A 144,179-nucleotide genomic window follows, 5' to 3' on the forward strand; every position below is an offset into this window, starting at 1 on the left:
AAATATCAAGTCAGCCAAGGTCATCCAGCAGTGCCAATGCTCCCATCCAAGAGAAGCAATGGTAATCACAGCTGTGAGGTGAGGTGAAGTCAGCCTTTTTTCTCCACAAAGAATTATCAATGTAATAAACCTGATTGAAGCATTATCAGGCAACTTTACAACTGACTGTCTGGAGCAAATCAGGAAGTAATGTCACAGCAGTGCTTTCTGTGTAGCCGCAGCCAGTAGTCTCAGACATCCTCATGAAGAAATGAATTGAGTAAAAGTTCCTGTGCTGCGGATAAAATTGAATGTTTTAAGTTACTTTAAGGAAGGAAGTGAGAAATAAGGGCAGAGATCTTGTCTGATCTGAGTTAAAAAAATGTTATAATGATTTTGATTTTACATTGTTCTGACAATATGTTCTTCTGATAAAACTAAGAACTCAAAAAAGGACTCTGTTATATCTGTTTAAACTGTAGCAAATTGTGACCCGTGATGTTTCTGTATTTAGAATAAACAATTGATAAATGTGTGTGTGGAAAGCAGAAATGCATGACAGGTTAGATATGAAATGCGCCATATAGGGTGGGCCTAAGATGGGCCCAAACTATGGTTTGCAGTCTTTGATTTATGATTGAGACCTTGTGAACTGTATTTCCTGTATTTGCTCAAGCAGAGGACCTGCTAGACAAGACTAGATGAGAGTCGTGTCTTGGTGACACCTCAGAAGCTGTTTTCTTGTTTTAGTTGTTTTGGTAAGAGACTAGACTCCTTTAGTCCAAAGTGTATTTCAAAAGGATTGTTGAAATAACCTTTAGACTCCATATTATTTTAACAATCCTTTGGTATGTGAAAAACTATCTACTTTGTCTCTGAGTCTCCCTTCCTGTGCTTCTTAATTAGTTTGTGAAGTCCTGTTGACCAGAGCAGGCAGAACACTGGCAAAGACTGTATCTGTTCTTCCTTGAAGAAAGATTAATAAAGGCTACTTGAATGAAGAGCAACGATCAAAATTTCTGATAATATAAGACTTAGAATTTCTTTTCTAATAACAGTTGGCGTCACAAACAGGATCTCCTTGATGGATTTTCTAGGAGCAGATATGACAAAGGTGCTAAACAAACTGGGATTATTTCCCCAGCTCAACTCAATTAGGGTTTTAAGGGACAGTTGATTTATATAGGGCCTTCATATTTTTCCTTGACCTGTTTGTGAGATAAAATGTTTAAAAGTGTTCCTTTTCTCTGCCTGAATAGTGATTATTAAAAGCCTGAGAAGAAGAAAGTTTCCTCCCTAGTTTAGATAAGAATGTCCCCACTGTGCTCAAGGTTCTCACGTCCTGTTTGGCGTATGGATGGGAAACAGTTGTCTGAAGTGTTTATCTAACTAAATTTATGTCCTTGATGACCTGAAAAAACAATGTTCGTGTGGAGTCTCTTTATATGCAGGGGTGGATTCCTGAACACCCCAGAGCCAAACTGAGAGCTGTATTCAGCTGTTTGTGTTGTTCTCCTCTGCAGAGTAAAATAAAAACCTTTTCTTCCTTGCATATCAACTCTCAGCACTCATTTTTACTTCACATGCCACTTAGCAAGACATGTCATCTGAAGCCATTTTACAGAGACAATTCAACCACAGCATACGACCAGATTTATACAACGTTTTCTATCTAAGGAAAACCAGCTGATTGAATCGACTCATTGACTCAACAGCAATCCCTAAAACCAAGTATACTTGTAGTGACAGAGGAAAACTCCCCCTTTAACAGGAAGTAACCACCAGCAGAACCAGGTTCAGTGTCAGCGGCCATCTGCTGAGGCTGACTGAGGTGACATACTGAGGTAGCCCTGTCCAGGAGACACACTGCCAGGCAGACGAGCTCTGAACCAGCTGACATGTCAGAAGATGAAAGAGAGCACATCCAGTGAGTCACAGCCAGAGAAACAGGACTACATTGAAAAACAGGCTAATATTTCTCTTCAGGATGGAGTCACAGCCAAACAGGAACAGACCAGATGAAGCTATTATGAGAAAAAGTAGAGAGAGCTGAACTTTAGAGATTGAACTAAAAGATTCTGCAGAGTGGGACAATAGAGATAGAATGATGATGAAATAGGTGTTTCGGCGAACTCCCCCTTTGTTGAAATCACTTGACAGTGAAAAACCGCATCCAGCTGGTTGAAGAGGTCCCATCCACCCAGACTGAAACTCCCTGCAAAACTTCTGCGTCCTGCAAAGCCCGCCTGCCACTGAGCCCACATCCTGCCCGCCATTCTCTCCAAAACTGAAAATGGCTGAGTCAAAATCTCTGCAACAGGTAAAAAGAGAGAGAACAACAGCCAAGCAATGGTTTACCCAGCAAGCAAACTCACTTTTGAAGTCTTGCAAGAAAATGCCAGCAGAAGAACTAATGGATGCCTTCAGCAAGGTCACACTTGAGCCTGAGAAGGTAATGGAGGCAAATGAGGAAGTGGAATGTTCACTGAGGAAGCGGAGCTTGAAGCAGCTGATAAAGTGGACATCAATGCAGATGTGAGGAAAACAACAGAGAACTGCGAACAGAAGCTAGAAGAGATAGAGGCCGCTGTTCAGAAGACTGTGGCAAAGTTTTGGCTACACCAAACTCTCTCTTGGACTAAGGGCAGCTGAGAAGGAGTGTAAGCGACTCATTATAAGTGCATCTGACCTGAAGCTAGAGGTGTATGAACTAATGCTTAGAAACATTGAGCGGCTGGTGAAGACTGCGAAAGAAACCATGCCCCAATGGACTTGGTGGGTGCCAGAAGAGGAGCGACCTGATTTCCAGAAGTGCATCAGGAGTGTAGAAGGCTCACTACTGGAGTTAACCTCTGAGAAAGCTGGTCTTCTGCAGACAAAGCTGGAAAACGAGTCAGATGAGGAAACACCCCACAAGTCACCTGCCATCAAACTTAAACCAACGGCACTCTCACAGTTTGATGGTAACAAACGCAACTTCTATCTCTGGAGGAAAGAATGGGAGGCACTTCAAAGACAAGGGGAACCGACCGGCTCCAAGGAGGTCAAGAAGATTCAGCTTTTGGGCAGCCTGGAGGACAAAGTAGTAAGGGACCTTCGCCTGTCAACATATGGAGCAGCGAAGGAGATCTTCCGTGTCCTGTAAAACAGGTTTGGAAATAAGACAGCAATTGCACTTGAAAATCATTGAGGAGCTACAGGTGTTCCCACTAGTAAAATTCACCAACCTAGGAAGATTGTGGACTTAATACAAATTGTGGAAAAGGCCCTGTATGACCTCAGTGGCGTGGAAAACACTGGTGCTCTGAGAAACCCACTCGTCACAAAGGCTCTGGAGAGTAATCTGCCTGAAGGCCTAAAGAAGGAGTGGCTGGTCCATGTGTCAGAAAGAGAGGAAGATGCCTCCCCTGAAGACAGGTTCAACATACTCCTCAAGTTCCTGAGAAGTCAGGAGAAGATTTACAAGCAGCTGGACCAACTGAAGGATGAGGACCCCAGCAGAAGGGAAACAAGAGTCCCCCAAAAGCATGCACGCTCAAAGACCACCAACTTCCAGTGCTCCCAAGCATCCTGCATTGTCTGTTGAGAGAGGGGCCACAGTAGGAAATTCTACTACTGCAAGAAATTCCAAACTCTCAAAGTACATGAGAGCCGTCTGAAGAAGCACTTTCAGAAGCACGGCAACATCTGTGTGGAAAAGTGCTAGCACCTGGTTGACAGCCAGACAGTCCTGGGTGCAATCCAACGTGAGAGCTATGGCTACCAAACTTTTTTTGCCAATAGAATTGGAGAAATCCAAGGCAGTTCAAACATCCAAGAGTGGTGGTGGATCTCCGGGTCTCTCAATGCCGCAAATATTATCTCAAGAGGGGTAAGTCCAAAGGAGTTGGATGAAGGTACAGAATGGCAGCTGGGTCCCAAGTTTTTAAGTCTTACTGAAAGTGAGTGGCCAATCAAGTCCGCAAAAGACGTTGCTGTGGAAGCAATGTGATGCACATCCAGAAGAAGGCATTCGTCGCTGCCCTCACACGTGCTGGAGCAAAGAAAGCACCCTAAGCTGGAGCCAATTTCATGCTCTGTCAATCTGCACAGGCCTCCTGCTGGGGCTGCAGTGACAAACCTGGTAAAAATCCAGCAATTCAGCAGCCTAACCAGACTGGTAAAGTCTTTTGCACTGGTCTGGAGGGCAGCAAAGAAATTTCGCCATGACAGAGTCCAGGGAAATCCAAGGTGGGAGGCAGTTCCCTAGGCTGGTAGTTACGGTCGCCGAAAGAGAGGATACCTTCCGAGACCTCTGCCTTGCAGCACAAGAAAGAGCTACCTTCCCCAGCACTACAACAGATCGACTCGTCGCATACAGGGACGAGGCCAGTGGGCTCTTGCTGAGTGGTGGCAGGATCCAGCACTTCAAGGAAAATGGTCAGGCCATTCCACAGATTCCCTCATCACCTGGCTGGGAACTCTACCGGCACGCCAAAGTCACCAGGAAGGCCATGAAGGGGTTGCTGGGACTTTACTTAGAATGCGAGAGAAGGCTTGGATCGTGCAAGGCAGAAGGCTGGCTCAACAAGTTATCAACCAGTGTGTCCACTGCAAGAAGGCCAGGGCCCAAGTCTGCCAACAACTGATGGGTGATCTGCCAATGGAAAGATCAAGACCTGCTGCACTGTTCCAGTTCATGTCCGTTGACCTGTTTGGACCATATCTGGTAAGAGATTAGGTCAAAAGAAGAGTCTCCATGAAGGTCTGGGGGGTAGTCTTCTGCTGCATGGCAAGCCAAGCCTTGCACATTGACCTTGTCAACAGCATGTCCACAGAGAGCTTCCTTATGGCCTACCAGAGGTTTACTGCCAGCAGAGGTCATCCCACCAAGGTCTGGTCAGACCCAGGAACAAACTTTGTTGGTGCAAAGTCTTTGTTGGAGGACCTCTACAGCTTCATGAGTAGCCAAGACACATCAAGCCTTCAAGCCTGGAAGAATATGCTGCGAAGAACAGGACAGGCTGGACCTGGAAAGTACTCCCTGCCGATTCTCCGCATCGGAACGGTGCTGCAGAAGCTACTGTAAGGGTCGTCAAGAAAGCTCTTCAAAGTTTAAGTAACTCAACAAACCTCACTTTTTTTTTTTTTTGAACATTCTTTATTTAAGATTATTAGGAATCCAAAACGCATACATATGTATATTTATGCATGCACTTACATAAAGAAAAAACACAAAAAAATACGGGGGGGGGGGGCACGGGGGGGGGGGGTCTCAGCAAACATTTAAGTCCATTTTGGCAATTGACATTTAGAGGTTCTCATCGGCTCACGTGAAAGAGAAATGTTTATATCCAGTGTCTTTCATTAAAAGAGAGAGACATGTCAAGGGGATTAGCAGTTTTTTTTAACACTTAGCATCTTTATCAAAGTGGCCATCCAAAGTGGGAAATAGCTGGGGTCCAAACACTCAGAAAAATGTCCATTTTTACATGAAGTTTTGCTGTTATCTTTTCCATTGTATACACATTCTTCAATCTTTCTTGCCACTGTTGAAGGGTGGGAGGCAAAGGCTTGAGCCAAGACAAAGTTATCATTTTTCTTGCTACTAGTAGCAGAATCTGTAGTAACTGGACTTCATTTTTTCCAATATCATCTCCTGGGGTCAAACCCAGTATATAATGCAGTGGGTTCAGTGGTAATGTAAACTTGAGTATATTTTTAATTTCTGTCTGAACCCCCTGCCAGAATGGAATCAGTACTGGGCAGAGTGTGATCCCCAATCTGATTACAATTCCTCTAACACACATTTGTAGCATTTCTGTCATATTTTGAAATACTGAAAGGTGTTTTGAAGAATCTCATTTTTAATTTCCAGTCAAATTCTTTCCAATTTGGACTGTGGGTGATCTTAAAACCTTTCTCACAAATCTCCTCCCACTCCTCATCTTCAATAACAATATTCATTTCTAGTTCCCACTTTTGTTTTATGTCTATAGGGCTGTCAGAGAAATGCATTTGTAAATGTTTATATAGATTAGATATGATCTTCCTCTTATTATTTTCCTCCACACATTTTATCAAAAATATTTCCAAAGGTGAAGTATTTTGTTTCAATTTATGCCATTCTTTATGTGATAGAAGATAATCCCTTAATTGTAAATACTTATAGAAATCTTTTGAGCATAATCCATATTTATCCTGTAATTGCTTAAATGTCTTAATATTTTCTCCACTGAATAACTGATTGATTCTTATCAATCCTTTCTGAGCCCATCTCTGATAACCCGTGTCTAGTTTGTTTGGAAAAAAGTCAGTAATCTTGGCTATTTTTATCATGTGTGATATAGTTAAAGGTGCTCCTATTTTCTTCCTCACTAGAGAGCAGACTCTGTATGTACAACTAATCCACTCATTTTCAATTTTTAAATCCTTCCAATTTTTCCCTCCATAAATGGCATCGCTTCAAGAGGTACCAGTGGGCAAGCATTGTTCTCCAGACCAATCCAGTTCGTCTCCTCATCCTGCACAAGCCACTGGACCACCGCGCTAAGTTGTGCTGCCCAGTAGTACAATTTCAAATTAGGCAAACCAAGGCCACCTTTTCTTCTTGGGCTTAACAGTAATTTCTGTCTGATTCTTGCTTTCCTCCTTTGCCAAATAAAGTTATTAATAATTTTATCTAAAATTTTAAAAGTGGAGGCAGGTATCCAAATAGGAAGTGCCTGAAATAGATACATTAATCGTGGGAGTATATTCATTCTCACTGTTTCTATTCTGCCCAAAAAGGACAGAGGGAGAATCTCCCATCTAGACAGGTCTGATTTTATTTGTGTGATTAAGCTACTAAAATTTCCATTAAATAGTTGTGAGGTTTGTGGTGTAATCGTCACACCTAAATACTTGAATCCCCTCTTGGACCAATTGAAGGTGACCTTTTTATCTAAATCTGTAGGCCATTTTCCCACTAACATCATAGCTTCTGGCTTGGTTTCATTAACTTCATAGCCGGAGATTTCTCCAAAGTCTTTTAAACTAGTCATAAGTCTAGGGATTGAGCACAGAGGATTAGAGATATACAAAATAATGTCATCAGCATATAGTGATATTTTATGGGTGACTCCACCTGCTGTTACTCCATGAATTCTAGGGTCTGTCCGTATTCTTTCTGCCCGGGCTCAATGCTGATAGCAAATAGTAGAGGTGAAAGAGGACATCCCTGCCTAGTTCCTCTTTTTAAACCAAATTTCTTTGAGGAGTATCCATTCACCCGTACTATGGATGTGGGTCCAGAATATAGCACACTAATCCAATTGATAAAGTCTCTATGAAATCCCATTTTTGCCAGTGTGTGTTTCAGGTACTGCCAGTCCACCCTATCAAATGCCTTCTCAGCATCAAGGCTGAGAAGCATTGAAGGATCCTGTTTCTGTCTCGCCACAGAGATCACATTCAAGGTTCTCCTAATATTATTTATCCCTAAACGTCCCGTTATAAACCCTGTTTGGTCCGGCTTAATTATTGTGTGGATACATTTTTGAACTCGGTTTGCCAGTATTGTAGTTAAAATTTTTAAATCACAGCAGAGCAAACTTATTGGCCTGTAGGACGAGCAATTTATGGGGTCCTTGCCCTCTTTGGGAATTATGGATATTATTGCTTCTGACCAATGCTTTGGGGGGTCCTTATTCGTGAGGGCATAATTAAATACTCTTTGTAATAGGGGGGTGACCTCAGTTTTAAAATGCTTTTAAAAGTCCGCTGGGAATCCATCGACTCCTGGCACTTTGTTGTTCTTTAAATTTTTTATGACCACCTCAATTTCTTGTTTTGTGATTGGATCTCTCATCGCTTTGGCATCATTTTCAGTTGATTTTGGTAACTGAATTTCACCCAACAAATTCTTAATCTTCTCTATTTTACTGTCTATTTCCTCTGAATCATAAAGTGTCTCATAGTAAGGTGAGAAAGCTTCTGCAATGTCTTTAGGCTGAGACAGCATTTTCTTTGTGAGAGGATTCATTATCTTTTCCACTGTGCGATCTGCCTGTTTCTTGCGCAGCTGAAATGCTAGTATCCTACTGGCCCTATTTTCTGATTCATAATACTTTTGATTAGCAAACCGTAATGCCCCCTCTGCTTTGTGCGTCAACAAAATATCCAGTGATTGTCTGTGTTCGCCAAGAGATTTTAAAGTAGTTTCATCATTAGTCTTTTTATGTTCCCCCTCCAATTGTCGTATACGATTTTCTAACTCCACTCTTTTTTTATCGCGTTCTCTTTTTATTTGGGATGACAAAGAAATCAACCTACCCCTCAGCACAGCTTTTCCAGCTTCCCAAAGAGTTGACACTGATACTTCCCTTTTGTCGTTGTGTTCCATATACTCAGTCCAGTCTCTCTTAATTCTTTGAACTATTTCTGGATCATTTAGAAGTGAAACATTCATTCTCCACTGTTTAGGTTGTGTATTGTTCTCTAAATTTATTGTCATCACTACTGGACTGTGATCTGATATTGTTATTGGTTCAATATGGCAATTTGTAACTTTATGTGCATCCCTCTTTGAGACAAAAAAGAGATCTATTCTGGAGTAGCTTCCATGGACCTTTGAATAAAAGGTGTAATCACGCCCCTTGGGGTGGCTTTGACGCCATATATCCACTAGCCCCAGTTCTTCAATCAAACTGGGCAGAATTTTTGCCTTCTGGGGCACTGGGCTCTGTTCATGTGGGTATTTGTCCAATTTGTGGTTCATCACACAATTTAAATCCATCAGCTTTTGCTGACAAAAGAGCTGAAATGTCCTTGAAGAAGCTAGGATCATCTTCATTAGGCGCATAAATGTTTAAGAGGGATATTCTCACTCCTCTAATTGTACCTACAGCCAAAATGTAGCGTCCCTTTTTGTCTTCATACGTGTTCTCTACAACGAAGCCTAGTGATTTATGGCATAAGATGGCGACTCCTCTCCGTCTACTCCCCTCGCATGAAGCGCTGAAAACCTGCCCTACCCATGCCCTTCTAAGTTTTTTATGTTCCGTCTCATTAAGGTGGGTCTCCTGAAGCATTTCAATTGAACAATTCAGCCCTTTTAGCTGGGTCAAAATTTTATTTCTCTTTATTGGATTGTTTACTCCATTTATATTATACGTGATAACTGTTAATGTATCCATTTTTATTGCTTAAGGTCTTTTTTTTTTCCTTCCTTATAAACATACCTAATTGACTATTGTCTCTTCCCTGTAACTGTGCTTAATAACTATCATCAGTGTAATGTCAAAAGCCATAGCAACATAGAAAACATTGTTTGCTGAGAGACACAGAACATTAAAGAAACAAAACAGTTTTCCTGAACATGAAAAACAACTGTGAACTTCCAATTCCCCAGTGGTTTGCCCCTGAACTGAAGTAAACATAAACATAACCATACAAACAAAGTCAGGGGGTCCCCACCCCTGATCTTCTTTAGGCAGAGAGACAAAGCTCTCTGGGTGTTGTGCACAAAGTGCCTGGGCGATGGTCCTCCAGGACGTCCCCGAAGTGTCCTCACACCGCCATGGTTGTAAAGTTTGCTTCATCCAATTTCCCTCCTTCTCCCTTCCCCACTGTTTTGTAGCTTATTTACCAACGATTATGTTATAGCCTAAATCTATATATTTAAGTCAATATTTTGTGATAAATGACATTCCCTGCAAGTCCACTCTAGTCTTTCTTTTATTCTACAATTATTGTCCATTGTCTTCCGTGTTCTTTGTCAAAAGATTTTGTCTTTATTTACCTTCCAACCAGTTCTAGAGTAGACATGAGGACCTTACTCAAGACCATTGGCTCTCTCCTCTCTGTTGTCACCATGGATAATGGCTCTGATCTCAACAGGGTTCAGCTGTTGGCTCTTCCCCTTCTTTCCCTGGGTTGTCCATCCGTCCCTTGTCAACTCCTCTTCCAATATCTCTCTGTCCTCCAGGGATGTTTCAATGCCAAGATCTTTCAGTGTAGAGTGTGCAGCTAGAAGTGAGGGAAAGAGTTTTGTACCCCCATTCATGAAGAGTTTCAGCTTAGCTGGGTATGGTGACTGGGCTTTAATGTTCTTTTCTTTAAGCTTCTTTATTACCTCTCTGACCTTTTTCCTTTTCTTCTGCAAGTCAGGTGAGTAGTCATGGTCGAAATAAATTGTGTGCTCTTGGTACTTTATGTTTCTTTGCTTCCAAGCTTGTAATAGCAGTTTTTGTTCTACATCAAAGTCCAGAAATCGGGTTATAATGGATCTTGGGGGCGCCGCGGCTTTAGGTTTTGGGCCTGACGCTCTGTGTGCTCTTTCTAGTTTAATTACAACTTCTTCCTGAAACTCTAGAGAAGTGCTCAGAAAGTCTGTGACAAAGTTCACCATATCTTCTTTTTCCACTCCCTCTGGGATGCCATACAGCCTGATGTTATTACGGCGGAGTCTGTTTTCCATGTCGTCACATTTAGTGGTGAGGATAGCTTCCCTTTCTAGCAAGTATCCCAGCGCCCTCTCCTGCCGTATGCTTCGGTCTTCCGTTGCACTTACTCTGTCCTCCGCTTGAGTCAATCTTCCGTCCAGCCCCTCCATTCGTTTCTTTAAGTCCTCCATGGATGATTCTACCTGATGTAGAGAGCTTTTCAGGTACAAACCTCACTTTTAACGGGTTCCTCACTGCCCCCAGATGGCAGCCAACCTGGCCAATGAGCGGCCCATTGATGCAAGAGAGCAAAGTCGGGAGGACTGTGTTCAGTGCGTAACGCCAAACTCGCACCTCCTTGGCCGAGCATCCCAGGGAGGTGATGTCAAGTCCTTTGACTTCCAGAACTACCCCTACAAGTGGCTCTGAGAGATCCAAACCCGGGTCAACAAGTTCTGCAAAGCATGTTGCCAGCTCGCGGGCTCAAACCTGTATCAGGTCCAAGTGGCACACCACAGAGAGAAATGTATCTATCTGTGATATTGTTTGGCTCTGTGGTCAAAATGCCTTGCAAGGGCAGTTTAGACTTGGCCGAGTCGTCACTGTAGCTCCTGAGCCAAAGGGCATCGTCAGAGATGCTGAAGTGCTTGTCACCCCAGGCAGCCGTGTCTCAATCCAACCTCCACAACCAGCGGCCGACTCCTCATCTTCTGGTGACTGGAAAGAGAGACCAAAGGGTGTGATACTGCGCAGAGATGTTAGACGACTTGTAGTTCTACTCCCTGTAGAAGAGCAGTGACCCTATCTTTTAAGATGTTCGCCTTTTCAGTTTGCAACCTTTCTGTTCAAGTACAGAAAACTTGAGTGGGAGGTGTTGCGGCGAACGCTCCCTTTGTTTACATAAGCTGTTTGAGCATGAGCACGCAGCTTACCTGCGTGCAATCAATCAGTCAATCAAAATAAGGTGAGACAAACTTCCTAGTTTGAGCAGAGGATCGCAGCATGAAATAAAAAGCCTGCCATTCTACTATGGCAGTGGAAGAAGCTGTGCAAAGTTTGTATTGAGGAAGCGAAGGACTTAACAGACAGCCGGTAAGCTTGCGTTTAATCCTGTTGTGAATAGAATGTGTGTGCTGCGCTGATGAGGCATTGAGACGTGCCAGAAATGTTCGTTTGTAGTGTTGTTAAGCTTATAAATACTCACACGGTGCGTCATGAAAATGCTGGCTTGCTTTATTTAGTCAGAGAAATGCTGTAACTTGTTTTCAGTGATTTGTTTGACGTGGTTGAAACGGTCCAACTTAATGTGTTTGTGAAACTGTTGCACAGGGTAATTTCTGTATCTTTATTCTGTGTGTAAATGGACTTTTAGTATTCCGAAGTTAAAAGGAAATTTCATTGACTGCGTTATGCATATTTAAAACAAACTAAAAATCAATCACTGGTTATTTACTATTGCTATTTAGGAATTCGTGTAATCTATGGGGTTAAATAACCTGCATAAATCCACTTCCGTTGTTAAAATGCTTCAATATTTTTTGATGCATTTTTTATGATAATTAAAAACTAAATGGTCTTAACTTAAAGTAAAAAACAGTTTATTTTCATAAATACATTTAATGATACATTTCTCAGAACTGACTATTACAATGTGCAATACGGTAAATGCTTTGTTTGGTTTCGGTTTTTTTAAAGGTTTTTCACATGCTTAATTAATGATTATCTGTAAACAACACAAGAAGAAAAAGAAAAAAAAGAAAAAGATGAAACAACACTTTGGTCATTGAGTGGAAACCAGTTTAATGTTCAGCTTAATACAACCAATAGCACAGCAAAGATTGAATTACTTGACAATAGGGGTCCCTATGTCCTCCAGCAGTTTAAGCCTATAGCAGCATAACTATAGAGACAGCAGGATAACCTGAGCCACTCTAACTATAAGCTTTATCAAAAAGGAAAGTTTTAAGCCTAGCCTTAAAAGTAGACAGGGTGTCTGCCTCACGGACTAAAACTGGTAGTTGGTTCCACAGGAGAGGAGCCTGAGAACTAAAAGATCTGCCTCCCATTCTACTTTTAGAAATTCTAGGAACCACTAGTAAACCTGCAGATTGAGAGCGAAGTGCTCTGTTAGGAACACAAGGAACAATCAGGTCTCTGATATCAGATGGAGCTTGGCCATTTAAGGCTTTATATGTAAGAAGGAGGATTTTAAATTCTAGATTCTGGATTTAACAGGAAGCCAATGAAGAGAAGCCAGGATAGGAGAGAGATTATCTATTTCTAATCTTTATCAGAAGTCTGGCTTAATCTCTAACGTTCTGCTCTCTCTGCTTTTTCTCAGAGTAGCTTCATCTGGTCTGTTCCTGTTTGGCTGTGACTCCATCCTGGAGAGAAATATCAGCTGTGCTGCTGCCATCAACACCTTTGTTTATAGATGTTGGAGATCGGTTTGTTTTTCTGTGTATTTCTGTTTGTCTGACTGTGACTGGCTCTCTTTATCCTTTGACATGGGAGCTGGCTTGGTGCTTGTCTGCCGGGCTGTTTCCTGTACAGGGCGGCCTTTTACAGCTGTCTTTTGTATCTATGCTTATTTTTCTATTTCTGCTTCTGTCTTCTTGAACCCCAGTCGGCCTCAGCAGATGGCCGCTCACACTGAGCCTGGTTCTGGTGGAGGTTTCTTCCTGTTAAAAGGGAGTTTTTCCTCCTCACTGTCGCTACAAGCATGCTTCGTGTGAGGGATTGCTGAACAGTCAATGAGTCAATGCAATCAACTTGTTTTCCCTAGATAGAAAACTTTGAATCAATCTGACTGTATTATCTGGTGAACTGGAAAGTGCCTTGAGATGCCATGTTGTGAATTGGTGCTATAGAAATAAACTAAATTGAATTGCTGTTCTCAGCTCCGTGAGGCAGGCCAAGGCACACCTCTGTGGGAGGTATCCTGTGGAGTTAGCTGCAGTGAGAGGGGGTCGCAGAGCGGAGAGGTCTCAGAGCTGTTATATGAGAAAAACTGCATTCTCATCTCCAGTGAACATGTGACGATGAAATATGGACATTGGTCCTCAATATCCAAAACTATTATCATGGTTTATGGTGCACAGCAGCGAGCAGCAAGCTTCACGTCCCACCACTGCCCTATTTAAGCCCCATTTACACTACTCTCTGAAAACTGATCCGTGCAGAGTACAGACCGAGCTTGGATCAGTAAACTGTGGCGAGCTTAGGGTGGCCAGATGTCCGACTTTAGGGCGGACAGTCCAGATTTTCATTGCACTGTCTGGCGTCCAGCGCCGCATCTAGCCGGACGTGTATTTCTCCTCCTTTATGAGGCACTAGGCTTGTAGAGCTGATTTTTATCTATTTTTTGCTGGGCTGCAGCTCAATATCCAATCATCAAAAATGAATCACTATCTGATCTAACAGATGATTGGCTAAGAGTGGCGGCGTGTCAGATAAAGATCTGCTTGTCATTGGTTACAAAAGTAAACAAGGATCAGAATTACTGATGCTAATGTTAGCATCCTGTCAAAACCAGGACGTTGTTTAACCCAGAATGGACAAAAGAGGGTTAATTTATGACCAAAGGTAGTGGAGATTCATTCCATGGTTTCTGCCACTTTGTCGATGCGATGTGGGCGTAAGCAGTCGAGGAAAAGCTGCAACTGAACGGCGTGCGAGTACGGATTAACATAAAAGTAATAAACGTGCAGCAGCGAACTCTTCAATGTTGGCTTTTACATTAAGTTTTGTCCCCCCCTGGATGCTAAAATAACTTGTGCAGAGCTGCAAGGTGGACTATACTATAAAACATCACTAGTCCTACGGAAGTGTAGACTGTGACGTGAAAGTGGACTTCAGTGATTGGCCCATAGCTAAAGGGACCATAAAGACACGTCTGCTGCACACAGACACTTAAGATAAGTTCCCAAAAGACTGAGGCTCTTAAAAATAAAGCTATACTTTTAGAGCAGTTGAATGTGTTTTCCACAATTTCTTTTGTTGTTTAAAAACATATTATGCTATTTTATTATGAATGTTTCTTGTTAAAAGATTATTTTTAACGTTTAAGTCCACACATCTTATGCTTTGTGGTATTCTGCACTTCATCTCGGTGGTCACTTTTTAAACACCACAATGTATTGAATAAATACAAATGCTGGGAACCAATTCTCTTTTACATTTCTATAATATTTTGTTCTATTCAGCTACACAAGCATCCTCTTTAAACTACTAAGAATTGTGCTATAAATGTGACTTTACCCGATTCTTATGTACACCTTAGTAATTTATTGATATGCCGCACAATGTCCTCCCTTTTGGTGCTATAGAAATGGCCACGCTAGCCGAGCTTGTCTCCTTACGACTGTTTACACACCACGCTAACACGGTTTCTCGCCTCCTAGTGACAATCTACAGTACTACTGCTGCCAGAACTACTACTACTCTCTAGAGGTAAACGAGCAAACCAATATTGCGGCGCCTGTAATATTCAGGACGTTTGGTTTTAATTGTAATATTTATTTAATTATGTATTCATTTTTTAAGAGAGTCAGGTGAGGCGACAGCCTTTGGTCAATTTACTTGAAAGAGTTGGCTTTTGGAAAGTGGATACGACAAACGATCTAATCAGTCTAATCAGGGCTTACAGATGCTGGCAACAATGACGGGCTATGAGGTTCATCTCATTGCTAAGCAGAGTCATCACTGGAAATGGTTAAGCACTGTAGCGAAGCTTGTATTGTTAAGAATGTCTGAAGCTTCATGATTATGGAGGCAGACTGTAAGGAGATGACGCTGTCTTCTCATGTGCTCTTTGTTATCTGAGAACCGAGCCAGAACTGACCTGCACCGAGCCCCACTGATAAACTAGTACTAGTTTAGTGCAGTTTGGTTGTGTCTTTTGCACGGTTCAGTTCAGTTTACATTCCATTTACACTCAACAGTTCTCGGTTACCGTGCTCAGACCGATCTCGGCACGGTTTCAAAAGGGTAGTAGGCTGAGCCTCACTGGAGGTGACGTATTTTGGGGTTTTATCCAATCAGGGCTCTACTTTCTCTGCTAACCTTCTCATAGAGGCTGACCTGCTGCTCCAGAGCAGAGGGGAGGTTGCATCTGAGAGCGGAATAAACATCTGATTAATGTGCATCTGCATTTTATTGAATTTTTCATGCAGTTTAAATGACTACGTTTGTGAAGTTTGAACAATGCGGATTTTACGAATAATGTTACAAAATTGACATCGTATTCCATGAGAAATCAGCACTGCTGTGAAGTATCTCTCTGGATTTATCCATTGATAATTAAATGATCTCCAGCTCCTATTTAAAGGAGATTTTTTTTCTCTCTAAACCAGTGAATCCTGGGGAGGAAATGTAATGACAGTCTTTGACTATTTCACCTCAATATTACATTTATTTATTCCCACCCACAACCTATGGAGGCAATAAATGTAAAAAAATACTTTTTATGTCAGACAAAATTATAGTTTTTTTAAGTTAGTTATAAAGAAAAAAAATCTAGAAGTTTACGGTAATTCTTTGTCTTTAGTTATTGGTTGTTTTTTGAATCAGCCTAAATTAAAACCTACTTGCACGTAGTTTATTTTTATTTTTTTGCATGTAATTATATTAACGTGGTTTATAAAATTAATAATTACCTAATTAACTTTATAATTTTCTATATAGAAAGGCCTTTGATTGAACATTCGGAGGGGATTAGAGACGTGCCTGATAAAGAATCAAAGCTGTTGTACTTGTTAATGGATCTGCCTTTGCGTTGGGGTGCCAATATTTGTGGTTTTTCCAACGATGACCTGCATGAATGTCACAACTTTTCTAGGGGTGGCATCTGATCCCTATGCAGACTGCTGGGTCCCAATCTAGCCCCGAACAGAGCCCTGCCTTAACAAAGATGTGTTGTGTTCAGGTTTTTCAGTAGTGGTTTGTTCCTGTGAGAGGGAGATAATGAAATCTTATCACCATTTGTCGCACTGTCAGAAGTCTGTGTTTGGTGTTAAACATTAAACATCTTATCAGAATCAGCAGATGTGCTAAACTTGGCAGGGAAGTTCTGTCCCACTTCCTGATGTGAAAATCAGAATTTTACAAGAAATTTGACTTTTTTGACAAATTAGATATATAAACAGAGTACAGAATGTATAGCTATATACAATATACAACATATAATATACTATATACAATACAGACATCCCACGTTGAAAAGCTCATTTCAGGGAGATGCTTAACCCGGTCTTTTATTTTCAATACTTTCAATCTTGTATCCTTGAAAATCAGTTGTGCTTTCTGTTCTTCAGCATATAGTGCACCTCGCCACGGTGTCATCATTCCTCACCATGGCCGGTTCTAGACAGGGACCAACGGGGGCCAGTGCCCCTGTAGATCAGGGGTGTCAAACCGGTTCCAGAAAGGGCCGTGTGGCTGCAGATCTTCTTTCCAACCAAGCAATAGCACACCAGACTCCAGTCACCTCATCAAGTCATCATGTTCAAATTGGACTCACTTGATGAGATGACTGGAGTCTGGTGTGCTATTGCTTGGTTGGAAAGAAGATCTGCAGCCACACGGCCCTTTCTGGAACCGGTTTGACACCTGTGCTGTAGATCATGTCCTGGCCCCTGTTTTGGCCCCTGTACTGAAGACATAATGCTTAAAAGATATTCTAATAAAGATCTGCGCTGGAACAAACATGATTACTGATGGGTCCTTCGGATCTATTTAATTATTTTTCATTAAACAGTTCTGTTCTACTACTTATTCAAAAACAATAAGGTGACAGCTTCAGTGGGATTAAAATAGGATCCCAGTTTTAATCTGCTAAATTATTTTTTTTCCCAACACATAAAAAAATTCTCTATTTTTTACAGATGAATTTAACAGTTTTTCTTGAGTTCTAATTCAAATGTTATAGAAAACGGCAGTTTTAACTTTAATTAAGTCAAAAATATGTAAAATTCCAAAATTTTTAATTTATATTGACCTCATAACAAATACAATTTTTATTGAACCTAATTGAAAATAAATTTCCCTTCATGCAGCTCTCTTAATATATTTGAATCTCTTGCCCTGTTTTTTTTATTTCATGCTTTTCTGGGCCCCCATGAAAACACTCTGGCCCCCTCCTGGCCCCCCTGGTACATTTGGTCTTGATCAGCCACTGTACCTCACCTTCACTAGAGGTGGATATACTTTAATATATTCTGCTGTAAAATTAGTTATGTTCATTTTTTACTCGAGGATTGAACCTCTGCCGTTTCCCAGGATGCACAGCTTTGAGTGGTAACTAGGTGACTGGCAGAGAGAAACCCAGAGAAACTTATCAGACTGATCCAATCAGCTCTCTGATCAACCAGTCGCCTGGAACGCTGGTTGATCAGAGCATCGCTTTGGACAGAAACGCTGCACAGGTCTCTTGTTGTCTGAGCAATCAATGTAGTTCTAATCCACACATGATGCACAAATTATTGTTTTGCCTGCCTTCTCTCACTTGCATTAAAAAAAACCACCACCTCGCAGAGTCTAAAATCCGGGATAATTTATCTGACTCGGGGGCATCCGTGAACAACTATCTATCAGGGAGACTCCCGGAACTTCCGGGAGATTTGGGATGTCTGTAAAATATATATCATATAGCCATAGACAATATACACAGAGACAGTGATAATGTAACGCAGGAGGTCTGTAGATGCTACGTTGGTGTAGCTTCTAGAACCTGAAGAGAGGCAGTGTCAGTGTGACGGGGTCTCTGGGCCTTGTTGATAAGGCTGGTAGCGGACGGGAAGAAACTGTTCTTGTGGCGTGAGGATTTGGTCCAGATGGACAGCAGCCTCCTGCCAGAGGGAAGAAACTGAAATAGTTTGTGGCTGGGGTGCGAGGGATCAGCCATACTCTTCCCTGCACGCCTCAGAGTCCTGGAAGCGTACACATCCTGGAGAGACGGAAGATTGCAGCCCATCACCTTCTATGCAGAAAGGATCACATGCTGCAGTCTGACCTTGTGCACCATCATCTTCGGCAGGTTAAGTTTTTTCAGCTGCCGCACAAAGTATTTCCTCTGCTGGGCTTTGTTGCTGAGAGAGAACTGGGATTTTTCGTAATCAGAATATCATCCTTATTGCTGGATGTTTTTGTTAAATAGATTTGTTTCTGTCTAAAGTGAATAAAACTGACAGTTTGAGTCAGTTCTGCATCTATTCCTAAAGCTGCCACTAGGGTTTGCACAAGTAGAAAACTGTAATGGCAGTCTGATTTTTAGTTACATTTTTTCCTTACAAAATAAAAAGTAATACAAATTTCCTTTTTAAAAGTTAAAAACTGTTTAAATTTAAATTGGAACATTGGTAAAAAAAATAAAAAATAAAATGCTGTTTGCAGGAAAATGTATTTAATTAAAAGTCTTTTTATACGCTTCATTCTAAGATGCATCATAAAGGAAGTTAACCTTTTTCTTCTTTTCATTGGCCTCTACCTGAAAACAGCTCTGCTACACTGATGCCCTCATCGTGCCCACACTGCTGGGACAGGAAGCAGAACCTTAAGGTGGGTCAGACATTTGTTTCTCAGAACCAGCCTGGGTTTCTACACCTGGTTCTGGGCGCTCCCTCTCAGATGGCTTCCCTTGGCCCCTATGTTGGTAGAACCAAATCTTCCAAAAATATTGCAATGAACAAAAACAATAGAACCAGCGGGTCCAACTTTCTGTTTGAGCTCAATGGCGGTTCTACGGTACCGTAAACGGTTCTGGACGCTAAAGGTTTATTTTGTTCCGTTTGCTTCACGAGAAATGAAAATATTTTAAAAGTTGTGAACGTGTTCTGAATTATCCAAACTGTTCTAACCGGTTTGAAGACGACAGGAACCAGATGGATCGGGTCAGAATCTTGTCCCAATATGCCGTCTGGTCCAAACAGACTGCTGCGTAGAAGAGGTGGTTCCCTGAAGCATGACAAAGGACAGCGCTGCTTTCAGACAGTTTTATTCTTAACGTGGGACAGCAGACAGGTGCGACCTTTGACCCCTACCCTTCACAGGTCTGTTCAGTAGATCAGCAAAGGGGTCGAGAACAAAGAGGAATAAATTAAAAACCCGAATCAATGCATCGGGTAAAAATAAAAAAAGAAAACTAAATTCAGTCAGAAATGTCAAAGGGGGAAAATAAAAAGAAAACCAAAGCTTCAAACTCCTCAACAAAAACTAGAAGCTTGAAATAAAAACCTTAAAAAAGTTAGAAAACGTTCAGATTGTGTTTTTGGTTGGTTTCTTCTTCCTCGCTGTGCTTCTGTGACTCCTCCTCCTCCTCCTCTCTGTACAACCTTCAGTATTTACACTCTACATCCATTCATCAGTTCTGTCTCTTTAAGAGCCCTCAGCTCGGGGGCGGAGTCTCCGCTCCGCTGTCAGCCAATCAGCAGCTGCTGTTCTTGAACTCTCCGTTCTCAGTGATGGACAGTTTGGTGGGGTTGCCTGGCGACAGGCCGTTGCGGATGTTGGGGGCGCTGTAACGCTCCTTCACCTGCGTCAGCGCCGCCATCAGCCGGGAGTTCGCCGCGTCCAGCGAGCCGATCCGCTTCTCCTGATTGGACAGAAACAAAGAGGGGGAGGGGCAGGAAGTTAGACTGATTGCTATGGCCTTCAAAATAAAAGTTTGTGCGGGGATGATTACGAACACTGTCGGGTTAAAACCACACTGCCAGAGTCTGAGCCGGAGCGACGGCGGCTAAAAGAAAAGTGCTTCAGTTTAACCCCTTCAGCCCGGACGGCCCGGTACAGAGAACAATGTCCTGCTCATGTTCAGTTATAGAACTGTTTGTTTCATGCACACACCTTTCAAATGGGGCTTTAAAAATCTCTAAAACATGTTTCAAAATTATTTTTTCCCGCATATACTTTTTGTTTTACAGCTGAGTAAACAAATAAAATGAGATTTAAAATTCCATCTGAAATGTGTGACTCTGGGGGTTATGCAACAGCAGGTATTCATTATTAGCCCCGCCCCCTAATGCCCGACATCACTGGAATCATTAGAGCTTTCAGAGGAGGGGTCAGAGGTCATTGTGCGACCATTTCAGGTGATGTAATCGGCATGCGTTCCATAAGCTGCTCTGTTATTCTTATTTTCTATTCAGTTTGGTGATATTATTGGTAACTTACAATGAAACAATGGCTAAATCTTAGGAGCAAAGGCTTTGCCTCATGCATATTTGACCAGATTCCCTTTTATGGGTGGAAAAATTTATTTTGTGCATTATTTTCATTGTGCCAAAACCACATTTCCACTTAGCACACTGCTAGGAGGAATCTGCTCTTAAGACCCCCTGGGCTGAAGGGGTTAAACCAGAAAAAAGATCAATCTGATGGAAATCATCTGCTTTCTTTGGTTAAAACCCCCTGATTGGACTCATGTTTCTGAGTCTTTAGGTCAGCTTTAGGACCCTGTAGCTTGTTGATTCTAGAACGTTTTTAAACATCCTGACTAAATATGGCGACGTGTAGAGACAAGGTCTCAGCTCAGAACCGGGAATTAGACGTTAAAGGGACCAGAGGTGGTAAATCTCCATTAGTTATGAAAAATTCCTCTAGTTTTATTCTGAAAGTTGCCGACTGTTAGAACATTATGAAATGTGGTTGGGGTGTTCCTACTTTAACCAGATAACGTTCATGTTTTAGCAAAAAAAGAAGCAAAGTGAGAAAGCCTGAGGTGGTTCTGACCCGACAGCAGCAGCAGTTTGAAGGCAGCAGCCAGAGGAAGAAAAAGCTGAAAACAAAAGCTTCAGCTTCTGGGACCGCTTCAGGTCTGCTCCGCTGTCGCCCTGATGGTGAAGCTGTGCTGGTTCAGAGGGGGGGTGAGGGGATGGGGGAGGGGTGGGCAGCCAAACAGAAATCAAATGCATTCAGACAAACCAACACGCCTGTGCCACAGAAAAGCTGATCCGTGGTTCTGATGGGGGAAGTTCTGTTGGAGCTGTGAACACCGGATGGACCCGTTACCACCTCAGAGGGTTCCTCTTAATCTTAAAAAAAGACAAGCGACAGCTCTCTGACCATCCATTCATGGTTCCCTTCCTTTCTGAAGTCCATTAGCATCTCAAAGATTTATTTTGATGTTTCTGTGTTGGTTCCTGTTGGGGTTTTGGGGCTCAACAGAACCTTCAGGTCTAGTTTCTTGCTATGAATAAGTGGGCGTGTCTCTCAGCACTCTGGGCTCTGATTGGTCAGCAAACCAGAAATGCTGTAGTCTGAGCAGCAGAACTATTTAAAGTGACTGGGAGACACTTTACATTACATTACAAAAAAAAGACTACGGTATTTAAAATTCGTTAAAGCTCCTCAGCCTTCATCACTTGCTATGCTATTGCTATTAAAGTTATTTATAGAAAATAAAACAACAGAAACCTGCCAGGTTACCAAATAAAAAAGATGAACAAAAAGTGCAGAGTTGCGCTGCTCCTACATGCAGCATGGCTAAACGGAGCTACTCAGGTGATAGCTAAAGTTTATCACATTTATTTACAAACAGAACCTGATTTAAGTTCATTCTGCATCTCTGCCTCCATTAAGCAGAGTAAAAAATCCGGACCGGACTCTGGATCCATTCTCATTTCTGCTTAACAAAGAGATTCCTTTTAAGCAAACACTTTTAATCAACTGGATGGAAACATTTAAATAATAAACCGTTAATTAACAATAAATCAAAAGTTAATTTTCAGATTAATGTGAAATCAGTCAGATCGAAATAGAAATCAGTTCCAAAGTTCAGTCATGTTCATTTTATGCAGCTAACAGCAGAAACTAAAAAACAGTTCTGCTCACAGTCTGTGGTTTCACTGATTCATTTAGTTTCTGTTATAAACATATAGCATGGAGACAATCAAGACATGCTTTAAAGATCAAAACTATTCTCTAACAAACCTGTTTTTTTGAAAAACCAGCGTTTATGTTTGTTAATAGTGACATACATTAATAAACTTTCCTTTTTGATAAAGCTGATAGAGTGGCTCAGGTTATCCTGAGCTATCTCTATAGTTCTGCTGCTATAGGCTTAGACTGCTGGAGGACATAGGGACCCCTTTTTCATCATCCTGCTTCATTCTATCTCTATTCTCCCACTCTGCAGAATCTGTTAGTTCAATCTCTAACGTTCCGCTCTCTCTGCTTTTTCTCATAGTAGCTTCATCTGGTCTGTTCCTGTTTGGCTGTGACTCCATCCTGGAGAGAAATATCAGCTGTGCTGCTGCCATCAACACCTTTGTTTCTAGATGTTGGAGCTTGGCCTGTTTTTCAGTGTAGTCCTGTTTCTCTGACTGTGACTAACTGGATGTGCTCTCTTCATCCTCTGACATGGGAGCTGGCTCGGAGCTCGTCTACCTGGCTGTGTTTCTTGGACGGGGCCGCCTGTGGAGCTGGTTGACAGTTGCCTTTTGTATCTATGTTGCTTTTCTATGTGTGTTTCTAACAGCCAGCCTTATATGCTTGTTATTAGTGAAATAAATGAATAAGGACAAATTATAGGTCTAAAACCTGAACTATAAATACTATAAATGACATTTATAAATAAATATGTGACAACAGATTGTAAGGCTGAAGTAAATCACTAATCAGTGTTTTTAGGTCCTATAATCATCAATCACGTTGGCTGCGGCTCCTCTGCCGTTCTATTTTGCCCTTTTTTTTTTGCTACTTAGTGGCGCCGTCCAACAGAGCTGTGCCCTAAAGGTTCTACCACTGGATCAGAACCGCTTTCACACTCCTAGCTGATCATTCTGAGGGAATATCGGAAACTTTCAGAGGGATCAGAACAATAAGTGGGTCAGGAAGAATCCAACTTCCTTCCTGTGACATCACTACTCAGCATAAAGCATCCTGGTTCTGTAGTCCAGTCCTCAGAGTTCCCGGTCCAATAGAACCCGATGAGAACCTGGCCCAATGCAGCGGTACCGTATGCTCCCTCAGTGTTTGCAGGGTATGGAACCAGATTCCTTCCTGACGTTATCCAGATCAGGTTCAGATTGTCCAGCAGGGGGAGCTCACAGCTCTCTGATTGGCTGGCTGCCGTCTGAGGCGTGTTGGCGTTTGGTTGTCAAAGTTTTTAAATCAAATCAAAGAAAACCAGCGAGGAGGATGGAGGGGGTGGTGGAGGGGGCGGGGCTACAGGTACTTGCCTGATTGGTTTAATTCACATCCGTTACTGACCTGAAATCAGTGAAGAGACGGTGAGAACAAAGTTTACCCTAACTGGCGACCGGCAGCTCCTCTGCCTTTATCACCTGCTTCCCTTTCAGCACCTGACATGATGAGGATGACGAGGATGAAGGAGTTTCCTACCTGGGCGTCGATTATTTTCTGCTTGGCTTCGATCACCGCCTGCATCTCTGCGTGGTCCCTCTTCAGCTCCTCCTCCACCGCCATCAGCCTGCAGGAACAGAACCGCTGTGAGGTTCTGGGCTGAGCCAGGTTCAGGTGGCGCTCAGCGGAGACCCTACCTGCAGATGATGCTCTTCATCTGGCCGTCCTTCTCCTCCTGCTGCCTCCTCAGCCGCTCCTCGCTGTCCTCCAGCCGGTTCTTGTACTCCATCAGGAGCTTCTGCATCTGCTGCTCCTGAGCCAGCAGCCGCCGCTCGTACTCCTCCAGCCGCCGCCCGGACGCCCGCAGCCGCTCCTTCAGGCGGGAGATCTCCAGCTCGTACTGCGGGGGGATGAGAGATGGATCCGCTTTAAAACCGTCTCAGCGGCGGACAAAGACCCGGTTCTGATGCTCGGTACCTTCTCCGTGTTCCGGCCCTCCTCTCTGCTGGGTTCTGCTCCCGCCTCCTCCTCCTCGTACTGGCCGTTGTTCAGGACCCATGCCGCGGTCCTCTCCACCGGGGACATGGCCACCGCCTCCACTGGCGTTCCCACCTGCAGGCAGAGAGACGTCGTCACAGGCCTGCCTGAACCAATCAGAGAGCAGCGCTGCAGAGCCCTGCTTACCTGTGGCTGTTTAGCTGCGGCCCTAGAGGGCGGAGCCACGGTCTCCATGGCGCCTGTGGACGGCTGGCGGGTGGAGGGTGTGGGCTCAGTGTTGGCGCTGCTGCTGCTCCGTAGCGAGGCGCTCTGCGGCTGAGAGCGAGGCGTCCTGACCCCGCCCCCTCCTCTGCTCTGCTGCTCCACCTTGATGATGTGGGCGGTGCCCGCGGTGGTGCTCTGGCGGGGGATGGCCACCGCCGTGGCTGCAGCCAGCGGCAGGTCTTGCGGCGGATGGCGGCGCGGCGTGGGGCAGTCCTCGCTCTGCGTGCTCCGCCTGCTGCCCACCTCGTCCAGACTGCTGTTGGACGCCATGTGACCTTTGCCCCCCACCTGGCTGCCGAAGTCGTCAGAGTTGCTGTGGCTGTTGTGCGAGCTCTCCGTGCTCAGGTTCTCGGAGCTGGAGTCGTGCCTCAGCGACTGGGCGGAGCGGGTGGACAGGCTGTGGGCCGGGTTGCTCAGCTGGTACACGGGGTTCTGGAAGGACAGCGCCTGCAGCAGGCGCTGCTCTCTGACCGAGGGGGGCAGGGGCCGCCTCGCCTGCGGCGCACTCTGCGGCTGACCGTCTCTGGGCGGGGCTTTGGACTGGTGCGGCGCCGGCTGGGGCGTCACCGGGTTGGAGTGGGGGTAAGTCAAAGGGGAGGGGCCATGCCCGATAGACGCCTGAGAGCCCACCCTGCTGAGGCGAGGCGGGGCTTCGTGGGGCGTCGGGGGCCCCACTGGACCATGAAGGCTCTGAGAGTCCTGGAGGTCCACCAGAGAGACGCTGCGACCGTTGGGCAGCAGGCCGTCCTGATCAGAGAAACTGGCAGGAAGCTGCTGAGCCAGCAGGGGGCGCTGGCTCCGACCGTAACCCTCCAGCAGCTCGCCGGCTGGAGACTGAAGGCTGCGGACGTCGCTGTGGCTGCAGGGGGGTCACAGCGACACAGAAGTTAGAGACAGGAAACAACCATCAGAGAAAAACTAAAATATGATATGAAACCAATTAAAACATTTCTAAAGATAAACTGGCCTTAAACGCCTGAACGGCTGATTGCAGTCTGAGGAAACGGAACGCCATCAGAACAAACTGCAGATTTATTTAGCTAAATGAACTTGGCCTGAACTATAGAGACACTTCCTGAATATTTTCTCTCAACAAGGGAGGAGATCAGGGGAAATAAAAGCAAGATGGCCGTCTAAATAAACGATGCCAGTGGTGACCAGAGTCCACCATGGGGAGATGGAAGACAGTAGTGAGTAAAGCGTGAAAACAAAGACCTCCATGATAACCAGGAGGATCATCAGGGATAAAACCCAAACATTTATATTATTATATATTTATATTCTGCTTCAATCAGAGGGCTTCATCAACTGTTATGTGGAAATGATTTTAGGCTTAAAAAAAAACTTTTAAGATGAGCTTTAATTATTAAATTACACGGAAAAGCTGCTGGTAGCTGCTCACTGCATTTGCAGCAGAATATAAGGCAGCATCATCAGCATAGAAAGAAAATGGACCTTTAGCTTTTAATCTAAACAGTTAATAAATGTTAAAAAAGAAGGGAACTTGGACTGAACCGTGTGGAACAACCCTGGATTCTGGAAGATGGTTAAATAAACCACCATTACTGGTGGTTATTTAACCATTTAATGGAAATTTATCACCATTTCCTGATCAACTGTATAAAAGGATCGTGGAGTTGAGGAGGAAGCTGCAAGAGAATGTTTACGTTTATTTTACGTCCTCAGACGGAGAGCTAGAGCTCTGATTGGGCAAAGCTCAGAACATACATTTATACTCCCAATACACACAGTCTCCCCTGGAACTCTCCCATTCCTACATAAAGGACTTTCTCTCGCACAAACATTTGGTTATTCCCAAGAAAAAAACACTTCAATTCATTAAGGACATAAATATCAGCCAGATAAACACTCATTATCTCTCATGGCCTTCCCTTCACCCCACCCTCCCCCACTCTTAACTCCCTACATAACTTTACTTCAGCATATAGACTTATAAACAATCACCCCATTAAATATTTTATCTCACAAATAGGCCAAGGAAAAATATGCTTCCACAGGATTTAGACAAGTCAATAAAAATGCCTCACACTGTTTATTATCTACCTAACCTTTAGATGGAGATGCAGTGGTAGCGCTATGCTCTGCTCTATAGATGGAAAGCAGTTCCAACACTCTGAGGTCTCAGACTCCAGTATTTTTGCTAACAGTCACTTTAGAAACTGGGCTGTAAGTTTATTTAGCTGCTTTCTCATGTCTGTAAACAGAAAAAACAGCAGGTCTGCAGCAGCTAATGGTTATTTTGTTCATCCATTAATCTGTTGTTTATTTTTTCTATTACTAATCAGATATAAAACGGTTCATTAAATATTTTAGACAGAATTTAAACCAGATGAAGTTAAAACATTTGAGGAATTCTGGACAGGACCTATTAAAATTGGAGAACACCCCTCCGCTCGTCCCTCAGTGAGGTCTAGAAGCACAAGATCTATATCCAGCCCTTCAGTAAAAATGCTGCCACATGGCTGCACATCTTATTTTGGCATTTGACCAATTAGATGAGCCTTATATGTTACCTAATGGAAATTAAGTTGAAACAAATCAAGAGGGAAAAAAAGGTAAAAAGCTCATTGAAAAGTTAAAAAGTTAATAACTCTAGTTAACAATTATATTTAGGTTTATAAACAAAAAAATGTAAGTTCCAGTATCAGCATTAATGCCTCTAAGGTTATATTGGACCAAAACATTTTTATTTCACTGTGTGTTTTTCATCAGTTTCTTCTAGAAGCACTTTTGTTATTTTTCTTAATATATTGGGGAAAGTTGGCGTTTCTTGTTATTACATTGACTTAATTAATTTTTCCATCAAAATATTTAGATTTTTTTAATGTTACAAAGGTAATAAAGACTTGTTCTAATTCCAATAACACTATTGGGTGGAAATGTTGATTATCAAACTGTTTCACTGAGGGCCCTATAAAGGGTTTTAAAGGTTTTTCTTTTTGAATGACAAATATTGACATTTTACTACAAATTTTTTTATAAATACTCCTCTGAGTGGGTTTATCTTTAAGCTAAGATTTTAGTCTGTATACTAGAATTAACACTTAATAGATCAGTTAATTGTTGAAATAATCGATTCATTCAGATAAATTTTTTAAGCCCTAAAAAAACATAAAAAATTTTAACAGTGTTTTAAAGCATAAAACCGAAAAATGAAAGTGATTCTTGTGTCCATGCAGAACCAGATCTCAGCCCCTTCCTTTTACTTTATCTTAGCCTAAATGTTCCAGAAAGATGTCGGTAATTTGAAGAAGGAAAAGTGAAATCAGAGGAATCTCGTTCAGACCAAAGTAACAGATGCGTATGATGGTAGCGGATTGTGCAGCTGACTGGTTACCTATCGGCAGGATCCTCAAAGATGCGCTGCAGCCCTGACGACACGCTGCCGCTGATGTTGCTGTTGTCCTGGAAACGCCTCAGCTGCTGCTGGATCGGCGTGGGCGCAGCCAGGCAGCGGCTGATGTCTCCCAGAATCCTCGGCAGCGGGCCCAGCTTGGCTACGGTGGCCTGCAGGAAGGAATTTTCACCCTGTGGTCCCGTGTGTTGGTGTGTTTGTGAGCGGATGGATTGAATGGAGCGCCGGGTGGAGGCGGGGAAAGCAAAACATGGTGGCAGGAAGTGGAGAGGAAAAAAAAGGAGGGAAAGAAAATGAGGAGGACATAATGGAAACCAAAACAAACCGTCTAGAACTTCATGCTGCTACAGAACAGAACCAGAACACAGCAGAGCCATGCGGACAGTCAGCTCCGACAGGTGAGACGAGAAGAACGGGGGAGGAGGGTGAGGCACAGCACAGCTGGAGGGGTGGGGGTCATGCTGTGATCAGGCAGCGTTAATGAGGAGGTTAAATGAACTCTGGTGATGTCAGCGCCTCGTCACACAACACACCAACTGTTCACCAATCAGTGATCAGTAAACGTTCAGTCAGTCGACCTGAGAGGCTGCAGGGTGAGCAAACCCAGCATGGTTCTGAAACACGACCCAGCTGAGGGTCCGTTCGCACGGTCCTCATAAATCAGTTGGTCCTACAAGCTAAAACTACCAGAACCTCAGGAAAACAAATTCATCCAGGATCAAATCTGGATCTGATTTCTGCTGAAAAGCAGCTTTTTCTGCATCGATCAGGTTTTAACAATGCTATAAAAACAGATTAAATAATGAAGTGATCTAATAACATATTTTATTATTTGTTTAAAGGGGAGAAATTTTCATCTAATTCCATATTATTTGTTTAAAGGGGAGAATGTTCAAAGAGAAAATCCTTTAAAGCTGCACTATAACTTTAAGCCACTGGGGGGCGCTAAAGCTGGACGTTTCAGGAAGACCAAAGCAGTGTCTGATCAGGTGAGGGTCAGATCCACTGATCTCTATTTCTTCACCAGATGCTGATGGCGTGAAAAAAGCCGCCATCTTGGTACTCCCCACTCTCACGGAGAAACACCATAAAATTGCCTAAATGTGGGCATTTGGCTGCAAAAACAAGCAGTTTTTTTGGCTTTGGGGAGAAGTCTCAAAAGGTAATTATACAGTCAGTGAATGAACTAACCAAGAAAATCTACATATACTCCAATGTGTCCTATAGTATAGTATGAAACACCATTTGGCTATATTTCTGTTTCTTTTTCGAAATGCATATAAATGTATATTTGAATGTGAATTCCTACCTGTGTAAGTTTTATTATTAAAGGTATTTAATCACTGGATAGTGAATGTGAGTTTATGTGTGCATGTCATGTCATGTGATTCTGCTAGTGTAGAAACTGAAGCTGTGTGGAATTATTAAATTAGTTCATTAATTTAGTTCTACTGTTAATCTATGTCAGATTTAAAGGCTAATGCACAGACAGTATAAAACTATTCATGCATGTTCAACTTGCAATGAGAAAAATGAATTCAGTCTTTATGTAAAGTCTTGTAATCATATGTAATATGTAATGACCATAACTAAGAAATCAATCCATGTATTCACATATACATCATCAATTTAGTATTTTTCGCTCATCTGTATTATGAAGCTCAATTAACACATTAATTTTGTTGTGATGGATTGTATATGTGATATTACATGATTTATCAACTTCATTGACTTAATAATGATGCAATGTGATGCGAATATTTTTTTTGTTATAAGTTAAAGTTATCTACTGATGCTATGAAACAGCCAGTGTGTTTCAAAGTGATGAATCGATCTTTATTTTAAAAGTCTTAAGTCCCCCTGAAAAGGATAAAATCATCGTCGTTCGATGCTGTAGTTTTGTTTACATTGGGATCGATTTAACTAGGGAGTACCAATATGACGCCGGTGGTTTCCCTCGACCCTGTACTACCAACGGGCGATCAGTCAATAAATAGAGCGGTCAGATCTGCTTTGCCAGCTAACAGCAGCAACTGTTAGCTTAGTTAGCTGTGGTGTTTAGGGGGAACTCAGCCTGCAGTAAAGCGTAGCTCTAGGTCACATGACCCAGACTGGATCCGACCTTCTCTAGTTACTCAGGGAAAACATCGATATGCACCGAGTGCTGCATACTGACCTGAAAACTCAATTAATTCATCTCAAATTAATCTAATCCTTGGATCAAACATTTAACTTTCATGGTTTGTTCTTTATATTAGAACACTGGGAGGTTAAGTATTAACTGGACCAACTGGATCAGACGCCTTCTTCTGCTGCAACATCATTAATCTCATTTTTTTATTAAATAAGTGCATCTTTTCTTGAATTGAGCAGGTAAGTAAGACACTTTGCCAATGGAATAAGACAATACATTTAAAGTAAGAACAATCGCAGTCTGTTATTGCAAGTGCACATTATCTAATTATCATATATTTAGGGTAAAAATGCTTGTTCCATTGGCAGATCACCCTATTTCCCTACCAAAATTAAGGGTAAATGCATTTAACTAAAGACATGCTCACTTATTTTCAGTACATTTTTGCAGTGCAAGGATCCTTTAGGGTACTGAGGTCCATGTGTTGACAGTAAAGGGCTGGTTATCCTCCCTCAGCAGTGTGTGGCAGTTAGCCTGTCGCAGGTATGACACATTTTTCATTTCTACCCAATACTGAAGCTGCGTCTGCGCTGTTATTCCACGCCGCAACGCCAGAGGGACAATCAGGACCAGCTAGCTAGGACTGTGGGTGTCTGTCGGTTTGACGAGGTTGTTCTCGGTCTACAACCCCTCATCCCACGCCTGATGACACACAGTTCACTCGTGACTGTTTCCCATAGACCGGCCGTGGCGCTGCGTGTTTTGGCTTCAGATCCAAACCAAAAGACCGTCGCTCAGAGCTACAAACTAGCATCCTGTACGCCGTCTGGGATAGTGTCTGAGGTGTGCAGGCGTTGTGGACGGCGCTATAGCCTGAGTTTCTGCCATTAGGCCCCAAACAGGAAATATGCATGGTGTAGAAAGGATGTAGAATAGACCAATCAGAGGTCTCCTTTCTCTCCTCCATGCGACGCTATCTGCGGCTCTGTCTGTGGTCATGTCTGCATTAACTGCGACACACGCAGACGATCTGGTTTCTGAGCATAAACCATCCAACCGTTACCCTGACCTGAACCGTTAGCCAAAACAAAGGAGCAGCACCCTGTCCTCAGTTTGATGGTGAAATCAGACCACTGGTCCTCACTCTGATACCAAAGCAGGAACAAACACTCACCTTGTCGAGCTGGGAGACCACCTCCCACAGCAGAGCGTGCAGCACCGACAGCTCGCGGCCCAGGTCAATGTACCCCTCGAAGCCCGGCGTGTTGGACAGGGTCTCCGGGTTGGAGATCTCCGACAGGAAACGCATCATCCCGGCCCACTCGTGCTCCAGGAAGTCGTTCATGAAGGCCATGTACTCCTCCTTGTTGCCGAACCTGCTGGGGAGAACAGCCTCAGTCTCGGGGCGAAGCCGGCAGACGGCGCCGCCTGGAGGAAAGCCGGAGCGCAGGGACTCACTTGGTGAAGTTGGCGAGGTTTTGGATGACCTTGGCGATGAGGGTGAGGGTTCTGGACGTCCTGTCGTCCGGGTACTCCTGCATCAGGCTGAAGAGCGACGGCGACATGATGGCGGGGCAGAGGAAGCGCAGGAAGAGGGAGGCGCTGATCAGGCGCTTGCTGATGTCCTGCGGATGTCCGCAGGCGACGCACTGCTGCTTCCAGGAGGCGAACACCTCCTTCAGCTCCCGAGGAAACACGCTGCACAGACCAAACCCACACAATTTAACTCCACCTACCACCAGCTTTAAAGGTTCTGATCGTCCAAAAGAACCAAGAGAAAAAAAAAACCAGCTTCAAGCAGATCAACACGCTAAGCTAATCTGGTCTTTGTTGGTCTGATCGGACCTTACAGGGTTCCAGAACCTTCCGGACCAGCCGGGCCTTACCAGTAGGAGTTGATGATCTTGCAGAAGGCGAGCTCGCAGCACATCTTCAGGTTGCTCTGATGTTCCGTCAGGTCGCTGCCGGAGCAGCGGCTCGGGTCCACCTCACAGTTCTCGTCCGACTCGTACAGAGCCTTGATGAACTCGCCTGCAGACACGGCAGAACCCCGAGGCTCAGAACGGTTCTACAGGCAGCCACAGATGTTTCTGTTGGACCAAACATCTGCTCCCCTCCTCCTGAGCTGAGAGGCGTTCGCTGTCAGCAGAGGAGCTGGGAGTTTTCAGCTCTGGCCTTCATTAAGCTTTAACGAGGCGGCATAAATCAGTGGAGGAATGAATATTTAATAATCCAGCAGGAAATAACAGCGCAGCTGAAAGCTGCTGCAGCATCAGAGCAGCTCTGATCCACTGATGCTGCTAAAAATAGCTGCTTTCAGTGACTGAAAGTCACAGCAGGAGGGTCTATTTTCAGCTTCTGTTTCTCCTCAGATGTTAAGAGGGAGCAGCTGGAGGAGGAGGAGGAAGGAGCTTCATCATTCAGATGATTTAGAGATAAAAAGCCCAGAAGAGGCAGGAACGTCTGACAGCCGCAGACTGGAGGAATAACAGTGGAGGAACGGCCTGTTAGGTTCTCCTACATGTTGCTGCTCCTCTTCCAGCTGCTCCTCCTCCAGCTCCTTAAACACTCACCCAGGGCGTCATGGAGATACTTCTGGCCCACCAGCTTCAGATACTCCTCGATGGCCTTGGTGGCCAGCGTGTTCTCCCTGAAGATCAGGACGTCATGGTCGGCGCAGCGATCCACCTCTGACATCACCAGGTCAGTCAGGAAGTCCTGAACAGAAGGTGGAGACAATTAGGCTGTCAGAACATCGGACCAGCAGAACCTAACGGGCTTTCCTTTAGTGCATCCAGCAGCCGTGCCGTAAATGTGATGTGATGTGAGTGAGGCGCTGGTTCTGACCTTGGCCCGGCCCGTGCTCTGCAGGATGTGGACCAGCGCGCAGGCCATCTCCTCCTTGTTCTTGACGCTGATGACGGGCTCCAGCACGGAACACAGCATGGTGTAGTTGTTGGTGACGAACTCGGCGAACTCCTTGTACTGCTCCATGGGCAGGATGGAGATGGTCTGGAAGCGGGACTTGATCCGGATGGAGGGCCCGCCCCCTTTGGACTTGCTGGCCGTTGGCGTGCTCACCGGGTACCACTTCTCCACGAACTGCCGTCCCGTCATGCTGGGCACCGGGATGTTGACCAGGCCGACGTAGTTGTTCTTGTCCTTCTTCTTCTTCTTGTCCACGTCGCGGTAGATGTGCACGGTGACGCTGCGCACCACGGGCAGGCCGCAGAAGTCGAAGTACTCGCCCCAGAACAGGCTGTCCTGCCGGGTCTTGCTGGTGGTGCGGGCGTACAGGACGTCGTCCAGACACAGCTCACAGAAGTACCTCTTCTTGGGCGGCAGGTCTTTGGCCTCGATGATCCACAGGCGCAGCAGGTTCTCCGCCCGCCGACAGTTGTCCTGGAAACGCAGACACACTCATCATGCATCAAACCCATTAAGATGGGTTTAAAGAACCAGAACCACACGCCAGGTCCGGTTTGGGCCTGACCTTGTTGGGCTGGATGGTTCTCCTCAGGTTCTCCATCCACTTGTCCCTCTCTGAGGCGGAGGTGCAGCTGAAACACTTGCTGCCGCCGGAGTAGGTCACCTGCCAGAGAAGAAGAACCACAGCGGATCAGAGGTGGAATGGATCATCTATGGTTCCTGTCCAGAACCCGGGTGAGTGTCTTACCTCGAAGCAGAACTCCTGGCCCAGGATGCTGCTGTGCAGCGGCTTGATGAACACGTCCTCCTCCATGCTCAGGTCCAGAGCCTCCACAGCGCTGCCCGGACACAGCAGAGACTCATGGGAGCTGGACTCCTTCAGCTTAGGGAGCCCGCGGGACCTGCAACAGAGAACCGGGTCAGAGGCGGCCGCACAGAACCGCAGCTGGAAGCTAGGAGGCGCTGCTGAGTAGCAGAACCAAAGAGCTGCAGGGTTACCATGGTAACCAGTAATTCAACCATAGACCTGCATAAGGAGGAGTCAGCTGAGTTCTGGTAACAGAAGCAGGTCCGTTCCTGGTTCCGCTCCCCGTGATGGACCTTCCTGTTGTCTAATCTCTGTTACATAAACCCAGATTACTGATGGTCTGACTGACCAATCGGATCGCACGGATTATAATCTGCAACATGACATTCTCAGAACACGACCCGATCAGCCTCCACAACCTGCTGGTTCCTAAAGATGAAGCTGAAAGGTTTCAGAACCAGAGAAACCAGCTGGGATCAGAACCGGTACCAGAGGCCAGCCCAGTGAAACCAGAAACCTCCCATCGTGCTGATCCGGCTCCACCGGGTTCGTTCTGCTCCTGTTCTGGTTCAGACCGCCACCCAGTAAACCCAAACGGACCTTCAGAACCCAGCCTCCCCAGTTAAAACCCAGCCAAGCAGTTAAAGCGATTCCAGAACCGCCCTACCTTACGGCTTCCTCCTGGTCTCAGTAGAGTGTGAGCAGAGGAGACCCGACCCGTCCAGTCCAGGGGAGGGGGCGGGGCATCCCGCTGGCTGACATCCAGTCTGAGGATCAGAACCGCGGCCTTCCTGCCTGCATCAACATCCTCTCAGACCATCAGACCATCAGAACACTGGTTCTGATGGAACTGGGACAGAACCAGAACCGGCAGGAACAGAGTTTAGTGGGAGAGGATCAGCCCCTAGAATCTCCGATACGGATCCCTCAGGGTTTAGATCGGTTCCAGAAAGAGGAATCGGGCCCAGATGCTGGCCTGGTAGAACTCTCATGTTTAGGACAAGTTTTGCAGCGTTTTTTTCTGGCTGGTTGGACTTTCAAACATTTCGGGTAAAGTTCTGATACAGATGTAGAACCCAAACGGAACCTTGGTCCTGGCAGCTCCACTCACTGGGAGAGGAGTGCGAGTGGTAAGCAGAGAGCAGCACTTCCAGTAAAGCCGGGCCCGCCCAGCGCTGGGAAGGAGGAAGACAAACTGACGCCTGAGTGGGTCGCTGCAGCGGGGTTTATTATAGAGCAGCTAGAACAGAACCAGAACCAGGAATCAGAGCAATTAAGGTCCGATCAGCTTAAAATGAAACAACGATCAGAACATGAAGCAGAGAGGCTTAGATCTCTGAAACGGGTCTGGGTTCTGGTACCAGCTGATCCCACTGAGATGTTCTGTTTAACATTTTAGCTGTGGAGGAAGAAGGAATCACTGAGGAGACATCCAGAGACAGGAAACACCCCTGCAGCAAGCACAGCTTCACAATAAAAGCCTCCTTATAACCAATAGAATAAAATCCTCCTTGAACCTGAAAGAACTTCAGAATAAAAGCCTCTCTGCAGCTGATAGAACTTCAAAATAAAAGCCTCCTTATAACTCAGACGGACCAATAGAATAAAATCCTCCTTGAACCTGAAAGAACTTCAGAATTAAAGCCTCTCTGCAGCTGATAGAACTTCAAAATAAAAGCCTCCTTATAACTCAGACAGACCAATAGAATAAAATCCTCCTTGAACCTGAAAGAACTTCAGAATTAAAGCCTCTCTGCAGCTGATAGAACTTCAAAATAAAAGCCTCCTTATAACTCAGACGGACCAATAGAATAAAATCCTCCTTGAACCTGAAAGAACTTCAGAATTAAAGCCTCTCTGCAGCTGATAGAACTTCAAAATAAAAGCCTCCTTATAACTCAGACAGACCAATAGAATAAAATCCTCCTTGAACCTGAAAGAACTTCAGAATTAAAGCCTCTCTGCGGCTGATGGAACTTCAAAATAAAAGCCTCCTTATAACTCAGACAGACCAATAGAATAAAATCCTCCTTGAACCTGAAAGAACTTCAGAATTAAAGCCTCTCTGCAGCTGATGGAACTTCAAAATAAAAGCCTCCTTATAACTCAGACAGACCAATAGAATAAAATCCTCCTTGAACCTGAAAGAACTTCAGAATTAAAGCCTCTCTGCAGCTGATGGAACTTCAAAATAAAAGCCTCCTTATAACTCAGACGGACCAATAGAATAAAATCCTCCTTGAACCTGAAAGAACTTCAGAATAAAAGCCTCTCTGCAGCTGATAGAACTTCAAAATAAAAGCCTCCTTATAACTCAGACTGACCAATAGAATAAAATCCTCCTTGAACCTGAAAGAACTTCAGAATTAAAGCCTCTCTGCAGCTGATAGAACTTCAAAATAAAAGCCTCCTTATAACTCAGACGGACCAATAGAATAAAATCCTCCTTGAACCTGAAAGAACTTCAGAATTAAAGCCTCTCTGCAGCTGATGGAACTTCAAAATAAAAGCCTCCTTATAACTCAGACGGACCAATAGAATAAAATCCTCCTTGAACCTGAAAGAACTTCAGAATTAAAGCCTCTCTGCAGCTGATAGAACTTCAAAATAAAAGCCTCCTTATAACTCAGACAGACCAATAGAATAAAATCCTCCTTGAACCTGAAAGAACTTCAGAATTAAAGCCTCTCTGCAGCTGATGGAACTTCAAAATAAAAGCCTCCTTATAACTCAGACAGACCAATAGAATAAAATCCTCCTTGAACCTGAAAGAACTTCAGAATTAAAGCCTCTCTGCAGCTGATGGAACTTCAAAATAAAAGCCTCCTTATAACTCAGACGGACCAATAGAATAAAATCCTCCTTGAACCTGAAAGAACTTCAGAATAAAAGCCTCTCTGCAGCTGATAGAACTTCAAAATAAAAGCCTCCTTATAACTCAGACTGACCAATAGAATAAAATCCTCCTTGAACCTGAAAGAACTTCAGAATTAAAGCCTCTCTGCAGCTGATAGAACTTCAAAATAAAAGCCTCCTTATAACTCAGACGGACCAATAGAATAAAATCCTCCTTGAACCTGAAAGAACTTCAGAATTAAAGCCTCTCTGCAGCTGATGGAACTTCAAAATAAAAGCCTCCTTATAACTCAGACGGACCAATAGAATAAAATCCTCCTTGAACCTGAAAGAACTTCAGAATTAAAGCCTCTCTGCAGCTGATAGAACTTCAAAATAAAGGCCTCCTTATAACTCAGACAGACCAATAGAATAAAATCCTCATTGAACCTGAAAGAACTTCAGAATTAAAGCCTCTCTGCAGCTGATAGAACTTCAAAATAAAAGCCTCCTTATAACTCAGACGGACCAATAGAATAAAATCCTCCTTGAACCTGAAAGAACTTCAGAATTAAAGCCTCTCTGCAGCTGATAGAACTTCAAAATAAAAGCCTCCTTATAACTCAGACAGACCAATAGAATAAAATCCTCCTTGAACCTGAAAGAACTTCAGAATTAAAGCCTCTCTGCAGCTGATGGAACTTCAAAATAAAAGCCTCCTTATAACTCAGACAGACCAATAGAATAAAATCCTCCTTGAACCTGAAAGAACTTCAGAATTAAAGCCTCTCTGCAGCTGATGGAACTTCAAAATAAAAGCCTCCTTATAACTCAGACAGACCAATAGAATAAAATCCTCCTTGAACCTGAAAGAACTTCAGAATTAAAGCCTCTCTGCAGCTGATGGAACTTCAAAATAAAAGCCTCCTTATAACTCAGACGGACCAATAGAATAAAATCCTCCTTGAACCTGAAAGAACTTCAGAATAAAAGCCTCTCTGCAGCTGATAGAACTTCAAAATAAAAGCCTCCTTATAACTCAGACTGACCAATAGAATAAAATCCTCCTTGAACCTGAAAGAACTTCAGAATTAAAGCCTCTCTGCAGCTGATAGAACTTCAAAATAAAAGCCTCCTTATAACTCAGACGGACCAATAGAATAAAATCCTCCTTGAACCTGAAAGAACTTCAGAATTAAAGCCTCTCTGCAGCTGATAGAACCTCAAAATAAAAGCCTACTAACTGCTAATGGAGCTTTTAAATAAAAGCCTCCTTATAACTAAAAGCTTTCATTAACACCATATTACTTCAAAATAAAAGCCTCCATGTGATCGGAGGAGCTTCAAAATAAATCATTCCAGAACCCGAAAGAACATTAAAAAATAAAAGCCTACTGTAATTAAGGAAGAATGTGATTATAATAGCTTGAATGAAACAAAAAAAAGACCTTCCTGCAGCTGAGGTGGACCTTTACAATAAAAGCCTGACTGAAGCGGTCACATCTCACGCTGATGTTTAAGCAGTGATCAAAGCAGCATAGAACTCCTGTTTCCATGAGGAAGCTGCAGTAGTACCTGTCTGCATCAGCAGGCCGGAGCGACGGCAGTCTGAAGCTGGTGTTCCGGTCCAGTTTGGTCTGACTCTTCGTCCTCTTGATGGAGCTTTTGAGATGTTTGCTGAAGAAGCCCTGGAAGAAAAGCAGAGCGGGTATCAGAGGAGACGGCAGGTCATCTACACACCAGAGCTGACTCTGTTTGTCCACCAGATGGCGACAGATCACGGGTCAGAACATTTGAGGGGAGTCAATCTGACAAATAGTAACGATAAATGAGTCCAGATCAAAACAAGCGGAACCAGAACCAACTTCTGAGATCCAACCTGTTCCTTTAGGATGATCTGCTACTGGCGTTATCTGACCTTCCACTCAGTTCTCCTTAAATTGCTCGGACACAGCAACTAGTGATTATCCAACTTCCTCAGCAGTAACAGATACTTTTTTCTTCCACTCAACTTTCCTTTACAACTCAAACACCACACCCTGAGAAAAATACAGCTGCTTCAGAAGTAACATTTCACACTTTAATTCCAGCCCAGCGTTATGTGAGAATCCATCTTTTCCAGCGACAATCTGTACTTTTTCCTTTCACTCAGCCTGCGATTAAAATGTTGCTTTTTTCTTCCACTTAATTTTCCTTTAAAATGCTTAAACACTGGACTCTATGAACATCTACCTTCTTTAGCAGTGAAAGTTTTTTCCTTCCATTAAACTATAAAACATCTGCCTTCCTTTCCATCAACTTTCTGTTTAAATGTTTGTTTTTCCTTCCTTTAAAGCAGCAGAATCACCTGAAGCTCCAGCCTCTTCAGGAAACACTGCTAATGTTTTCTTCCTAACATGTAACAAAGCAAAGCGATGCTCCTTCAAACGAGGCCGTAATTGAGCTGAAATGATGAAACTCTGCTTGATGCAGACTGATTGACAGAGACGGAGCAGCATCACTTTGGCTCGCTGATAAAAAGCGGGACTTCCTCACAGATCTGATTTAAACAGATGGTTCTTTTTATTCAAAGGTAAATTATTATTATTAAAACAAATTTTATTTATATGGAGAATTTAAGATCAACTTGGAATGTAACTGATATTGATAGAGAAGCATGGGAAGACATCTTGACTCTGCCTTCCTGAATTATAAATGCGATGTAATATTTTACATAATGTATACATATCTCCACATATAAATAGTAAGTAGCAAATGTGAAGTGATTGGAGGGACTAGAGATCACCGTTTACACTAGGGGTGTAAATAATAATCGTTTTGTATCGATGCATCGCTCCAACAGCCGACGATCCGATGCATCGACACGTCCGCAAGAGAATCGATTCATGTTTTTTTTCCTCCGGTCTATTTTTATCCATTTCCTCCTGGGCGTAATTCTCCCTCCCGTGCTGCGGTGGCGCTAAACCTATTTTGCCCTCCCACCTCGCTTCCTGGTTATACTTTTACAGCAGTTTGTTGCAGTGAGCTTGATGCAGACATTTTTGATTTATGCTAAATATTGAAGCATGGTCTATGCTACACGCTGTGGGTCTAGATACGGCCGAGGCGGTGAGGAAGTGGGGGCGAGTTTAGTCTGACGACGGAGGGACATGAGGGCCAAAAAGAGAGTTCAAGTGGAAAAAGGGTCCCAGCGTTCTTGCGCACCTCGCTCTTCTAGCGGGTCAAACTTCACAAGTTGTTTTCTGCAATTTCGGTCATAAAAACAAAACAAGCCGGCCTCCTGTTTCGGCACCGTTTGCGCATAGTTACAATTTGGGAGAGGAGCAGCGGAGCGTCTGTGGAAGGGGGCGGGACGTCTGGAGCCGAGGCATTGAATTGCACTCATTGCACTGATTTTTTGCAGTATTTTTTGATGCAACTTTTCTAATTCTGTTACCGTATTTTCACGACCATAAGGCGCACCGTACTAAAAGGCGCAGTCTCAGTTATGTGTCCCATTTCTGTATTTAACACACACATAAGGCGCACCGGACTATAGGGCGCGTTTTTTATATACAGGTACATGTTTTATACTACGTTTAAATACCTCTACTGTGTATTTAAAAATAGAGCGGGAGCAAAACTGAGTATGACTGTGCTTTATTCATGTATTTATTACAAACTATTAATCAAACCTGGGAGCTGGCCGTGAGACAAACACATCGCAGATGACACAGCGCTGTGGTCACTCCTAAATTAACTTAAAATCCTGAAACCTGCCGACGGAATATGTTCGCTTTTATTGCCGGTATCCAGGTGCCTGCAGCTAAAATTATTTAGATGAAAAACACCTGCCAGCCGCCGCGGTGAACCTGGAGGCTGCCCAGCCTACAGGCTGCTGATGAAGGGATTTCTGCTGTCGGTGCACCGCTGGTATGTGGGGGTCTGAGCGCCTCCGACAGAAATAGATAATCTGGATGAACTGACTGTAATTATGAAGTTTTCAGGTGGACTTTCTCACTTAAAAACATATTAAAACTACTTTATTCCCACTGATCACAGCAAATATAGCTGCAAGATTTAGATTATTTAGATGAAAAACACCTGCCAGCTGCCGCGGTGAAGAGGAGGAGACCCGCCCAGAGGCTGCTGTTGAATTAAGTTTCCAGGTAGAAAAATAGAGCGGGAGCAAAACTGAGTATGATTGTGCTTTATTAATGTATTTATTACAGAGTAGTAATCAAACCCATCAAAGTCATCATCCTCTGTTTCTTAATTAAACAGCTGCGCTAAATCAGACATGCCAGTTTCCCCTTCGCTGTCAGAGTCACTTTCCGTGCCGTGCGGCTCCTCAGAAATGATGCCGGCTTTTGCGAAAGCTCGAACAACAGAGCCAGCAGACACGTTAGTCCAAGCATCTACAATCCATCCGCAAACTGTGGCGTAACTTGCCCGGCGCTGCCTTCCACTTATCCTGAAACTGTGGTCTCCGTCTGTCATCCATCGCTCCCACGCCGCTCGCAGCCTTACTTTGAACGGCCGCTTTCACACCGATGTCGAGCGGTGGAAGTTCATTTGTCAGACCCCCCGGGATAACAGCGAGCACAGCGTTCATTTGATTCACCATGTTTTTCTCATCAGCTGTGAGATGGGCACGCATGGAGTCACAGATTAACTGCGATGGTGATGCGTGGAACAAAACACCTGCTCTCCTCACATACACCTCCCTCAGCCACGCTTTCATCATCTCCTCATCCATCCAGCCTTTTTCTTTGCGTTAATATCATATGTCATCAGAGCGATGCGTCTGTCTCGCTGTCAGCTCCCAGATCAGCTTCTCTGATTGGTTGATGCGGCGCGTCCAGCAGCAGACCTTTTGCTGCACCTATACACGCGTCAACCATTGACTTTGCATGTAAACTGGCTGCTTCTGCTGCGCCTGCTGGGTCCGGTTCACACCGATGTCGAGCGGTTGAACAGCGAGCACAGGGTTAATTTGTTTCCCCATGTTTTTCACATCAGCTGTGAGATGGGCACGCATGGAGTCACATATTAACAGCGATGGTGATGAGTGGAAAAAAAACACCTGGTCTCCTTACATTCAGCCACTCTTTCATCATCTCCTCAATGAGGTGGTCTCAAAAGTCGCAGTTACAACACACATAGGGCGCACCGCACCAAAGGGCGCACCGCACATTTTGAGGGAAAAAAAAGACGTTTAAGTGCGCCTTATAGTCGTGAAAATACGGTATTTGCTGTTGTTTCTTAAAGAAAAATGCATAAAGATATTACAGCTTTTATTGATTTATTTCAAATTTGAAACATCCTCTAGCCTGTAATGTAAAAAAAAAAAAGAGGAACCAATTAATCGAATCGTAGTGTATTCTTGAGTATCGAAAATAATAGAATCGCTGGGTCAGGAAATCGATACTGAATCGAATCGCCATGATGGATGTGATTCACACCCCTAGTTTATAGGGATGGAACGGTTTATGAAAACCGTCCGAACCGTTCCGTTCGACTGTCTCGGTTCGATGTGCTGCTCCTTTTTCTCATAGGCAAAGCGATTACACTCTAGAGCAGAAGGTGGCGGTACTGCGACCAAAGCCAATCACCAGTAGTAAACAAGAAGAAGAAGAAGAATCGAAGCAGTGTAGCCGGGTGTAGCAGAAATAAATCAGTTGTGGAGAATTGTGTGGGTATGGCGAGTGGGAAAGAACAGGAGTTGGAAGACGCGCCAGCAGCACTTTATAGGTCTGCTGTATGGGACCACTTTGCATTTAGAGTGACCTACGATGACGGCGGAAAGAAAGTTGTGGATAAAAACAGTGTGCAAGCATTGTGCAACACGTTTTGTTTATGCTAACAGCAACACGGCCAACATGTCAGGCTAACAATCAACATATACCGAACCGAAAACCGTGAACCGAACCGTGGAGTTTGTGAACCGTTCCACCCCTACTAGTTTACAGTGGGCAGTATGTGGAGTAATGAGGCGTGCTAAAGGACCAACACGCCTCCCTGGCTCGGCGCTGTGCCTCCTTGGTTCATATCCAGTCTGACGCTCACTGAGAGACAACATGTAATTCCTACTGATGTTGGCCAGAAAATCAATAACACTTAAATGGGTTAGTAGTGATGCCCTTTCAATCCAGCTATGGAAAAACTTACTTTCTGAATTCATTCTATGAGAAAGATGAAGATACTGTCTGAATGGGAAATTCTACGCTTTTAAAAAAAAGATAGGAATGTACTCTAAAATACTTCCAACTTTCAAAATTAAAAGACCAGTAATGTGAATCCCAATGATGTAAATGTTGAAGTTTATGTATATATTGGTTATTTTTCCTCAAATGTTTGCTGTAATTTATGCACATGCCTTTGGTTTTGTTTTCTGTATTAGTGCTGTCTATGTTTGTCCTGTTGTTTCTTTTTTTATTCTTCCTTTTTCTTTCTTTGTATAAATGATCAAAATACCTAATAAACACAATATTAAAAAAAAACATATTTTATTAATACATTCTGAGTTGCTAAAACAGTTCAGGGAAATTCAGGAACACATGAATAATAATAATAATAATAATAATATCCATCCAGGGTGGATCTGCTAATGACATTTCTATTCATCCCAGTTTATTTCTATGCGTCCGATTCCATCAGATCATCCAGACTGAACACCAGCTGATAGCAGCAATCGCTCACACTGAGCATGCAACAAACCTCCAGCAGAACCAGAATCAGAACCAGAACCAGGATCAGTGTGAGAGGCTTTCTGCTGAGAACTGTTTGATTTACACAATTAAAGTCGAAACCATCGCCTTTCATGAATGGTTCCAGAACCGGTTCTGTTTTACCCTTTCTATATCCATCCATTCAGCATAGATCCTACTACATGGCTTTACATCTTATTTTGGCATTTGACCAATTAGATGAGCCCTTCAATGATAACTTGAAATAAAAATGTTAAGGAAGAAAAAGTAAAAAGCTAAGTGAAAAAGTTAAAAAGTAAACAGTTATTTTAGGTTTATGAACTATAAAATGTAAGTGCAGTATCAGCATTAAAGGAATAGTACACCCAAAACATGATTAGCCTTCATTTTCTACTCACCCCCATGCTAAACACTCTGGAGTACTTTTTTGATATCTCAAATGCATCTGGAGATCTGGGAGGCTTCTTGCTGTCTGCTGACATTCAAATAATGGAGGTCTATGGCGCCCGAGACAGAAAGGTCCATAAAAGTCCACAAAAACGTGTCAATATTCCTCCATACTGCTCGTCCAATGTATTCCAAGTGTCCTGAGTGGGTAGCATCCAGAATTTACTCGAAACGAAGTCATTTAGAATGTTTTTAGAGCATAAACAGTAGTGTATAGGATTTCCTGAAAGCGCGCGCCAGCGCGTTCAGGACGCTACGGAAGCCGGCAGACCAAACCAGACGAAAGTGCGCATTGCGTAAATTTTGCCTCTAAGTAGGACTGGGTAAAAACATTTATTTAATCGATTTTGAATCGATTCCTTTACATTTTTGCAGAATCGATGTCTAGGGAATGAGATTGATTATTTTTAAAGTGACGAGCGTGACGTTCACATTCAAATGAGCAGGAAAGACGCACTAAAGATGACTTCAAGCCAGACAGCTGCAAATATAGCCAACAGGTTGACTGAAGACATTAACAAATGGAGGCTGAGCAGCAAAAACCTTGTAGTTGTTACAGAAAATGCTGCAAATATGGTTTGTGTAGTGGAGATAAGGCAGCTCATGAATGTCTGCTGTGTCTCCACTGTGTCACGATTGCGGCTTCACTTTTTCACTTTTCACAAACAAGTTTGCACTTATGCAACAGTTTTGTGCACTTTGTGTTTAATGTGACAGGAAAAAGTAAAATACATGAGTATTCTGACACACAGTTGAACCATTTTCATTATTGTAAAAACAGATCAAATCAAAATCTTTCCCCTCAGCGTGTTTTTCATGAATTTCTTACAGAAGCACTTTTGTTATTTTTCTTAATATATTCGGGCAATACGGCGTTTCTTATTACATTTAAATCATTTTTGACATCAAAATATCCAGATTTCTTATTGTCCTGAATTCCAATATTGCTATTGGCTTGAAATTTAGATTTGACTGAATTCCCTATAAAGGGTTAACCTCGGTCTGCTCTGGGTTACAGCTCCCCCTGTGTCTGATCCTGGTACTGCAGCCTCCTCCTGGCTAACAGAGCCAGGCAGGTCGGGTCCTTTCAGGGCGGGTTAACACCGGTGATCGGGTCCAGATCAGTTGATGGGCTTATTAGCCAGTATATGTTTCTCTGGTGGTTCTGTTTCGGTTCACAGAACCTTCTTCTAATGAAGCAGAACCTGAGTTCTGGACTGGTAGAATCAGAGAGGAAATGACTCCAACTGGACCTTGATTCTGCTTTCTGCTGGATGGCACCCCATAATTAAACAGGAACTGGGTCAACATGCAGCTTTGTTCCTGTAGACCCGGTTCTAGAGGCCGGTTCTCTACTTCTCTACGTAAAAGAACAGTGTTCTGGTCTGGTTCCGGTCCATTCCTCGGGTCTATCAGCGGTCTCTGTCTGAATCAGACCAGAACATGTTGGCTCTGAGCTGCGGCGCCCATGATGACTCATTGCCCTGAGCGCCATCAGGCCAAGGAGAACCGGGATACATGGTTCTGCTGATCATCAGTCAGAGACTGGAGATGAGCAGCCTGGATTTGGACCGGTTCTGAGCTGTAGTGGGTTGAATCAGAACCATGGAAGGAGCTGGTCCACCTGGACTGAACCACTCAGTCTGGTTCTTTGACAACCAGAGCCGGACCTTAAAGACCAGAACCTGGAGCAGAACTGTTTCAGCAGAGGCCTCTGAGCGAGCCTTTCACCTGGTACCGACCAGCGGACCGGTCCGAAAGTCTTCTACTCACCGGAACCTTGAACGGAGACGAGTTGGGACTGTCTAGAGCGAGGTTCTTCTCTGAGCCCGGTCCGGAGATGCTCCTCCTCCTCGGAGAACGATCCGAAGATGCTTCTGCAGAGACAGAGAGCAAAGGTTCTGGTTAACAAACGGACCGGTTCATCCCTGCAGAGTCCACTTCTCCTGCTGGACAGAACCAGCAGGTGTTTGGACCAGGAAGGACTGAAAATGTCTTCATGTTTTCAAACAAAGCCAAGATTCTGGACCGGTTCTGTTCCTCCTCTGGACAGCATCTCTCCGCCTGAAGCTCAGGTTCTGGGTCCTGAGACCCGGTTCAGCATTAAGCCCGAGCCTGCAGCTCCAGAACCTTCTGGATTGGGTTTTCTCAAACGAACCGTCCAGAACCTTTAAACAGCCACTAACACCCAGAAGCTCAGTAGAACCAACACCTGGTACCACCAGGGAGAGCTGATGGAGGAACCAGATTGGATCAGATGTTCTGATGAATGAAGCCTGGTTTCCTGTCAGAACCCCAGGTCCGGTCCTTGGACCCGGTCTCAGTGTTTCTGGAAGCTCTTCAGGAGGTTAAATCAACCAGAACCTGAAATCCAAGCTGTGAGTTCTGTTGTTCCGGTCCAGTCCAGCACCTTGCCGGTCTATCCGGCTTAGAACCGGACCCACAGAGTAGTTCTTCAGGTTCTGGATGCTCTATCAGCCTGAAGCAGCTAAATCAGATCAAAAATCTACCATCAACAGAACCAGAACCAGAAAACGGTCGGTTCAGATCCGGTTCTGGCGGTCAGCACCAGGGACCGGCCCAGATGATGTTGTCATGCTGTGGACGCATGGAGCCCTGCGGCTCTGGGCCGTCGAAGCCGCAGTGAAGGCATCATGCAGCGGAGCAGATCGGGTTCCAGCTGCACGCCGCGGCGCGCTGCAGGGAAGCAAACTTTCATGCACACAGAAACCAGCGATGGGACGAGAGGGATGGGGGGGGGCACAGCGGTCCCAGACGCCGCCATCGCCGCTCATCGTCCCGGAGACAAAGTTCAGGCAGCATGCTACAGGAAGTGAGACGGCAGGGTCACATGACAGAAACATACCTCGATCGCAGCTGTTCCCCATCATCTGAGGAGAGGACACACACACACACACACACACACACACACACACACACACACGGTCAGACGGGATTGGCCGGAGCAGCCGCCGCCTGCCAGCCAATGGGGTTAAGCTGCAGACATCAGCTTCGTCCCGGTAACATCCTCCATCCTGCCTCTCCCTCCTCAGCGCCGCATCCTCCTCCTCCTCCTCCTCCTCCTCTCACTCAGCAGTAACTCTAACCCTCCAGGTTTTACCGCATTTATCCAATCAATCCTCCAGATTCACTGTCCTCCTCCTCCTCCTCCTGCTCCTCCTCTCTCCCTGCAGTCCTAACCTCGCTCTCTCCTCCTCCTTCCTCATCGCTCCCCTCTCAGGATAATTACCAAACAAGTTACCTCTCATCCACCAGAGGCTCCGACCTGCTGAGGAAACCAACAGGGACTTTTAAATAAACGGGGAACGAACGCGTTTAAAACACCGAGCAGAACTCCAGTGGTGGCCGTTCATCAACCGACCTGCTGACACCTGGAGAACCAAAACCTCTGGGGTTCAGAGCCACCAGCTGGCACTGACAGAACATTCATGTTTTAGATCAGTGGGGGTGCTCCCCCTAGAGGGGGCACAGTGTAACTGCAGGGGGTGGAAGAATTTATAACTAAATAAAATCATTTTTTAGAGGCACTACTTTTAAGAGATGTTATAGAAATGAGTAAAAAAAAGAAAAAAAGAAGCAGTTTAACCAGGAAACGATTGGTAACCATGGAGATGTTCAACAGGAAGCTGTCTGTGATTCACTGAGAGAGCGGGACTTCTAGCAAATAACAGGAAGGCTTTTAGGCTGCCCTGGAAGATGCCTGATTGGAAACCACTGCAGCCTTTTGGAACATCTGCTTTTACATTCTGCCAAGACGCTAACACTAGCTGCTGTAGATGCTAGCATAAAAGGCTAAAGCTTGGCATGCTTCGGTGGCACAGTGGTCAGCGCACATGACCCATGTACGGAGGCCTTAATGCTGATTTATACTCAGAAACCAGGTCATCTGCGTGTGTCGCAGAAAACACAGATAATAAAAAGTAAATAAATAAAATACTAAAGCTGGTTAAAATGGGAACTTTGTGGTCATTTTATCTGCGTTGAAAAACATGGCGACCATCAGAACCATCAGTGTGACACTGATAGCGGCTCCCAGCAGGAAGGACAGGAAACGCATCTCTGTTCTAATGAGATCAAAGTTCTTCAGGAGAATTAAAGGTCAAGGGTCAAACTTTTAACCAAAGCCAAACGGCCTAAATGGGCTGAAACATTCTGGTCGGTACCAGGGCCCCAACAGAATGAGGTTTTACCTGTTATTAACGGGTCCATCTGCTGCTTTTTTCTTTTTTAAGAGTCCAGAAGCTGATGAAGTGACAGAAACAGGCTGATGAGGTCATCATGTCTTCATGAACAGAACCATAGGAGGATCTTTTTTATCGTCTTATTAACTCCTCCCCCTCTGGCTGCTTACGAGCCAGCGATTGGACCGGGTTCTGGACTCTAGGCCCACAGAGACCATCTGACCTTCAAGACTGGGTCAGAGTCGCAGCAGGAACTGGGACAGACTGGAGCTCCAGTTTCTCTTTACCTGCTCTGTTTTTTTATTTGAGCGGATCAGACTGATTGGGTCTCTGGTGGTACCGCCTTCTCTCTCTGAGAATAAATCAGAACCAGAGAGAAGGAGGGAGCCACCGTTCAGATGGACAGAGGTCAGATCCACTCAGAACCAGAAGCATCACAGGAGTTCTGATAAAAACGGGCCCCAGATCCAGAGGCTGGCTGCAGCACAGCAGCAGGTGAAGCAAACATCAGCAGAACCTGTCATTACATCCCTGCTTGCTCTGCAGACCGCGGTCAGAAATAACTGACACGCCATCAGGTGGTTTTGGCTCGGAGCGTTTAGGAATGCGGCTCTGAAACCGTCCTGTTTTCCTGGGTCTGTTGGGTCTGCTTCACCAGATCTGCAGCTCAGAAAAACAGACAGAATCTGGATCACACTCTTCTATGTAAACCCAGACAGAATCTGGATCACACTCTTCTATGTAAACCCAGACAGAATCTGGATCACACGCTTCTATGTAAACCCAGACAGGATCTGGATCACACGCTTCTATGTAAACCCAGACAGAATCTGGATCACACGCTTCTATGTAAACCCAGACAGAATCTGGATCACACGCTTCTATGTAACCCAGACAGAATCTGGATCACAAGCTTCTATATAAACCCAGACAGAATCTGGATCACACGCTTTAATGTAAACCCAGACAGAATCTGGATCACACGCTTCTATGTAAACCCAGACAGAATCTGGATCACACGCTTCTATGTAAACCCAGACAGAATCTGGATCACACGCTTCTATGTAAACCCAGACAGAATCTGGATCACACGCTTCTATGTAACCCAGACAGAATCTGGATCACACGCTTTAATGTAAACCCAGACAGAATCTGGATCACAAGCTTCTATATAAACCCAGACAGAATCTGGATCACACGTTTTAATGTAAACCCAGACAGAATCTGGATCACACGCTTCTATGTAAACCCAGACAGAATCTGGATCACACGCTTCTATGTAAACCCAGACAGAATCTGGATCACACGCTTCTATGTAAACCCAGACAGAATCTGGATCACACGCTTCTACGTAAAACCAGACAGGATCTGAATCACACGCTTCTATGTAAACCCAGACAGAATCTGGATCACACGTTTTAATGTAAACCCAGACAGAATCTGGATCACACGCTTCTATGTAAACCCAGACAGGATCTGGATCACACGCTTCTATGTAAACCCAGACAGAATCTGGATCACACGCTTCTATGTAAACCCAGACAGAATCTGGATCACACGCTTCTATGTAAACCCAGACAGAATCTGGATCACACGCTTCTACGTAAAACCAGACAGGATCTGGATCACACGCTTTTATGTAAACCCAGACAGGATCTGGATCACACGCTTCTATGTAAACCCAGACAGGATCTGGATCACACGCTTTTATGTAAACCCAGACAGGATCTGGATCACACGCTTCTATGTAAACCCAGACAGGATCTGGATCACACGCTTCTCTGTAAACCCAGACAGGATCTGGATCACACGCTTCTCTGTAAACCCAGACAGGATCTGGATCACACGCTTCTATGTAAACCCAGACAGATCTGGATCACAGGCTTCTATGTAAACCCAGACAGAATCTGGATCACACGCTTCTATGTAAACCCAGACAGAATCTGGATCACACGCTTCTATGTAAACCCAGACAGAATCTGGATCACACGCTTCTATGTAACCCAGACAGAATCTGGATCACACGCTTCTATGTAAACCCAGACAGATCTGGATCACAGGCTTCTATGTAAACCCAGACAGGATCTGGTTCAAAACCAGACTCAGGTTCTGGAAAAACCTCAGGAATTTAAAGGTCAAATCAACATGGAGGATGAAAGCATCACTTCAGAGAAAAAGGCTTTAAATCAAACCTGTTCTAAGCAAACATCATTAAATATGAAAGATATCAACATCTGGAAACATCACTTCAGACCTGATCCTGTTTTAAATGTAGAAAATGGAAAAATAAAGTCCATTAAAGACAAATCAACCAAAATAGGTAATAATGCATCTAATCTACGAACCACCCGCTGACCATCTCCACCCGTCAGGAGAACACACCCGCTGACCACCTCCACCCGTCAGGAGAACACACCCGCTGACCACCTCCACCCGTCAGGAGAACACACCCGCTGACCACCTCCACCCGTCAGGAGAATACACCCGCTGACCACCTCCACCCGTCAGGAGAATACACCTGCTGACCGCCTCCACCCGTCAGGAGAACACACCCGCTGACCGCCTCCACCCGTCAGGAGAACACACCCGCTGACCGCCTCCACCCGTCAGGAGAACACACCCGCTGACTGCCTCCACCCGTCAGGAGAACACACCCGCTGACTGCCTCCACCCGTCAGGAGAACACACCCGCTGACCGCCTCCACCCGTCAGGAGAACAGACCTGCTGACCGCCTCCACCCGTCAGGAGAACAGACCTGCTGACCGCCTCCACCCGTCAGGAGAATACACCTGCTGACCGCCTCCACCCGTCAGGAGAACACACCCGCTGACCGCCTCCACCCGTCAGGAGAACACACCCGCTGACTGCCTCCACCCGTCAGGAGAACACACCCGCTGACTGCCTCCACCCGTCAGGAGAACACACCCGCTGACCGCCTCCACCCGTCAGGAGAACAGACCTGCTGACCGCCTCCACCCGTCAGGAGAACAGACCTGCTGACCGCCTCCACCCGTCAGGAGAATACACCTGCTGACCGCCTCCACCCGTCAGGAGAACAGACCTGCTGACCGCCTCCACCCGTCAGGAGAACAGACCTGCTGACCGCCTCCACCCGTCAGGAGAACAGACCTGCTGACCGCCTCCACCCGTCAGGAGAATACACCTGCTGACCGCCTCCACCCGTCAGGAGAATACACCTGCTGACCGCCTCCACCCGTCAGGAGAATACACCCGCTGACCATCTCCACCCGTCAGGAGAATACACCTGCTGACCGCCTCCACCCGTCAGGAGAATACACCCGCTGACCATCTCCACCCGTCAGGAGAACACACCCGCTGACCATCTCCACCTGTGAGCACCGCTCCTGCCTTCAGTTTCGGGTTTTTCGGTGACGGCGGACTGAAATCCCACCTGTTAACCCTTTGACCTGGCAGGTGGGCGGAGCTATGCCTCAAGCACAGAAAGGATGAATGAAAGGAATGATGTCAGCAGAGAGCAGCAGCAGGAATGCTGGGAATGTCTGAGATGGCTCTGTTTGTTGGCTGAGGATCACAGAGCGGAAACAGCTGCTGACAGAAACCTTTGTGTCTTTGGGTGGAGCTCAAACAACACGACTGCACCTTAGTCTGCACCTGAACGCCTCACACACAACTGCTCTCATTGTTCCAGGAGAGCTTTTCAGAGAGGCAGCACAGTAACGCTGTAGGTGGTGGATTAAAAACTCCTGATCCAGGGCTCCTCCCTGGGATCCAGAAGCTTCTGGGACCTCCTAAAGTCATCTGGATCAACAACACTTTTGGCTGCGCCTCTGAAACCTCTTTATGTCTCTGAAATTCAACTCATCAAGAAAAAAAATAGCAAAGGAAGAATGTGGATAAACTGACTGACGATTTAAAATAAGCTCAGTTAGCTAAAATGCTTTCAATGGATATAAATGATACAATTATCAAAAAAATGTATATATAAAAGATCAGCCAAGGCAAAAGATCTCTCTATTAATAGCATGTTAGCCTCAGCATGCTAATGCCAGCATTCAAACTGGAGAATCCCAGGTATTATTAGAATAGAAAATGTATTGTCCCACAATGGGAGAATCTTAATGCTAACATCGGTGTTAGCATACTAATCGTACAATACTATACAATTTATATATTTTTATTCCTTTTCTTTTCAGCTTCTTATTGTCATTACACTGTTGGGTTAAATGCAGAGATTGAATGGCAGTGGGCTGCCATTGTGCGGCGCCAGGGGAGCAGTGAAGGGTCTTTGCTCAGAGATCCACAGTGGCAGTCTGTGGGAGTGGGACTCGTACTCAGAACCTCAGGATTCCAAGCTCTATGCCCTAACCACTAGGCCTCCCCTATGAAGACTGGTTTTCCTTTTGGATTTACTTAAGCTATCACATCATGTGATGGCTGGGATTCGAACCCAGGTCAACTGCTTAGAAGGCAGCTATGCTCACTTGGCTTCTCTAAATCCTCCTCAGCAGTGAGTGTGTGCGTGAATGGTTGTTTGTCTCTGTGTCGCCCTGCGATGGCATGGAGACCTGTCCAGGGTGGACCCCGCCTCTCGCCATTAGACAGCTAACTCCAGCAGAGATAAGGGTGATGGAAAATGGATGGACGGGCGGCTTCAGCATATCCAAGGAGTTTACTTAATGGAAAATTGAAATATCTACATGACTGCCATTATTGTGTTTCTATCAGCTTTTTCTAAAGATTTAGAAACTAAATATTTGACTCCATGTTTTATCATCCCTGCTGTGTTTCTGGTGAACGTTAGTGAACCTTCTACTTCTTCCTGGATCCTCCAGAGGTTGATGTTGCTCAGCAAACAGCAGCTCAGCAAGCCTTTCTTTCTCTCTGACTGGTTCTTCCCTGAAGGTCTCACAGAGCTCAGCTTTCACAACAATTATTCAAAGAATGTCTTTAGACTGAAAGAAGCCGCTCTGCTGCTGCCTCTGCAGACATTCCTCTCAACTTATTAACAAAGCTGTTTGGGCTGCAGCTCTGACATCCACAACGTTAAGCTGCAGCATCACAGGGCGAAACAAAGGTCAACAGAACAGTAGCTGAGTGCAGGGAGCTGTGGACACAGCAGACTGGTCTCACATCAGTTTAAACCAGCTGTAGCTGCCGTCAGCTGCTCTGAAATCTGCCCTGAAGGCAGCACTCAGGGTTTCCCTCTGAACTGACCTGAGATCAGCTCAGATAGCACACACCTTGCTGAAGATGACATCATGAAAGCCCTCTGTACGGCCACTGTGATTGGCCGACAGGTGAGCGGTGCTCAGGTAAACAATCATTCAGGTTCTTCACACATGAAACCAGATGAAGAGATGTCAGCTGTTTCTGGCTGTTTCAGCCTCATGAAACTCTGACTCAACGCCAAAGCAGTGGAGGGGGGGGCGATCCTGCGACTCAGAACTAAAATCTGTCACTATTTGGATTCTTTTTGTTAAATATAGTAAAATAAATCAGTTTCTCCTGATAAAATGTCAAAGTTAAATTCTTTTTGTAAAGCAGAAGTGAACTGGGATCTTTTTTTAAACTGTTTATCATTCAGATTATTTACTAAACAGAAAATAAAGCCTAATAAGCGGGACGCTCATAACAATAAAATTCCCTTCTGGAGCTCAGATAATCTATAAGAGCAATAAAATCAGGTCAAAATAAAACCTGAGTTTAATCAGGAACATCAACAGCAGATAACAGGAGAGAAATCAGAATTAGAGCGAGATAAACACAGAATCCAAACAGTAGAAAAATCTGAAAATCATAAAGACAACGCCAGGAATTAAATAAGAATCGCTCAAGGATAAAAACCAGGAGAACAAATGACACAATACTGACATAATGCAGCAGGAAACTGGAATAAATAAGAGAACTGGGCAAAATTCACAATAAAATCAGGATAAAACTGAGATTAAAGACAGAATAAAGGTCAGATTAAATTGAAATAAAACCAGGATAAAATAGGAACACATTGGAAATAAGCTTGGATTTAAAAAAAAACTGACATAAATCTAGATTAAAGCCAAAAGAAAACAGGAAGGAAGGGAAGGAGGAGGATAAAAGGAATAAAAATCTGTGGAAAAAATTTTCTTTTTCTTGCATCAGGGTCACATATTTGTAGAAAAGTAAAACTAGAGCAGAAATGATGAAAGAGCAGATCTAGATCATCCCATCATCAGATGAACAGGAGTACAGATTAAAGCAGGAGGGATGGATTAGGCCGAACTTAGTCCAGAATCAGAACCCAGAATAAAGGAGGATCGGTTCTGTTCCCTACTGGTTTGGTTCTCTCTATTCCTGGTTCTACTGGTAGAACTGGGAAACTTTAACTTAAGCAACAAACCAGAACCAGTCAGATTAAATCAGGTTCGGTTCTGACCGGGATTAGCGGCTCCATAACTAAATAAATCCTGGCCGGTACCGGTTAAGCTCGGCGGGTAGCAGCAGCAGGTTCCTGCACCGGACACCAAACTACTTCAGCGGGGCTTTAACCAGCGGAGCGACCGCAGCAAACAGCCGGGAGCCGGCCACCGAGGCTAGCCGAGCACCGGGCGCTAAAGGCTGGGTAAGGAGCAGCGGAGAGGACGGGACTCACCGAGGAGGTCCATCAGAACCGAGGTCCGGACATGTCCCGGGCCGGAGCCACATTCATTCCGCCCGACACACTCAAACAACTCAGAGGAACACGGACTTCCGCCCAGGCCTTCAGAATAAGAGCCTAATACGCTAAAGACATTATAAGCATCCGGCGCGGTGAGCCTTCACAATAAGAGCCTGGCAAACTGGACCTTCACAATAAGAGCCCGGCAGACTTTTCAGATTTATTTATTCATTTAATTTATATTGATAGAAAGTTATTTAAAATCCCTGTTCAGGATTCTTAAGGTTTAAGTCATATTTAGTTGGTTTGATGATTTTATTATATTATTTTAATGAATGAATCCATCCATCAGAGTATAATGACATATACCTGAGCGCAGAATTTAGTCGGCTTCATCATTAGTACCTGATCTATGAAGGTCGGATCAGTTCTGCTGCAGCTTCTACAGTTAAAGCTCTTTTAAATCTCTGAGATTATTTCAACAATTAAACTTTCTGTTTACCAGGATGACACTATAAGATTTCTAGACTTCGTAAAGCAGTTCTGCTGTGAAACCGGTTCTGACTCTGTGTGTTGCAGAGGTTTTTCCTTCATGGTGGAGATTTTTCCATGGAGCCGGTTTGACCTTCAGGACTCCTGGAACATCTAGAAAGAACAGCTGAGGTTGCTATGGTTGCCTGGGGAACCCTGGGAGCCATCACTGTTTCCTCCTCAGGTTCTAACGTAAACATCCTGGGTCCCTGAGGAACCAGAACCAGCTAAACCCAGAGCAGAAACATGCAGGCTGGACTGACTGCATGTTAGAATCCTTCCTCTGAGCTGTGGTTACAGAGGTGACGAAGACGAGGAGGAGGAAGGGCCATTGTGGTGGGACACTCAGACGCTGTAATTAGACCGAGAACCAAAATTACACCTGAGCTGCTGCTGGGAGCGGAGGAGGAGGAAGGTTTGGACAGCTGGTCCGACTCACAGTCTGATCAGAACTTATGTTTACATTCAGTCTAAACGCTTTAATCCAGTTTATAGCAAACATCCAAACTGTCAGATGTAGTAATTAAACCCGTGAAACCAGTGAAAAGATTTTATCTGCAAACCATTTAGCCCAGTTCAACCCAGCATCAAAGCACAACCCATTCAGAGCAAAACCAGTAAGACCTAAAAACAGCCCAGTTAGTAGAACCAGCAGGAATCAGATCATCAGATCAGGAAACCAGTGACGCCTACGTCCAGCTGGCGTGTTAAAACCAGTATTAAACCAGTTTAAACACAACAATGAACCTGAAGTTCATCCAGCAGGAACATCTTCCATGAATCCACGTCTGAAGCTGTAGTGAAACCACAGAGCCTCCCAGTAAAACCACAGGTCCCACCAGCTTTAATCCCAGCACACCCAGTATAACACACTGTTCAAGCAGTTTAAACCCTGGTTAAATGTAAACCCAGGGTGAAACCCCCACCTACACCAGTATAAACCCAGTATAACAACACCGGCCCAAACCAAAACCCAGTGAAACCATTCTGAACTGGTGTAATGAACCAGTTCAGACCCAGTTTAAACTGGTTGTTAGAGGCTTGTTTGCTAATTATAAATACCCCCCCTTTCAGGGGTGAATTAAAGAGGCGGAGTCAGCACTGAAAGCAGTCAATCAATGACCCCATCAGTGAGTCAGACCCCCCATAAGGCTCCCAGTGTTCCCAGTTAAACCAGGTCAGGACCCCTGCAGCTGTGAGTGGGAATCCCCTCAGCCCAGGCGTCCCACAGGCTGGCGGCAGGGTCAGAGGGACGGACACTAGGAGCTTTGTTCTCCACATTCCTCCACACAACCTGAAACACAAAGCTGCTACACTACAGGCTGCCCCTGAACGCACCATCATGGAGGAAAAACCTCCACAGACTGCCCCTGAACGCACCATCATGGAGGGAAAACCTCCACAGGCTGCCCCTGAACGCACCATCATGGGGGGAAAACCTCCACCAGGACCTGACTCACAGACTGCCCCTAAACGCACCATCATGGAGGGAAAACCTCCATCGGGACCTGACTCACAGACTGCCCCTGAACGCATCGCCACGGAGGGAAAACCTCCAATCGGACCTGAAAGGAACGTCACAATGAGAAAAGCTGTACCTGGACCGGAACCTCAGACTGCCCCTGAACACACCTTCATGGAGGGAAAACCTTCACAGGCTGCCCCTGAACACACCATCATGACTGACCACAGCATGCCCCTGAACACATCGTCATGGAGGTAAAACCTCCACCGGGACCTGACTCACAGACTGCCCCTGAACGCACCGTCATGGAGGGAAAACCTCCACCGGGACCTGACTCACAGACTGCCCCTGAACGCACCATCATGGAGGGAAAACCTCCACAGGCTGCCCCTGAACGCACCATCATGGAGGGAAAACCTCCACAAGCTGCCCCTGAACGCACCATCGTGGAGGGAAAACCTCAACCGGGACCTGACTCACAGACTGCCCCTGAACGCACCATCATGGAGGGAAAACCTCCACAGGCTGTCCCTGAACGCACCATCATGGAGGGAAAACCTCCACAGGCTGTCCCTGAACGCACCATCATGGAGGGAAAACCTCAACCGGGACCTGACTCACAGACTGCCCCTGAACGCACCATCATGGATGGAAAACCTCCACAGGCTGCCCCTGAACGCATCGCCACGGAGGGAAAACCTCCAATCGGACCTGAAAGGAACGTCACAATGAGAAAAGCTGTACCTGGACCGGAACCTCAGACTGCCCCTGAACACACCTTCATGGAGGGAAAACCTTCACAGGCTGCCCCTGAACACACCATCATGACTGACCACAGCATGCCCCTGAACACATCGTCATGGAGGTAAAACCTCCACCGGGACCTGACTCACAGACTGCCCCTGAACGCACCGTCATGGAGGGAAAACCTCCACAGGCTGCCCCTGAACGCACCGTCATGGAGGGAAAACCATAGATATCCATAATAAAGGCTAGATGTCTTACGGCGGAGTCTCAAACGGCATCACCGGCGGCCATCTTGCCTCAGGCAGGCTTTCTGTTGTGCTCTGTGGTACCTAATGTAAGGTGAGTGATCAGCACGAACACAAATACTCTTATCTCACTGAATTCTTGACGGATTTACAAACAGTTTGGTTTCTTACAAACATTATGAACGTGGCTATTATTCTTGATGCTTGAACATGTCGAAATTGCAGATTTTCTTGTCGAAAAATGACTTAATCGCGCAGCATAGTTGTGCATCATGGCTACTTGCGCAAGTTATCAAGGCTGAGATTATTAGTCAATTATATAGGTTTTACTGACACCAATAACAATTGTATGACAATTAATCTTTGGTGTAAATTACAATATTTGTGGATGTGGTTGTAGTTATTAGTTGGCTAATAACAATAATCTGAGTGTTGTTGTATTTTCATTATTAGCCTAACGTTAGCTGGCTAATAACAAGAAGCTGCAAAGTGAGACCTAACGTTAGTAAGTTAGCAGCTAACGTTACAGTTTAGCTAGCTGCTAACGTTAACAAGCAACTTTACATCAGTGGAAGAGGCAGAATTGAACATGATTTCCAATCGATTTGGTCTGTCAACACATCTTACATTATGTTACAGGAATTTGCTGGGTTTATTAAAAGGAAGATGCCAGACTTTTGCTATGACATAATAGTATTACAAGATTGTTGTTGACTCAAAGCTTTTATAAGTTTGTATTAGTTTCATTTGGACAACTTAAAGATGGCCAAACATTTTCAACTTTCCAGCTCATCTTCAAAGGGCATGTGTATCATTGAAATTTAATCACATATTGATATACCAATCTTATACACTGTGAATTGTTGTTGGTCACTTTTGTTTTTGTTTCTGCAGGTTATATAATGTGTAAGCAGGAGGAGAAGATCTTCCATCCCCGTTTGCTGACATTCCTGTGCTGGTACATGACCACAGCTACCTTCCTGTCCGCTTTGATGGCCTTGTGGACAACGCTCTCTTGTACATTACACAGAAGCTCAATAAAACCGTCCTTTTCAAAGGGCATTAGCCAAGCTATGTTTTTTGGGTCATTTTTTAAATCTCTGTCTTCCATGTGTATACCATCACAGTAGTGTAGGTGGGGATTTCAACATGCTACATCTATATATACTTGTGAAGGGGACTATTGTACCAATTTTAATAGCAAATAAATGTCACTTTTATAATGGTTTAAAAATAGGAACTTTTGTGTAATTACCCCTGATATATAATCCGAATAGTCTACATGAAACTTCAAAGTGTTACTTTTAATTTGAAACCTGGATTATGCTGCTACACCAAGAGGTTGCCACACAATAAGCCTTTTCTGTCAGTATTCCATATTTTATTATAACAATAATATTCATATTATAAAAGTATGTATGTAAATATAAATAAATTAGGACTGTGAAATAATTAATCACACCCAAATAAAAGTGTTTATTTATATATATATTTATATATACATACATATTTATATATATATATATATACACATATTTATATAGGTATCTATATCTATATAGATATCTATAGATATATCTATATATCATGTTGCCATTCAGTACACTGAGTTTTATTAGCATATATTGATTTAACATAAATACCTTGTGCATGTGTATATTTATTGCACCTGTATGTTCTATTCAATGTTCTTTTCATATGAAATACCATGGTTATAATTATTCATAAGTGTGCAGTTTCATAACTACATGTCTGACTTTTGTTTAACAAACCAAACAATTAGACAATTCAGGAAGTTATGGTTATTTCAGTACATGCGCCTTTAAAACACAATGTTACGAATGAGCGAGCTGCCTGTAGCAAGATGGCCGCCACGTGCGGACGTCGACCCCCATTGGCCAGCAGCGCGGACGAGACATCTAGCCTTTATTATGGATATCTATGGGGAAAACCTCCACCGGGACCTGACTCACAGACTGCCCCTGAACGTACCATCATGGAGGGAAAACTTCCACAGGCTGCCCCTGAACGCACCATCATGGAGGGAAAACCTCCACAGGCTGCCCCTGAACGCACCATCATGGAGGGAAAACCTCAACCGGGACCTGACTCACAGACTGCCCCTGAACGCACCATCATGGAGGGAAAACCTCCACAGGCTGTCCCTGAACGCACCATCATGGAGGGAAAACCTCAACCGGGACCTGACTCACAGACTGCCCCTGAACGCACCATCATGGATGGAAAACCTCCACAGGCTGCCCCTGAACGCACCATCATGGAGGGAAAACCTCCACCGGGACCTGACTCACAGACTGCCCCTGAACGCACCATCATGGAGGGAAAACCTCCACAGGCTTCCCCTGAACGCACCATTATGGAGGGAAAACCTCAACCGGGACCTGACTCACAGACTGCCCCTGAACGCACCATCATGGAGGGAAAACCTCAACCGGGACCTGACTCACAGACTGCCCCTGAACGCACCATCATGGATGGAAAACCTCCACAGGCAGCCCCTGAACGCACCATCATGGATGGAAAACCTCCACAGGCTGCCCCTGAACACACCGTCATGGAGGGAAAACCTCCATCGGGACCTGACTCACAGACTGCCCCTGAACGCATCGCCACGGAGGGAAAACCTCCAATCGGACCTGAAAGGAACGTCACAATGAGAAAAGCTGTACCTGGACCGGAACCTCAGACTGCCCCTGAACACACCTTCATGGAGGGAAAACCTTCACAGGCTGCCCCTGAACACACCATCATGACTGACCACAGCATGCCCCTGAACACATCGTCATGGAGGTAAAACCTCCACCGGGACCTGACTCACAGACTGCCCCTGAACGCACCATCATGGAGGGAAAACCTCCACAGGCTGCCCCTGAACGCACCATCATGGAGGGAAAACCTCCATAGGCTGCCCCTGAACGCACCATCATGGAGGGAAAACCTCCACCGGGACCTGACTCACAGACTGCCCCTGAACGCATCATCATGGAGGGAATACCTCCACAGGCTGCCCCTGAACGCACCGTCATGGAGGGAAAACTTCCACAGGCTGCCCCTGAACGCACCATCATGGAGGGGAAACCTCCACAGGCTGCCCCTGAACGCACCATCATGGAGGGAAAACCTCAACCGGGACCTGACTCACAGACTGCCCCTGAACGCACCATCATGGAGGGAAAACCTCCACAGGCTGTCCCTGAACGCACCATCATGGAGGGAAAACCTCAACCGGGACCTGACTCACAGACTGCCCCTGAACGCACCATCATGGATGGAAAACCTCCACAGGCTGCCCCTGAACACACCGTCATGGAGGGAAAACCTCCACCGGGACATGACTCACAGACTGCCCCTGAACGCACCATCATGGAGGGAAAACCTCCACAGGCTGCCCCTGAACGCACCATCATGGAGGGAAAACCTCCACCGGGACCTGACTCACAGACTGCCCCTGAACGCACCATCATGGAGGGAAAACCTCCACAGGCTTCCCCTGAACGCACCATTATGGAGGGAAAACCTCAACCGGGACCTGACTCACAGACTGCCCCTGAACGCACCATCATGGAGGGAAAACCTCAACCGGGACCTGACTCACAGACTGCCCCTGAACGCACCATCATGGATGGAAAACCTCCACAGGCAGCCCCTGAACGCACCATCATGGATGGAAAACCTCCACAGGCTGCCCCTGAACACACCGTCATGGAGGGAAAACCTCCATCGGGACCTGACTCACAGACTGCCCCTGAACGCATCGCCACGGAGGGAAAACCTCCAATCGGACCTGAAAGGAACGTCACAATGAGAAAAGCTGTACCTGGACCGGAACCTCAGACTGCCCCTGAACACACCTTCATGGAGGGAAAACCTTCACAGGCTGCCCCTGAACACACCATCATGACTGACCACAGCATGCCCCTGAACACATCGTCATGGAGGTAAAACCTCCACCGGGACCTGACTCACAGACTGCCCCTGAACGCACCATCATGGAGGGAAAACCTCCACAGGCTGCCCCTGAACGCACCATCATGGAGGGAAAACCTCCATAGGCTGCCCCTGAACGCACCATCATGGAGGGAAAACCTCCACCGGGACCTGACTCACAGACTGCCCCTGAACGCATCATCATGGAGGGAATACCTCCACAGGCTGCCCCTGAACGCACCGTCATGGAGGGAAAACTTCCACAGGCTGCCCCTGAACGCACCATCATGGAGGGGAAACCTCCACAGGCTGCCCCTGAACGCACCATCATGGAGGGAAAACCTCAACCGGGACCTGACTCACAGACTGCCCCTGAACGCACCATCATGGAGGGAAAACCTCCACAGGCTGCCCCTGAACGCACCATCATGGATGGAAAACCTCCATCGGGACCTGACTCACAGACTGCCCCTGAACGCATCGCCACGGAGGGAAAACCTCCAATCGGACCTGACTCACAGACTGCCCCTGAACGCATCATCATGGAGGGAAAACCTCCACAGGCTGCCCCTGAACGCACCGTCATGGAAGGAAAACTTCCACAGGCTGCCCCTGAACGCACCATCATGGAGGGAAAACCTCCACAGGCTGCCCCTGAACGCACCATCATGGAGGGAAAACCTCAACCGGGACCTGACTCACAGACTGCCCCTGAACGCACCATCATGGAGGGAAAACCTCAACCGGGACCTGACTCACAGACTGCCCCTGAACGCACCATCATGGAGGGAAAACCTCCACAGGCTGCCCCTGAACGCACCATCATGGATGGAAAACCTCCATCGGGACCTGACTCACAGACTGCCCCTGAACGCATCGCCACGGAGGGAAAACCTCCAATCGGACCTGACTCACAGACTGCCCCTGAACGCATCATCATGGAGGGAAAACCTCCACAGGCTGCCCCTGAACGCACCGTCATGGAAGGAAAACTTCCACAGGCTGCCCCTGAACGCACCATCATGGAGGGAAAACCTCCACAGGCTGCCCCTGAACGCACCATCATGGAGGGAAAACCTCAACCGGGACCTGACTCACAGACTGCCCCTGAACGCACCATCATGGAGGGAAAACCTCAACCGGGACCTGACTCACAGACTGCCCCTGAACGCACCATCATGGAGGGAAAACCTCCACAGGCTGCCCCTGAACGCACCATCATGGATGGAAAACCTCCACAGGCTGCCCCTGAACACACCGTCATGGAGGGAAAACCTCCATCGGGACCTGACTCACAGACTGCCCCTGAACGCATCGCCACGGAGGGAAAACCTCCAATCTGACCTGAAAGGAACGTCACAATGAGAAAAGCTGTACCTGGACCGGAACCTCAGACTGCCCCTGAACACACCTTCATGGAGGGAAAACCTTCACAGGCTGCCCCTGAACACACCATCATGACTGACCACAGCATGCCCCTGAACACATCGTCATGGAGGTAAAACCTCCACCGGGACCTGACTCACAGACTGCCCCTGAACGCACCATCATGGAGGGAAAACCTCCACAGGCTGCCCCTGAACGCACCGTCATGGAGGGAAAACCTCCACCGGGACCTGACTCACAGACTGCCCCTGAACGCACCATCATGGAGGGAAAACCTCCACAGGCTGCCCCTGAACGCACCATCATGGAGGGAAAACCTCCACAGCATGCCCCTGAACGCACCATCATGGAGGGATAACCTCCACCGGGACATGACTCACAGACTGCCCCTGAATGCACCATCATGGAGGGAAAACCTCCACAGGCTGCCCCTGAACGCACCATCATGGAGGGAAAACCTCCACAGGCTGCCCCTGAACACACCGTCATGGAGGGAAAACCTCCATCGGGACCTGACTCACAGACTGCCCCTGAACGCATCGCCACGGAGGGAAAACCTCCAATCGGACCTGAAAGGAACGTCACAATGAGAAAAGCTGTACCTGGACCGGAACCTCAGACTGCCCCTGAACGCACCATCATGGAGGGAAAACCTTCACAGGCTGCCCCTAAACACACCATCATGACTGACCACAGCATGCCCCTGAACACACCGTCATGGAGGGAAAACCTCCACCGGGAACTGACTCACAGACTGCCCCTGAACGCACCATCATGGAGGGAAAACCTCCACAGGCTGCCCCTGAACGCACCGTCATGAAGGGAAAACCTTCACAGGCTGCCCCTGAATGCACCGTCATGAAGGGAAAACCTTCACAGGCTGCACCTGAATGCACCTTCATGAAGGGAAAACCTTCACAGGCTGCCCCTGAATGCACCGTCATGAAGGGAAAACCTTCACAGGCTGCACCTGAATGCACCTGAATGAAGGGAAAACCTTCACAGGCTGCCCCTGAATGCACCGTCATGAAGGGAAAACCTTCACAGGCTGCACCTGAATGCACCTGAATGAAGGGAAAACCTTCACAGGCTGCACCTGAATGCACCTGAATGAAGGGAAAACCTTCAATTGCCCCTGAACGGAACGTCACAGTGAGAAAACCTCTACCTGGACCTGAATTGAACACAGACTGCCCCTGAACGCACCATCATGGAGGCAAAACCTTCACAGGCTGCCCCTGAACACATCGTCATGGAGGGTAATCTTCCTCCTTGAGCATTTAAAGCCAAACTAAAGCTCGGCGTACACCTTTCGATCGTTGCACACATCTGCTGCACACTGTATGACTAAACGCAGGGTTTAGTTTTACAGTGTTAGCAGCAGCTCACGATTTATGTTCAGCTCGAGGCTCTAATGCGATCTACCTGCTCAGACTGTACGACTAAAAACATCGTCAAACTGCTCTGTAGCTCTCTATCCTGAAGCCAAACAAATAGAACGGGGATATTAAGCTCAAAATTGTGCAATTTTGTGCGGAGGGTTCAGAAAAAAAGGGCGACAACGTATTTGGAAAAAGGACATGGCTGAGCAGGCGTGGCTGCTGCTGTCCATCAGTTTTGCAGACAGAGCTGCATTTCACTCATTGCCTCCATGCCAGGCTGCTGTGTTTACATCTGAGAGGAGGAAGTCGCCCTGAGCTGGTCGTGAGAGGCTGATCGGCCTTCATACCCCCTGTACACCACACGATTCACGATCAGGCTGAAAGTCGGCCTGATCAAAAGATTCTCGCACGACTGGAAAGTCGCCCCAAAGATCGCACCGTTTAGGCCGGGCTTAACTAAGCTCTAAATACTGTTAATTTAAAGCTGGTGAAGATTTTTCTGCTGATTCTTCAAATAAAACCAGAAAAGATTCATTTATCAGTTTTCCAACAGGAAGGAGTTTATATCACAGAAGTAGAAAGATCAGTACCAGCTTTAAACTGGAGCGGTTCTGGTTCTACATCTGGTACGACTTGAACAGAACCTCTGGTTCAGAACATCCCAGAACTTCTTCCCTGTTTAGGAGCAGCGTTTTGTTTCATGACGATTCACTATGAAAAGTTGCTGAATAACGTAGGACCTAAATGCTGCCTCACTGGTTACCATGGTGACAGCAGGGAGGCGTCCAGGAGGCTGTGAGGACTGGAGGTCAGAACCAAACACACCTTAGTTCTCTCCAGGTCCAGTTCTTCCAGGGTCCCTCTGATTGGACAGAGGGAGCCCCTCCACATGTGGAGGTCAGAATCAGAACCAAGGATTCACCGCTGTTTATTTATCAGTACCCAGATGTTCCCACACCACCATCACCGTGAGGGACGACCGTGGTTCTACAGGACCAGGTGGATCAGAACCTTTAATGGTGGATCAGATTCTGCCAGAAGGTTTCAGAACCTGAGAAGCAGCTGGATCTCCTCCTCCTCCTCTGATCCTCTGTTTGGTCACACCCTCAGTAATCCAGTTAAACCACAGCTCCCCGTTACCACGGAAACCCCAGCTCTGTGCCTTACCCAGCACGGTGGCGCCCTCCGGCTGGAACTCGGGAAACTGTCCCTCTGAGGGCACGCTGACGGTCCGGCGGAGGCTCCGGGCCCTGGTGGGTTCTGTGGGGGCCTCCTGAGGCTCGCCTGCAGCCTGTCGGGGGAGAATGGGGGGGAGGTTAGAGTGGGGTGGAGGTTCGAAACAGCAGAAACGTGTCGGGGCGGGGCGGCGGGCTCGGACCTCCTCGTCCTTGTTGAGCAGGATGAGCTGGCTGTCGGTCAGGATGCAGAACTTCCTCTCCCAGGCGGCGCCGTCCGTGTACGGACTCTGACCGCAGGAGAAGCGGTGGGCCGGGGGTCCCTTCACGTCTGAGGAACCAGAACACAGCAGAACGGGTCAGAACAAAATGAAGGTTAGTAACCAAAATTAAAAAGACTTCTAACATTTAAAACAGTTCTGGTTCAGCTGGTCATAGGACCTCCTGAACTCATTTATTCCCCCCTGGAGTGGACGGAGCAGAAGGTTCTGGAAGCAGCTGCTGGAAAAAGCAGCAGGTCCAAATCCGTCCGTCCTGCTGTAATGGTTCTGATCCCCTGACACAGAACCTCAGCCCGACAATCCTTTGATGCAACATGTGGAGAACGAGTCAGAACCGAGCGGTTCGTCCAGATGATGCAGAGCTGCTGAGTGTCCAGCAGGCGGCGCTGTGGCTCTGCAGGAGGGACAGGCAGCGAGGAGGGGTCAAAGGTCACAGAAACACAGGTCCTGCTACGGTCCTCAGCAGGACCCTGAGGGGAAACACACGATGCTTTTACTGCCCCCAAAATAGTGTGGGATTATTGAGCATCTGGGTAAACATAACATGACCCACAATCAGCTGCTGCAGCTCAGTTCTGACGGAACAGCACACAGGTATACATGACTGGAGCCCAGGTTCTGACAGACTGAGGACTAACGGGTTCTGAGTCCAGCAGGACGTCAGGGAGCGGACAGCTGCAGTTCTGGCCCGGCCCGCCAGCAGCTGGGAGCTTCTCCTCTTTCAGGTTATTTCTGGCTCAGCAATAATTCATCCTGAACCCTGGAGACTCGCTGAGAGTCACACCTGCTGCAGAGCACGCAGGCTGCAGTCGGCACCAGAACCACTGCCCCGGTTCTGTCTACTGGACTCTGGTTCTGATAACTGGCCAAGTTCCGCTGCTGCAGACAGGACAGACAGGCAGAATCAAACTGGCCCGGTATCTGCCTACCCGGTCCAAATGTTTCTAGATGCCCATTAACACCTGCAGGACTGGAGCTGAAGGAGGGAACCGGACCGGGCCGAGCCTCTCTGGGGAATGTGTGAGGGAGGAGTGAGACGTCCAGTGGTCCTCACCCACTCTGGCCCTGCCCACTCCACGGCATGTCTGCCGTCCCTCTGAAGCTGCCCGTGTGTTTGTGTTTACATGAAACCGGATCACGCCCCACTGGGATCTGGTTCTGGGTCACCTCCTCCTGATCCAGACTGTCGCTAAGGACGGGACCCGACTCGCCTGCAGGTCAAACTGAGGGAATAAAAACCCTCCAGCTGTCCTGCAGGTTTCAGGTTTCCCTCTGATTTAAATCTGCTGCGGTGAACCAGAACCTGGTACCGGTGATGCTCCAGGCTGCTGGGTGACCGGTACCAGATTCTGGTTCCGTATCGACCCGCTCCCACTCCAGCAGTGGACAGGGGAACGTCTGGAGCCTTCGAAGGGTTACCAGCTCCTTCAGGACAGGACAACAGAGGTGGCTTTGTCTGCAGGGCTGCACACATCGCCATGGCAACATGTAAACAAAGCAGCTCGCGGCCAATCGGAGCACGGCAACATCACATCACCGCTTTATCAAGATGGGACCATTGCACTGGGGAAGGGGGGGGGGGGGCTTGTTACCAGACTTTTATGGCTCTAAACACTGTTATCTGTTTTTTCCTAGGGGATCCTGAAAGCAGCACGGCCCTCTGCAGACGCAGTTAGTTCAGAACGGAGCGGCCAGAGTCCGTTTCCTGGTTCCTGCTGTCTGCTGTGTGGTCAGAACGTCTCCACTGAACTCCTGGAAGGAAAACCCAACGGTTGACTGGTTCTGGACGGCTGGTTCTGTCCGAACACAGTCTGCTCTGACTTGTTACTTCACTGAAAACACATCCAGAGCTTCATGTTGTGGAATAAAAGCTGGACCTGACTCCTCCCTCTATTCAGTGAGGCATTTCATGTTATTAATCTTTAGATAAATGCATTAATTTAAAAAGACTTTGATGATTTCATTAATTTCAAACATGTTTGATTACTTAATGGGGCACTTAGTTTTGTTTTGTTTTTTGGTACATTTTATAGTTTCATTGTATCAAGTCTGAATCATGTTTTAGATAAATAAATAAAAATGTTTTTTATGAGACATTCACATTCAATCCCCGAGGGATGGCATCACAATGACTGTTAAAAATCCTCTCTTGACCCCTGAACCGACTGGGGGGGTGTGGGGGAGGATCTGTGGGAACATCTATGGAGTTAAGTTTTTACACTTTTGTTAAAAAAGCTGACAAAATTGAATTAGAAAATCTTGAAATCCAGAAAAAAACTTTGAAAAACATTTGAATCATGAATAAGAAAATTTCTATTTTTTTCCTACATTATTTATTTCATTTGTTTATGGAGCCATGGAGATAGGAGAGTTCTGACAACTCCATTGGTTGCAATGGGCAACATTTCAAAGAGCATTGGCAACGGAAGATTGGCAATCTGCACTGCACTATAAAGATGCTGACAGTAGATTTTAAAGGAAAAATCCGCTCATATTTAGAATTCAAACTTCTAAAAGTATTTTAAATATTAAATGATTCCATCTTGTTCAATAAATAAGTGTTTTTAATTGAGAGTAATTTTCATGTGAATGTGCTTTACTGGAGGCATCCATGTTTGTCAAAGAACACTACTGCCACCTACTGGTTAGTGACGTCACGGTGCGGTATCGGCTGTTGATCAAGTCCCAGTGCTGTATCTGGTGTTTGTCACAACGCGCTATTATCCAAGTCATCTTGAAAACATTCTTCTTCCAAATGTAGATTTAGCTTGTAAAGCGGGAAGAATGGCGCTAGGCTTACCGCACCGTGACGTCACTGCAGAAGATGGCAGGAGGGAGGGGTTACTATATTTGGGGAAAAATGGCCGCTACCTGACTCAGTAAACGTGACAAAAATGATTTTTATTTTTTCACTGATTAAAGCTAAATTCATTAAATCACCACAAACGTCTTAGTTTTAGCTACAAATAATGATCCATTGATTGTTCCTTAATGGTTGAACTTTTCCTTTAAAGATGTGATCATTGTTTGTTGGGTGGATGCAGACATCTCTAAGCTAACAGCTAATAAAAGTGTGTTTATGGATTGGCACCCACAGCATGGTGTGTATCCTGGTAGCATGTTTGGACGGGCCCAAAGGCTCGGTTCTGGTCCTGCTTGGTTTTTGAAATAAACAAACGCATTTTGAACAGCTTGAGTCGGGAGCTGAAGCTCCCAGATTCCCAGGGAGAGGTTAGGAAAGGGGGGAAAAAGCTGAAAACGTGAACACTAGTGAAGTCAAGCCAAATGGCTAGCTTAGCCTGTGCAGCACAGCTAGCATCAAACATATTAGTTTAATGCTAGAATGTCAGGAATTCACATTCTGTGAACCATTTATAAAATCCCCAATAAATGACTGAGTGAGTTTATTTAATCAGATCCGTTTTAGCAAACCTGTGAACGTCTCACATAGATTAGATTTTAACTCCATTCCGGTCAAACATCCCAGGAACCTATCCTGTTGGTTCTTCTGACGCTGCGTCTGCAGCAGCCTGGACCCAGTGCACACCAATGGCCTCTATGTGTCCCACTGTGGTCACCTGATGTTCATCCAGGGATCCATATCAATGAACAGAACTAGGGTCAAATGATTATGCCAAAAATATAAATTGCATTATTTTCAACCTATATTGTGATTTTCTTTTTCTCTAAGAAAAATCTGTTCCTGTTTTTTCACAGTCTTGAAAGCCTGTTTGTGTTGCAGGACTTTACTGTTAGATTTGTATGAAAAAGTTCTTCCTTCTACTAATGCATAGATCTAGGTTCTACCCACAACTCTCTGTTCCCCTCTGTGTGACGGCATACCCACTTTAATCATATTGATGCCAACTAAAGGACTAGAGGGAGAAATTTGGTGTTTTATGCTACGTTCAGACCGCAAGCAGCCGAAGCAGCCAGTTTACATGCAAAGTCAATGGTTGACTTCAATGAGTCAATAATCTGAGCATCTGAGGCGCTTCAGATGCAGCAGATGCTGGAGTTGGAAAAATGTAACTCTGCTGATGCAGAGTGCTATGATCACTCCCCTGAAACAGTTTATTAAAGCCTAAATTAACTTACAATGTAGAAACCTGCCAGCAGAATATGTTTGCTTTTATTATCCTGGTGCCTGCAGTTTGGATTATTTACAGAATTAAAGTTGTACAGCATCAACAATGAAGCAGCGTTTCTGCAGCTCCTGCTGCGTGCGCTCTGAACGTAGCATTGCTCTTGATAAATGCATTGTGACTAAAAATTGAGATCCTCTGTGATTTAAATAAAAATAATTTAAAACAGAGGCAGCCTGTGATAAACCAGCATCATGAGGCGGAACCACTTCAAACGTTTCCAGCTGCAGGTTTTACACCCAACGCTCTGAACCCACTCAGAGTCACTGAGAATCAGAACTTCTGAGTTCTGATTTAATGTCCCAACAGAGAAACACAGCGACCCGCCGACCAGAACCAACGCAGCTCTGCTGCTGTGGTCGTTCTAATGACGCTTCTAGATTTAGAAGGTTGTTTATGCAGAATGACACTGAGAGGAATATTATCTTCTATGGATAATCTTAAAGATCTTTAAAAATCCTGCATTTTCTCTAAACCCAAATGTTACATTGTAAAAAAATGCATTCTTATCTGATAGGTTTAAAAATAGTCATTAATTTTGAATGAAAACATGGTTTAATTTTGAAGATATAGATAGATATTATTCAGCTGGACTGAAGGAACAAACGGCTCTTAGGTGGTAAAGGGGAGGTGACCTTTGACCTGAACCACATCACAACAAGCAGGAAGGAAAGCGCTAACATGAGATGCATGGACAGCTGTTGCCATGGTAACATATGTAGGCTTACTTTCTGATGTATGTTTGTTCCTGAGGATCGCTGACCGAGAGTAAAAAGGGTCAGAATAAGAAACAGCAGAAACAAAAGGTAAAAGAGAAAAGTTCTGCAGGTAAACGCAGCTGGTTCTGAATGAGCCCAGGTCCAGATCACAGGGTTCTGACTCCTCATCGGATCAGGATTCCTGCCACAGATCCTAATCAGAAGCAGCATTTACTGAGAACTTGGAGATCCAACAGGAAATGATCCGATTAAACAAACGGAGCTGTTGGTTCACATTCTGCTGCTTCAACAGAACAAAACGAAGAAATGCAAACATCCAGAACCTCTAAACATTCCTGGTACGGAGAACCCGTCAGAACCTGCTTCCATCAGTGGAAGCAGTCAGTGTTCATCAGCCATTTTCCCACAGAGGCTGTTTAATATTTTAATATTTAAAGCTGCTGACTGCAGCCAGTTTGCAGATTCTGACCCGCAGCTGTCACTCACTGCTGGGGGGGGGCTCAGAGGTCAGGGGTCAGCGGTGGCGTCGCCTTGGATCAGGATGAGGGGAGCAGCGGAGCAGAGAGGACACCACAGAGCAGCAGCAGAACCCATGTGTTCATAGGGTGGAGCAGAGGAGAACATTGCTGATGGTTCTGATCGGGTCTGAGGTCCGACATCATCTCTGGTTCTGAAAACCTGGACTTCAAGAATCCAAAGTGATGCAGACTGGGAGGAAGAGGAGGGAACACCATCATCCTGGTGAGAGTGGGGACAGAGACGGAGAGCTCTGATTGGCTAACTGAACAAAGCCGGCTCTCATTACCGGGTCAGACTGCAGGAATCCCAACCATCCCACCAGAACCTGAAAGGCTCCCTTTGTTCCAGCTCAGGCTTTTATTGTGAAAGGCAGATTTGCATACAAAAGGAGGAGACCCTCCCTCCTCACATTCCCACACTTCATCCCAGCCCTCCTGTCCACTGGTCCCAGTTCTGGTTGGAGCCACCAGCTCAGAGCCAGCAGAACCGGACAGAAACACGCTCCAGGGTCAGAACCTAACGGCCCCACGGGGCCTGGAGGTGTCGCTTTGCTCATGAAACCAGCAGCAGGGCGCTGACTCAGGCCTCTGTTAGGGAGCAGAAGTGAGAGGTCTGTGGTTTAATTACCCAGCATGCACTGCTGCAGCCTAGAGAAAACGCTCTCTGTTCTCATGTTTGCTATAAACTGACCCTGTGCAGAACCAGGACTCAGGTAAACCAGCTCCAACCAGACTCTGGATCAGCCTGCAGTGGCAGAACGGAACCCAACAGAACCAGAACGGCTTCTCAACACATTACTGGTGTGATGGGAAAATCCTAAAGGTCCATAGAGGAGCAGACTGATCCTCTTAATTCATTTAGGGTTGATTTTCACAGAGACTAACCCTCCTCTTCCTCATCTTTATCGTGAACAGAATCAGTAAAAAACGATGGTTCTGATTTCAGATCACAGCAGATTTGACAGTTTAAACAAGATTTTCATTTCACTTATTTCTTCAGATTGGAATCAACACCAAGGTTCTGGAAAGGCCCAGTCCGGGTCCAGGTCAGACTGACAGAGAATCCCCAGATTAGGGTGATGGCATGGAGGATTTCCAACCAGGAAGACTTGGACTGTTGAGCAAACCACCAGAGGAAGCAGAGGGGGTGGATTTATTTTCATCTTGAAATGATGTGAAGCCATCTATCTATCTATCTATCTATCTATCTATCTATCTATCTATCTATCTATATATATATATATATATATATATATATATATATATATATATATATATATATATATATATATATATATATATTCTACTTAAACCAAAAACCTTTCACAAATTTCTCTGCAGGAAAAACAACAAGTTTGAAGTGAAATGTAGCAGGGCTAATAATAACCTAGCTTTAACTGTAGCAGGTGTTTGCACTGAGAGCAAAGCAGAAACTCTGAGCTCAGTCACTATTTTAGCATCATCAAGCTAACCAGAGCAGAAATGGCTCCCAGCCTGAGGACCGTCCTGCTCTAAACCCTCAATGCTCTATCCTGCTGATGGACGGGGACGCAGGTGTTGGACGCCATCCCACAGAGTGCCACCCTGGCACCTAACAGCTTTAAACAACCTTGATCAATTTAACTTTAGCTTATTTATAAAGCAACTTAATGCCAAGGAACAAACCGACCAATCAAATCATAATGAATCCACTTCACTACAAGTGGAACAACAAAAGACAACGCAGTTAGCATGCTTACATCTGTCTGCTAATGTTATGATACCAGTATAAACATAGCTAACATGCTAACATCTGTCTGCTAATGTTATGATACCAGTATTAACATAGCTAACATGCTAACATCAAAGTGACTGCAGTAAATATAATTAAACCAAAGGTATCCCAGTTAGCATGCTAACATCTGTCTGCTAATGTTATGATACCAGTATAAACATAGCTAACATGCTAACATCAGAGTGACTGCAGTAAAAATATCAAACCAAAGGTATCACAGTTAGCATGCTAACATCTGTCTGCTAATGTTATGATACTAGTATAAACATAGCTAACATGCTAACATCAGAGTGACTGCAGTAAAAATAATTAAACCAAAGGTATCACAGTAAGCATGCTAACATCTGTCTGCTAATGCTATGATACCAGTATAAACATAGCTAACATGCTAACATCAGAGTGACTGCAGTAAAAATAATTAAACCAAAGGTATCACAGTTAGCATGCTAACATCTGTCTGCTAATGTTATGATACCAGTAATAACATAGCTAACATGCTAAAATCAGAGTGACTGCAGTAAAAATAATTAAACCAAAGGTATCACAGTTAGCATGCTCACATCTGTCTGCTAATGTTATGATACCAGTATAAACATAGCTAACATGCTAACATCAGAGTGACTGCAGTAAAAATAATTAAACCAAAGGTATCACAGTTAGCATGCTAACATCTGTCTGCTAATGCTATGATACCAGTATAAACATAGCTAACATGCTAACATCAGAGTGACTGCAGTAAAAATAATTAAACCAAAGGTATCACAGTTAGCATGCTAACATCTGTCTGCTAATGCTATGATACCAGTATAAACATAGCTAACATGCTAACATCAGAGTGACTGCAGTAAAAATAATTAAACCAAAGGTATCACAGTAAGCATGCTAACATCTGTCTGCTAATGCTATGATACCAGTATAAACATAGCTAACATGCTAACATCAGAGTGACTGCAGTAAAAATAATTAAACCAAAGAAATCACAATTAGCATGCTAACATCTGTTTGCTAATGTTATGATACCAGTATTAACATAGCTAACATGCTAACATCAGAGTGACTGCAGTAAAAATAATCAAACCAAAGGTATCACATTAAGCATGCTAACGCTGAGCTAACAAAGAATATGAATGCTAAATAGATAAATAACTCAAATGACGTATCAAGAAAGGTCCAAAAGTTAGCAAACAAAACAAAAAAACAACAAACAAACAATGAAGTGTCTTTGATTGTTTTTTCACTGATTGTGTAAAAAGCTAAAATGTCTTGATTGTCATGCTTGCGGGATCCCTTCCTGTCCCAGAAGCTAACATAGACCCAGCTCCCCTCCAAATATTATTTCACTATTACTGCAGTTTTTTCAGACCGCTAGTAACGAAGCTAGAAAATCCCAGAATGCAATGCAGGGTTCCCATACCACGTTGTTTTTATCAATGTATCCATTTGTGTGCATACGTTGTGAATATCACCATATTTATTAAATACGGTATTTATATGTTTTTTTCTTATGCTGTCAGTTTCTATTGTACTTTTTGACTATAACTGTAAAATGTATTCATTCATTAATTCATGTAAATTAGTGAGTGAAAAACACCACAGACATTGCTAAAGTTACCAGAATCCACAGAGTTTAACGATTTAACAGGCTACTATCATGATAATAATGATAATATACAGTTTAACTTTTAGTACGCTAATGTTAGCTCCAAGAGCACAAAAAAACATTAGCATTTATTGCCATTAACCGATCCGTTCCACCAACTCAGTGCTATGCGCAAACAGAAATACACTCCGATCGCCCTAGATTGTACTTTAAAAAATATATATATTCTCTCTAAAATAATTAGCATGAGTAAAAGGTTAATGATCTATTTTCTGAAAAAATAAATGCATTTAAATCCTGTTTTGTTTTTTTGTTTTTTTTATCATCTGTGCCCGAGCTGTCCCGAAAAAATGTATCCTCTGCTGCTTCCAGATGCTAACTGCTTTAGTCTTGGATTTTTGAATTAATGTTTTATTTTTGAGTTTTAGGTTTTTCTTTTTTTGTACCTCTATGGTATATAGTGCATAAACAATTTTATCACACTAAAACTACCCATAAGCCTCTTTCGCACTGAAGATAGCGGGTTAACGCGTATTTTTTCAAACATGGGTCGACCCGCTAACGATCGGCATTTGGCTCCCTTCCCTTTGGCAATAAAAGCTGGGTGTAACCCCTCACTGGAAAGCTGGGGTTAGCGTTGATGATGTCATCAGCGCTAACCCCAGAAATAAGGAAAGTAACAATGGAGAGCATCATGGAAGGAAGCTAGGGCCTAGTCAGTGTGCTTTATTGTTTCGTTCCATCTTCTGTATTAATCTCGTTTGTCGTTTCAGCTTGTTGGATCAGAAGTGACTGGAGCGATGTGTTCCATATCCATCCATATGTTGCGTTCAATGGTATCACGTAATTTAGCGGGTCGACCCGCCTCTGGTTTTCCCACAGCATGCCGATTAGAGGGGAGACAATTTTAAAAGGGGTCCCTGTCCGAGTCATTTGACCTGGGAACACACACATCAGTGAGCCGTTCCCACTGCCACTGAAAGACGATTGTTTCCAGGTTTAAACTGCTTTTTCGGTCGGTGGGAAAGGGACATTAGACACACATATAGCATGCTATCATCCAAGTAGATATGCCTAAAAAGTGAGAAGAATTTATAACAATGATGCACATTCAGAGCTTCCTCCATTCTCTACTGTAAACTGAAACCAGACAAAGTCTGAAGAAAGGAAAACGCTTGATCAGAAACACCTGATTAGAGGACAGTCTTTCTGTGACACCCAAAGAGAAAGCTGAAGGTGCCCTGATTGTTCTACTTCCTGATGAGGATCTTCAGTAAACAACTGGAAAGCAGATGTTTAGAAGGACTATTCCTGGATTTCGATCTCTGACTGCAGACTTTTCACCTCCACGATCGGAGCTAAAAACAAGGCCTGTTGTTGTTCCTTTCTGTCAGATCCTGAAGGATCTGGATGAGTTCACCTCTCTTCATGTTGGGATGAATCTCCTGTGTCTCTCTGCAGATAACAGGAGCAGGACACGTGATACCTCCACCCCAGCTCAACCTGACTGCTCACATGACCGTCGGCTTGGAGCAAATCAATTAAATCTAACAAATCCTTCACCAAACAGACATTCCTCCTCCTCCTCCTCACTGCAGGGAGTTTTACAGTACGGCTCCTGAGGCTGGCAGTGAGCCGACAGATAGCCTGCATCATCCTCACCCCAGGATGGTGGATTAGTGTCAGGTTTCAGATGCTTCCCTCGGACTGCAAGTGTTGGGTTGGCCACAGCTTGGATCCGATGTCAGAGGTCAACCAGAGAGGGAACATAAGCTGGAAGTTTCACTGCCGGTTCTGGAAAACTGTGAGTGTCAGATCTGTCTGTACACGATGATTTACGCCATGTTTGCAGTCTGCAGAGCGTGGAGAGTGAACAATGAGGCGATTTACAGAGACGGTCTGTTCAGGCTGGAAATCAGCACTGAGGTGTGGACAAACAGAGCTGCAGGAACATGTTCAGCCTCCAACAAAGCTGACATGGAGGAAGAAACAGCCAAATGAGTTCTGAGGAACAGAAACACCCTCTGTGTGTCAGTCATGTCCAGGTGAACTACAACCACCCACATTAGGAGGGGCCGAACATGCAGGAAAGGTTCCTGGCAGGGGCCCCGACCTGAAAAAGGCTTTAACTGCTCTAAGTGTTCCTCTGTGATGGTAGAAAAAACCAAGATGGAATCATCCAACCACTAGTTAGACGATCTGAAGACAGAGGCTGTGTCTGAACATCCGCCTGAATCCCTCCATCTCTATTTAGAGCGGGGACTATATAGTGAACGCTACAGAGACCTCAGTTAACACTGTTCGGACAGATGATCACTACTCTTCGCTCCCTGTTGGTCACATGACTCCGCCTCCCCGCACAGTGCCTTCACCATCTTTGTTATCAGTTGAGGCCACAACAAATCCCATGATGCTTTGCAAGGAGAACTTTTGCAAAGCAATTGGTGATATGTCTGCTCGTCTAGTGAACAAGGACGATCTCTTCCTTTCTAGGTGCATTGCGCGCAATTTTGAGTCCACTACTTTTTCATCCACTAGATGTTTGGACACTCATCTAAAATCACTGTATAGTGCCCTAAATAGGGATTGGGGCAGACGCTCAGACACAGCCAGAAACTCCAATACTTCAGCAGCATATTTAGGGGCGTGGCCAGTGAGTGCCTTATATGTCAACAACTAAATCTTAAACTGGTTCTGGAGAAACTTAGATCCAGTCCAATGAGACAAGAACCGGTCTCTGAGGTCTCTCTGGTTAGACTCAGTTAGATCCTTGAATCCACAGATGAAACATTACGCTACATGACTGGCTGAACGTTGACACATGATGTAAAACATAGTGGTTGCCCAGACAACGATAATAACTTCAGGCAGCGTCCGTGTGCCGCGTTGGGAGCATCTGTAGCGATAGCGTGTCTAATAACCGATGTAGTTTTACCTGATTGATAACAAAATTATGGTGAACAAAGTAACTAATAGACCATGGTATAAAGGGGGAGAGCTGGGTAGCACCATGGCTAGCTGTGCTCAGTAGCTAACAGGTTAGCCTCTTTTAGCTCGGTCAGTTAGCCACATTAAGCTACACTACTTTTAAATTTGTGTCAACAACAACCCTTTGTTTTCTACTGGTAGAATAACTGTTTTATTCGTCTAAAATCCCTAAGAAAGTACATTTTGAGATGTTCCATTTGTCCTTACTGTCCTCAGATCTTAATAAAAAGAATTTTAAAAAGCTGAAACTTGTTTTGGCATCTTTTTAAATGGCAGATTTCAGTCTGTCTTAGAATGCAGGGCTTTCCATCAAGACTGACAATGATTGTTTTCTACTTTCGGCTAATTTTGTTCATCGATGAAACCTCAAATAATATCAAATAGAGATAATATGTTGCGACTCCAGAAGAGATTTGATCCTTAAGAAACAGGCGCAATAAAGTTTGTGTAAGTGGAGTTGCCATATGTTGACGTCATAAGGGGCGGGGCCCCGAGCAGATCTGGTACCTACACGGCCCCGAGATAAAAGTCGGGTCTGAGTATGAAATAAAACGCTTAGAGATGTTTTTGGGTTGAAACAGATTCTAAGAAGATGATTTCAGTGATTCCCAAGATGGCATCATCCTCACTGAGGCAGAGAAAGACAGAGCTTGATCACCCAGTAGAGTTCCGGTTTCTCAACATTGACTAGAGGAGGTCCATCCCATATGGATATAAGCTCAATGGGTCCAGTATGTCCCACAGTACCAATGTCCGCTGAATTGAGACCACAGGAGGGACCAGAAGGCTGACATAACTCTACGGACCTAAAAACCCCAGTTGGTGGGACAGACATTGGATGATTTAAAACATGAATCTGCTCTCTATAACCAATCAAATAGAAATGATAAATATCCAGAAAACAAAACAAATTTTTGACAGAAGAACAAGCAAAATCTGTTAATTTAAGGTCAGGAGGAAGAGGAGAGGAAAAGCTCATCCTACAGGAGAATCCACGTCACGTGAAGAACATCTCTAGTGTTAAAACATTTAGCGACTCGGAGGGATAAAGATTCAGATTTGTTTCTTCAATCTTTCTGTGCAGGTTCTTTTTTTGCTTTCCTGTAGCTTAACATATTTCAAACGCAGTGCAGGTGGTCCTTTAAAGACAGGGTCGATATCTGCGTGAAAACAAACAAACACTAGAGTTTCATCTGCATATAGTTTGATAAACAAGAAAGAAATACCAGTTAAAGGAATTTTCCTTGGTATTTTTTCTGTCTCGAGAGAGAACATAGAGAAAATGAGGTTCACAGCTCTAGGAATCACTGTTGTTTGGGTTTGAAAAGGCGTGTGCATAGGAGGGGTGACCCATCAGCTGAGAGCTAATTCTAAAAAAGTAGTCCTTCCTCCTCCGAGAATAACCAACACAAATATAAAGAAGTTCTACTCTCCTACCGGACTCTGGTTCTGGCTCATCTCTCATAACCCGACTGATCCTGCGGGTCAGCGTACTGATAAAACTGCTGACAGACGGTGCCCTCGACTGAGCGGATGATCCGGTTTTCCTGGCTGGAGAATTCTCTGGATTGCCGGTGGCTCCTGGTTCCGACATGGACCGGAAGAAGGGAATGATCCTTCGCAGAGATCCTTGCTTGGGATCCTGAGTCTCATTCCGTCGCCTCAACCGCGGCAGAGTGCTAGTTTTTAGCAGTCCAAACAGGTTGGGCTGATTGTCTGAGCCTCCCCACTGGTATCGGTCCAGTGGCTGCTCAGAATCTGGATGAGCTTCAAACACCTTCAAGGGTTTTCTGTAATGGTGCCAGCGGTAGGGACCAGGATGAGCTGGGCCTTCGACGCCCTCAGGGGGAGTTCCGGTTCCACTCATGGTCCAGATCGGAAGGGCTTGGTTCAGGAAGCAGAAACTCTGCCGGTTCCACACCTGGGCTCCAGCTGGGTCATCACTGAGACCCGGCAGCAGGGTTCTGATAGATAAAACCTGATGCGGTCCAGCCGTCAGGTCGTCGTCATGCTGCTGTTTCTGAACGGATCAGAGCGTATGTCTTCCTGGGAGGAAGTTGGTGTCAGATGAAGTCAGAGCTTTAGCCAATCAGACGACGGCGAAACAGCAGACTGTGGTTTCCTGCCTGAAGTGAAACTGGTTCATGGCTCATCACCCTGAAATGGAGCGCACTACCACACATGGGTACCAGCTCTCAGGTTCTTCCAGGATTCAGGGTCAGAGAGTCAACGTGGGTTTAGGAGGAGAGTATCCAGTTCTGGTCCCTGGAACTGACCATCACCAAGAACTCTATGGTAAACTCCAGGCCTGTGTGGTTTTACCTTCCAGAAACCATCATTTCTTCACACCACAAAGCGCTCACTGAGCTAACCTGTTTTCTCTTTTTTCTTCTTTCGGGTGGGGGTGGCGGTTGGTGGATTCTTGAAACAGGAACCTCAACCCATCACATCTGAGAACCTTTAACCACTTTATTTACACTCTTTCATTGATCTCACATAGAGATATTATCTATGTTTTCTGAAATTAAACAGACTGATCCTCTGATTTGACTGGTTGTCATTTTTCAGTCTCCACCCTGAACTGAAGCGGAGAGGTGGCTGGAAGTCCTCGTCTCCACAGAGATCCTCGTCCTCCAAAGCGATCAAAGGTGTGAACTGTGATGAGCTGAAGCTCCAGGATGTTGAACAGGGAAATCCCAGCCTACCTTTCCAGTCTCTTTCAGGTCCTCCTCCATCATCTTTTCATCTGAGATCAGTTCAGAGGTACCCAGTCTGGGAAAAACCCAAAACTCCCATCCCTCTACATAGTTCCCGGTCCAGAGGGGAAGAACGCTCTGTTTATTCTCCCCCCACTGCAACCTGAGCAGATGAATGAGCTGTTGTCGAGGTGGCATCATAAGAACCATCAGCTCCACCTCATCATGACTTTTCCCTTTTATTTTAAACTGAAGCAGAAACTTTGAAGAGGTTCTGCCTCCACGTGTGGAAACAGGCAGGATTGACATCAACGAGGAGAGGACTCGTCATTTCAGCAGAAATCAGACATTCTGAGGGATTCTGGGAGAAACCAGGAGGAAGGAGCTGTTGCTGTGTTCCTGTGGGGCTGGAAAAAGCTCTCTGCTCACTGACCCACATTTAGAGTTTATTGGATAACGGAGCGGCTGGTGTCCCGGACGACACTCCTGCATCTAGGTCAGAGCTAAGACCCAGTCAGGATAATCCCAAGACTCCGGACCAGAGCCAAGCTCTGCAGGCGGTGCAGACGAGAACCTCGGCGGGAGAAGATGATGACGACGATCATCTGTGGCGAATTGGTTCAAATCAGGGATTCTTCAGCTGATAAATGATTCATTCAGCAGAGAAGACACCTTCATCCGCCATCATTTATTAATGCTTCACTCTGGACGTTTCAGAGAACAAACCAAATGCACCAGAATGACAGATGTGACGACGGCTGAACAGAACCCAAACCGAGGAAAACATGTTTTACTACGACTGAACCGTCCTCCATGGACCTGTTCCTGCTGCTTTCATCCCAGCGGTTCTTTAAAACGGGTCTACAGAGGGAAAAAACCTGACAGAAATCATTCCCACCTCTAAAATCATTTCACACCTGCAGCCTCGCCTGGGACGGTTCCAGAGGACGCTCTGCTTCCCGCTTCCAACCGTTACAGATGGATCCATAAACATCAACAGAAACATCCTCATTAAACCCGTCAGAGAATGAAGGAAATAATCACTCTGTTTAGATTAACGTTATTTCCTTACGCCGCTGAGCCAACATGGCGACCAGATTCTGGTCTTCCGACGAATTCGGCCCACATGTGGTTCCTCCAGACCCAAACACAGCAGCATGATGGAGAGCATTTCCTCAGAGGAAACCTCTCCACGCCTCAGATCTGTGTCGCTCTCAGGCAGATCTCATATCTATCGGATCTAGGGCTATAATCATTGATTCAATCAGTAAACAAATAGAATTAGACTCTAATACATGACATTCCGTCCTCCATACTCCATGCAGAACTACTCTGGGGGTATTTTTAAGTTCTGATTCAGTTAAATATCTCCTATAAAACAAAATCTGATTATCGATCCATTAATTGAAAATAAATTCCACTTTCTTTGTAAACAACAATAAAAACACAGGGAACTGAGAGGTAAAGTGGGTTTGGGATCACAAAACCATTGTTCCTGGAAACATCGCCCCTCCCCTACATGTTGCTGCTCCCTGCCATCAGGGTTACCGAACCATTCAGTTTGGCCGTTTGTTAGAAACCCAGAGCAGCGCCGCCTTATGAACCAATCAGATCACGGCTGACGGTAAAGTCGTAGAAGCGGCCGTTCCACCCGTTGCATTTCTGAATTCTCCCGAGTGGTGCACGACTTTACACGAGGGAATAAAGTGAATGTGATTGGTTGATTATCAAGGGGGCGGGATTGTTGTGGCAGAAGGTTCGCAAGCAAGTTTGGTTGTAGCCGGTTTGTCGGAAGCATCTTGCTAACCAGTTAGCAACTTAGCGCTAGTAGGTTCCCAATGGAAAAATTCCATTGGGACCAAGTAGCACTAAATTGGTGCCTTAGAAACGACGCTGTCAAGGAACGCTATGGACAGAGGAAACATGCAAGAGGAGGAGAGTTTAGTGTCGGAGGTCGTGGATGAGTCTCCTCCGTCATCCATTTTTTATTTAGAGGAGGAAAGCGGGGATGAAGATGTTGTGGAAGAGGACGCCAGGGCGGCAGAAGCTTGGTTTGGTGTAGAAGGCTTCCAGCCGTACATGTTTGAGCCCTTGCCTCGCAACGCTGCCAGTTCTGTTAGCTCTACGCCTGCTGAAGACACAGGCGTCCATCCCCGTGAACACGGGGACGCAACTCAATGGGAAAGGAAAGGATTCTGGTTTCAACCGTTGCGTATATTAGCTGCGACACATGAACCAAGATGCTATGACCGGAAACATTTGATTGACAGACTGTTGATATATGATTGGCCGAATTTAGGTGTTCAGGCTGACGTAGAACTAACTAAGCACAGATTTTAAGACAGGATTTCTTTTTAAATATAAATAAGCACAGATTTTAAGACAGGATTTCTTTTTAAATATAAATCTTCTAACTTTTGGGACAATATAGTCTGATAAAGAATATATTTCTATACATGTTAAAGCCAGAATGATTTGACATTTAAATATGACTTCCCTACGACTATAAATGTAATTAATACCTGAAGCGGGTGTTAATAATAGTGCTTTGAGATGACATGGACTGGGCCGAGTGGTTCTGCTCCATGCGAGCCGCTCCGTCCCGCCAGCAGCAGAACCTGGAGGCGTGGCGTCTCTCCAAACATTCCCACAGACGTCATCATGCCTCCTGGTTTCGCCGTTTCCTTTTTAAAGCCAGAACATCTCAAAGCATAACAGGATGAGTCAGAATCTGAGGGGGAGGAGTCGTCGTTTCCTGGAAAAACGGTGGTAAAAATACCACCGAGTCCGACAGACCCCCCCCCCAGCAGCAGCATCTGAACTTCTGTTTTTACTGCAAACAGAGAACAGACACAAACTTCATGGGAACTGCAGAGAGTTCCTCCGCTGCTGGAATCATAAATCCTGTTGGTCAAACAGGTTCTGGTTCCTGTTCTGATTGATCCGCTCCAATCAGCTCTGTAAACATCCCCCCCCCACCCCCCCAGCCTGAGCTGTTCTGGTTACATCAACATGCAGATACGCACAGCAGCCCCGGTCTGACCTACAACTGGAATCTCATTCATTTCCTGGCTACCAGCCCAGAAACAGAACGCCCCGGCCCGAATAAAGCATCGGGTCCGGGTCCAACCACCAGGCTGAGACCTGGACCAGGGGTGGACCCAGAACCCACTGACTCCATCATTGGTTCCTTCAGACTCGTCTTCAACCAAAACAGGAAACCAGAGATTCTCCGTCCTGAAACCTGGAAACTCTGAATCCTGCTCAGATTTTCCCTCCAGATTAAACTCAGTTTGTTTATTCAGTTTTTACAGCTTTTTCTTTCCCAGTCTTTCCTGTCAGCTGCGCCGTAAAAACTTGAATAAATAAATAAAAGTTCTAGAAGGTAAAACCAACCTGTGCATTGGTGAAAAAGGTTCTAGACCAGAGCTAACCAATTAAAAACCAGCAGGACCGAATAAAGAAAATCAGCAACCAGTAAAGGTCCAGAGACATTTTTAATGATCTGTTAATTTAAACAGAATTTAAAACTGAAATAAATGAGGTTTTTATGCATCCATGTTATACATTTAATAAAAATAAATAAATAAATAAAAAAAAAATAGAAAATTTTTCGAATTTAAAATCTAAAGTGTTTTTTTGAAGTAGAGAACAACAATTGTTGAGTTTGGTATATAGATTCATCAACCTCAACTGACCGTTTGTTGTTATTTTCTTTGTTTTTTCTGTCTTAATGTTGGCAGTGGGCTTCATGCTGCCCTAAAAAGGTTTTAAACCTGGGTTTAAAATGGAGACTAAGCCATTCTCCAGCCATCCCAGGCTCATTTGTCAGTCTAAATATTCCCCAAAACTAAACTATTTGTTTAAATAATTGGATGCAAACTACTGGTGCTTCATCATACCAGGAAGTAAATTTCTCATTTCGATCGAAATATTTATTTTATACTGAGAGGCTTCAAAGTTTCATCAAATCCATTCAGAACGTCCCAGAGCGCCGCTCACAACTTCAATAGAAGCTTCTGATCTCAGGCCTGGATGAAGAGATGCTGCGTTTGGAAGCAGAAACCAAACAGTTCATCCAAACCATGGATGATCCCAGTTATCCCAGTTACTAAAATCCACAACAAAACCTAAATATTTGGGGTTAGATGCTGGTTAGACACTGCCATCAGACAACATGCGGTAATTTATAAATGTTTTACATCAGGTGGTGTCCGGATTAGCCAGCAGGTGGGTCCGGATCCGGAGCGCGGCCCTGCTAACCTGTGACCTCGGTTCTAGAAAGTACACGGTGACGCCTCCTTATATACGCAGAACCCTGAAAGACCTGTACATTGTGAGTAAGTTCTGGGAACTTTTCAGACAATTTGGAAAAGACAACCAATAATTTAGTCTTTGCGCGGGATGGGGGGGTCCTGTTCTATTCTCCCCGGAAAGTTTGGAAACTTAGTTTCTCTGAAACGCCATTTCCTGCATTTTGAGATGCAGCTCACTTCAAGTGGAAAATATCTGCTAAGTTCTAGAAAGAGGTGTGATTTTAAACAACTATAGATTGTTGTCAGATGTTGGCAGCTAACTTTGCACCACATGAAGACGTTTAATTTCTTCAGATAATCTGAGGTTAGAGTCTCGTCGCGTTCTGAGTCTTAAATGCTCCCAGGTTCTGGAAGCCGCCGTGTTTCTGGTTCTGATCCCTGCAGCCTCTGGATAAGTCATGTTCTTTTTTAAGCAGCCGCCTCACCTTACAGTCACTTCCTGTTTTGGTGATGATGTCATGGATAAGATGAGCGTCTCTCGGCTCGGCCTGCTGTGATGACCCGAGGAGCGAGCTCCTCTATCAGGCGTCACCTCCTCCACTTCATCCACTTCCTGCTGGAAGCTAAAGATAGCCGCCCTCTGAGAGCAGAACCGGGCCTCAGGAGCCAGAACTCCTGATGGACTCTCAACCGGACCCCTGAACAGAACCCATCGCAGCTCCAGACAGAGTCACGACCCAAACCCAGACTGATACCGACTCACCGCTCCGATGTAGAAAGGAGGAAGTCTGAGAACAGAACCTGAAGAGGAACCAGCAGGTCCAGTTCCCTCTGCAGGCTCTGTCCCCAAAGTAATCAGATTACTTCCTGTTAACCCCTTCCTGGGAGGAAGAAGGACCAAACGGAAGCTTCTGAGGTCTGGTTCTGGTTGTACCAGAACTCACTGTGCCCCTTTAAACCCAGAGGAACATATATGGTTCTGGTCAGGGAAGTTCTGCAGGGATACCTGATGAAGACCGGTAATCATTGTCCAGTAGGAACCCCATCTTTAGACTGAACCCGACCCGCTTACATGGGGAAGGGGAACCACAGGAACCAGTTGGTAGATCTAGAACGTGACCATTAAAAGCAAACAGCAGGTTCTGATAGACCAAGTCAACCCTGAAAGCACCACGGTACCGCCCACCTGGACCCCAGGAAACAGCCTCAGAGGTTCTGTCCTGCAGGATCTCAGTGGCTCGCTTGTGTTTTTCCACTCAGTCCAGAAATAGAACCGGGTCGGCGCCGTTTGTCTCCCAGCTAACATCCTAAACCCCCCCCAGCCCCATCCTGAGGAACTTCCCGCTTCCTTCCTGATCCGCTGCATTGTCCCTCTAGAACCAGCAGCCCTACAGGACAAACAGGGTCTCTGAGTCCAAATCTGACCCTGGACTCAGAACCTGGAGAATCTCACTGATCAGAACATACAGAACCGCAGAGTTCTGGTCGGTCTCCCAGTCCAACCCAGACACTTTAGAACTGGGAGAATCAGACAGAAGCTAAAACAAAAACTGGCCCAGAAAATCCAGAAAAACACGGTCTATTCAGAGGAAAAAAGAGCAGAACTTTCCAGCAGGAACCTCCGATGGAGCAGGAACTCCAGGGAACAGAGAATGGACCTGGAACCATTTGGTTCTGGAGGTTTCACTAGTTAGGAACATGCAGGATCTGGTACCAGAACCTGGAACCATCCCACAGCTCTGCTCCTAGAGGTGGACCCTGAAGGCAGCAGGCCGGTCCCAGGTCCTTCAGCCCTGAGAGGTACCGGTACCAGAACCCAGCCGGGGGAGATCCGAGGGCTGGGAGGACCCACCTGGACAGATACTGGTGATGCCTTCAGGACCCATGGGAGGAAACGCTGCTGCCGAAAACTGACCACTGATGCATTCAGGAAACATAGGACAAAACACTACTGCTGCAAATTGACCACTGATGCATTCAGGAAACATAGGACAAAACACTACTGCTGCAAATTGACCACTGATGCATTCAGGAAACATGGTAGGAAATGCTGCTGTTGCGATCTGACCACTGATGCATTCAGGAAACATAGGAGAAAACGCTGCTGACGAAAACTGACCACTGATGCATTCAGGAAACAGTAGAAAATGCTGCCGCCGAAAACTGACCACTGATACATTCAGGAAACATAGGACAAAACACTACTGCTGCAAATTGACCAGTGATGCGTTCAGAAAACATAGGACAAAACACTACTGCTGCAAATTGACCAGTGATGCGTTCAGGAAACATAGGACAAAACACTACTACTGTAAATTGACCAGTGATGCAATCAGGAAACATGGTAGGAAATGCTGCTGTTGCGAACTGACCACTGATGCATTCAGGAAACATAGGAGAAAAGGCCACTGCCACCAGTCTAGTGATTAAGGAGTCAGCTGATAATCCAGCATAATCCAGCCCAAATATTCAACATGTAGCTGGACAGAGCTAGGTGAGTCAGATGCTGGATGGTCGTGTTTCCTACGGTCATGAATACATCGGACCTCCACATGGGCCCAGAGTTCTGCAGCCTGGCGCTGACTCACCTCTCTGTCACACAAACTGCCTGTCAGCTGCCTGAAACCCACAGAATGGAAATCTGAGTCACGGTTCCAGAACCTGGTACCCAGTCTGAGGTCAGCGGTTCTGACCGGACTCCCTCTTTCAGAACACATGGATCCTGACCCGAAAAGTTTTAAACAGAACATCTGAATGGTTCTGCAAAAACAGGAAACACAAAGTTCTGATCAAACAGTCATCGGGTCATCCAATCCTTCCAGGTCTAGAGCTTTTTTCTAGATTTTCTGGGACCAGAACTAGAACCGGGCTTTGGACCTGATCCCCGGAGCTGATTCAGGTCCAGTCAGAAACTGAACACCTGGACCCAGTTTCCGATTCCAGGTTCTGATCCAGACATGTTCTCCCAGAGAAAGCTCGCTTCCGTCCGGAACCAGAACCGCTGGTCCAGAACCTCAGGACCCTCAGGAGAGCAGACTGGACCTCTGCGGTTCCTCCTCACTGGTGAAACATCACAGCCGGTCCGTGAACTGCTCACCTCGTGGTGTGTTCAGGAGCGTTCGGTCAGCAGGAAAACCGACGATCTGCCATAAAACATCTGATACTGTGATTGACTGCAACCAGATCAAACCGGGTCAGAATCTTTCTAGAACCCTCAGACTGGTTGGTTCTGCCAGAACCCTTCAGAACCAGGTTCTACAGATGATCCAGATGGATCAGCTGCAGAGGAAAGTTCTGAAAAGTTCTGAGCAGACCAGCCAGAGTAGCACGGTACCTCAGAACCGCTCACTGGGTCATGAGGAGGTGGTTCTGGACCTCACTGGGCCCTCATGTCCAGGATCTAGAAGTGGACCAGGACTGACCGGTCAGTCTGAGGGACACACCGGTTCTTCAGTGCTTTTAGAGACCTGGTTCCGGGTCGGCCCTCCGTCCAGTAAGGTCCGGCTGCTGCCCGGTGAGTTTCTTACCGTAAACCCGGAGCCATCCCTGCTGCTGGGACACGGAGTCCCGCAGGATCCGGTCCACCAAGAGGTTCTGTCCGCCCTGGAAGGAGTCCAAGTCTCCTGGTCCCGAGTCCGGCTCCATTTCCCACCGAGAAAAACTTGCTGTGCCTCCAGAGGAGCGAGTTAAGCCGGGGAGAGTGAGTGAAAGTGGAAGAAAGAATGGGAGGGATCCCACATGGAGGCTCCGGCCGCCCTGCTGCTCCCTGAAGGCCGCTAGCTGTTCCGCCAGCAGCCGGCGGCGCTCCGGCTGTCCGCCCGGCTCAGCCTCATGTTTCCAGGGATAAAAAAAGGATAAAAACGGTCCAAACTTCCAGCAAAGCTCCAGAAACAGTGAGGCGGGGTCCTCTCCTCTCCTCCCCACCCGGTGACCCCCTCAGGCCGGCAGAAGGAGCGCGGACAGCGGCTGGAAGTCCGGGATTCAGGCGGAGCTCGGAGAGTCTCGTGCGGCTTGGAGATCTGAGCGCCGCCGCTGGCTGAGCGGGGACGCGCACCAACGTGCCAGCCCCGCGCGGGAGCGCGCACTCGGATCCGGGAGGAAGAGGAGGAGGAATCCAGGACCTGGGGCCATGCTTCCTGGTGAAGGCTGACTGCTGAACCTCCATAACCAGAACTATCGGTTTATTCATGATTAAATGATATCATCATCATCAATAAGACTGAAACCTGTACAGTCTGGATGTTTTATTTCTATGTTTCCATATTTCTCATTTTCATTCATTTATAAACAGTTTGCAGAGATAAACAGAGGCAATAAGTAATAAAGTACAAATACTTTATAAAGTAGAAAAACTGGCTATATATACTTTATTAGTCATTTTTTAGACCACTTCTTACTTTCTAATCCTCAAATTTTAAAAATAGACTTGTTAGTTTTGTTTTATTTAAGTTAATTTTCTTAAAATAAAAACCCATCAAGATCATTTTATCCAAACAATTGATTTCTATGTGGTTGGACTTGGTGCTGCCCCAACTTGTTTAGCACCAGAAACCAAAATAAATAGTTTTTAAATGCGATTAACTGATAAATTTCACACTGTAAGTTATAAAACTAAGGAAGTTACCATTCAGAATTGTAGAAAATGTCCCTTTAATAGAGTAGAGCAGTAACCAGGAGGAGGTTTAAAGTTTCTGTCGACATTTTTTTTCTGCAGTACTTTTACTCTTATTTAGATTTATTTGATTTTTTCTTGGACAAATCTTAAAATTGTCTACCTTAAAACACAACAGTAAGAATTCTACAGTGAAAAATTCAAATATAAAAGCAATAAATATAACTATAACTATTCAAAACTTGTTTAGAACTACAGAATTAATTAGACTTTCAGTTGTTTTTTTTAAACAGTACTTTTACTTGAGTAAAAATCTTAAGTTGATCCTCTAACTTCTGCAAAAGTGTTTTTAAACAGTGAGATTTCTGCTTCTTCATGAGTAATAAACAACAGTCCCACCTTCCATGGAAGCCCAGATCCAGGAACTTCACTAACCTGAAAGTTCTGCTTAGAATGAGGGGATCTGTGAGGTTCTGTGACGTCTCTTCTTGGCCGGTCAGAACATTTGGTTCCCAGAGCGAGAACCCAGAACCAGGATGGTTCTGGTTCTTTGTTTTGCTCTAACACGCTGTGAGGAAGAAGCAGCATGAGGAGAAGTTTCCGCTCAGCTGATGACCTCTTGGTCCTCAGAGCTTCTGGATGAACTGGTCCTTTGATTCTTTGAATGGTTTCTGTAGTTTTCCCCTGTTGGTTCTCAGAGGACAGGGTGGTGCAGCTGTTAGGATGGTTCGTCTCGTGCTTCTGCTCCTCTCCAGGTTTATTTTCACGCTCATGGTGGATTCACCATCTCCTGCAGTGAAGGGCAGCAGGTTGGTCCAGGTTGTCTCTACCTGTGATTCTGATCCTGAACTCTGAGGTCCAGTGAATCTCTCAGGTGTTTTTAACAAGCTGCTCTCTGCCTCTCCCTGCTGGTTTCATCCTGTACAGCAGCAGTTCTGGTTCGGTTCTAAGCAGGAACTAGAAGATTGAACCCATAGACCCAACAATAATGAGCAGTACTTCAGAACTCGGAGTATATTGGCTATTCAGACGGTTGGTTCTGCTTTAGTCTGTTAACTCCAAACCACATCCTGGTTGTGAAGTTATCAGTCTGAGCAGCAGGGGGCGCTACAAACCAGAGAACTGGATGAAGATCAGGAGGAGCTCTGCTTCTGACCCAAACTATTTTAACTGGACCGGTCCTGCTCAGAGATGTTTGATTCTGTGTTTTTCAGTTGGTTCTGGTTCTAAAGCCTCTGCTGCTGAAGCTGAAGCCAAAGGTTCAGTTTAGATCAGATTGAGTTGAATTTCTGAGTTTCAATCCAGATCCACATAATTGGGGATTAAACTACAGATTATAATCCACTTTATAAAAACCAAAAAATAAAATCAAGGATCAGACCAAAGGTTCTGATGTGGTCTAAATAGGTCTAGTATCTATTCACTTTATTCTCCTGCCTTGAATCTCATTCTGGACTCTGGTTCAGGTTTTCTTTAGACCATTAGATACCAGAACCTAAATGATACCAGAACCTATATGACACCAGAACCTTCACGTTAGGCATGGTTGGACTGGGAACCAGTAACAATGAGTGTCTCCATAACATCCATCAGATGGTATCACAAACGTAAACATGCGGTTTGTTTAACTGAGGCCCAGTTAGTGCTTGGATACAGGGGTAGATTTAGGAAATTTGAGGCCCTAGGCAAAGACAGGCAGGGGGCCCTCTGAATTGAGAAGACAGCACATAAAACAGACCCATTCTCCAGATAGAGAAATGTTAATAGAATAGACATCCATTATCTGTTCTAGGTTGTGTCCCTCTCTTCTTGTCCCTTTTCTTCTTGTTTTCCTCTCTATGTTTTGTACTCAGCTGACTTTTCATGCTGTCTCTAAAGGAATGAAAGATTTTTTCCAAGCACTAAGCTCACTTAGCTGATTGCTCCTTCCTGTGTTTCCAAAAAGGCCAAAGTAAATAACCCAGTCCTTCTTTTCACTGTAGACAAGCCATGATCTGCTTCTCTGTTCTCCATTTTTCATTTGGATGAAATAATAGCTGCATGAATCATGACAGCAGACAAGATAGAGGAGAGCAGGAGGCGGGGTTACCAATCTACTCGCTCTGGAGAGCAGAGTTCGCTGCTTTTAGATGTTGTCTCCAAAGTCTCCAGTAGCAGAAAAAAGTCTCTAGATTTGGTGCTAGAGGGGTCTGAAAAGTGGCTAGCAAATGGACTGATCCAATATGGTGGACGCTCAAGGGGGGTCACAGTATTATAAGCATTGTGATGGAATTTTAGCAAAAGGATTTTACTCAAAAACATAATGTGCACAAATAAGGAAAAGTTGTATTAACCATACATATAAACAGAGTTTTATGGGGCCCCCAGGAACTTGGGGCCCAAGTCTACTGCCTAGTATTGCCTGATAGTAAATCCCCCTCTGGTTGGATAATAACCCACCAGGTAACAGTAGTGCTGCAATGAGCACCGCTGCCTTAGAAGAACTACTGTGGAACCAGTAGGTTAAACTGGGATGACCTTTAAGCAGAACCTTCCCTGCTGAAAATGGGTTCCTGATGTTCCTTCAAGGCTCATCCGGGCTCCCACACGTTCCACGCTTCATGATGCTGTCGAAGACGTCGGAGCAACATCCTTCCCGCCGAAACCTTCCAGAACCCGCCTCAGAAACCAGCCCACTTCTGTAGTAGTTTGTTTTTATTACTGACATGTTAGGTTTGGGTTTACAGGCAGGTGTGAGCAGAGCTGGAAACATGACAGAGGAATCCTGCAGACTGGGCAGCTCCGTCATCATCATCATCATGAAGAACAACAGCAGGATCTCGCCACGAACAGCCCTTATAACTTAAAATACTGACAACAGAGCTTGGAGCTGCTCAGGCTGCAGGGAGGACAGACAGACCTGGGAATCTAAAGACTCTGCAGGAGAAGCAACAGCTGTCCTTTAAGGCATGAACAGAAAATAAAAACCAGCACATGAGAGCGCCGTAGCCCCCGCTGGCACACGGACTGATGATGGGCTCAAAAATATTCACTTTAACTCCTGAAAACCCACAAAAAATCAAGACAGACAGCGAAGGTGTAAGGCAGCAGCTCTCAGCTCTGTATACAAGCAAGCAGAGATAATAATAATAATAATTATAACAATTATAATAATAACATACCACAGACGTTAAGATAGAGGATATATTTTCACCTGGAGGTTTCAGTTGATTGATTGTGATCAAACGTAATGAGGCTGCTCGGGATAAAAATCAGCCAATCACTTATTTACACACATAATAATAAACTCCTCGCTCCAAATCATTATAATAAAAAACATTCACTCAAAAATAGAACATTTGAAATAATTATTAGCACCAGTGTATCAGATAAAACTCTCGCTACGCAGAATGTACAAAGTTGCATAGTGTTTGGATGTGGAGACAGACGTGAGGCATGGCAGCGCGGGATCAGTGTTTTTCAAAACAATATAGCACAGATGAGCCGCAGAGGCTGCTTCAGTCCCGAAGGCATGGCGTCATGGATCTAAAGGGGATTTAAACACAGACAATCCAACAGGGGAGAAAGCATCTTATTCCCACGTGAGAAAAACATTTCATCCGGTCAGCAAACATTCTTCTCCAACTCATACCTCAGAACATCTCTTATGGAAGGTTTCCACCACGGACAGAACTCCCTCAACTCCTGATTCATCCCATGTTTTGCTCAGAGACATAGACAGGTACGGAGCATTGCAGGCTAACAAAAGAAGCCAAACGACCCCCATTCCAAAGGGATGGACCCGTTCGTCCGTTTCGATTTGCATGTTTTCTGAACTAAAAATAAAGCCTGGAACTCAACGCTATTTCTCACATTTTGAAATGAAAAAGCTTCCTGGATGGAAAGCAAAATGTCTTCAAACAAAGACCAGTGGATTGTTTTTTTACTTTTTCAGAATAACAAGCGAACTAACAAGCTGCTCCAAAGCTGAGATGTCTTTACCATGACTTGGACTGCAGGAACAAAGTTTAAAAAGTCACTTCACATATTCCTTTGTTCTGTAATATCCGGCACACTGGTGCGCTCTACCACCTACACAAATATTACATTCAGTGTTGCTAAAATGAGCATATCTAACTGGCCTTCTGTACGATTTTTCATATGTAGGCTGCTTTTCACAGGATTTGATGTTTTTTTAGAAAATAAGAGTAAAAACTAAAATTATATCCATCATTATGTGACAGAAAAGTGTAAAAGAAAATCAGTCAAATGCTAATTTTTACTCATATTATATATATATATATATATATATATATATATATATATATATATATATATATATATATATATATATATATATATATATATATATATATATATATATATATAAAATATAGGTTTACATTTTGAAATGTTGCAAATCGGCCAAACCTGACATTATCAGTGCTTCATTATTAGTCTGAATGAAATGATCCTGGTCAGTGTAACCTGTTAAATAATTAAAACTCTTGACTAAGCTATAGTGAGGTGTGATGGCCTGTAGTGAGAAAGTTACAAACATATATACAGAAAGGAAGGCTGATCTAAAATGGTGGATTGCCCCGATCCCAGAGGATGATCCAAAGCTTATTGCAGGTATATTAGAAATCCGACTCCAAGTTTTAGTTTAATGCTTTTTATGGTAAGGAACGGTGAAGCAGGATTGTTTTTTTTTTATTAAGGTGGGCTGATTTTTGGGCTGGAAACTTTCAGTCAGATCTGCTACGCCTGACTGTCCTGTAAGCGCGGTAACAGGAAGTAATGTAAAGCCCAGAGAACTCTTTCTATAATTAGTGTTAAAAGTTAGGCGAATTAAGATAAAAAAAATCTAAAAAAAATAAGTTACATTATGCTAATGCGGTTAGCATTTATAAAATGACAAGAACTTTGATTAAAAAAACAGCACATTTTAGCATATTGTTAAATCTAAAACATTTTAAGGAAAAAGATGTGAAGAGTTGTCACTGCCAGATCCGTCCCGGAAGCACGATCCGTCCTGCTCACGGGATATTTAAAGGTATTGCTCTTTTTCGTTTATAGAATATGCAATATTTACGCAAATACAAAAATATTCAAAGGGAACCCTTATGCCGGAAAAAGACAAAAGACTAAAAAAGTAATAAAAATGAGGTATTACCTACATGGAAGTTATTCTGTTGGCGCATGCGCAGGACAGATCGTGCTTCCGGGACAGATCAGGTAGTGACAAGAGCATTAGCATACAACACCAAATTATGCATGTGAAGGTATTGTTAGGTTTATTCAATGATGATTATAAAATGAATGTGTGTTCATATGAAACATTGTAGCAATGAGATGTTTTTAATGATTCAGTCAAGAGACCACACTGCCTTGTGATTCAGTCGTGGAGCGTCGTGTCTTATGACCTGATCAACTGTCCTGTCAGAACAATACTCTGTTTGTAACCATGTGTTATGTTCTGTTAATAAAACGCTCTGCAGAGGAGGAACGGTGGGAGACAGTGTGTTTGATTCTGGGGTTCAACTGTCTCTCCTCCTGCAGGAGCTGTATGAAAATCCCTTACTGTGTATTTCAGTTCTTCTTTTACAAAACCTACATTTTTGAACCCAACAGGTATGCTAATGAAAAAGCTACCTTGGAGTAGTATGCTATAGTTAGTTGATACTAGTTAGTTAGTTGAGTTTACTATTTGCTGAGCTTTACAAAGATCAGCAATTGAAACTGGTTTGGAAAATGTGAGAAACTTTGTAATACCTTCAAAAAGTCCAGATGGTAAAACTTACTTTGTTTAATTATAAGTCAAGTAAGTTTATGGATTAATATAAAAAATGGTTTAGGAAACTGAATCATTATCTGAAACATTTTAATTTACTCTCGGGCGGATTTGAGCTTCTGTCTGTGATGGAAAACATCCACTTCTTCTTACTCCCAATACATTCACAGCTTCTACACACATCAAGGTTAAAATCTGGAAAATTGTAAATGAGAATCAGTTTGAGTCTGATTGAATCTCTCTGGGACTTTGGCAGCTCTGTGCACAGCAGAGATTAAGTAACTATACCAAACGCTGCCACCTGCTGGAGGTGTGAATACTGCAGAGGAGAGGATTTGAAATGTTTTCCCTGCTTTCCGTGTCGAGAGCGTAGCTTCGGGAGGCGGATATGAGAATTCCTTCACGTGTTCTGATATGTTGATGATAAAAAAAAATATGGTGAGGTGCCAGCAGACTTCCTGTGAGGCTGCAGTCCCGTTGGGTTTGTGGTTCTGGTTTTCTCTCCGAGGTTCATCCACCTCATGGTGCATGGTGTCTCTGCAACACGGAGTTCATTGTAACAACACCGCTGTCGTCAGCAGCTGCCTCTCTGCTGGGAGCGGCTGAAATCTTGGCCAAGAATCTGAGAACAAGAACTGTTTTGGTAAAAGGCGGCAAGTTTGCCGGAGTGTTAGATGTGAGTGTGGGTGGGAAAAGGGTGGGTGGATGGAGGAGGTGGGCGGGGCTAAGCTTGCTCCAGTGGCTGCCCGTTGAAGCAGCCTGTGGGTAACGTGTTTTTGATGTCATTTAGGTTGTCGATGTCACTGCGAATCTCCAGGATCTGCCGGTCGTAGTCGTCGATCATCTCCTTCTGTGTCCTCGCCACGTCATTCAGCTCCTTCAGTTTGTTGTCCAGCTCGCTGCCGGCCATTTTTTCCTTGGCCCGGTTCAGAGACTCATTAATCTGGTTCAGTTTGCTAAGGTCTACTTTATCAATGTTTCCTGCAAAAAAAAAAAAAAGAAGACAACTTTGTGAATCACAGCCCACATTGCAGGACTAAAGCGACCAGTGGAGACGAGTTCTGAGCCTACCAAGCTGGTCCATCAGATCTGTGATGATCTTCAGGACTGTCTTCACAGTACTCTTGGCCTTACGGGCGTTGTCCTCAGCCTCCTTGGCGTTATCCGACGCCTGCAGGACAAAGCAGTCCCCCAACTTATCAACAACGGTATTTTTAAAAAGTCTGAACTTCCTCATGGATCAAAGGATGAGTTTGTACCATGGACGCCATCATCATGTCATTGTCAGCTTCAGCCTTCTTCTTCTTCAGCTCCTCCTCTGCAGCACTCAGCTGATCCATCATGTCATTCACGTCTTTGTCCAGCTTTTCAGTGTCCTGGAGTGCCTTCTCTGCTTCCTCTTTGGTCTTAGCTGAGCCCTATGAGGACAAAAGGTGAAGAGGCCGTTAGTGGGATGATGGGCATTAAACCATTTTTCAACCTGCAGGGTGGCACTATTGACCTTCTGTACGTTGCCTGCAATCTTCTCAGCGTCTTCAGCCTTCTTCTTTGCATCCCGGGCGTCAGCAGCCGCATTCCCAAGCGCCTCCTGGGCCTGCCGGGTCTTCTCATTGGCAGCGATGATGGTGGCATTGATAAAGGGGATCTTTTTCATGGCTTCTTCTGCAGCCGTCTTGTTGTCATTGACCCTTCTGTCAAAGTCTGGAGAAGTTTTTAAATAAACAGAGTCAGACTAAAAAAACGCCACATTAAACATCAATGAAGGTACAAAACTAAATCCTATCCAAGTTTCCTTTATTGAATCATTACGTCAAAATCTTCTCAAGCCTTAAGACACAAAAGAAACCATTCTAGGGTGTTAAGGTATTTGTGCATCAGACATTCAAGGATAGAAGAGTTCAGCAGAACATGTTTTTTTTCAAAACTGAGATTGGGCATAATCTTCAGAATCCTGAAGACGTTAAGTAAAGTAATTCAATTCAATTCAGTTTATTTATATAGCGCCAAATTCACAACACATGTCATCTCAAGGCACTTTACAGTTCAACCTTCATTAGCAGTAAGTGAAGTAGCAGTTCCTTCATTACAAAAGTGAGATTTCACAGCAGATAAAGGTTCCATCAAAGCAACCTTACAGCCTTCAGACCACTACAGTGGTGTTACCCCTAATGGTTCCACTCTACCGTCAACGAATAATTTAAGGGTAAAGACAAGGTTAGGGTTGATTCTTGGTGCTACCAATGGGTCCAGATTGTTCAGGTACCTCGGAGGTCCTCTAGGATGTTCTCTGCTTCTTTGAAAGTTGCCTGGCCCCTCTTTGCTGCCTCCTCAGCTAAAGCTTTGGCTGCATCGGCTCGGGCCAATAGCTGATCTGCGGTCTGTGGAACAGGGGGAGGTTTAATGACACCTGATGAGGAGACGTAAGGTAAAAGAGTCATGGTCTGGACCCACCTGCTGCTCGCTCTTTCCTTTATCCAGTAGCTTTCGGACCTCCAGCTCTTTGGGCTTAAGGTCGTCTCGCAATTCATTGTACTCCCGTTCTGTCTTGTCGATCAGAGTGTCAAGATCAGACGCCTCCTTCTTAATCTTTTTGGCATCATCCTGACAAGAAGTGCATCATTAGTAAAGAGGATGTCTACAAGGTCTTTTTTTATCCCGCATCATTATGTACATACCTCCAAGGTCTTGGTGTCAAATGGTGGAAGGCTGGTCAGGTTGCCAAACAGCTTCAGAGCTTTGTTCCCTGCCTCCTCTGCCTCATCCTGCACCTTTTTGGCCTGCTTCTCCAGATCCTTGGCCTGATTCTTTGCGTCATTGTACCTGAGGAAGAACACAGAGAGTCAGGAAATCATCTCATCTTATGCTTGTCTCCATAACACTGGCTTTGTGGACTAGGACCGCAAACTACAAAGAGACTGAAAAACTACCACACAAAAAAAAATGTCATTAAGAGACAAAAGCTACAACAAACAAAACAGACATAAAGACAAAATTGTCTGTGTGGAAAAAAATGAAATAACCGAGTATAGATTCATAACTACTACAATCAAACAACCACAAAGGTACAACACTGCAACAGACAGTGGAGAGCGAACTTTGTGAAGCGGCACCAGCAGAATGTATTCTATTATGTTCTTCATTGAAACTTCAGGTCCAGCCAACTATTAATGAGTGACCTACATCTTGTTGAGCTTGTCGATTTCTTCACCCATCTTGCTCTCTCCATCTATACTCTTAAGCAGCAGGTTATATGCTTTGGTCGACGTGTCATTGGCATCTTTGGCAATCTTCTCAATCTGATCAGCGTCCATCTTGTGCCTGTAGGAAACAGTTTTGGTCATATTTTCATTCCTCTTGTTTAAAGGAAAGATTCTGAAGATTCTTTCAGGTTTGGGCCGCTGATAGAGTATTACTTTTCGGCAAGGCGTCGAGCCTCCTCAGCCAGCAGCGTCATGTTGTTAGGTTCTCCGGTCTCACCGGTAGGTTTGATGTCCTGTGAACAACATCGGCTCGGTTACATGGGCTTGACGGTTCTGCTGAGAATTAGGAGAACGCCGTCTTCGCTTACCACTTTACTGACGGCATCCTTGGCCTTGGCCAATTCCTGCCGAGCTCGGTTAATCAGACTCTCGGCATCTCTGACCCTGTCCCGAGCGCGGTCTGCCTGAGTGCTGGTATTGTCCACCGTGTTACGGATGTTCAGCAGACGGTTCAACTGGGTGGTTAGGGTGTTGTTCAGGGCGTTCAGACGATCTAGCAGACCTTGGTCTGCATCTGTGGGGCCAAGTCAGGCTGTATTATCACGTTCATGCTTACCCAACCATTATTCTGATAATACCAGATCTACCTTTGCTGCTCTGAGCCTCCTCCAGTAGCTCCATAATGGTCTTTTCTGCCTCTTTTAGTCGATCCTCAAAGGCCTTATCGCTGACGGTATCCTGGCCGGAGCCAAGATTGTCTATCAGATTCTGGAGCTCTTGGAGCTTCTGCCTCTGCTGGTTCACCTGGACACACAATCAGCACTTTGGGTCAGTTGACGTTTATGAGGTAGGTAAGCTCGTAAAGGTGGCTCCTCCTCACCTTGTCTCTGACCAAACTGTAGCAAGACGGACACTGCTGGCAGCCAGGCACTGATCGGTTGTAGAAATAATTCTCCTCACACATGTTGCATCGAGCTCCAACAAAGCCGGGCCGACACTCGCACCGCCCGTCCTCCTTACACTGACCGGACAGAGACCCTTCAAGGTCACAGTCACAAGCTGGGGAGGAAACAACAAGGAGTGAGTTTATTCAAGCCTCATATCATTAATTACCTGGAAGTTGGGAAATACACTGCAAAAAACTTAAAATCTAAGTCCTTCTTTCTTGGTTTGAGGAGGTAAGATAAAATTTAAAGAAAACACGAAAAACAAATGCATTTACTTATTTGAAATGAACATTATCTAGTCATCTTCTTTAAGAATAAAAAAAACTAATTCCATTGGCAAATCATCTTATTATCCACTGAAATTTAGGGTAAATACAAATGTTTACTTTCTGTAGACGGTTTTTGCAGTGTAAAACATGATCAATGTTGAATCATTGCTCGGATCTCACTTCTTTGAATTGAATATCTTAAGTTTTCTGTGTCGTCTCTATGCAGATTATAACAAACTGTAACTTTTATTCTTCTCAAACTATTTGCAAACTTTGCATAATGTGCTGGGGAAGATTCAGTCTTCCATAAACAAGTTGAATTGAAAAAGCTTCCTAGATGGGAAGTGAAACGTCTTTAATCTTTGGACATAAAGTCCAGTAATTTTTTTTTTTTAACTTTTTGGTTTGCATAATATGATCTAATAAAGTAAATAAAACTACTTTTGTTCTTACGTTTGCATCCTGAAGAGCTGAAGCCAAAAAAGTTGACCTCACATCGATCGCAGTGCATGCCGGTGATGCCGGGTTGGCACTCACACTGTCCTGTAATGATGTCACATTCACCACTAGAGGAGCCAATGGGGTTACAGTTACACCTGTGGACACATACAGAGGAACCAGGTGGAGGTTTTTAACTCTCAGGTGAATTGTTTGAACCAAATAATAAATTCTAATGTCTGAACAGTACAGGATGAGCAAACACTTTGTAAAAGTGTCAGAAAGGAAGGTGCAGAAGGGAACTGACCGCTCACAGCCACTGCCGCTTTGAAGGTTGAAGAAGCCTGGGAGGCAGGCGCTGCAGTCCCGCTGAGCCACGTTTGGCAGACACGGACACTGACCGGTGACCTGCAAACAGCTGGTCTGCTGGTCCACCGTCCCCAGGGGGGAGCAGGAGCAGGCTGAGGAACGATGTGCAGAATAATAGGATACAAATAAACAAACTGCCTGATTGTCCAAACTGGACATGAAGGCAGCTTTAAGTATTGATATTTATTCTCTAAAACCCTCTCTGCCCTCTGATCCCTGTTTCCCATGAAAAAGCTAAAAAGTGTCAAATCCCAGACAAGCCCTAAACTTTTCATGTCCGGAATAAAACTGAGGTAGAAATGAGCCCATGGATATATTATATTTGTTCTTTCTTCTGATTAAACTACAATTGAAGCCAAAAGGTGAAAAAAACAGTCAGTGCCTGAATTTTGCCTAAAATGTCTGCTGCATTTCCATTGACTCATTTTAGCGCATTTTACACAACCTTTTTCAAACTGTGCCGAGATCGGGATAACTGTTGAGTGTAAATGGCACGCATAACTGAACCGGACAGCGCCAGACACAACCGAACAGCGCTAAACTGGTGCTAGTTCATCAGTAGGGCTCTCCACGGTTCAGTTCTGGCTCGGTTCTCAGATAACAAAGAGTCCATGAGCAGACCGCCTCATCTCGCATATGTACAGTCCGCTTCCTGTAGTTGGCGGTAATGCACATCAGTAAGTTTTATCCAACCCCCATACAACATAAGAAAAAAAAATTTAGACATTCATAAAAATCCTTGCTCTCCTAACGCGCCACACAATTTCCAGTGATGATTCTGCTTAGCAGTGTGATGAACCTCAACGTCTGTCATTACTTCCTGTGTCCGTAAGCCCTGATTAGACTATCATTTGTCGTATCCACTTCCCAAAAGCTGACTCTGTCAAGTAGATTCACCAAAGGCTGCCGTCTTCACCCGACTCTCCGCAAACAATGAAATATCACAATTATAACCAAACCTTAATGTTAATTTCCTTGATTTCCTCCTTCAACCATAGAGAGCAGTAGTACCGTAGATCGTCACTAGGAGGCGAGGAACCGTGCTAGCGTGGTGTGTAAATGGTCATAAGGAACCAAGCCAAGCACGGTTAACTGATCCAAGCTCGGTCCGGACTCGGCACAAATTGGTTTGCAGAGTAAACCGATACCTAGGGATGGGAATCGAAAACCGGTTCCTGTTAAGAACCGGTTCCGTATTTTCCGATTCCATGGCATCGTTTGGCAGCTCGCTGAACGATTCTTTTTTCAATTCCCGCAGCACCAGAGCCTAGAGCGCCGGCTCTGGGGAGCACGACTTATGTCACGTTTTTTACGTAAGTCACGCAAGTTGGAAGAACTATTCGTGGAGGAAGACAACGAGCTGCGGTCACTTTGTGAATCAAAGCCCCGTCTTTCCTTAGCCCAGAGGGTAGATCAGAAAATCCAGCTCTGTAAAAGCTTGTCCTCCATCCCCTGCAGGGATAGCGCCACACTGTGGTGGTGGAACAAGCAAGATACGCTGCCCTTGCTATCTGGACTGGCTGAAAACTACCTCTGTGTGCAGGCTTCCTCCACCCCATCTGAGAGGGTGTCTCCACGGCTGGAGACACCTTAAGCGCTGAAAGATCCCGTATCCTTCCAGAAAAGCAGATATGCTCATCTTTCTGCAAAAGAAGTGTTAATTTTCCCTACTACTGTTTTATAATTAGTATTTTTTGTTATTTAAAATAGGTTATTATCCCATAATTTGTTATTAGACATTGTTGGTTATTAAGTTTGTTCTTGTATTCATTTTTCATTTAAACACAGATGTTACTCCAGTTTCACATTTCCTGTGGACATCTTGATCTTGTTGAGTTTGTAAGATTGTGCAATAGTTAAGTAAACAAAGTTAATGCTGATAATCAAACTGTTTGTTCTCCTTTTCCCCCCAAATTGGAAACGAAAAAAGAATCGATAAAGAATCGAATCGTTTCATAGAATCGAAAAGGGAATCGGAATCGTGAAAATCTTTTCAATTCCCAACCCTACCGATACCTGCTCGACACTCTGGAGCTGAGGTATTGCATTGCACTCATTGCACTGATTTTTTGCAGTATTTTTTGATGCAAAGCCTTCCAGAATCTATAACGCAGGGGTATTATTATTTTTCAGAATGAATCACGCTTTTATAGGCTTAGGTGGAGCACAACTTTTCTACTTCTGTTATTTGCTGTTGTTTCTCAAATAAAATGCATTAAAAGATATTACAGCCTTCATTGATTTGTTTCAAATTTGAACCATTGTCTATCCTGTAAGGTAAAAAAAATTAACCAAATAATAGAATGGAATCGTATCGTTCTTGAGTATCAAATCTTTGGGTCAGGAAATCGATACTGAATCGAATCGCCATGATGGGTGTGATTTACACCCCTATTGCAGAGGGTAGTGTAAATGGGGCTCATGTGACCACATGCTTACGTTTGCACTTATCAGCAGGGCTGGGGGCCAGGGCGTTGCCATAGTAACCATCTTTGCAGCGGTCACAGAAGAAGCCGTCCGTGTTGTAGATGCACTTCAGACATTCTCCGTTCTCACGGTTGCAGTTGCCAACAGCGTTGGGGTCAGTGTTACCATTGCACTGGCAGGCCCGGCAGGCTCGGACCGGCCCGTTCTGACCCAGGGGGTCCCCGAAGAACCCATCATCGCAGAGCTCACAGCGCTTCCCTGCACACAGGTAAGTTCTCAAATATTGAAATCACGTTTTGATGCCTACTTCACTTGACAAAGTTTTAAAGGAAATGTTAGAGGAGAACTTTGCTTTAGCAGAAATCTGCTCGGTCTGCAGTAATCTGATGGTACCTGTGGTTCCTGAAGGACAGTTGGTGCAAACCACCTCATTGGTTTTAATTACAACAGCGCAGGTGGCTCCGGCAGGGCAGGGACATGGCTGACAATCACCCGATGTGCCCCGAGTGGCGTTGCCATAAAAGCCGTCCTTACAGCGCTCACAGCTCAGTCCAGCGGTGTTGTCCTGACAGTCACACGCACCTGGACAAGAGACGGAGAAATAAGGACTGTTTTTACCTGCTGACAATACATTTAACCTGATGTTACAGCACAACTGGCATGCCAATGAAAAAAAAAAAACAATAAGCCCCATTACACCAAAGGAACTGGCCAGAAATCTGCCACAAACCAGTGTTAACAACAACCAGAGCCTTGGTCAGGAAGATCTGTAAAAACAAATTAGTTTGCATAGAGAGAAAAGGATCCAAACCATTTCTAACCAGCAACCAGACAGTCAATTATAAGAAATCCCAAAACTAGAGGCCCAGAAATCTGGAGGACGCTAATGCCTGGCAGGCATTGCTAGGGTCTCTTAATCCCGTAATCCTAACATGAGTGTTTCCAGTATCAGGTTACCAGGCATTGCTAGAATCTCTAAGCCAATTAATCCCAGTATTCCCAAAGCTCCCATTGCTACCAGTATCATAATGGAGAAATCACTACAGCGTCTAAATCCAGTAATCTCAGCGTTCCTAGTAATCCTTGTGTTTACAGCGATACTAATATCAAGGTGATAGGTATAGCTAGAGTCTTTAAACCCAGGTAATCTCAGTGATCCCAGTGCTCCCATTGTTACCAGTTTCAGGGTGGCAGCTGTCGCTGTGTCCGTGGCAGTTGCAGATCTCACAGGAGCTGAAGGGTCCAAGCTCTGGCTGGGAACGGCGGTATCCCACGGTGCACTGCTCACAGTGCTGTCCCTGGTAACCTGGAGGACATCTGCACTCCTCCACCCAGCGAGCCGGCGTTCCCGGGCCCCTCCTTGCTGTCACCAGGGAGACGTTGTCCAGGTAACCAGCACCTGCAGAACCAGATGAAAGTTAGATCATGGCGGAATGCATCTGCATATATGAGGATGACGGACATATTGTGTCAGAGCTGCTTACTCCTCTCGCTGTAAGTGCCCCGGATCTTGATGGCCGTCAGGTTGTGGAGAAGCTTCTGGAAATCCGAGTCACTGACCACAGGTCTCCAGGGTTGACCGGGTTGCATATGAAGCCTGAAGAAGAACCAAAACCCATTCAGATCTTCTCTAATCAATGAAGCGAACGGTATGAATAGAATCCCAGTAACGGCTTCCACCTACTTACCTGAACACATAGTTCTGCATGTTCTCGTTTGGGTAGGCGTTGCCCTGGGTGATGAGGGGGACGGCAACCCTCATGTCGGCCCCTTCCAGGATCAGGTCCTCAGCAGACAGGCGAGCATCCCGCCGCTCCACTCGGAAATTCATACTAAGGTTTTGCCCATAACTCAACATCTGATTCCCCAAGAACTTCTCTGTGGAGCAGAAAAGGAACCAATCAGTCTCTAAGGAGAAGAGTTTAACCAGAGGAGATCCAGCAGAACCATTTCGGGTTTGGTACCTGGGGCCACGAAGTACAGCGGCTGATAGTCCTCAGCCATCAGGGACACTTCCTGCCCACTGGCAGACCACTGGACAGAGATGGTAGACCCATCCCGCTGCTGACCGCTCCATTCCTCATCACCTGGAAACAGGAACAGGAAGTCAGGATACACACGGGCTCCAGAGGGTAAATGTGCCCTGGCTCAGGGCTGCAGTTGGTGCCCACCTCTTTGGAAGGTCGAACTGATGGTATGAACGCTATAGTCTGAGGCGCTGTCACAAACTGAGGAGTGCTGGAAGCAGAAACAGGCCGTGCAGCCCTGAAGGTTGTTGGGGTCCAGGTTGAAGTAACCTGGTTTACATCTGAAAGGGACAAACAGCTTGGTGTGAAGGTCTTTTGATGAGAAAGGATAGTATATCCTCAGTGAGGGTGTTACCTGTCGCAGCTGAAGCCCTCCACATTGTCCTTACAGCGGCACTGACCCGTGTTGACATCGCACTCCTGAGTGCTGCCGGACGGAGAGCAGGAACAAGGCCTGGCAGACCAACAGAGGGCAAAATTTACCCACAAAGCACATCTCTGATTTAGTATTGGTGTTTTATATTCAGACAAAACCAAGGCCATGATAATACAACCAAGATTTATTCTAAATGTCTTTTTCTCTTTGTTTTAAGTTTGTGCCAGTGTGGTGTAATTCTCCCACCACAGAACTAGTTGGCAGTATGTTTTGGAAGTCAACACTTCCTGCTTTGAAAACAGGCAAAAAAATGAGAACATTGTTGTTGCATTGTCGTTAGAATTAAACCATAGGCAAGAAGTTTGCAATCCTACATTAAAAATGTTTTTATTTTATTCCTCTGTGTTTTAAAAGGTCAAAACTCAAACCTCACGTCCCTTTAAAGGTATATTCACACCAAATGCAGGAGCGAGAGAATCTGATGTAAACACTACAACCCTACATGTTCTTCTTACATCTCTTTGCAGGTGATGAAGCAGGCTGAAGATGTTTTATCATTATCTCCATTTTATCGCCTCTTTCTTTAATCTTTTTCATTTTTTTCTGTTTTTCCTTTCCTGTTCTACTTATTTTGCGTCCATAAAATCTGTAATACTCCATGCATTAATTATAATAAAGCTATTTATATGCATAAATCAAGTGGAAATCAATATGTTGGGCACAAAAGAACACACAGTGGGCACCATGACGGTGAGAGTAGGGATGGACACAAAAATTTGGTTGAAAATCTCTGGTAAATAAAGTTGTGTTGGGGCGAGCATGACACATGTATGGAGGCCTCAGTCCTCGACGCAGCCAACCCTGGTTCGAATCCGACCCCTGATCCTTTGCCGCATGTCTCTCCCCTTCTCTCATACCCTGTTTCCTGTCAGCTCACTGTACAAAACCCACTAGTTCCTTAAAAACCTAAAATAAAAAAAAAGTCAAATCATGTCAACCAATCAGGGACTGGAATGCATAGGTGATGTGCGGTTCCGTGGAGCAGCCCAGAGGAAACATATCTGTGAAGATTCTCAATCATCCAGGTCATGGTCAAGCTTAAAGGTTTCAGTTTAGGCAACTGGACGTGAAGATGGCCTTGGCCCATCCAGTAGGACGGATCAAAGCCACCTTCTGTTCCCCCTAACTCTTTGTTACACCTGCATTCATCTCAGTGTTCGGTGTGAATGGACTCTAAGAACAACAGAATTTTTCTGCTTCCACGACAATGTAGGCCAGGATATTTCTTATCAGTTACAATCTGGAACATGTTCCCAACCAGAAAAGGTTATCATGTAAATGGGAACTGAGAGGAAACCTTCATCTGCAGCTGGTGGAAAGAGGTCTAAATAGATTAAACTGAAACTCATACAGAAAACATGTGGCCAGCAGAGGGAGTGCTTAGATCAGTCAGTGGGTTACTGTTTTCCCTCTGTAGACTGCAAAGCAGCTCAGATTAGATCATGTGCAGAACCTGTCCTGATTGGTTGTTGGGTCGTACCTGCAGCCTGCCTCGGTCAGGCTGTGGAACCCCGGCTGGCAGCGGTCACACTTCTCTCCCGTCACTCCAGGTTTACAGGCGCACACCCCTCTGTTGTTGCACTGAAGAGATTCAGAACCTGCAAACACACAAACAGCATCAGCCACCAGCTCGCCGACCTTTGACCTCCCAGAGACAATCAGCTGGAGTTAAAGAAGCTGGAACAGCTGTTGGAACAGGGTGGAAAAACCTTATGCATGTTTCAACTGTGGCAAACTCGCCTATGACCACAGTTCCATAAGGTCACAGTAGGTTTACCATAAACTGACATAGTGAAGAGAGAAAAGTATAACCAAAAACATTTCAAGTTACAAAATGTCCACCCAAAAAAAACCATTCAAATTTACCAGAAAGGAACAGAACATTACAAAAAAAAAACAAGATAAAGACACAAACCGTGGGAAAAGTTGAGTTAGGAGAACAAGAGCGATACAAAGAAAGTGAAGCATGACAGCAGAGGGATAAAGAAGCAAAGAAACGCAAAATACTCCAAACACAAGAAATGACCACAAGGGGGCAGCAAATATCCACAGTCTTCCTGAAACATGAAGCACATCAAGACAGCTGGTATTTTCAGTCAAATGTTGCAGGAACCTCTCAGGCTGTTTGTCTTCATCCAGAAATGAAACCCTACAGTAGACCTGTGTGGTACCAGCGGCATCATGGGAAATCATTTTTTAAACTAAACTCTTCACTCTCCAGAATCAACAGGTTGATTTCTGACTCATGATCAGGTCGTTAGGGTCAGAGGGTGCGGCCGGGACTCACCGATGGAGTTGCAGTAGCAGGGCTGACAGCGGCCGTTGCTCTGCTCTCTGTAGTAGTTGTCCAGGCAGCGCTCACAGTTGGGCCCGTCCGTGTTGTCGGCACAGTTCCTGCAGTGACCTCCGTGACCCGTGGCCCGGTACAGCTCTGCGTCGAAGTAACACTCTGAGCTCTTCCCGTTACAATTACAGGCTGGAACAGAAAAACAAGCAACACCTTAGCAGATCCTCTTCAGCCACTACCCTCTGTTTAAAAAAAAAAATCGCAGAGACAGAAAACCTAAAACTTTTAGACCAAAATCTGCCTTCCCCCTGTTCCTCTATGTGGATACTTGGGGGGCAGATGGGGCCACTTAAAATCTTGGGCAGACACACTGAAGCTAAAAGCCATCATTTCAGGGTTTAATCTACTATTGTGGTAAACCTCCCTGTAGAAATCATACAGACACCTACTCAGATCTTGGTGTATTGTGTGATTTTTAATGTTACATCACTGGCTGTGCATAATGGGATGAAATGCTAAACTGATGCTAACACAATTTACACTGGTGAGTTGGATGGGCTGTGGCCATCCCTGGCCCCCCCTGGAGGCGCCACTGATGAGGAGGATGGATTCCTCTGTTCATGTCATGGCTAGCACAGATAGCCCAAGAAGGGAGTCAACAGCCAGACCACAAAGTGTTTTTCTCTGTGGTTTATATCTCAGATGTGTCCTCGCTGTCCAGACATTGCTTTAAAGGCTAAATCACAAACTGTTTCAACGACAGCGGTTAGCAAAAGCAGTTCAATGAAGCAGACTTTTCAACTGCAGAGTGTGTGAACTTCCTTTCTGTCCACCATCTATGTAGGTTTAGCTAGTCGGACAACATGATGATGTAAGGAACCATCAGGAGTAAAACGTGGACAGACTTAAGTTGGTCAGTGAAATGGGAGGACTGGGAGTCGTCAGAGTCCCAATGCTGGTGCAGAAATGACAACATGTACCAATCAGACAGAGCTTGTATGTCTCTGGGTAGAGTGACAGTCTGCGAAGTCTCCAAACTGAGAGTTGGAGGGGAGTGGGCGGCCATTCATCTGGCGTTTGACTGGGAACGGCCATTTTGAATGGCTGCTACTGTATCAGTGAACCTTTGTGGTGTGAGTGAAGGTCTTGGTCTGTTGTTTCAATCAGAGCGTGATCTTTCTCCTAGTTTCTCAGCTGCTTTCTGCAAACATTTTTCCATTTTCAAACCTTTCAGATTTTTTGATTTTGAAAATAACTAAATGAACTACAAGCTTGAAAACAACGGAAAATGGAAACAGAATGGTTCACTGTTTCCTTGAATCTGTCATCATAATAGTTTCCAGCTCGTTACCGCAGCTTAGTCATGCATCTACTTTAGATTATTAAACTACAACTCCCACAGTTCCCCAGAGACCCGGGCTGAGAACACCAGATGTTCTGCTGCTTTGAGTATTTCACTTTATTTTCCATTAAAACAGTCACTGTAGAAGCTCCTCTACATCCGTCCAGCCGTCTGTGACTCACGTTGACACTCGTTGGGGTTGTCGGCGGTCGCCCTCCTCCACGGCCGGTCGTTGTAGAACGGTTTGCAGACGTCGCAGTCCACGCCTTCGGTGTTGTGTTTGCAGTCGCAGACCAGCCGCCCGCCGCTGCGCCTCACACACTCGCTGGCGTGGCCGTTACACTTACACCTGATGGGAGATACACACACCTGTTACACCAATCAGCGCCTTGTCTGACACAGAATGGGCATTTCATCATGAGACGTGTCCTTTCCATCCAGGCGGCGTACGTATGTGTGTCTGTTTGTGTAAAATCTGTCAGCGCCTCGGAGCTGGAGGCTCCCAGGCAGGACTAATGTTGACGCTGTTCTTGTTCCGTACAGGACCTATGATTGAAGGTTTACTTTAACCTCCTCAGGTAGAGAACTCCCTCCTAACAGGACGGCACTTGTCCAGCAGCCATCTTTGTCTATTGTCTCAGGTGTTTATTGGCACAGAGCTGTGGAAACTCTGACAGAAAGGAAGCTTTTAAGACCCGCGCTCAGCCCGATCCTGAGTCTGATAAAACGCTGCAGCACAAGACATAAAGGCTATTATTAGGGAAAAATGTTAGCGTCTGGTTATTTGTGTTTTAGTTATTAGGGGGTTAGATGAGACACTGAAGGCTGAGATGACGTGTTGTAAATTGTCACCATATAAATAAACTGAATAGAAATGAATCAAGTACAATAAAAAGTACAATAATGCAACCGTTTATAGCATTTACTTTATCATATCTAGTTACTTTAACACACTTGTGTTATGATCCTACCCTGCAAACATGAACCAATTGTGTTAAAGTAACTAATCATGATGAAGTAAATGCATGAAGTTTCATTAAGCAGCTTTTAGATCTTTACTTGACCCAGACTGACAGCTCATTGGCTCATTTGGATCACATGCAGCCTGGAGCCGGACGCTTCGGAGGGCTTTACCGCAATAACAGGAGAAGCTGCGCAAGTTGTCGTACAACATGCATTAATTTAGAAAGGTTTGAAATCAGGTTGGGTCCAGATTAAACAGCAGGTGGGCCCGGATCCGGACCAGGGTCCGCTAATCTGTGACCTCTGCTCTAGATGTTTGGACACTTGTCCAAAATGGCGTAACCACTATATAATGAGCTATATAGTGAGTAGAGCAGACGCTCAGACACAGTATATTACTACTTTTTTTTCCTCCAAGATTCAATAGTTACATAAACATAATAGTGGTTCCTAGAAAGTAATCAGAGATTAATTAATAAATAAAGTAATAATAATTGAACTATTTTGACATTGAGACATTTGCCTCTGCTTTTAATCTATCCCCTTAGGGAGCAGTGGGCTGCCATCTTGGGGCCACCAGGGGAGCAATCAGGGTTAAGGGTCTTGCTCAGGGATGCACAGTGACAGTCTGTGGAAGTGGGTTTCCAACTCACAACCTCAGGATTCCAACCTCTATGCCCTCACTACTCTTTTTTTCACATAAGTACTTACATTTTAACTTGGATGCTGACATAAAACCGAAGTCTACACAATGAAAAAGAAAAAGTCAATTGGTGATGTCATAACTAGCTAATCTAATACCCTTATTTCCAAGAGCATCAACTGAGCAACAGGCCTCTTTAGCTTTGTTAGCTTCCTTTAACAGCTGCGCTTGGCCAAAAACTTTAAATTATTGTTAAAAATACATCAAAGGTATCAAACCTCATGTTTTTAGGCTGCAAACTTGACTAAAAGCTAGCAGGTCAACTTTAGCATATAATTGGGCACTCTTTATCGGTGAGCTTAATCCATTTAACATTGTTTCAATCATGTCTTAACTCTAATTTGCACAAGTAAGATATGAAAATGGTTGAAAGCATTATTGGTTATTTCTTTATTAAATCTTTAAATACATGCAGAAGGCCTTCACTGACAAAACAATAATGCAACCGTTTATGGCATTTACTTTATCATATTTAGTTACTTTAACAGAATTGTTTTATGTCCTACCCTGCAAACATGAACCAATTGTGTTAAAGTAACTAATCATGATGAAGTAAATGACAAAAACGGTTGCATCAAGTTTCATTAAGCAGCTTTTAGATCTTTACTTGGCTTCAGTTTTTTGTTTTGTTGGGTTTTAACGAGAAGATCAGCATCACGTGGTTAAAATGAGGATTAATCTCAGCTTCTGACCCCTGGTTATAATTTAACCAGCTCCACAAAGACGAGCAAACCCAGGTAAAGCAGGGAGGAGGTCAGGAGGTAAAGTCCACTCAGAAACCCCGCCTTGAAGTGCTCTCTACGGGCCTCTCGCCTTTTCTTCCATCCATCGCTGCGATAGTTCCGCCCCGTTCCGGTTTCCCTGTAATCCAGCCCTGCCGGCCAGGAATGTTAGGAATGCTGGATGTGTAATGGAAATCTGCTCTACATTTCAAACAGATTATGGCTGCAGAGGCAGTCTGGTTAACACTCTTTAACGGCTGTCCAAACCTCTTTCCCCCCAGCCGTGCGGGAAAAGGAGTTCTTATGTAAATTGTCCGGCAGGCGTCAGGGAAGGGGACCACACAGGGGCAGAGGAGGACCCATAAATCCACCTGACCCCACTTCTCCATTCACTGAGATCCTCTTTTAGTCTGCAAAGGCACGGTGAGCCTCAGCCAGCTGCAGACCCAGGAAGCAGACAAATCTTTGACTCTGTGTGCAAGTGTTTACCTTCCTCCCACAGCGAAGTCAGAGATGGCGTAGTAGTAGGACTTCAGGACCTTGGGATCATTGAAAACCTCGTCTCCGAACGTGTTGAGTCTGTTCAGGGTCACTTTGATGTCTGTGGCCGTCACCCAGTCCTGAAACGGAGACAAACAAGGGAACATTAGTTCATTCAAGACTCTGCAGCGCCACTTCCACGCAGCTCTGCAGAGCAACCCCTGAAACCCCCAAAAAACTTTCCCTTCTTGTTCAAGCATGCAGGAAAAGGTCTGAAGGCAGGAAGAATGCAACATGCTCCGTCTGGAGACGCCATCCAGAGATGCTCAGTGCGATAAAAGCAGCTCGGTCTGAGAAACATAAACAGCTCCAAATGTGAGAGCACTTTGAGTTGCTACAGACTGGAAAATCAAATCCGATTGGTCGTTATCTGCAGAATGGGCACAGAAATCACCAGGAACAACTAGTTCTTTCAGTTCTGAAAACTGCCATAAATTCAGATGAAATTTCTCAACACGTTTATCCAGCTGGGACTGAAACCGCAAACCTTCAGCAGCTTTAGGTCCTGCTCTGGAAAGTTAAAGCCCAGAAATGGCTGAAAATGTTTTAATTTAACAACAACACAGTTTAATACACATGAAATTGCAAGACTCGTCTGTTTCTACTTGGCTGTCAACTCTGAAATGTTTCCTATCAAAGATAACCAGATAAACATAGTCTGAAAAAATGGTAAAACAGTGTTGATTTTATTGGATAAAGGAATAAAATCAATCCTAACGGACTGGGCCCTGTGCAGAAACATAATGGAGCCCCACTGTTTCATCGTGAATTAACGGGGGCCTCTTTCACATGAACAACAAGTCGCCTTTAATTACTCATAAACCACAAGTCAAGGTCGGAGATCATTATTTGGCTAAAGGAAAGACAGTGATTGGGCAAATGTGGGAGAGTTCCCAGGCCAGAAACACCGCTGGTCCAAAATAACCTCTCACTCTTCAACCCGGCTCTTATTTATTAAAAAGACCCCGAGGCTGTGAATTGAAGAGACCTTTTAGGTAGATGTGCAGCCCTAACACAGAACCAGAGCCTCATACCTACAGTAAAACACGATGGTGGTGGTGTGATGGTTTAGAGCTGCTTTCAATCTGGAAGACTTTTTGTAACCAGTGGAACCATGAATTCTGTTTAAAGCCAATTAAGTTTGTCTGAGAATGGTTTAAAAAAACACACAAAAAACAGCAACAAAGATTTTAGAGGGGCCTAGTCAAAGTCTGTACAGAACAATTCAGTCAAGCAGACTGGGTCAGAACCCCTCCACATTAATGTCAGAGACTCCAGGAAAACTTTTAGGTTTAGGGGGTGAATGCTTTCCACACAGGCATGGGCGTAGGTTTGCATAGGGACCATAGGGACATGTCCCGACCAAAATTTTGGACCGACCCATTTGTCTCTATTTTGTGTGGTTTCCTGATACAAAGAGAGCATTTAAAAAATAAGAGTGATTAACCTGTTTACCTTTGCACAATTATGTATCTTCAAGAGAAAATTCATGATAAATCGGCATATAACGGGCATATTTAGGCTATATTTGGTTATTTGCACCACTACTGACCTCAGCCTTTTTAAAAAAAAAAAGCTTAAAACCCACTTTTTTAATTTAGCTTTTAATTCTGACTATAATACTGTCTCTTACTGTAGATGTCATCTTTCTGTGTGCTCCTTTCTATGCACCTCTGGAAGGCTTTTAATATCCTGCAGCGCTGCACCACTACAGCACTTTTAATTGTATCTTGTATGTTTTTATATGTGTTATGTATTGTTTTTATGGCTTTGTTGTAAAGCCCTTTGGGTACCATTTGGCTATTGTAAAGGGCTATACAAACAGATTTGATTTGATTTGATCTAGTGTGTGTGGCGCTTATAAAATTAGTATAAATGTAGCAAGAAATGCAGCTTTTCTCTTTAAACGAAATGCACCCTGATGCTCACGTCAAGCATAAAAAAGCATGCATATTTTTGCATGGGTAAAATGACCTTAACTTAGGACCTACCAAAGTCAAACCTATGCCCTTGCACACAGGAGTCGGTTTTAGGGGGCAAATACTTTCCACGCAGTTCTGGGTTTGCTTGGAAAGCTTGTCATCACAATCAAAATAGAAAAAGCAGTTTAGATTATTTAGATTATTTAAATAGTTTAATGATGTGAATATTTTAGTGGAACATTCTGGGCCCACTTAGAGGAACAGAACATTCATGTTTACTCTGGTTCTGAAATTCTGTTCTGGTTCTGATCCGATAGAAGCGGCTCCAGCAACCTGTCGTCTGAAGCGTCCATCACATCCGCAGCGTTTCGCCAGCTGATGCAACCAGAACGTCTCCAAATAAACTCTGTGTATTTAATGACTCAACACACAGATGGGAAGAATTACTCTGAGCAGCTGCAGAGCCTCAGAGATACACAAACGTTGCTCAACGCTGAGATCTGAGCCAAAACTTCCTGGGAAAGTGGGCCGGCCGTGCGGTACCAGCAGGAGGCTCATCGGACCCAGATCTCTGAGCTGAAACGCCTGAATGAGAACCTCAGAGAGAAGGAGGCACCTGCAGAAGGTTCTGGAAGGAGGGGCCAGATGGGCCCAGCTGATCTGGGTCGGAGGCTGGAAGTCAGAACAGAAGTTCTGTTAAAGTCCAGATATGTTTGGTTTTAATGTTTGCATCAGTCTTCAGTTTATGGTTTTAGAAATAAAATACAGATTTCCTAAAATCCAACCAGGGTCAAAGGGTTTTAATCAATTAAAATTATTCAGAATCAACATGGGCTCAAATATTAAATGGAAAACGACCTAAGTCGTGTTGCCCAACACATTCTCTTTTAGTTCAGGAACCCAAATAAAAACACCAGTGAACCAAAGAATATTAACGTTTGGATCCAAATCTACATTTAAAAGTTTGAGGTTTTTAAGCAGGGGTGGATTTAGGAAATTTGGGGCCCTAGGCAAAGACAGGCAGGGGCCCTCTGAACTGAGAAGACAACACATCAAACAGACCCATTCTATAGAGAAATGTTAATAGAATAGACATCCATTATTTGTTCTAGGTTTTTCCCCTCTCTTCTTGTCCCCTTTCTGGTTGTTTTGCTGAGACACACTTATTATCAGCGTTCTGATGGCATTTTAACCAAAGGATTTTTATAAAAAAAAATAATTAATATCCACAAATAAGAAACAGCTGTATTAAGCATACATGTAAACAGAGTTTTATGGGGCCACCAGGAACTTGGCGCCCTAGGCAACTGCCTAGTATTGCCTGATGATAAACCCGCCCCCCTGTTTTTACTTAAAATCTAGAATAATTTTAAACATTAAATAAAACTTCTTTCTGGGCCTGTAGCCATCAAGCGAGGGCGTGCTCTGTAGCCATTATGTGAGGCCATGGCCTGTAGCCACCATGCGAGATTGTGGCATTTTCAGCATAGCATTATCTGAGGACATGGCAAGGAGGCATCTTGTAAGGGCAGGGCCTGGACCGATTACGAGCACATTCAACGTTCTGATGTGGAACAGGAACCTTCTCTGCTGTTCTATATAATGACCAAATACCCAGAGAACAAAAACCTGGTGAGGTTAGATAGGAAAACCAAGCCCTCCATTATGGGCCCACTTAGAAACAAACTCCCAGCTGCCTTTAGAAGCTCTCACCCTGATGATAAACCCTGGAAGAGGATAAACCCTGGATGAGGATAAACCCTGGATGATGATAAACCCTGGATGATTATAAACCCTGGATGAGGATAAACCCTGGATGAGGATAAACCCTGGATGATGATAAACCCTGGATGATGATAAACCCTGGAAGAGGATAAACCCTGGATGAGGATAAACCCTGGATGATGATAAACCCTGGATGATTATAAACCCTGGATGAGGATAAACCCTGGATGAGGATAAACCCTGGAAGAGGATAAACCCTGGATGAGGATAAACCCTGGATGAGGATAAACCCTGGATGAGGATAAACCCTGGATGATTATAAACCCTGGATGATTATAAACCCTGGAAGAGGATAAACCCTGGATGAGGATAAACCCTGGATGAGGATAAACCCTGGATGAGGATAAACCCTGGATGAGGATAAACCCTGGAAGAGGATAAACCCTGGATGAGGATAAACCCTGGATGAGGATAAACCCTGGATGAGGATAAACCCTGGATGATTATAAACCCTGGATGAGGATAAACCCTGGATGGGGATAAACCCTGGATGAGGATAAACTCTGGATGAAGATAGACACTGGATGAAGATAAACCCAGGATGGTGATAAACCCTGGATGAAGATAAACCCTGGATGAGGATAAACCCTGGATGATTATAAACCCTGGATGATGATAAACCCTGGATGATTATAAACCCTGGAAGAGGATAGACCCTGGATGAGGATAAACCCTGGATGAGGATAAACCCTTGATGAGGATAAACCCTGGATGATGATAAACCCTGGATGAGGATAAACCCTGGATGATGATAAACCCTGGATGAGGGTAAACCCTGGATGATGATAAACCCTGGATGAGGATAAACCCTGGATGAGGATAAACCCTGGATGAGGATAAACCCTGGATGATTATAAACCCTGGATGAGGATAAACCCTGGATGATGATAAACCCTGGATGATGATAAACCCTGGATGAGGATAAACCCTGGATGAGGATAAATCCTGGATGATGAGAAACCCTGGATGAGGATAAACCCTGGATGATGATAAACCCTGGATGATGATAAACCCTGGATGAAGATAAACCCTGGATGATGATAAACCCTGGATGAGGATAATCCCTGGATGATTATAAACCCAGGATGAGGATAAACCCTGGATGATTATAAACCCAGGATGAGGACAAACCCTGGATGATTGTAAACCCAGGATGGGGATAAACCCTGGATGATGATAAACCCTGGATGATTATAAACCCTGGAAGAGGATAAACCCTGGATGATGATAAACCCTGGATGATGATAAACCCTGGATGAGAATAAACCCTGGATGAGGATAAACCCTGGATGAGGATAAACCCTGGATGATGAGAAACCCTGGATGAGGATAAACCCTGGATGATGATAAACCCTGGATGAGGATAAACCCTGGATGAAGATAAACACTGGATGATGATAAACCCTGGATGATGATAAACCCTGGATGATGAGAAACCCTGGATGAGGATAAACCCTGGATGATGATAAACCCTGGATGAGGATAAACCCTGGATGAAGATAAACCCTGGATGATGATAAACCCTGGATGATGATAAACCCTGGATGAGGATAAACCCTGGATGATGATAAACCCTGGATGATGATAAACCCTGGATGAGGATAAACCCTGGATGAGGGTAAACCCTGGATGAGGGTAAACCCTGGATGATGATAAACCCTGGATGAGGATAAACCCTGGATGAGGATAAACCCTGGATGATGATAAACCCACGATGATGATAAACCCTGGATGAGGATAAACCCTGGATGAGGGTAAGCCCTGGATGAGGATAAACCCTAGATGATGATAAACCCTGGATGATGATAAACCCTGGATGAAGATAAACCCTGGATGAGGATAAACCCTGGATGATGATAAATCCTGGATGAAGATAAACCCTGGATGAGGATAAACCCTGGATGAGGATAAACCCTGGATGGGGATAAACCCTGGATGAGGATAAACCCTGGATGAAGATAAACACTGGATGAAGATAAACCCAGGATGATGATAAACCCAGGATGGTGATAAACCCTGGATGAGGATAAACCCTGGATGACGATAAACCCTGGATGGGGATAAACCCTGGATGAGGATAAACCCTGGATGAAGATAAACACTGGATGAAGATAAACCCAGGATGATGATAAACCCAGGATGGTGATAAACCCTGGATAAAGATAAACCCTGGATGAAGATAAACCCTGGATGAGGATAAACCCTGGATGATGATAAACCCACGATGATGATAAACCCTGGATGAGGATAAACCCTGGATGAGGGTAATCCCTGGATGAGGATAAACCCTAGATGATGATAAACCCTGGATGATGATAAACCCTGGATGAAGATAAACCCTGGATGATGATAAACCCTGGATGAAGATAAACCCTAGATGATGATAAACCCTGGATGATGATAAACCCTGGATGATGATAAACCCTAGATGATGATAAACCCTGGATAAGAATAAACCCTGGATGAGGATAAACCCTGGATGATGATAAACCCTGGATGATTATAAACCCTGGAAGAGGATAAACCCTGGATGATGATAAACCCTGGATGAGGATAAACCCTGGATGAGGATAAACCCTGGATGATGATAAACCCTGGATGAGGATAAACCCTGGATGATGATAAACCCACGATGATGATAAACCCTGGATGAGGATAAACCCTGGATGATGATAAACCCTGGATGAGGGTAAGCCCTGGATGAGGATAAACCCTAGATGATGATAAACCCTGGATGATGATAAACCCTGGATGAAGATAAACCCTGGATGATGATAAACCCTGGATGATGATAAATCCTGGATGATTATAAACCCTGGATGATGATAAACCCTGGATGAGGGTAAGCCCTGGATGAGGATAAACCCTAGATGATGATAAACCCTGGATGATGATAAACCCTGGATGAAGATAAACCCTGGATGATGATAAACCCTGGATGATGATAAATCCTGGATGAAGATAAACCCTGGATGATGATAAACCCTGGATGAGGATAAACCCTAGATGATGATAAACCCTGGATGAGGATAAACCCTGGATGATGATAAACCCTAGATGATGATAAACCCTGGATGAGGATAAACCCTGGATGATGATAAACCCTGGATGAAGATAAACCCTGGATGAGGATAAACCCTGGATGAAGATAAACACTTCGATGGGGATAAACCCTGAATGAGGATAAACCCTGGATGAAGATAAACCCTGGATGATGATAAACCCTGGATGAGGATAAACCCTGGATGAAGATAAACCCTGGAAGAGGATAAACCCTGGATAAGGATAAACCCAGGATAATTGTAAACCCTGGATGATTATAAACCCTGGATGAGGATAAACCCTGGGATAACTGCTGGGAATGTGGAACCGTGATTGCAGAAGCTGTCTATAGTTCAGCCTAGATCCAATTGGACCCTGGGAGGCAGTAATATCTGCCAAATGGATCAATCAGTTTTTATGTGTGTCCTGAGTTTCTAAAATGTGCCAAAGTTTCATAATCTGAAGTCAAACGAAGATCCTTCATGTTACCTAAAGTAAAGAGAAATTCTGAAACCCATTTGGACTCAGACCAAAGTCGAATGGCGCTTCAGGTTTCAGCAGCAGACAACTGAACCCAGATAAAGACCGGTCCGCTAGTCTGCAGCTGCTGCTCCTCAGACGGACCCAGGAAGCTCACACGGGATCTGAATCACGTCTCTAAACTGTACACAACATTTGTGAGCCATCCATCAACGACAGAGAGCGACGGCGTGGCTGGGGCGGGTTTTTGGAAGGAAGAATGCTGCCAGGTGTTAGAATATCCCCAGAGAACCACAAACATTCAGCAGAGCTGCAGCAAACTAGCCCAGAACATCTAGCAGCCTCCAGGAATGATGGTTCTCAGAACCTTTCATGATGGTTTATCTCAATCCAAAAAATTTTAAAACACTAAATTTGACTCTATGAAACCTCGAGACAGATTCAGGTTAACAGGAAATGTTTGCAGATGTACTGTTGGTTGTTTTCTGATGTGTTCAATGAACATGGCAAATATTTTAGTTTCTAGGTCCAGTTAAGTAGAAATGCCATCAGGATCTTCAGGGGAATTCCTCATATTGATGTATGTGATGCTAATGTTGGAGATGTCAGAGAAATCTCCCTAAATGACCATTTTATCTGCAGGAACTGCATCCATCTGGGTCTACAGGAACAGAGTGAAGACTCGGATGTACTATCAGTCCCACAGCTGGAAGGCTTCACACTCCTTCTTCCTGTCTGGGAAACATCCTCTGGATGTCTGATGTTGAAAAGACAGGATTGGAAAATGCAGCCTAAAGTGTCTGACCCACAATGACGCTGTCCACCAGTGATCACAGCCGGTTATCCTCCCACAGATGATTAATATTGGTCATGTCATCCTAACTGCTGGGACGTTTAGGGCAGTTTAGAGCAGCTGTTACAGAGAAACATCAAAGCTACATTTAATGCATCATTTAAAAAAAATTTGTGTGTGTATTTTTAGTTAAATTAGTTACAGCGTTTTATATACTTTTAGATATATTCTTTATTTTAATAAATCCTCATTCACTGGTTTTAGAAATCAGGGCCTTGTAAACTCCTACTAATGAAAGGTAATCCTGCTGGATCTGGTTTGTAGTCTCCGTTTATTGTGAACTGTCAACGGTACATACAAAATGATGTAATAAATGAAAAAGTCATTTATATTAATCAGTTGGTCCAACCTGTGAAACTGGAAATCAGTTGAGTTTCACCGCATTCAGAGTGTCTAAAATCGCAATGTAGGGTTAGCATCCATTGACGTGATTTGTCTCTGAAAGCAGCCTTGTCTGACCTAAGATGGCCGCCCCATCAGCACACCTCTCACCCGATGATGTGGTGTCTATCTGTGTCTATTGTCCTCCATAATCCTCAGGCTAACAGAAATTTCAGCCTGAAATGTATGACTATACATTTAACATTTCAGACTGAAATATGAAAATAACTTTAATATTATTCTAATTTACTGGAGTCCCTTTATTACACAGCTAACTGATCAGTTTAAGATAAGCTATAAATGTTCAGTTTAATAACTTAATTGTTAGCATACTGCTGCTAACATCAGCACTAATGTTAGCATGCTAACAGTGATGTCCACCACTTATAAATGGGGTTTAAGAACTTTAAAATCCCAAAGTATAAATTAATCAGATGTTTCAAATGTTCTGGTTCCTAAATCTTCCTAAAGTTGAACAACAATAACAGTAAAAGATCTTTTAGGAAATGTAAACTAAAATAAACTGTAGTCTCGTTTGCTTTATTCTCCTCGGCTGTTTATTATTTTTTTTATTTATTTTTTTTTTTTGCAAACATCCCTGCTGTGAAGATAGTTTAAGTGATTTGTCGATTAAAGTTTATACTACTCATATATTGAATATGTTGTTGTTTTCCATAGCTGTGTGAGGTCGAGGATGAAAGCACACGGATTAATATTCAATATCACCTAAAGGAGACTTCAGATTATATTGTTAGACAGTATGTGCTCTCAGAAAGGCTTTAAATCCAGAAGAACTTCAGATTAAATTTAGGTTTTTAATCAGAACCCTGCAGACGTTTTATATGCAACATGTGACTGAAGCTGTGCCTAAAATCCAACCATGCCAGTGTGGTCCGTTTGGAGACCCATCCTTTAAATAGAGCCAGGGACCCAGGGAACATTTTAAGCACAGCTGTAATGTTCAAAGACGTCCAACGACATCAACAATTCAAATTCTTCCAAGCAGAGTAAAACACCCTGTGCTTCACCTGCTGCAGGCAGAACCACCGCTGTCAAAAGTATTAATGTTTGAAGCTTTTTACTCAACTAAAAGTGTAAAAGTACCATTTTTAAAACTACTTAAATGATAAAAGTAAAGGCAAGGCCAGAAGTTTTACTGCTCAAACCTATTAAAGGAACATTTTTCTACAGTTTTGGATGATAACTTCCTTAGACTTAATTTTCTTAGTTTTATAACTAATGGCAACAGTGTCAAATTTAACTTTGAATCACCTTGAAAACTATTTATTTTGGTATGTAGTGAGCAACAAGTTGGGGCAGCACCGAGTCCAACCACAAAGGGTTAGGGTTATTATTTGTCTGCATGAAACTACAATTTAATTTAATTTTTTATTATTTCAACATGAGTATAAACTAACGACTTCATGTAGGGAGAAGAAGTTAAAAGTTGTCTAAAGAATAATTACTCCTCTGATGGCCAAAATTTCTACTTAATTAACTTTGTTACTTTGATACTAGACACATCTAAACAGAAGCAAGGAATGCTGCTAAAACTTTAAAAACATTACCATCAATTACCTGAATGTTCCAACATGCTGCCACCTTTCAGATATCCTCCACCTGATTTAGTAATATTTTAATATATTTTTTAAATTGGCATCAGATATTGCTTGAGTGATCTTTGTTTTTATCGTTTTGTTTATGAAAACCGACCAAACTTGGTTTTCATGTTATTGTCTGGGCTGTTTTCAGTCCAGAGATCATCATGGCAGCTGTGGGGAAGCAGAGTCTTTATGCGTTAATGGTCTGAGAAACTTTATTGAAAACATGTCAGGGTGAAGAAAATAAAAGGAGCCATAAAACTAAGACCCTGTAAATCTAAATATGAGACCAGTTTAACACGTTTTCTAAAGGATTCCTGATTTTACTGCATATAAATTGAAATAAAAACGTGGGAATACTGCCAGTTACTGGCTTTCAGCAATGTGATGCCTTTAAAAGTCTTTCTGTTGGAAACTAGACCCACTGTGAGTCTTTGTCCACTGGTGGGGATAAAGAGCTGGGAATCACCGTGTGACGGCGGGTCAGCTGCCTGCTGAGGTGGGCCGCCTCAGCTGGTGGTTATTTCCCAATCCGGACCCGCCGATGACAGACGGGAGGAATGTCACAGAGCCGCCATCAGCCGGCTGACGCCTCAGACTGACCACCGTCCCAAAAGAGAGTCCTGGCTTTGGTATAAATAGCTTCATGCCAGAGGGTCAAATAAGGAAGTTTAAAGCTGAGCAGGCGAGCTAATTCTGTTCTTTTACACCGAGAGGAGATCCAGGATGGAGGGAGGATCAGATCCGTCATCGCTTCTGTTTGGAAGTGATGTAGATTTAAACATGTAGATCAGGAAGTCAGCTTTAGCAATCAGACTGTCCATGTTCTGTTCACACCATCAGATCTGAGTCCACCAACATGAAATGGTCCAAAACAGAAAATCGACACATTTTTCAAAGGAATCTCAGGAAGAAAACTGCTTTCTGCATCAAATATGCTTTCTGCTGTTCCTGAGCTACAGCAGAGTGAAAACAAGTGAAATGTCATGAGGAGCGACAGGTGGCACCAATGATGAGCGCAAACACTTTAATCCTTTGATAATAAAGATAATTACATGGGGGCGCCGGGTTACCATAGGAACCGTCCTTCAACCTTTACAACCAGCTGTTGTTGATAGTCAGAGAGGAGCAACAAGGACACACAAGAGTCATGGTACAGTCACTGATAGTTGACCGATCAACCTTCCATCATTGGATGATCTCCTGAGCAAAAAGCTTAGAAAGATAAAGATTATTACTAAGAGGAAAACGTCTCAGACTGCTTCAATCTGCACAGCGGTGGACGACCCTGCAGGTCAGAAAGCCCTGAGACATGAGCATAAACCCAACAGCTCCAGCTCAGACACAACAGGCTAGCAGAGTAAAGGTTAAAGGTCATGACCCTGAACCAGTCTGGCTCTTTGGGAGGGTTGAAGGAAAAAGAGGCCGCTTCTCCATATGTGTACTTGTGCATCCTCATGTACTCGTGAAACGCCATCAGCCTTAGCCCTAGTACGGTTCCAGCTCGAAAGAATAAGAAGACAGAGAACGGACAAAGTCCCCGGATGATGTTCTCGCCCCTTCCTCTTTACCCAGCATGCATCAGAGCAGACTTGTCTGTTCTCCAGACTGACAGCTGTCCCAGCATGCACTGCGGCAGCTGCAGCTTCTAGGTTAGCGCTCACAGAGCTCAGAGTATTAAGTTAAATGTTCTCTTTTCTGTTGCCGTTGTTCTATAAAAGTATGTTTTAAGATCATCTGAGGCTAGAATATTATTCTTTAGGCTTCACTATATAGCCCATTTACCGATTAAGTGCGAAATTAAAATAAAATATTCCGATGTTGAGGGGACCGCAGCAACCAGCGTACCTCCAAGGCTAACCATAGGCAGGGCTGACGTTAGCCCCGTCCGCTGCAGCCAGGGCTGACGTTAGCCCCGTCCGCTGCAGCCAGGGCCGACGTTAGCCCCGTCCGCTGCAGCCAGGGCCGACGTTAGCCCCGTCCGAAGCAGCCAGGGCCGAAGTTAGCCCCGTCCGCAGCAGCCAGGGCCGACGTTAGCCCCGCCCGCAGCAGCCAGGGCCGACGTTAGCCCCGCCCGCAGCAGCCAGGGCAGACGTTAGCCCCGCCCGCAGCAGCCAGGGCAGACGTTAGCCCCGTCCGCTGCAGCCAGGGCCGACGTTAGCCCCGTCCGCTGCAGCCAGGGCCGACGTTAGCCCCGTCCGCTGCAGCCAGGGCCGACGTTAGCCCCGTCCGCTGCAGCCAGGGCCGACGTTAGCCCCGCCCGCAGCAGCCAGGGCCGACGTTAGCCCCGTCCGCTGCAGCCAGGGCCGACGTTAGCCCCGTCCGCTGCAGCCAGGGCCGACGTTAGCCCCGTCCGCTGCAGCCAGGGCCGACGTTAGCCCCGCCCGCAGCAGCCGCGCCGACGTATGCCCCGTCCGCTGCAGCCAGGGCCGACGTTAGCCCCGTTCGCTGCAGCCAGGGCCGACGTTAGCCCCGCCCGCAGCAGCCAGGGCCGACGTTAGCCCCGCCCGCAGCAGCCAGGGCCGACGTTAGCCCCGCCCGCAGCAGCCAGGGCCGACGTTAGCCCCGCCCGCAGCAGCCAGGGCCGACGTTAGCCCCGCCCGCAGCAGCCAGGGCCGACGTTAGCCCCGCCCGCAGCAGCCAGGGCCGACGTTGGCCCCGCCCGCAGCAGCCAGGGCCGACGTTGGCCCCGCCCGCAGCAGCCAGGGCAGACGTTAGCCCCGTCCGCTGCAGCCAGGGCCGACGTTAGCCCCGTCCGCTGCAGCCAGGGCCGACGTTAGCCCCGTCCGCTGCAGCCAGGGCCGACGTTAGCCCCGCCCGCAGCAGCCAGGGCCGACGTTAGCCCCGTCCGCTGCAGCCAGGGCCGACGTTAGCCCCGTCCGCTGCAGCCAGGGCCGACGTTAGCCCCGTCCGCTGCAGCCAGGGCCGACGTTAGCCCCGCCCGCAGCAGCCGCGCCGACGTATGCCCCGTCCGCTGCAGCCAGGGCCGACGTTAGCCCCGTTCGCTGCAGCCAGGGCCGACGTTAGCCCCGCCCGCAGCAGCCAGGGCCGACGTTAGCCCCGCCCGCAGCAGCCAGGGCCGACGTTAGCCCCGCCCGCAGCAGCCAGGGCCGACGTTAGCCCCGCCCGCAGCAGCCAGGGCCGACGTTAGCCCCGCCCGCAGCAGCCAGGGCCGACGTTAGCCCCGCCCGCAGCAGCCAGGGCAGACGTTGGCCCCGCCCGCAGCAGCCAGGGCCGACGTTGGCCCCGCCCGCAGCAGCCAGGGCCGACGTTGGCCCCGTCCGCTGCAGCCGGGCCGACGTATGCCCCGTCCGCTGCAGCCAGGGCCGACGTTAGCCCCGTTCGCTGCAGCCAGGGCCGACGTAAGCCCCGCCCGCAGCAGCCAGGGCCGACGTTAGCCCCGTCCGCTGCAGCCAGGGCCGACGTTAGCCCCGCCCGCAGCAGCCAGGGCCGACGTTAGCCCCGCCCGCAGCAGCCAGGGCTGACGTTAGCCCCGCCCGCAGCAGCCAGGGCCGACGTTAGCCCCGCCCGCAGCAGCCAGGGCCGACGTTAGCCCCGTTAGCCTCTCTCTGCAATCTGAATTTTTGTTTTATCCTTCAAAATGTTCATTTGATTTGTGTTTATTTGACTGAGTTTATTATTCCTCCACTAAATGAAAAAAGTCAGAATTTATAATTATTTAAAGACTTTTAATAACAGGAGGTGAAATGCAGCTCCAGACGAGCCGAGCGTGTGGCGATGATTTGGGCTTTTTCAGGTTCCTCACCACCACAGAGGGAACTATGACCTCTGCTGTATTCTAGAAAGAATTCCTATCTGGGTCAGCAAAAGAACAAGGATCCAACAAACAGAAAACAAATTCAAAGGTTGGAAAGTCAAACTAAAAGGCCGTCCTGCATCTTTGATACCCGAGAAGGTTTTACTTTGGGACTCCTTATTCTGGTGGTTTTTGAGAAAAATTGTCTAAACTAAGAAAAAACACAATGTAGGTGTTGTTGTTTTTTTTTCCGGCTTTCTTGGAATCCTGAGTTTGAGAGAAGCACTGGAGAAATTTCACAACATTATGAGAGAAAAACAGGAATGAAAACAATCTGCTTTCCAGTGATTAAGAAACCTCACCATGGAGAAACTTAGGAAGGAATCCCAGCGCTGAGGAGGAGGAGGAAGGAGAGAACTCCAGCTGCTGGTCAGTCATGCCAAACCAAGCCGCTGCTGCGGTGGGAAACCTGGGGGCGTTACCTGGTATCACTGGGCTGGCAGGGATCCAGGAACCAGACAGCATAACTGAAGAGAACTACTACCTCCTGTTCCTCTGATGGCGGCGCTGCCACCCTGAACCGCTTCGTAGCCCAAATCATCGACTGAAGAGACACTTCAACCTTAGAACCGGGTCTAGACCTGACTGATTACCAACCTAACCTGACCCCCTATGATGCTGAGGAGCAGCAGCGATCATCTCAGTGTTTCATGGAGGAAGCTTTAAATCAAACTGCCAACATCTGAGCTTTGTTGTTGCTTTTAATAAGCATTCATTTTCTGCACCATCTCATCTGGTTTAGATTTTAGTGAAGTTCTTCTTTTGAAGATGTTGTTTCTCCGCCTCTTTGTGGGAACTTCTACTCTCAGAGCAACAGCAGAGCTAAAATCATGTTGACACAACCCAACATTACTCCCCTTCTTCAAACAGCAGAAGAATTTGATGCTTTTAAGCTTTTTTCCGCTAAATGCTGAGATCCATAAAGGCAGAATTGGACTCTCACCTGGAGGACGGGGCTGTTGTCAAAGTTGTAGGCACTCGGTCGTCCCTCCAGCGTAGAGAAAGCCACGTTTCCTCCTGTGAGCGGCGATATGTCACTGAAGTCATCGGTGCAGAGTGCCTCCTGCTCGTCACCGCCGGTGCGGATGAAGCCGCGGCTCGGCTTCCTGTAGGTCTTCTCGCAGGAGCCGCTGTAGTACTGGTAGGGCACCCAGGGGCCGTCCTCCCGGGTGCGTTTGTAAATGACGAAGCTCTCTGGACGGCTGGTGTGGAACTTGAGGCGGACATAGGTGATGTCAAAGGCCTTACCTGCAGATGGAGATGAAGAGAGAGAACCTCGGTTTAACAGGAGGAGAGGGGGACTTCTAAAGGTTTCGTGAAAACCAGGGGGTTCTATACCAGGGGTCCATAACCAGGGGTCCTAAACCAGGTTTTCCTAAAGCAGCGGCTCTAAACCAAGGGTCATAAAGCAGGGGTCCTAAACCAGGGGGTCCAAAAAGGGGTCCATAACCAGGGGTCCATAACCAGTGGTCCCAAAGCAGAGGTCCTGACTGTAAAACATACCTTTAGCTGACAGAGCGACCCACTCAGAGCAGGAATTATATCAAAATTGTAAAAACATTTAAACATTATGCATTTAAGATTAAAAAAAAAAACTTTTCTTTTATCAATCTGCTATATCCAGAACTCCATAAGTGGAAAAGTTTTAGTTTAAGCTAGTTTAATTTAGTAAAAAGTCTTCCTTAAGGAACATTTTGCTATGCAATTATCAACTGATCAATCGAAAAAACTAATTAATCGATTTGTAAAATAATCGTTAGTTGCAGCCTTAGTTGAGATGTTTTCATTCAACAGTTTCTTTTGCCAATAGTAGCTAAATATTTGTTACTATTTCATTTCCTATTATATTTGAATATAAAAACTCACATTTAACCAAACAAAATATATTGTTAGATCAAAAACTAATTCCGGGTCAGGAAAAGCTTTTATTTTGAAGGGTCATGCTGTTGAAATGGCCCTAACCAGATCACCTTGAACCGGAACGAAGGGACAAATGGCGGTAAAGGCTGCTGAACGTTGACCTCTGGTCTCAGCCAGGCTCTGCAGGCCCGGTTCTTTACTAACGGACCTGGATTATAACTTCTAAACCTCTGTTACTCCTCTTCCTCAGTGACTTTATGCTAGAATTGCTTCTAATCTGGGGACAGACTGGTTCTGGTTAGAATCCAGGGTTCTGGCAGCACAGCTTACGGAACCAACTGGGCCTGGTATCTGATGGGCCATAAAATAAAGGGTTTCCATCTATCAGAACCATCTAAACATATTAATAAAAACATTTCTGTATTTTTGATGAGTGAAACAAGTTTATTCAAACTGAATCAGATGAAGCTGCTGTTCAGTTTCTGGTTCTTTGTAAGTTCTGAATTAAATAGGTCCCAATCATGGTTCTGATTCAATGTTTCAATGACTGAGGTCCAAGCAAAGTCCATCTGCAGCTGAAACCAGGTGGTTCTGCAGGGAGGTGGATCCATGTTCGAAGCTCTGACAGAAACATGAGAGCCAGATCCCTGCAGCCGGGTCGGTTCCTCCACGCCGACTGATGGATGTGGAAAGGCAGAGCAGGAATGCAGAGAGCCGTCGGAGCGTGACGGAGCAGCGGAACCGCTCCTTCAACTACGGGTCAGGAGGGTCGTTTTCAGCGGGTCTGAGCAGGTCCCAGAGCAGCAGCCGCCTGATGGCAGAAGGTTCTGCGGTTTGCTCAGCCAAAGAATCTGTTCTGTAAACAGAGGGCCGGTACGGGGGCCCGGCTTCTGGGGGCCCCCCAGCATCGACAGCAAATAAAGGTGAAGCAGCTGATGGGACTCACAAAAGGCTGCAGTTTATTACAGGAAACAATGAAGCAACAGCAAACACACCGGCTTCCTCCTCCTTCTCCCTCAGGGTGTGCACGTGTGAGTGTGCACGTGGCTGAGGAGCGCTCGCTAACAGATGAGCTTTATGGGTCAAGGTTAATAAGAAGCGCTGAGGTTTGAAGGCTTTAACTGCAGGGTGGAGCACAGAAACCACGGAAACCCGATCAAACCGGAACCAGAGACTCTACAGATGGCTGATGCTTCTGGGTCCGATTCAGGGCCTTAATGCTGCAGCTTCACAGTTAGAGGTGCTTTTCACAGACAGATCACCAGCAGCTGGATCAGAACCACAGACGGTTAAACGGTTTTAGATCAGCGAGGCTCGGCCAGAGCTGCTCATCAGCTGAAACTTTTCCCATCAAGAGAGAAACTCTTTCAGGTCAGAGGAGATAAATCTGGACCTTCCTGTCTGGGTCCAAAGCAAAGCAACCAGAACCGGACCGGGCCGAGACGGAAAACAGGAAATAACAAAACCTGGAGGTCACAGTAGAAACATGAGCTCCTATTTAAAGTACCGCATGTTTCCTCAGTCCTGTTTGGTCGCTTTCAGAGGAGATTCTGGGCAGCAGAAGGAATAAAAAATAAAAGACACCCAGAGGAGGTTCAGCAGTTAATTAAAGAAGCCTCCAGAAGCTCAGCTAGAGGTCAAATAAACATATACGTTTTATCATTTATGATGGGTCCAAAATAGACAACTATTTACTTCTTCAGTCATAATAACCGACTGATGATGTTCTTGTTTTTTATACACTCTGTATACAAAAAGACAATAAAGTTTGTCTGAGTCTTCCAGCACTGAATTGTGTTACCATGGAAATGAGCTTTATAAGTAAACTTTTCATAAAGTCCTCAAACTACGAGTGAAAACCTGATTTGGTTTCATATCCCTGGGAGCGAATGAAGGTGACGTTTAGTTTTGAACGCAGCTCTAATCTAGAACTGTTAGATTGCTTCTGTTGACCCAGACTGACCCAGTTCTGTTAGAACCTTTCAATTTAAACCGGCTGCTCAGACCAGGAGGAAGAGGAGGAGCTTCATCATCACTCAGAACAAAGACGGGTTGTCTGTGAACCCAGCAGAACATCTGGGATGTGAAGCATCTTCTGGCTCTGGAAGGTCTCAGCAGAGCTTCTCTGGCCTCGGATCAGAGCTGCGGGTTTGAAGAGGCGTCTGAGGGCAGACCGGAACGCCGCGTCAGCAGCCAACCTTCTGACAATAGCACTAAAACGCCTCCGCATCCTCCCAGCAGGACGCCGGCGTCCATCAGCGCCGGCAACAGGAGACAAACAGCGGCGAGGACACAGCCTCTGATTGGACGAGGAGGGCAGGGATGCTGCAGCGGATCCAGTGGGAGGAGGACAGACAGCAGGTGATGCAGCTGCTGTTCAAACATCATGTGGAAAATTTAAAGCCATCAACTGTGGAGCTTCTGCAGGCTGAAGCCTCCTCCTCCTCTTCATCCAGAACAATCAGCATATTCACCATGGAGATTTTGAGTCAGGAAACAAAGAGCCGGCTGTTTAAGCCTCTGCTCTCACTCATCAGACTGACGCTGGAAGGAGAAGCCGACATCGTCTCAACTTCTCTGCAACCACATTAAAATAAAAGCAGCTCTGGGCCTGCAGGAAGCTGCCCGCCAAAATAAAAGCCAAGGAGGACACCATTAGAATCCACGCCCTTTAATTAAACCAGTTTCATGAAGTCTAGAAAAAAAATAATAATAATTGACTAACAACAGCTACCTATGTTAGAAATTCCTCCCAAAGGTTTGCTAATTAGAGAAAGCTGAAAACTTTATTTTACTTTAAGGCTTTATAACCACCACTGTTCCCAACAACCTCAATAAATTGTTCTATTCATGCTGATTTTTCTCATTTTCTACCTTAGTCAGTTAAATAACCTGCTGCTGTCATTTTGAACATCTCTGATGTTGCTGCTATTTTCAAATATCCATTACTGTAAAAATGTCCATAGCTGCATATTGGTTATTAATTCTCCAGGTTCTATAGTGTTAAAACACCTTACAGTACAGTATTTTATTTTTTATCTTATTACTCTTCACTATTATTTTATTCTTATACATCTTTCTGAGGTCCACATTTGTGTGACAATTTTTTTCTCTAATCTTTTTGCTGCTGTAAACACCAGAATTCCCCCATTGTGAGACAATAAAGGGATTTTCTATCCTATTCTTCTATTCTTAAATCCATACTCAGCTCCTGGATCCACACTTCCTGCAACAAGATTTACCTTTACATGATTTTTGTCCCTGACAAAAATGATTGATTTGCCTGCAAAATATAAATAATAAACTCAGAGACAGATTCAGAATACAGACATTACGGTAGTTATCAGTCATAAGAATGACAACCATATAAGGATGTTCTGATTGGATACTGGTGTAGAAATATCAGCTAAAAAATATTGAAATATATCTGATCTTATGATTCAGATAGAAACACTCCACTGCTTAAACATGATGATTTCCACTGGTTATTAATAAATGAGTCAGCTGTTTTCATTAGGGGTGTCCCGATACAGCTTTTCTGTTTCCGATACGATGGAGACATTGTTGCTTTTAGCATTGACCGATACGATATCAGCATTCATTATACAGCCTTTATTGCTTCTTTTATGCTTGATCCATTGATATTCATCTCACTGAGAACTAAACTTTATACGAGAGCGGATTGAAGCAAAGATTTTCAGAAAGGCCGATCTTTTCCGATATTCATGTTCTGCCGGATATCAAACTGATTTGTGATATGGACTCGGGGCCGCTCTAGTTCTAATATTCTGGTGAAGATTCTCAGTCATCCAGGTCATAGTCATTCCAAAAAAGTTAAAAACAATCCACTGGACTTTGTTTCCAAGTTTGAAGACGTTTCTCTTCCCATCCAGGAAGCTTTTTCAATTCAAAATGTCAGAAATAGTGTTGAGTTCCAGGCTTTATAGAGTGGACCAACAAAACCTTGTTTTTGTTTAATTCAATTCAATTCAGTTTATTTCTATAGCGCCAAATTCACAACGCATGTCATCTCAAGGCACTTTACAGTTCAACCAGATCATCCAGTCAAATTGATACAAAGTTTTCTATCTAAGGAAAACCAGTTGATTATATCGACTCATTGACTCTTCAGCAATCCCTCACACTAAGCATGTTTGCAGCGACAGTGGAGAGGAAAAACTCCCTTTTAACAGCAAGAAACCTCCAGCAGAACCAGGCTCAATGTGAGCGGCCATCTGCCGAGGCCGACTGGGGTTCAAGTCTGTATGTTTAGAAAACATGCAAATAGAAACAAACGAACGGGTCCACCCCTTTGGAATGTTTGTCGTTTGTTAGCCTGTAATGGCCCATACCTGTCTATGTCACTGAAAGGGGGTTGTTAAAGGGACTTGTTGGCCTGGATGAACAGGCGAGGTCTTCTGTTCACCTGTTAAGGAGTTGGGGTTGCGATGATAGCAGGAAGGAAACAACTCTATTGCTGCATTGTAGGTTTTTGAAAGCTGAAATCTGAGTACATGCTCTCTGTTTGAGCAATATAACTCCATTAAGCCTTTAATAACATCCCAAACTACAAAACATGGACGGCCTGTTTGATTCATGCTGGTGTCGTATCGGCTCAGTATCAGAACCGTATCGTATCAGAAATCAGTTTTATCAGGAAACCCTGAAAATGAAGCATCATTATTATTCTTGTGGATATGTTGAACTTTTTCACTTAAAGCAGATATTTCCCTGCTCTTTTTTTCCATTTTCTTCCACTGCAGCTCTGCTGTAAAAGAAAACCATTTTTAATCCATAGGAACCAGAATCCTTCTGATCGGCTCTGATCCAAACATTTTAAAGTGATTCAGTTTAAAAGCTGAGGATCTCAGGACTTAGCCTGCTCCCCTGGGTAGAAATGATGCGTTAAGCAGCTAATTGATGCCTCTGTGGGTCTGATGTTCATCATCCTGTTTGACTATAAACAGGAAGTGGCGCTTTAATAAAGAGCGGATTAAAAACAGTGAACTCCACCTTTAATCCAGAGACGCTGAACACAGGGAGAGAAAGAACAGCGTCTCAGGTTTAAGCTCCGCTAAGACGTTCCTGAAGCAAACGCCGACATCGGCAATTAGCTGGTTGAGCTTTAAGCCTAGTTGACCCCACTATTGTGGAGCGCTGACCCTTCAGGGGCCTCCTCAGGGGCCCAGATTCAAGTGTGGACATGAAAAGAGCCCGCAGGCGTCCGCAGGAAGAAGCCTTTCTTTCTGAGGCTGAGGGGGAGGGACCCTCTGGGGGGGGTGACATGGCTGGAATGTGTTTCCGTCACGGAGGAGAAGAAGAATGAGGAGGAAGAGTCAGTGGAGGGAGGGGGGGGGCTTTCCCTGTCCCCATATGGAGGCAGGACCACTGTCCTTCAGAGGCCGACCGGTTCTGATCCATTCTGGGTCGGGTTCATCAGAATCTTTATGTTCTGAATGATGATCCGCTCTGAGCTTCATCGAGGTCTTCCTCACTGATAGAAGAGGCCTGAAAGTTTCCATCTGGTCTGCAGAACAAGTTCAGACACGTCCAGAACCAATCCTGGACCAGCCGGCCCGAAAAACACCTAAACAGAAACCTTATCCACAAATCCTGATTTGATTCTGACCGCAGCCTGAAAATACGCGCTGGCAGAACCTGGGCTGTGATACCAGAACCGCAGGCTGGTCCAGATGGTCGTCGTCCTGCAAAGAGGAGACGGGTTGCGGCCTCCTTCAGGAGGACAGGAGAGCAGGAAGCTGCTGTCTGTTTGCAGGGAGATAAAGAGCTGCGTCTGCTTTCAGTCAGGAAGCTCAGAATCAGAACGCAGGACGGCTCTGACAGGAACCACGAGCTGAGGTATCACGTGACGGGTCGTGTTCTGGCCCGGTTTATCCAAACAGAACTCTGGGGTCGGCTGGAACCAAGAAGGGGGGTTTGGGGGTCGGCTCGGCTCACAGCGCCGTCCAATTAAAGTTCCTCCCATGAGCTCACTGGATTTCTCAGTGGAAGAAAGAACAATGGCTGCTTTGACTTTAGGAACGTGTGGGTCTGAGTAGGCCACAGTAATCTGATTACTCTGAGCAGGCCGCAGTAATCTGATTACTCTGAGCAGGCCGCAGCAGTCTGATTACTCTGAGCAGGCCGCAGCAGTCTGATTACTCTGAGCAGGCTGCAGTAGTCTGATTACTCTAAGCAGGCCGCAGTAATCTGATTACTCTGAGCAGGCCGCAGCAGTCTGATTACTCTGAGCAGGCTGCAGTAGTCTGATTACTCTAAGCAGGCCGCAGTAATCTGATTACTCTGAGCAGGCCGCAGTAATCTGATTACATTGAGCAGGCTGCAGTAATCAGGCCTTTAGAGTAATCAATCTGAATCAGAATCTGATTACTCTAAGCTCAGCCCTGCAGAGGAATCTGATTACTTTGAGCTTACACCTAGAGACTAATTGGATTACTCTGCATCTTTGAAAACAGTGAAATTGTTTTTTTCATTTTTTTTTGGTGCTCTTCTGATCTAATTCCACCACCAGAACCTTTCCAGAACCAGTGTGACTGTGGGGCAGCAGAACCTCCTGGTCATCAGTGGATATAAAGCCGGAAGGTGGGAGCCTGGAGCAGCCTGAACGTCCATACATGACGCTGCAGTTTCACATTAAACATGCTGCGAGTCACAGGAATGTACCGAAGCAGCCAGGCGTGTTTGTTTCCACATTACAACACGTCTGATCAGGTGTTCATGCTCAGAGAGCTGCAGATGAATTCCTCCTGGAATCCTCCCATGTTAGATTATCCCAGTGATCGGATCCGACAAAAGAAGAACCTGCACCTGAAGGCCCTGCAGGCGAAGGTTCTGATCCGCTCGGGTCTGACGGCGAGCACAGAGACTGCACTCCTGTCTCAGACCGTGAACACGCATCCAGTGTGAAATCAGAGCTGAAGAGGAGCCAGAGGATGAAGCTGATATCACCTCAATCTCTGTTGGATAAACAAATGAGCGAGCGCTGTGATTGGACGGCGGAGGATTGGGGGGCATTGAGCCAAGGTGTGCGTCCTGTAGAGATAAGAGCTGGAGCTGATAACGTCTCTGCAGCCTGAATAGTTTAATCAAACTGAGGTGGAGCTCAGCAGCAGAGGATCATCAGAGATCTCCAGAAATAAAAACCAAATAACTCAGCAGCTCAGTGAAAAGGGCTGAAATTCAACAGACTGTCTGGAAAAACACTAAAATATGTTTCCAAAAACAATACTTTGTTTACAAAAGGTGAACAATTATTGACGGATATGTGTCTGCTACAAGCTGAGAGACTTATAGCTCTATTCTGGAAAAAAATAACAGGAGCCGGCATCAAACAATAGATCAGGTAAATGTTGAATGCATAACATATCTCCAAAAGAGAAAAGAAAATTATGTGAAAACATTTGGAGACCATTCCGGAACTTTGCTGGAGTGAAACAGTTAAAGAAAAGATTCAGTAATGGACTTTTATCTTCTGTATCCTCAAAGGAATCTGCAGATATCTGCCTCAGGGGGCGTTTGTTGATGTTGTTGACTGTATTGGTTATAGGATTAGATCAATCTGTAAATAAAATACAATTAAATTATTGTTGGAAAAAAGAAATGAATGAATGGATCCATTAGTCTGAACTCTGAATTTTAAACGGCGTGTTTCAGTCAGAATTTCCCAGCCATGTTTCCTCCATGCGGCGTCTTAACCTGAGTTATTCTGAGAGGTTTTATTTGTTGATGTTTCAGCCTTTAATTAAGCAGAACTGACTGTTTAATGGCATTTATCCGTCATCCTCTCAGCTCATCTCGGAGCTTTAGGAAAACCCGCAGGAATGAATGCTGAACCGCACCTCGCTGCCGTTCTTCATCTTTCTACATTAAGTTTAAATTAAATCAGAGCAGGTTCAGAAGGAGCCGCTCTGATCAGTGTGAGGTTTATCTCAGGAACTCACAGCCTGCAACAGATTCCCAGAGCTTCAGAGGAGAAGCTCTGATCTAATCACAGCCCCCCCCCCCCCCCCACCCCGCCAGGCCCTCCCCCACCTGTCTTCAAACATCAGTGTGTTTGTTGAACATTGAGAGACCACCAAAGAAGCAGGCAGTCCGCCCTGAGGTGTCGCCACACCGGGACGTCAGGAGCAAACAGCCACCCCCCCCCCCCCATCGTAGGGGACAAAGGGCCCCAGCAGGACGCAGCACAGTGACCCCCCCCCCCCCCCCCAACGTGCAACATCACGCACAGCTGCAAACACACAACCAGTCAAACAAGCGTCTGCAGCTCCGTCCGTCGCTAGAGAGCAGAAACAGGGCAGCTTCTACCCTGTGAAGGGCCCCAGGGCAAAAAGCTGCCATGTTGGGCCCCTAATGACCCCCATTAGGCAACACTGATCATCCTACCTACTTAAATAAGAACTCAAAGCATTCAGCTATTGACATCTGATCAAAGGTGTCAAAAGTATTAATATTTATTACTTAAATAGAAGTATAAAAATCCTACTGTTTAAAAATACTATTGCAGAAGTCAGAGCATCAACAAACTTTAAAAGAGAAAAAGTAAAATTTTTTATATTACATCAAGTATAAAAGTAATGCAGGAAAAAAGTTTAAGGGTACATGCTTTAAACCTTACACTGGTTACTGCACTGCCCTATTAAAGGAGCACTTTCTACAATTCTGGATGATAGCGTCCTTAGACTTTATTTTCTTAGTTTTATTACAAACAGTAACAGTATCAAATTTAACTTTGCATCATCTAGTAAAACTATTTATTTTGGTATGTGTTGAACAACAAATTGGTCGGAGTCCAACCACAAAGTAATGAATTGTCTGGATGAAACTAATTAATTTTATGTTTGTTTTTTTTTTAAATACCAACAGGTCATAACAAAAATGAGCTTCACAGAATAACCATATTTAAACATAAAATTTATAGTTTCACTAAAATTATTTCGTTTTTTTCTCTGTTACTTTTATCTGCTGTCAATCATCAGACGGAGGTCAAAGTAATGCATTAAACGCAGTAAAATGCAGATATAGTCATTTAAGGTGGTTTATCCTGTTCTATTGTTCATAGCTCGGACTGTGTCTGATCATCTGCCATAATCACTAACCACGGCACTATATAGTGGTGACGCCATTTTAGACCAGCGTTTCCCAACCTTTTTAACTCGGCTACCTCTTTGGCCATTTTTCCTGCCATGAGTCGTCCCCTCAATTAAAATTATTCATGATTGTTCAAAAGTGGAACGTACAATGACTGGTTAGGAGACAAAAACTATTTTACTTTATCTTTTACTTTGAGTTTTTAATTCTCATGTTATTCTTTCCATCTTAAATAAAAGCCTCTATGCTTTCATGTGTTTTATGTTAAAAATGACTTGAGAAGAGTTTCTTCAATTTACTTTTTCTTTTACTTGTACTAATAATTTTCATTTAATCTTTAAAACAAAAGGAATCTGTTTATTACTTTACCTCATTATGCTAAATAATAAAACTATTATTTAAGAAGCCTTTCAACAAAATACTTTTCAACTCTAGTACTTTCTTGCAGGACTCATTTTTACCTTTACTCTAGTAAAAATATGTTTTAGTGTTGCTAATTTTAGTTGAGTAAACTTCTATGGCACCATATTATTTACCCAAATAGTTTAACGTTTTATTCTAACTGGTTCTGCAAACTGTAGATGTAAACAACATAGAAAGCATCTAATCACTCTTCTATTCTATTCAAAGTGCAGCAATTATCTCAGACTTCTCTGAACTTTGTCTCTTTGTTTATAGTTTTTTCAGCCCTTTATTTACCTGCATTTGTTTTCCTTTCGACGCACCTGAACCTGAACCCTCTGATATAATAAAGAATATTTCTACGTTTCTAAAAGATAAAGGGAATCAGCCTTTTACTGCGATCATCTGAGCAGGAACTGAACATTTATCAAGGAAACATGAAGGCTGTATTCCCAGGCCTTGTTTTAAGGCCAGTAAGACGTATTAAGATAAAATAACTTCACCATCCATCATGTCTCAGAGGATGAATGTCACTTGATAGCTGGCGTATCTCCATGTTTAATGACTTTATAATTATTTAATAGCAGACTCAGGTCATTGCCTCGGAGTTATTGGCAGAGATGATGTCAATCTATGAAAGGTTGTTTGATATTTAATATTCCTTCAGCTTTTCTAAGGTTAATATTCTTTCTGATATTCATAACATTTTTCCAAATTTATTTTTGTGCTTTAATAGATAGTTTGTAGAAAAAGCGCTTTAATGTGTAGCGTTTCTTTAAAAGGCTGCGACTCAAACAGCTTTATGGAGGTCATTCTGTTTCGTTGACCTTTGATTTATAGAGCTAATAAACAGCAGAAAATCTGAAAGTCTGGGATTTTAAAGTGTTGAAATAAAACACTTTTGACCTTTAAACAGAAGAAACCTTGAGGGAGATGTTTCTGTATTAAATGTTTGCTTGTTTAAGACGTTAGATGTCTGTTTATTTAGGAGTTATTGCTTTATTAGCTCTGGTTTTTGGATTTGATGTTTTCTCACAAATCTAAAGGTTAAACTGCAGATTAAATAAGCTGAGGGCGGTTTAACTCTGTAATCCTTCATGTTTGTGAGGAAGGAGTATTTCTGCTGAAGGTTTGTCTGGTTTAGTTTTAATAATAGTGCATTCACTGTTCTTCCTGTTTTGTTTTACTGAAATGGGACTTTTGCTCCAGAGAACGAAACGAGTCAAACCCTATCTTTGAAGACTCCACAGTCCTTCATCCGCAGGATTAAACCGGCAGCAATCAGGAACATCGAGTTCTCCAAGAAAAATAAAAGCAACCGAAAAGCAAAGGGAGGAAAAAAAAAGAGGCTTTCTGCTTCTGCAAATAAATAACCCACATCAGGCGGCGTCTCCCTCTCAGATCTGTGAGACGTAAACAAGACGAGCGGTGAGGGAACCTCTTCCGATATGATCTGTTCATCCGATTATTAAAAACGCTCTGATCCTGCTGACTGATCCAAGTCTGCAGAGAGAGGAGGATCTCTTCATCTGTTTTACAACCAAACAATAATCTGCTTCAGTTTGTTTCTGCAGGAAGCTCAGAGCTCCGTCTGTAATTTACACTCTGCAGATAAAACGGGCAGAAGGCCTTCAAATAACGCAGGAGGATTAAAAGGCACCATTCTGGGGGAAACTATGAAACATCAGTAAAATTATATTTGTAATTATTTCAAGAATAAAAGTTTTATCGAGGTTGATTCATTGCAAAAATGATCTAGAAATGTTCTTCAATTAGGTATATTTACTCTTAATCTGAGTAGGTAAATAGGATGAGTATTTTTACTCTTAAAATCAGATAATTAGATAAAATGCACTTGAAATTAGACATGGAATAGTTTTTTCATATTTTAAATCTAAATTGTCTTGCTCTATTGGCTCTATTGACGAAATGTCTCTCTTACCTCCTCAAGTCAAGAACAAAATGCACATATTTTCAGAGAAAATGACTTATTTAGACTTGAGTTTTTTGCCGTGTTGGATGTGCATTAAGGTTAAGGTGGGGAGTTAAATCCCAACTTCTAACCAGAAAGCAGCAGCTGAGGTCTTCAGGCCGACACATTTTAACTCCACCTTCAGGTTTTTAAGCTCCAGCGGCTCATTAATCTGTCCGCACGTCAGGCGTTTACCCTCCTCCAGCTCAGGGGAGCTGGCAGGTTCTCCTCTGACCCTCCTCCCTGCCTGCAGAGCTAAAATTACCCTGCATGCATCTGCTTGTTCCCGTAAAGCACCTCTGCTCGCTCAGACTCCACGCCGTATGTAATGATACCCCCCCATCTCAGAGGCCCCCCTGGCTTCACTTCCTGGGTAAATCACAGAGTCTGAGGAGCAGCAGCTCCTCTGCCTCCATGTTGCTGTGACACACTTCAGCTTCCTCCCGGGTCAAAGCTGTTTCTTTTTCCGTCCGGCAGCGTTCCCACAGTGACGTCTGCTCCCACAGAGGAGGAAATATTCAGGGTCGCTTTACAGTGGGGTCAGAGGTCAGCGCTGACAGGGTTCCCGACTGAAGCCGAACCTCCACTGGAGAAACGGCCGAAGCTTTTAGAACAGGAAACCATCAGTTAACTGGTTCAGGAACAAATAAACAACTTGATTTGATGGAGCTCAGGTTTCTCTGTGTGAGAATTTACTGGAAGAATCAGAGGATCCAGATCATTTTCATCCAGATCTGCAAAACAGCAAACATCTTTAGGGGACTTTTGGCCAATAATTTATCGATTGATAATCAATCGGGAAAAAAAATAATTAGTGCATCCCTAATCATGAGGCCAGTTCATCTGTGCTACGGCCCAAACAGCTGGAGTCTGTTTTATAGAAATTCAAAGTTAGATCTGCTAACGATAATATCTATGAAAGAAGCTGTAAGTCTGAAGGAACCTTTTTAATTCAATTCAGTTTATTTCTATAGCGCCAATTTTCAACACATGTCCAGTCAGATTAATTCAAAGTTTTCTATCTAAGGAAAACCAGTTGATTGCATCGACTCACTGACTCTTCAGCAATCCCTCACACTAAGCATGCTTGTAGCGACAGTGGAGAGGAAAAACTCCCTTTTAACAGGAAGAAACCTCCAGCAGAACCAGGCTCAGTGGGAGCGGCCATCTGCTGAGGCCGACTGGAGTTCAAGGAGACAGAAGCAGACAGAAAAAGAAGCATAGATACAGAAGGCAACTATAAAAGGCCGCCCTGTACAGGAAACACACAGCCAGGCAGACGAGCTTTTAACCAGCTCCCATGGTTAGGTCCTTGTAAAAGAAATGGGACATAAAGCACTGGGTCTTACTGGTTTTTATGTTTTGTGTCATTAATTTATTAGAGCTGCCAACAGCAGCCTGCATCACTGCTTCTATTGGCAGAACTGCTCATGGTTGTAGATCCAGTTCCTGAACAGACGCCTGGTAGACGGTAGGATCTGTAAGCTTCATCAGTCTTCTGGTTTGGGAACTGGAACGTTTCCAGCAGCAGATCAGCAGCTCTGGGTGCTGCTTCCTGCTGAGGCGTGCTGATCCTTCACAGAAAGCGCCGCTGATAAGAGAACAGACATCTGTTCTCTGTAAACCTCCTCATCTGCAGCAGATCATATCAGAGCTCGGGGTGTTTAGTCTGAACCACGGGGTCCTGTTCCCTCACGTGTCTGATCCGAATAAAGCGACGAGCCGCCGCCTCGCTTCAGGAAGGATGGACTCTGTGGGGGGAGGAGGTTCTTGGTAGGGGCCCAGATCAGAGCTCCCCTCCATGATGGTAGCATTGATGCAGGAAGGTCCAGCAGACCGCGTTCCCAAAGCGTGTGTGAGGAAGAGGAGGATGGACTGGAACAGCTTCATGCATCCTAGAGATGCTGACAGCAGCTGCAGCTTCAGGTGATAAAAAAGCAGCTGCGTCCCGACCTCCTCACCGAGGAAAGCATCGGCGCTGAGGCTGAAGCTGTAATTACAACTTCCTGCGACTTTATCACCTCATGATGGAGGTTTGATCCAGATGCTTAATAACAACCCCTGGGTGGAAGCTGACGCGCTCCGACACGACGAGGACACGGCGTCTGCAAAGCTTTCCCAGCTCCTCATGTCTGCTGATGAAGCTCTCTGGCTTCATCTTCACCTGATAAATGATTCTAAACTTCATCCGTCTGGTTTCCTCGGCATTCTTTATTAGCAGACTCTTCTTTCTTTTGAGTCTTCTTTAAGTTTAAAAAGGCAGATTTCTACCCAGAGTTTTGGAAAATAAAAAGTCCACAGAAAGACCTTCAGGAGCCTGAAAAGCTGTGGATGAAGATGACTTTAAAAGATCTGGATTAGGAGGGCCGCATTACTGAACTCTATAATACAATTTCTATAACTCTATAAAAAACTCTATAATACAAGTCCTGTTTCTCTGACTGTGACTGGGTGGATGTGCTCTCTTCATCCTCTGACATGGGAGCTGGCTCGGAGCTCGTCTGCCTGGCTGTGTTTCCTGGACGGGGCTTTTTCTGTCTGCTTCTGTTTAACTCCTCGGCAGATGGCCGCTCACACTGAGCCTGGTTCTGCTGGAGGTTTCTTGCTGTTAAAAGGGAGTTTTTCCTCTCCACTGTCGCTGCAAACATGCTTAGTGTGAGGGATTGCTGAAGAGTCAATGAGTCGATTCAATCAACTGCTTTTCCTTAGATAGAAAACTTTGAATCAATCTGACTGGATGATCTGGTTGAACTGTAAAGAGCCTTGAGATGACGTGTTGTGAATTGGCGCTATAGAAATAAACTGAATAGAATTGAAACCATTAATACTCTTAGCTCGTACCCCTTGAACCTCTCAAGTGGGAGAATGATATGCAGATGTCTAAGTCAGAGGAAAGAGGATTCCCTCCTCTTCAATATGCGTGAGACACATTGATATTTAATTTAAAGTGCTTCATCGCCTTCATTAGTCTGAAGAGAAATCGGCTAAAAATGATCCTGAAATAGACTCAGCCTGTGATAGACGTAAACAGGAAGCTGCCAGCCTCAATCATACGTTCTGGGCTTGGCTGAAACTCACTAATTTCTAGCAATCTATATTGGATGCTCTAGCCACTATCCTCCAATACCCACTAGAACTTTCTCCTCTGAGTGCAATAGTTGGCTGTCACTGCTCCTATTATTTTATTTATTTATCCATTTCTTTTTTTTACTCCATTTTTATTTAGGGTTATATCCATCTCCTGAATGACTCTCAGGATGGGGCGGGAGTGAGATGGGTTGGTGATGGTAATTATGATACTTATTCCAGAATTTGTCTTGCACAAGTAGATACTAAAAATAAAATAATTTTTTTTTTAAAGATCTGGATTAGAGGTAAATGTAAATAAAAGAGAGAGGTGGATCAGCTGAGAGAAGAAAGCTAAACTTTGATCTGTTACAGGTTCTTCTCTGCCTTTAGAAAGAGAAGGGACATATGAAAGGTCTGAGATACGACACTTGTCACTGTCCCTGAACGCACCACAGGCCTTTTAATTAGCACAGAGCAACAAGAATGCAGAACTGGAGCTTCAAAGTGATGAGTGAACAAACACAGAGCGGCAGCTTCAACGCAGCCTGCAGGGGCAGAAAGAAAGGAACACAGCATTTTTATGGGGGGGGTAGGTAAACACGGACCCTGAAGGGGTCCTCAGAGGGCGCTGCATCAGCTTCATCCTACAGATCTCAGGTTAGGTTCTAATATTGTCCTTATGTAATCAGAGGGATGTAGATGTTTGGTAACTAGAATAAGCAGAGGTCATAGAGATCTGATTCATACCGTGGGGGGTGTTGGCCTAGCGGGTCAGAGCAGTGGCTCTGAGAGGGTTGCAGGTAACCAGTTCCATCCCCAGAGCCTCCACTTGGGCGCTGAACAACACCCTTAACCCCACACTGCTCCCCAGACGCAGCACAATGGCAGCCCACTGCTCCCCAAGGAGAGGTAAATTTCCCCATTGTGCGACAATAAAGGGATTTACAGACCTGACCCATTATTTCACACGAGGTCTACCAGCAGACCTCCAACCCTTCCATCCCACCCGGCTGCAGAATGTTGTAGGTCCAACAGAATCGAGGTCCTTACATGGAATCTGGATCATAAATGAGTTTCTTTAGGAGCAGGAAACCAGGAACCTCACAGATGGTTAATCACTGGTTAGATGCTAAAGGTCACGCTGATACGCTTCAGTTATTCTCACACCAACAAACATGGAAGCATTGCTGATGAGCCACATCCATCCGACCTAACTTCCCTTAGAACTGGCGTCCTCCAAGGCTGTGATCTCGGCCCACTTGGCTTCGCTACGTACAGTTAGGTCTACGCTCCACGCCACGGCCTGAATGGCACTGAATTCTTCAACAACTTATCAGCATTAAGGCTCAAAAAGGCCTTAATGGAGGCCAGCTGGAGCAGGAGACAGATGAACTATCAGTCTGTGGTGGTTCCTCTAATCTATGGTGCTAAAGGTATCTGGGCTTAAAGAACACAGTTTGGATAGTAGAGCCTGAAATCAGTTTTCTTAGCAGGATGGAGGAGTTTTGCTTTCAGCTGCTTCATCCAATCTGCTGGAGGACGTTTTCATTTACCTCTGATACCAGAACCTGGAGGCACACCGCCCTGCATCTGAAGGCTTCTTGCTTCCCGCTTTTATCCTCGTTAAACATCTGATACCAAAGAAACGGAGTGATTTGATTTTCTGAACAATGACACGCAAACGGATCTCAGGTTCAATCATCTTCTCTCCTTTTTAAAAGGACATAAGATCAGAGTTCATCTTTAGCTGAAAAAACAGACCAAAGTCTGAATCCAGATGCCTGTGGAAATGTTTGTTTTTGGAGGCTGCTGGGATGAGGAGGACCAGAATAACTCCTGCTTTGTTCCTGAGGACCAGAGGAACTCAGTGAGAAGTCTCAGAGCTCAACTCTTCTTTTTGATGCAGAGAAATGAAGCAGGAGACGATGGGCGCCTCCTCCTCCTCATCGGTGCTACAGACAGGAGGACCAGAGGTCTGTGATTTTGGAGGCCTCCTCCTTCTCCTCTAATCTCCTGATACAACCAGTCCCACCTTTGATAAGGAGGAGGCGTCCTCCAGCTCCAAAGAGAGGAGAATTCCTAAAATGACTCCAGATGAAAATGAGGAGGAGGAAGAGATGTAAAGAGCGGCAGCAGCAGGTCTGCTGGAGGTGAGTCAGAGTTTGGTTTTCAGACAGTGAGAGGTCGCCTCAGGCTGCAGGTGTTGCTAACCTGCACCGCCGTCATCTGATCAGCTAGTTTTAACTGGGAACCAAAATAATCTGCAGCTGATGAAGGACATTTCAGGAGCCGGACTTCCTCCCAGAATAACCCGGAGATCTCAGAGAACACTGATCTGTTTGTGCTTTTAAAGCAGAGACGGTGGAAATACCAGAGTGATGCATCACTTCCAAAGCTTCTAAATCTGCATAAAAATCTTTGGCCCAGTTTTCAGGAAAACCTTCAGGCGTCTTCACCCAGACAAAACAAACAGGTTCTGGAGCGGTGCTGTCCG

At 45.0% G+C, this 144,179-nt stretch overlaps 2 protein-coding genes and 1 long non-coding RNA gene across 11 annotated transcripts in view; 1 reads left to right on the plus strand and 2 right to left on the minus strand.

The window, feature by feature from the left end:
- Positions 1 to 19,358: 19,358 nt before the first annotated feature.
- Positions 19,359 to 88,387, minus strand: rasal2 (RAS protein activator like 2). Of its 9 annotated transcripts, XM_038269994.1 has the most exons (19): positions 78,821 to 79,404; positions 65,562 to 65,689; positions 65,351 to 65,474; positions 45,434 to 45,537; positions 38,100 to 38,212; positions 33,630 to 33,783; positions 33,447 to 33,545; positions 32,801 to 33,355; positions 32,527 to 32,671; positions 31,840 to 31,984; positions 31,412 to 31,651; positions 31,128 to 31,332; positions 27,802 to 27,992; positions 24,366 to 25,302; positions 24,159 to 24,293; positions 23,879 to 24,081; positions 23,721 to 23,808; positions 23,558 to 23,588; positions 19,359 to 19,971 (listed from the first exon to the last, which is right to left on the minus strand). In XM_038269994.1, the coding sequence occupies exons 1-19, from the start codon at positions 79,248 to 79,250 to the stop codon at positions 19,835 to 19,837; spliced, it is 4,164 nt and encodes a 1,387-aa protein (XP_038125922.1). In that variant the 5' UTR covers positions 79,251 to 79,404; the 3' UTR covers positions 19,359 to 19,834. The 9 variants fall into 9 exon arrangements, with proteins under 9 accessions (XP_038125922.1, XP_038125926.1, XP_038125924.1 ...); XM_038269998.1 differs by lacking the exons at positions 23,558 to 23,588; positions 78,821 to 79,404 and adding an exon at positions 87,863 to 88,387; XM_038269996.1 differs by lacking the exon at positions 23,558 to 23,588 and having other exon boundaries at positions 27,802 to 27,971; positions 78,821 to 79,402.
- LOC119773156 lies at positions 65,520 to 67,520 on the plus strand. The gene is made up of 2 exons (XR_005279353.1): positions 65,520 to 65,733; positions 67,275 to 67,520. It is a non-coding gene; the product is annotated as an uncharacterized LOC119773156 (long non-coding RNA).
- Positions 88,388 to 95,403: 7,016 nt separating the features above from the next.
- Positions 95,404 to 144,179, minus strand: part of lamc1 (laminin, gamma 1) — a 63,479-nt gene continuing 14,703 nt past the window's right edge. Inside the window, exons 2-28 of the mRNA XM_038270003.1 lie at positions 126,215 to 126,519; positions 111,340 to 111,470; positions 108,645 to 108,811; positions 107,121 to 107,309; positions 106,314 to 106,431; positions 104,753 to 104,851; positions 104,542 to 104,678; positions 104,335 to 104,457; positions 104,059 to 104,248; positions 103,855 to 103,967; positions 103,548 to 103,769; positions 102,764 to 102,952; positions 102,383 to 102,628; positions 99,882 to 100,035; positions 99,590 to 99,732; positions 98,801 to 98,979; positions 98,568 to 98,724; positions 98,289 to 98,494; positions 98,134 to 98,213; positions 97,901 to 98,038; positions 97,396 to 97,540; positions 97,172 to 97,321; positions 96,984 to 97,098; positions 96,222 to 96,421; positions 95,980 to 96,138; positions 95,792 to 95,891; positions 95,404 to 95,701 (exon numbers count right to left, since the gene is read on the minus strand). Coding sequence (XP_038125931.1) covers positions 95,445 to 95,701; positions 95,792 to 95,891; positions 95,980 to 96,138; positions 96,222 to 96,421; positions 96,984 to 97,098; positions 97,172 to 97,321; positions 97,396 to 97,540; positions 97,901 to 98,038; positions 98,134 to 98,213; positions 98,289 to 98,494; positions 98,568 to 98,724; positions 98,801 to 98,979; positions 99,590 to 99,732; positions 99,882 to 100,035; positions 102,383 to 102,628; positions 102,764 to 102,952; positions 103,548 to 103,769; positions 103,855 to 103,967; positions 104,059 to 104,248; positions 104,335 to 104,457; positions 104,542 to 104,678; positions 104,753 to 104,851; positions 106,314 to 106,431; positions 107,121 to 107,309; positions 108,645 to 108,811; positions 111,340 to 111,470; positions 126,215 to 126,519 — 4,412 coding nt within the window. The 3' untranslated portion in view covers positions 95,404 to 95,444. The remainder of the gene's footprint in view (positions 95,702 to 95,791; positions 95,892 to 95,979; positions 96,139 to 96,221; positions 96,422 to 96,983; positions 97,099 to 97,171; positions 97,322 to 97,395; positions 97,541 to 97,900; positions 98,039 to 98,133; positions 98,214 to 98,288; positions 98,495 to 98,567; positions 98,725 to 98,800; positions 98,980 to 99,589; positions 99,733 to 99,881; positions 100,036 to 102,382; positions 102,629 to 102,763; positions 102,953 to 103,547; positions 103,770 to 103,854; positions 103,968 to 104,058; positions 104,249 to 104,334; positions 104,458 to 104,541; positions 104,679 to 104,752; positions 104,852 to 106,313; positions 106,432 to 107,120; positions 107,310 to 108,644; positions 108,812 to 111,339; positions 111,471 to 126,214; positions 126,520 to 144,179) is intronic.

This window comes from Cyprinodon tularosa, unplaced genomic scaffold (assembly GCF_016077235.1).
Source record: "Cyprinodon tularosa strain WSP-4 unplaced genomic scaffold, ASM1607723v1 ctg749, whole genome shotgun sequence".
Lineage (NCBI taxonomy): Eukaryota > Metazoa > Chordata > Actinopteri > Cyprinodontiformes > Cyprinodontidae > Cyprinodon > Cyprinodon tularosa.

What these genes read in the sequence shown, in the direction of transcription:
- rasal2 (XM_038269994.1), bottom strand. Translation starts at nt 79,250, where the DNA reads ATGAGTGGAACCGGAACTCCCCCTGAGGGCGTCGAAGGCCCAGCTCAT. An exon ending in TGCTCAACAAGGACGAGGAG is followed by an intron (nt 65,475 to 65,561) that starts GTCCGAGCCCGC and finishes CTCCCCCGACAG; the next exon opens with GCTGCAGGCGAGCCTCAGGA. An exon ending in GTATCTCCATGACGCCCTGG is followed by an intron (nt 31,985 to 32,526) that starts GTGAGTGTTTAA and finishes CCGTGTCTGCAG; the next exon opens with GCGAGTTCATCAAGGCTCTG.